Raw genomic sequence first — 126,068 nt, forward strand, 5'->3', positions numbered from 1 at the left:
GGATAATTGGTGAGTACCAGCGTGTAGCATGTACCAGGCATAATGCAAATCCTGAGTCTGAAATATGTCTGTCAGCGAGTCCTACTCCACCTATTTAGACTCCACCGTAGACAACGGCAGCATTTCTCCGACCATGTAGCGAGCCACAAGCTCTGTGGCTTCTTTCAAACTGATAGGTTTAACATTATCTCCGTTATTAGAACCAAAAGAAACCAAAAGTTGTTGCTGTTTCGGAGCTGAAGGACCAGCGTTCTAAAAGTAACGGAAGTAACTGATGTCTTGTTTGAAAATGTACTTTAAGTATTTGATTACTCAAACAGCAAACTAACGCGTTAGGTTACTCGTTACTGCGAAAAGTAATCAAAGTACTCTAACGCATTACTTTGTAACGTTATACCCAACTCTGGTAACGGCGCACGGCAGCATCAGGGGGAAACATGTCGGGACAACAACGTAAGTTAAGGGGGCGAAAGTCCAAGTGGGGTGGGAGTTGTGGAGGTGGATGGGTCCATCAATCACCGACCTTCACCTAGGAGGCCAGTGTTCACTTCCTGTTAACTGTAATGCCAAACCCTGTTCTTTTATCCTAAAACCGAACACGTGCGTTTGCCAAACATAATCACATCATTCTTGTTGAAGAAAAAAAAAAGGTCAGTTTTCGGTGTTGTACTAATTTAGTGCGTTTATTTTGGAAGCGACTGCATGCAAATCGTACATTTCCTGTGAAAATGAAAGTGTATTTTGAAAACCCAAAATGCATGTAGCATGGAACATCAATAGTCAACGCAAACAGTTTCTTCATATCTTGACATGAAAAGACCATGACCAAACGTCGATAAGTGATGAGGTCAGTATAAGAATGTGTTGGGTGATATGGTTGGCAGGTGTGGTTGAGTAGAAAGAAACAAGAGTGAGTAATGATGGAAAACCTGCTTTAGTTGAGATTATCCTCACTGATGCAAACACCTATGACTCTGCAAATAACCAAAATACCAAAACTCACTTATGCACAGTGAACCTTGGCTTTTGGTGCCCATGTTGGTTGTTGGAAATCCACCCTTGTAGCTGTAGGGGGTTTGTTTTTTTGTGGCTCCATGGAGGTCTTTGAATCAGTATTGGTCAGAACCCTGACCTGGGATCAGCTCACCTTTGGTGACCGTACCAAGAAGCAGTTAATCCTGACAACACGGCTCCAAGGATTGATCTGAAATTGTAGAAAAACCTTGAGAATTAAGTTGAATAGACAGAGTATATAAAAAGAGTTTACAAGGACTCAGCATGCTACAGACATCAATATTTAATCATTGATGGATGAGTCACCATTCACAGCTACCCATCAAAGGACAAAAAAACTAAAGCAAACTAATTCAAAAGTGTGTCCTTTAAAAGTGTGTCACACTGAGCAGGACACAATGCATGATAATGAATTTACAGGTACGTGTTATGTGGTGACAAAAACAAGGTTAGCTTAGCAAACGTCTTTAGAAATATATTTTGGTGCACTGTTTGGCCATAATATGAGAATCAATGAAGAAGTGGGCGCCATACTATTTCGGAAGCCTGAAAAAACTGAGATGAACAGTAAAACTAAGCAGTGCTGATAAAATATGAATCAAGATTCTGTTACTGCGTTGCCTGTTTCCTGCCTTAAATGTTTCCAGAGACATATTTAAGCTCACCATTTAACTGATGCAGGACAACCACCACCCCACCAAGGTGCTGGAGGCATCAATACATGAAAAAAAAAAGAAAAAAAAAAAGATATCCGCACACTTCCATCAATGCAGTGTTTCACTTTCTTCTGAGCTCTCTGTCTATCAGACCTTCATCAGAGCACACATGAATCAATAACGCACAGGTGGGTAAGAGTAACCAATCCAAGTCTAATCATTAGCAGAATGCAACACACCTGTGTGTGGACAACCTTGGTGGTCGAAGCTCCCCCTCCTGGGAATTGTAGTTTTCAAGTATTGAATGGAAAACTGTGAGGCATACAAATGATAGCCATTCTTGTGATAACATACCCAAATACAAAAAAAGGGGATGAACACAGCAGATACAAAAAACACATACACACTCTGCAAGCACCATACAATAGTGCCAAACAATTTTCTTCACATAGCAAATGGGGCTTTGAGAGGGATCAGGCTGCAGCCATTATTAATCAAGGATACCCAGAACTCTCTCTGAACAAAAGCAGAATAAACGGCCATGTAGGGGTTTCAGACTGGAACCACCATGAACCTTAGACTCCACATTCTATGAGAAATGAAGAGCAGAAAACATCTTGGATTACAACCTAGCACCATTGAAGTCTGGAGGCTGAAGTGCATCTACTGTAGAGTGCCAATTCGAAAAAGCTCCCTTCGGCATAATCTTTCTTTCCATATCTCCCCCTGTTGGCAGCTCAGTGTGTTCAATGCCATGGAATCGTGAAGAGGAGATAGGGTGTGAAAAGTCATTGAGGATAGCTCACATCACTGCGTCTGATTGAGTTTGTGTGCTCACTAATCCTTGTTTCAGGGTGTGTGTTGCTTTACCTATATAAATCTTATCACATGGGCATTTTAATAAATAAATCACATTCTGTGCGCTGCACATAATAAAAGTCTTACAGGATAGTGTTTGCCTGATCCTAGACGTCTAAGAAAAGGAGAGTCTTCCATGTGTTGTGACACTGGGCACATTTCCCATAGGGATAATTGCCATTTTGTAAAAGAGCTAAAGAGCCTGTCTTGGACCTGTCTTGGACCTGCTTTGGCCCGCACCAGCTTATTGTTTGAATGAGGACCAAAGGCTTTTCAAGGCATGGCTGCTATGGGGTATGACACATGCACAATGTACCTGGAGCTGCGATGTTGGAGGGTGTCAGTCCACCCAGGTGCTCTTTGGGTGTGGTCTTTTTAGCCTCCATGGGTGCCCTCGGCCTGACAGAACTTTTTGGGCATGCTTGAATGAATGCAGGGCTGTTTCAAGACACTCTGGAATCACCAGGTCCCAATAAACCAAATGTGGGACAAGGAGTAGGTTTGTGAGGGACAATGTGGGACACCCGCATATAAATCACTTTTCTATAATACATCAATGATATTTCAATGGAATAAATTACTTATTGACTTATTCATACTTCAAAAACAGCATCAATAAGTGATTAACATAGGGGGGATCAAAATAAAATAAATAAATGAAATAAAAATCAACCAGCCACCCTCCTCCCCTGACAAGTAAAGAACACTCTCTTCATAAGTAAAGAACAGTCCCTAAAGTGCGGTGAGGTTTGTGGACCGTTACCTGCCACAAAGAGAGAAATGTGAACGGCTCGTTTCTCCTCTGACACATCACATACCTGTGTGCCGCCACAGCTCGGCTGTTCGGGTATTTCTGGGCAGTCATGAAAGCAGCATATTGAGTGCCAGGTGGCCAGCGCGCGCCGTTATTGGACGCCACATGGACACTCACCCTCTTGCGATTGGACTTTGAACTTATCCCACAGTAGTGGTACCGTGAGGTACCGTAGTACTACAGTACTCCAGCAATGCTAGCGCGGGTGGCAACCAATCATGCAGGACATGGTCTCAATTTGTGTGACGCGTAAAAAGAGACAGAAATGCTGTGCAGTCCTGCACAATGCGGGACGTCTGGTCACCCTACTTAGCCACTCGCAAGCAGCAGCTAGTAGGGGGCCCCATTAGGGGGGATTCCAACGTGTTGTCTATAGGGGTTCCATCATATTGTCATTGATATGGACCAATGTCAGCCGTCTCTGGGGGCCCCCTTCCAGCTCGGGGCCCTAGGCAATTGCCTAGTTTGCGTGTCCGGTTGTGACGGCCCTGAATGAATGTCAGCGGATATACAATAGAACATTTTTATAAATAATGCATTTGTTTTTGGTCTTTTATTAAGGATCTTTTTAGAAATTGCAAAATTTAATTCTCACCCATATCTTTCTGAATATATTTTGAACTTTGGACGCCTCAGTGAAACGAATCAATCATCCCCCATGTTCCGAGCCTTTCAGAAAGTGCAGACCAGATTGCATTCTGGTAGCTGTAGGTTTTCTACCTTTTGAGTTAAAGCGAATGCCACAGCCCTTTTCCTCTTTTTTTTCTCTGGTCATGTAGCACCAATCTCAAAAGTTTTTGCATCATTCTTCCGCATAGACATCCTAGTTTTTTAAAAAGATCATTTTCCCAGCCATGAAACACTTCTTTAATTGATGGATGAGTCATCATTCACAAGGTTGTCAGATTTTATTTAGCTATCATGAAGTATGTTATGGCAAAGAAACAGTGAGATGTCAAAATAGAATTAGCTGACCTTAAGAAAAATAAAGAACAAAACAAAGTAATTGTGTCACACTGATTAGATGCATAATGTTTATTAACTAATTTACAGATGTGTTACACAATGACAAAAACAAGTTCACCCAGCACATCATTAAGACTGACTTCAGGGAATCTAAAAAGAAAAGGGCAACTTTGCTGGATCTCTACTCATAGCACACAAGTGAAGAGAATATATTTCATGTGTTTACAACTGTCAGAAATTCAATAACAGAAAAATATCATAGTGCAATTATCCCTTGGATTGCTTTTAATTGTTGACATCCAGCACAGTTTTTCTTTTTCTTTAATATCTGACAACCATCAATTATTAAGACATTCGCTTGCAACTTGCATTAGAATTGGTTTTAATGAACATAAGTTTACATTTTCAGTGTGCTGTAGATGGTGATGAGATGAAAACAAATCCGTGACCCCAGCAGAGTGCCACCTCAGATTATAATCACGTTGTGTGACAATTCCATTTAGGCATGCTCGTCTACTGCTAATAAAAACAGCAAGGGCAAACTATTCCTGAGCAACAGGCGTAATTCAGTCCAGTTAGTCAGCCAATCTCATTCCAACAGGCGGGAAAATCAATTATAAATGCATTACAATCTAATTTTTCACTTAACTAGAAGCGTGTAATCATCTTAATCAAAATTACAAAACAGGTGTGAGAATTGGATTATCAAGCTACTTCGCTTGAGTTGAGGCTTGATTCGTAGTTACGGTTTCCTGTTGTAGAAGCTGATGGGATATCGGATGTAGATAAGGGCAGAGAAGTGATATTTACCCCAGCAGAAGTGCAGCCTTTTTTCCCCCATCAGCAGTGTGTCATGGAATAAAATGTTTCAGTTCAGATGGTTAAAGAGCCACCAAGTCCAACCAGGCCCTTTCTGCCAGTGCTGTGTGATAAACTGGGTGTTTTCAGAGAGGAATATGGTGAGGTATCACTGGCATCCTTTGACACCACCCACCACATTAACTGTATTGCGGCGTTATTAAAGATCTAAGATGTATTGCAACATCTAGGATGACGTAGAGGAAGCACATTAATAGTTAAAATAACCAAACAGCTCCTGCTGTGAGATATAGGGAGGCGATCACAGGCAAACTCGCATCAATATCTCCAAGCGTAGCTGGCAAAATAAAATAAATAAGTCAAACTTACCTTTCCTTACCATTTCAAGACAGGTTTAATCCATCTCAGCACACTACAGGCAACAGATGCAGCGCTCAGCAGAAACGAGATGTTATCTTAAGAGAAATGGGGAGGTGCAGCCTCACTGATGTTCTGCTTTAATACAACATGAAAGTCAGGTTTGCGGGGGAATCTGTTGCACATCTGAGCAAAACCTGAGGAGATAGAGGGCATTGTGTGGCAGCCCTTGAATAAATCCCCTACATATAGTGCAACTCATAAAAAAAAAAAAAAAGGATCGAGATGTTTTCGTTTTACTTGTAATAGGCACAGGTTAGGCTCAGGTGCCGTCAGGGATAGCTGTGTTAGCTCAACATATTAACACATCAATGTTTTTTTTGAATTTCAATTAATAAGAAGAACAAAGTATCCATTGTAAAACAGACAATAGTGTGATCACAAACATCTTTATTCTTACAATTATCACAGAAAAACTGAATTACAGAACACATGAAACAGTTCCAGGCAATGAAAACACCTTTTATCTACTTAAACAGACTGCAGTACATTTCCCATTAGGTCTGCACTGTGCATGTGTATATGTGCTTATGTTTGCAGGTATGTGAGGGATGAAGCAAAAAAAGAGAGTGGGAGAGTAAACGGTCTTATCAGGGATGTGCAGGTCCAGCCCAGCCGTTTTGAGTGCACGTCAGAAAGTGAAAAGAGTGCTAGCTACTGTACTGGGCTTCTGCTTAAAGCAGCCACCACCCCCACATGACCGCAGTACAGGAACAACTGGCTGACTTAAGACAGAAACAGTGATGATTTCTTTAGTGGCTTACTGACCCACTCTCTGCTCTGCTTCCCCCAAATAACATCAAAAGAGAACAAAAAAAATCTGTGTCCGCTATGTTCACCAACAAAAAAGACTCAGACCTCCAACATAATTTCACAAGGAAAGGTGAACAGTTACAAGTACAAGAGTCCGAGGGTAACTCATTTACAGGGATATTATTATTCACAGGAAAGTAAAAAACAAACACAAACACAAAAGCTTTGTAAGCTAAACTTTGTCATACATTTAGAGCTGTTTGTTGACTGTACAGAAACAAAGGAAAACTCGCTGAAGAAAGCAAAATCCAGATACTTGGCATAGATGTTAAGTTCCTACACAGCAGCCAGTTTTCTTATGTTCATGATCAACCTCTTGCTGTAGTCCTTATGGTCAACAGGCTTCACTGCCATCACTGTGGCCTTGATCCTGGATTCATCCTGTCACACACACAACAACAAAAAAAACACATTTATGACTTATAATACTTGCTTAAAAATTAGTGTACCAATTTCAGTGTGTCATCGCTGGACCGAACAAAGCTAAAGTAGTTTAGGAGGAACCCAACATTATTCCCACTCCCACTGTACACGTTTGGTTAATCTTGCTTTAAAACAGCCTGACTACCATTTCTGAAGTGAAATACAAGAGGCCAGCACTAACTGACTCAGTGTGAGCTTTAGCGTTGCATTTCAAAGCTCTATCCATTTAGAGGGGGTGAAATTTTACTGTTTTGTGATGTAAATATCTTCTACTTCATTTTCGGTTGGCTTTGCTGACTGACAGACAGCTAGCCATGCTAACATGTGGAAACATAGTGCTCATCGCCCAACCCCCTGGTCTCCATTGGTTAGCTATCGTTAGCATTTGCCATTCGGCACCACAATCCACCAAGGCTGGGTGAGACCGAACTAGCACCACCGCTTATTGACAAATACTGCTCCTAACCAGAACAGTGTTGCTACAGAAACATGGTGACCTATGGGTCTTTCCCAGATCACCCCGGTAAGTAAGCAGCTTCGTTTTTAGCTGCAAAACCCCTTTTACATTGTCATCTACCGTATGTTAGCACCACTGAGAACGGTGCTAACAGAGGTATGAGTTCTAAACTAACTAGTTCGAAACTAAAGGGGGGTTTGTGTCTTAAAACTGAGCTGCTTACTCACTGGGGCGACCTAGGAGGAGACTAGATTGTGGGCACAATGTTTCCATGGCAACACTGTTAGGTCGGGATGGTGGTACTAGCGGTATGTGACAAAAGAGTAGAGCCACTAGCTAGTTCCAACCAGATTCAGGTGGTGTGCAATGCAGTATGGATGGGTCACCATTTTCAAATTTCGAATAGTCGTTTTATTTTTGAAAAATCGATTTTTTAATGCGACTACTACTATTCGTCGTCTTATTACTAGAAATTAACCAATATACAGACGTGTCAAAAATATTCTCTGTGGTTAACCGCTGACATCCCCAGTGCACACAATAACTTGCAGTGAAATCATGTTTGCATATCATGTTAATACAGGTGATTTTTCCAACATTTATACTGTGTGTAAAATTACTTATTCATTTAGATTTTGAATCATAGACTAGACTCCAAGGTCTATTACATATATTGAGACACCATCCATCTGCACATCTATTGCAAACATGCTATATATAGGCATCTTTCCTTCCCTCATGACAAACTGGGTTAATGTGACACGTTTGGTCTGGGCATCTGAATTGTGTTGGCATTCAGATGAATGTTTCACAAAAAAAAGAGGCAGCTTTTAAAGCCATAACCACCTCCACAGCTGTCTAGACATGGGAAGGTCATTTCTACCAGGCCCATTATTCTCTGCATTTAAACAGAGGTTACACTCATTTCGTCACCATTAATCCTCTGCAGCTTGAAGTGGGTGAAATGTAAATCATCTTCCTTTGGACTAGAGCCCACAGTTCCTCAGAAGAGACCGTTATAAATCTCGCTGCTTGTTTTGTGTGATGCAAGAGAAATATGGGCACATTACATACAAAAATATAAAATAATGGAAAACTTCATCATTATAGTTTGACATTTAGTAGAATGAACTGTCATGCTACACATCAATAGAGATAAATGAATGTGATAATAAAACTTTGGAAATGCATTGTGCAAAATGAATATGTCACTTTTGGCTTCTATCTTGGCATGTGTTGGGAAACGGGTGCAACATGAGAAACAGGTTAGAAAGCCTCTTTGTTGTGCAGTAGAAGGAATACATGTCAATCCAGATGGACAGAAATATCTTTGAGAATTATGGAAATATCTTCACAGCATTGGTTAAAGGTACCCTGTAACACTGAATATAAACAGAAACTTTGTTTACAAGGAAAACTCCATGGGCACCCTTAAGTGTTGTTAAACGACCGTCTGGGTTTCTTAAAGGTCACCAGGGATTTAACTTTCAAGAAAAGGGATACTCTGTGCCTTGAATGCAATCATCAATGCTGAAGACTAAAATGTAATATCTTTAAAGGTTATATGAGACTTTTAGTATTAATACAGCAGCAAACAACTCTTTGTTATGTAAAGATATAGTGAAGTTATGGCGTCCTGAGCAGACAATTAAGTCACACTCCCTGTGTGTGTGTGTGTGTGTGTGTGTGTGTGTGTGTGTGTGTGTGTGTGTGTGTGTGTGTGATACTGAGCTTCTCTGTTCTTTGTTTAGGTAGCTGGCCTGCTACATGTGCATTTAGTGTGTGTGAGTCACTGTCTGTGTAACCCACTCACAAGCTAATTGCCGCCACTCTGCACTGCACCCATACAGCGGTTACCACTGATAAAGTGTAAGAAGTGTAATGCCCACCCTCCAGTTTCACCCAGACGTTAACACTGTTAGCTCTGTCAGTATTGTTGCCATTGTTAGAACTATGAGCGCTGTTAGCACTGTTTGCCTGGCTAGCTACCATTATTTAGGCCCAGCCACCTCCATGTTTGCTTATGACAGAGGTGAGAACTGTGTGCAGGCAAGACATTTATGGCCGGGATTGCCAGCTACCAAAACAAAGAATGGAGAAGCTCAGGATTACAACACACACAGGGAGTGTGACTTAGTTCTGGGCATCTTTAAAAGGTTCAGTGCGTAGGATTTTGGGGCCCATCTTGACAGAAATGGTATATAATATTCATTAGTTTTCATTTGTGTATTATCACTTGAAACTAAGATTAGCTGATTGACCTGTTTATATCTTTGTATCTACACATATGTAGTTCCACACGCTCGGCACACACAAGATATGCCAAGTTTTGCAACCTCACCATCAGATTCCACTAAATCCTACACACTAGACCTTTAAAGGTGAAGCCCTAGTGAATACCTGCACATCAATGTCCTGCCAGCCACTTTTCTACATCCGTCAGATTTGCGATTGAAACATGATGTTAATCAAAGCATATCTGTCCCTTGATTTTGTTTAAACAAGTTTAATTAAGGAGTCCAACAGATGTGCACAGCTCTCTCTGCTTAAAAACACACATTTATTCTCCCTTCTGACCAGTGTTGCAGCCTTGAAATTTAATACCGGCTCTATGGAAATACAACATCTCCTGGAATTTTCAAATCCCAAACCAAATGACATTACATCACAATAATGCAATAACAGCAGGGTTTTTCTTCCTCCACTGACTGACAATGACCTCGTGCTTAGCTTAAAGAAAAAGCTGAATTCTGAACAAGACATTTTAACAGTGTTTTGGTGATATCCTACATCCACCATACACACTGACAGCAATGTTAGAACTATGGGTGCAGTTGATGAGTGGGTGAATAAGACGAGGTGTGTGTGATGTTAGCAGCTAGCATCACACAGCCAAGTTGGGTGTTGATCCACACTTGGACAACCTGTGCTGGCCTTCCTACAGCCACCGCTGCGACTGTGTGCACACATGAGCGCGAGAGGAGCAACACACATAAATTTGCTCCACGGTGACCTTTTTCTAACAGCTTTAAACTTGCCAGGGACACTTAAGACAAACAACAGCCAAGGAAAGTAACCATTTCATACTTTCAAAACAAAACATTTTATTCCCTATACTGCCGATAAACAAGTGCAGCAGGGATGAAGAGCTGACTGAAAACTGGCACAGGCACTCACACAGCAGCACTTGAAAATGCCTCAACCAGCGTTTTTTACCCAGCCCCAGACAACTGGTCAAGTGCAGTTGATATTTGGTGGAAAAGAAAACCAGTAGGAGTGTAGGACTGCACTGACGCCCCAGAATAATGTACCAGACTTCATCATGTGATTGGTGAGACAGGATTTATAAGGGTGAAATGAGAAAATATCAGCTGACTCTGATTTGAGGGCCTGCAGTGGTCAAGACTGGGCCAGTGGTGCAATGAAAAGCCTTAAATGTTCAATATCAGCTTTTTCATCAGTGTCATCCTTTTGAGACACTTAAATCAGTTACAATGTCTAGACACAGCCTACAGGGACAATAAGAACTTAATAACAGCACAGCAGTTTGGATATCATAGCCGCAAGCGCACATTCGTGCTGTCAAGCAAGTTAAAGATTTAAGACTGTCAAGGAGTCGAGTACTGAGTGGTAATATTTAAAAGATTGCTTTCTGACAGTGGCAACACATGTATATTATAAAATCATTCATCTGACATTTTAAGTTATAACACAATCATCTAAACAGAATATCAAAGTGATAAATATTTTGAACCCCAGAGTACTAATTTGATATTGATTTGTGTGAAAATAATTACATGATGCATCAGGCTTGTTTTGATGGATACACTGTGATTAATCAGAGAGGGTTTTAGTTTAATAGCAAGAAAACTGTATCAAGTGGCAAAGCTTTTGGTTCTCAGTGGCATCCCACATTTATCCTTAAAAGGCTTTATGCTCATGTATTTGAGAAATCTGATGTGAGAATGACATTAATTGGACTTGAATGTAGTTTTGATCCTTAATGGGACGCTAGGCTCCTTCAACAGTGTCTTGGTTTTCCTTATTAAAGAAGTCAATCTCATCTGAGTTTTTGTTCAGTGTGATGTCGAGCAACAACTGATAGAGTATACTAATACTTTAATTTGACTTTTATACTAAGATCCACTATATCTTGATCATTCATTATAACAATTGCAGAGTCGTTAACAAGTTGTTAGCTACAGCAACATTTTCACCGCTCTACCTTGCTGTTGAACAGCCCTTGCCACCAGGAAACTGAAGCAGCTATCTCAATTGAATTAACTCTTTTAACAGAAACAGTCGTGTGTAAGGTTAGCAGTGAAAATGTTCCAAGTAAAGTGCACACTTAATTTTTTTCGGTGGGTCTTTTTAGGTTATGATAACTTGTTTTGCTACAGCCACCATCCATAGCAGTGCATGGCTTGGCTTCCATGCCAGTAGATTTGGTTTATCAAAAATGCTAGCAAAGCAACACAGTACATAAAATAAGCACAGCACAAACATGACATAGGTCGGACCATCATGTTGAACTATGTATCTTAAAACGTTTTAGTTCACATATCTCTGAGACTGCAATCAATTGCCAGTTGTCTGCCTGGAAGTGACTCTTGTTAGCATGACATCACAGTGATTGCATCTACACTTAGCTGTAGGTAATATATTGTATAGGGCTGCAACTGACGATTATTTTTACTATTGACTGATCTATTTACAATTAATAATTTAGTCATTAAAATGTCATAAATTGTGAAAATGCCCTTCACTTTTTGATGTCCTCAAAATGCTTGCTTCGTCTGACTGACAGTCCAAAACCCAGACATGTTCAATGAGACAAAACGGGAAACAACAGCAGCTAAACGTCACACTTTACAGCTTGAACAATTGATTATCAAAATATTCATTTGAGCAACTAACCTTGTTTCAGCTGGATATGTATGCACAAGTCTAAAAATCTGATGTCCACCTTCCCAAAATGAGCCAGGGAGACCTTCAAATGTTCTGACAGACTCTGTTACAGAGTTTCAGTCGAAACTTAAGTCTCACTATGATTCAACAGAGTGGATGGGGTGTCATTAACTTGCTTTGTCCAACATCAAGCACACACAACATTGTGCCCATGACAACATGTGAGAGCACAGCACAATGGCTGGCTTGTAGCACTGAGAAGGAGAAAATAAACTGAAAGAGGGGTTGCAGGTGTCTCTGTCGAAAGAATATGGGGTCTGGAGGCAGCAGCCAATACATGCTTGTAGCAGTGCCATTGGCAGTTAGGAGGCTGCGCTGAATGTGACAGACACAGTGGCCTCTTCTGTGGGCTGAAGGCGGATGCAGCCTCTGGCTCGGCTCCAGACTTCCTGCTCAGAGTCCCAGCCCAATCAATTCTTTTATGTGCTTCCCTCAAAACAAACCTCTATCTGTGTGGCCTACAGGAAATAGTGACCGCGACTAATCTGTGCGTGCACCCTTCACAAAGCCACTGAAAATGAGCAGCATTCTCGGACAAACACTTAAGAGTGTTTTTAGACATGGCTCTGCCAGTCAAAATGAAAGCAGGGTAGTTGTGTTAATGAATAGGAAAACTATCAAGGAAGAAAAACACAAACAGCTTAAAGATAAAGGACCTGTTTCTGTGCTATGCATTTTAAGCTTACAAAGGAACGATGGTGGTTCATGGGATTGAGGCAGTTTTGTTTTTTTCCCTCCCAGTCTCAGTAATGGGCACATTTTCTATTTTGTTACAGCAATACGTTTGTCTACAAAGAACGCTATGATGGCACCAAACCGCTAGACATTTTATCAGACTAATTACCGTTCCTGTTTCACTTACGTTATATGTTTCTAGCTTCACTCTGCTTTGGAAGACAAAAGTGTTGAAGTTGGCTTGTTGGAAGACCTCGTCGAAGGCGGCTTCGTTCTGAAAATGAGAAACATTTGATTGGCTCAATTTCAATAGGTACGCACATTGGTTTAATCAAAAGTTGGTTTCATCACAGTTTCAAGTGCAAAATAAAGTAAGTGTCTGATAACTGAACAGTGAAAAACAACTCCTGTGATTTTCTAATTGTGCCTGGAAGAAAGAAAGCTCAGTAGGTTTCTTTATCACAGGTTTGTCTACGCAGGGGTGTGTGTGTGTGTGTGTGTGTGTGTGTGTGTGTGTGTGTGTGAGTGTGAGTGTGTATGCATTCTTGGCAGTAACAAAGCCTGAGGTTTAGCTTGTGCCCTCGCCATTTCCTGAGGCCAGTATTATATTCAGGAAGGGAAGTCTCACCGAGTCCTTGAGCTGCCCCAGGTAAGCTGCGTTCTGGCCCAGGATGGCCTCTGCACTCTCCTGGAAGCAAGTCACCCACTGGTTGTCCGCGTAATCTGCAATGTTGGCCTGTAGAATTATAACGAAAACAAAGGGGAAATAAATGGGTAGAACAGTCAGATGTATATACACAAGTATAGATCAATGTACTCGTGTTTAAATGTTGTATTTGCTAGATGCTTAATGTGGTATGTTAACCTAACACATCTCCCTACTCTTAAGAAATCATTACTTCCTCTAATTAGCCTATATCCTGCTGGGAAGCCTGGCAATGCAAGCAGAGTCACTGTGTTCTCGTGATACATACAGGGAAGGCAAATTCACAGCTTATACTACAGCTTGTGAAGAATAACAATATGTCGACTGGTGAGTGGTACAAAACAAAAAATGCCTATTTCAGATGCCTGGCTGCAATTGCTCTGTTGCTGACTAAGTGAGCTTTTGTGTTTAATGTTATTTGTTCTTTCCAAATAATGTTTGTGTTGCAAACGAGCTGACAAAAAAAAAAAAGGGCACGTATTTGCGTTCCTCCCTGAACTTTCTCTAAAATGACTTAAAGCACAGTATGGAAAGCTGCAGCAATTATCCCAAAATAGCTCTGATTTAAAGACAAGTGTAAAATCTAAAATTAGCCCTCATTACCATGTGTCACAGAAACAGTCGAGTTGGCTTGAAATGTCTCTAAATTTAACTGCAAAGAGCAGACCGGGGAAATGCTGAACCAAAGGGGACGGGCCATAAGGGGAGAGAGGGGCTTGAGCCCGGGAGACAGAATAAGGACAGTAAGTTGGGGGAAAAGAAAGACGGGGCTATGTGAAGGACTAGGAGGATGTTGCGCATAGCCTCAGCAGAGGCATCTGCTCAAGACTTAGCAGGAAGAACAGGCGTTTCAGATATGTGCATTAGCATATATGCTTGTGTGTGAGTGCATGTGTGCCACAGCTGAAAAGAATCAGAAGTTTTTGGGCAGCCGGCGCTGAGTCACTTACAGAAAGAATGAGGCGGTACTTGAAGTTGGGGAACTCTTTGTCACACTTTTCGCAGCGGAACATGCCATTCTGTTGGTCGACCACTTTTTTGTTGCAGTCTTGGCTGGGACAGGCCTGGTAAAGGCAGTTTTCCTTGCGCAGGTACACTATGGTAGCTGTGCAGGTGTAGTAGTCTGCCTAAAAAGGGAATATAAACAAACAAATATTCATGTAAACAAAAGTTCAGTGCTGCATAATGTTACTGGAATGTGCTTCTTACTCGATGTCTTCCCCCTCTCTCCCGACCTTTGTGTTTTATATGTTAAATATGACGGTTGAAAACCAGGAATAAAACAGCATGAAATTAACATTAAGATGATATTTTAAGGAGCATATAGAGGTGAATGTGAAGAGTCAGGAAGCAACATTTGTGTAGCAGTAGCTCAAGTTACACTCTCAACCAGAATCCTAATGGCTCTGACACAAATGCAAACCATTGAGATAGTGTTTGTGGCGAGGAGGCAAACTTTTAAACCTGCTCCACATAAACAGCCTTCAGAAATCATCGGCACAGAAAACAACCAACTGAAAGACACAAATTTCATATTGGATTGGTAGATGCATACTGAAGCAGCTTTGGATGTGCTGTAATGACGGGGTGAAAAGTTTCAGCATGTTAGCAGATGAGTCACATTACCCCTCTCCCTCTGGAAAAGTTTTCCTAATGCAGCTCACCCCTTCTGCACACGACACATAGCTGTTGCACCCTAACAGCTAATTGTTTTGGACAGTGTCTCCCCCTCCCACTAACCTCAGCATTGGCTGTGACAACAGAGAGGAGACGAGGCCTCTGCTGCTTTGATAAAAGACTAAAGGTGCCTGTTCAGGGTCAAGGAGCAGGGCAACAGGCCTGCCAGCTTGGTGCCATAATATCTAAATACATTAAACAATCATTAATGCCACTATGTAAATGCAATTATCTTTACTGTGAAGAGATGCTTTAGGTCACAGTCATCTGTAATTAGTTCCTCCAAGGATTGTAATAAAAGAAAACTGGTATATTTTGAAAAATTATAAAACATCATTAAAACATTTCCATGACCTGGACATCCTGCAAAAGATTTCTTTGCTGAGTGGTGCACTCACTGAGCTCTATAGAACCTTCTACTTATGTTTCTAACATTTGCTAAACAAATAAACAAGAAAAAACATGTATTCAAAATAGAACATCTCCTGAAAGTGCAATGAAATTGAATTCTTTCCCCTTCTCTTCTCCAAACACTGACCACTGTATTAGTATGCCAAAGACATTCAACCCCCATTAACTTCCAAAACAGGACAATTGATATTCCATGTCATTTTGGATAAACAAAAGGCCTTTAAGAGGGTGGTAAGTGACAGCAACAAAATAAGAGAAAATCATCCTGTTCCAACACCAGGAGCCGCTGGCTATGCTTTTTTAATTACTGTTTTGATTTACAAAAAACAACCCAGACATCAACCTCTGCTGCTTTTCCAAAAGAGGTGCAATTAATCAAGTAAATACCTCTTCAATTAGTGTGTGACTGACCGGGGCTGCCACAGTGGGAAGATGACAGAAGACCTTGTTTCTCGCCACTGTCATAGGCCTTTACAAATGCGGTGTCAAGACAACAAGAGGAGGGTGACCACTTACTGTCAGAAAGGGCACAGGAGCAATGTGGAAACTTGAGATTATGACACAAAGACTTTGTGACAGGCACAATTAATTGCAACAGACTTTGGCTAGGGGAGGGAGGGGGGGTCTTGAGAGGTCTGACCCCCATGCCCCTGCGTATGGGATGTCTCAGAGGGGTTGAGGATGGCCTTGGCTCAGCTCCTTTGTCAGTACTGGGCCTCATCACACGCCATGCTGAGGCGGAGCAAGAGCCTCTATAGCCCAGGGTCAAACCTTTCCTCCTGAACAGCGGGGAGCTAATGCCAGGAGAAGCCCTCCACCTGACAGGGGGCTAACGGTTACAGTCAGGATTTGGGGTTAGAAAAAAAATAGATGGGGCTGCTTAAGCTGCATTGTAGGCCTCTAGATGATAGAATAGCTGAAGTGGCTTTACTAAGAGGCATAAGGAGGAGCAATAAGCCATTTACTATCTGTGACTGGGAATCCTGCACTTGTGGCCGTAGAAGAGAGAATTATGAGGGCACCACAAGTAGGACAGGTTCACTCACAGCCTCCGGCAGCACACAAACACATGCAGTTTCACCACCGCATACAAATCATTCACCAAAACATATTTCTCACTTAATTGAGATTAACAACTAACTGCTGCTTTGGCTTAATCCATGTATTTTTGCATTTCTCTGTGTTTTCTAAGGAATTAATACTTTGAGCCTCCAAACAGACAATAGAGCAAAACTGTTCTTCTTGAGTCTCTTGGTGCCCTATCATAATTGCTTGCATCTATTAATTGTCCTATAGGCTTAATGGGATATTATCATCATACTGTGATGATTACTAATGTGCAGAGCATGTTAAACGATGTTAAATTACAAAAGTTAAGATCTCTGCACAGGTCACATTATCCGCTCTGCACAATTTATACACTTCTCTGAGCTTAATTTCCCTCAACAGTAAAAATGAAAAAAGGGGGGAAATTAAAGAACATATATTACTTTACTTATCTCAGGGCAGTAATTTCATTACAGAGGGCAAGGAAAAGAGCTTATGTAATCTTAGTAATCAATACCGGAGATAAATGTGGCTTTCACCGTGAACATACACCAAGACTGTGAGAGGACACCCGCGATACAGTGGGATTAAGCACACATACCTGGTGGTGCAGTGATTTTATGAGTCAGTGATTATGAAGATTCATCACGCTGACTCTCAGCTAAAAGCACCTCTGCAAAAGCAGAGCTACGAGTGACAAGGTTACACTGTAGCGACACTATACAGACATGCAATGTGTACCGCGGGTTTTAAATAACAAATGCAGCTTGACTGTGAGCACTTTCATATTTGTTGTTTGGGATTCAACGCCGGTCTTTCAGTTTGTCCTTGAATATCTTCAAAGAATCATCCTTGAATAACAATGTGTCTGGGGTTACCATATCTGGAATGTTTGAGTGCATCAAGGCAAAGCCGAGCACGTGTGTACCTTGTCTCCGTGTCCCAGGTGCTCCGTCTTAACGTCAGACAGAGTCTTCCAGTTGATGAGTCCTCCCCCGCTGCCTTTCACCTCTGTCAGGGACTGTCCATCCATGGCGTGGCCCTCCTTGTCATACCTATGTGAAAGAGAACAAATACCAGTCAGTGCTGATTTGTGTTAAGTCACAGTGAACCATGAATATTTGTAGGACTGCAATCGACGATTATATTCTATATATATTAATATGTCAGCTATTTCCTTGATTCATTATTTAGTCCATAAAATATTGGAAAATAGTAGAAAATGGAAGGAAAAAAAGGAAAAGAAAAATGTGCACCATAATTTTTACAGTTCCTTTTGTTTTATCTGACTGACCAAGATTTTAGTTTAAAGGTATACTATGCAAGATTGTCAGTAACTGTTTGTAAACACACTCGCAAGTGAAAGTGAAGGTAAAAGCCAAGCCCAGGTTGACTCTCGCCTGGCATTTCACCTCACTATATTTGCATTTTTTCATCGTGTGTCTCTTGGGTGCCTGTTGCTTACGGTCTGGCACCTGGTTGCTACCTTTTTATATATACCTTTTTATATAGCCCCGACTTCATCGGAGTGCTTTGGGGGAACACGCCCATAAATGTCCTGACCTGAACACAGAAACCCATAAAAAAAAAAGAGGAGAAAATACAGGCAGAAGGCAGAGTCTCTGCAGAAACATACACCGCTACATACTTCCAGATTGTCATAAGTGATGATTGAGAGGGATTACTCCGGCGTGAATCTTTGTTGTTTTTCATTAAAATCCTGCTATGCATCTGTTTTATCACCAAATTTATATATATTACAAAAGTTTAGGAAAGCTGTACTTCCACTTGAGAGATCCATAATGTTGGTATGCTGAGGCCTGCTTTTGGATTGCAGCTTTATCCATTTTAATACATCCAAACCAAAGCTGGAGACACAATACTCTGCTGTTCACATTGCTGTCAACAGATTGCAGGCTGTCCATTTAACAGTTAGCTTAAAAAAAAAAAAAATCTTGTTCTAGGCAGAGCATCCATTTGTGTTTGTCAAAGCAAGGATGGCTCAGCTGAGCGTAGGGCAGGCTGAGAGGTTTGTGAAATGAATCAACAGCAGAGGGACAGATGAGCTAGCCAGGGTCAGGGCTGTTACGGTGATATCAGAAACCCATTTTCGTCCAATGTTCCCGGTAATTCAGAGAAGACAACAGGAAGAAGAAGAGGGAAGGCAGGGTAGGAGTAGAAGAAAGATGGGTGGAGGTAACATGCAGTGGGGGGGGGGGGAGGGGATAACAGTTTAAATGGTCACAGAGATCAATAGAGCTTACTAATCTGTTGGCCACAAGGCAGAGTGGCGCACAATGGGGAGGTCGGGTTGTAAATACGGCGAGAGCATGCCTTGCTCCTGGAGGCATGACTAATTGAAAATATCCCCATTAACGCTTCAGACTGTGGCCAGAGCAACGCAGAGGCTGCCAATTTCCCACACCCATTGACAAATGTGAGCAATTCTTTACGGTGGCACCACATTTCTCACGAGTATACCTGCACTGCTTTGCTTTAATTGTGCCTGCACCCAGTTAGAAACTTGTAAAAGATATGGCGACAAATCAAACTGGACAAAATGGAGATAACATTTACTGTCATTGCTCAACATCTCTCCAAAGACAGATGATATACAGAAGAGACAAATGTGGTGACAACATAGCCAAGGTGATTAAAAATCCATTACACTTTAAAAAGGTAAGACTGCAGACTAGTAAGTCTTCACAGTTACATGGCTGCTGTGGACATGTGGTTTGACAGGTACCAAAAAGGAGTGTAAAACACTCCACAAGATACCACCGTGACAGCATCCAGTTTTAAAGCTGCTGCTGTTTTTATCATAGAGGCGGCGAGGAGCAACGGAAACAAAAATGGCACGGTAGACAGTGATCATGATGAAGGAGAGAAAAAGAGGACAAATTAGACCTGGCAGAAAATGTGCAACAGTCAACTCGAAACAGGAAGATCCCAGTTTAGAGCAGCGAGGCTTCAGTGAGACAAACTATCTGCAGGAACACTGAGATAGATGACTGGATGTTGGCATGTTGACATGCATGTGCATGCCATAGACATGTCCAATGTCAGTGTGTCAATGAACAAGGACATAACAGGAGCAGAGACATGTCAGAGGGAAGAGGCATGAGGGGATGATGGGAAAGTCTCAGTAAGCAGAGTCCTTCGCTCCAGGCTAAGACTCTAATGCCTGGGCTGCGAGTGGCAAACATGCCACAAACACAATGACTATATGCTGTGTGTGACATGGTGTTAGCCACTTCATCTGAAGTGAGTGACATCTAGTCAAACATTAAGCTACCGGTAACATAGAGAAATACTTCTCTACTACTACTACTGCACTTAACTTATGAAGAAAACATTTCCTAGCATTTCCAGTTAACAAAGGGCTGTAATAGACTTGCCGCTTGATTGAACGTACGCGTACACAATGCGCCGTGTCTGTGTATATACTTGCTGCAGCACTACGCACAATACTGGCGGTCTCCACTTGGGGCAGACAACAGAAATAAAACCCCGAAATCGGGTAATGCATGCCGGGTGTTGTAAACAAACCTGGATGCCCTTGATATGCTTGATGAGGAAGAGGAACTATGTCACTATGTAACAGCATGGAAACATCATAGAGCTGCGGGTAGTTCTGCACCAGGTCTGTCAGCCTCTCTTCAAAAGTTTCCGCCATTGCTCCGACAGCGACTCCGTCTAGTCTGATCTCACAGTCACCGTGTTCATTCGCACAAGTGCCTTTAGTGGTCATGTCAATATTGCATCTCGCTTACGCGTCACGGTACCTCGTGTTGAGATGTGCGGCCAACACATCAAGCGACTGCAGATCACACATGGCAGCCATGATGCGGTCGCGTTGTTTGCAGAAAGTAAATTACTGGCCTAAGAATCCAAAAACTGAGAACGAAAGTTAAGGGGGACCATGTTTAACAGCAAAACTACATTAAAATATTCATTTACAAACTAATGGGTGATGCAGTTGTTGATTGTTAAGTACTGAGCATGCGACTGAATACATTAAACTGGGATTTCAATGCACAAGTTGTGTAAGTGATTGTACACAGATGTTGTAATATAGTTTCCCTGTTGTTAAAAGTGGTCCCCAATGACTTCAATCCATCAACATTTGACGTTTTTGGATTCTTTGTTCACCCGAGGCATGCCAGAAAAACACTTTCTACACAGATTCAATGCAACACTGGGTAAGTAATTGATGTACAAATGGTCTCTGGGGGGTTGGGAGAATTACTTTAAATGAAACCACATACACAGTTTAATTTAAACGTTGACGAATGTTTATTCTGCTTTATTCCTATTTTGGCAAAATCTCCTCCTCCTCGTAATGGACAGATCACACAGACTGCAACTGCATTACCATTTGTGTAAGAACACTGCAGAATAAAAGAGCGAGAATACAGCTATCTAACTTACATGTCATTCCTGCACCCCAGGACAGTTGTGCATGCATTGGTAGACTGACTCTCACCGCTGTGTCACAATAGTTGAATTTTAATGAGTTTGTCCTATACAGAGCTGCACAGTAAGTATATCACGGAAAAACAGAACAGAAATTTATTGCTAGGCTGGAGTATTTTTTTCTGGTAATACACAATTTAAATGTGCAGTAAGGCAAACTGAACACTCTGCTAACCTGCTATTTTTGCTGTGTTTTAATTTCTGTATGAACAATGGGTATCATAATGGACAAGTTATTAATTTCTCCAAGACAGGGCGACAGTTCACATCTTTGTAAACCTTTTCTAAGTTCTTCAACCCAAAATGTCGTTTCCATTGGATTATTTTGAGTAAGAAAAACACTATGCCTACTCTATGCCTGGTTGGTATATGCAGCAATATAAAGTGTCAATAAAAACTTAAAAACAGGGCTGCAACTATCAATCATTTTCTGAAACCTATAAATATTCAGTTGACTATCATACATGACAAAGAAATCAACTAATTCTCACATCTGAGAAGCTGCAACCAGCAAATAATTTTGCACATTTGCTCTGTTAACACTTAGTACAACATAATATATTGTAAGCTACAATATATATATATAATAGCTCTGTATGCCAATAAATTGTATGAGTTTGAGTGTCCTGGTTCAAGGCTACTTTGACAATAGTGACAGAAACAAGCCACAATACCACCGAAAGAGGAATTCTTCGCTTTGTGAGACACTATCAAATTTGGTTTGAAACATTCAGTCAGTCAGCTACTAATTCAATTCAGCTAATAACTCAACACCACTAATTCCACGAGTAATTCTGCCGCTTTTTCTTAAATCAATAAAGCACAGAAAAACATTTGGGTAAAATAACAAGTCAATTAAATACTGAGGGATCGTGTTCACTAAACTACTGTGTTAGAGCTTGTTTGCTCCTGGGCTGACATAATTACTGCCACAACTATATGCTGTGGCCTGTACATGTGGAAATACTGGAGTCATGATAAGGACGACACGGAAAATGTCAGCTTGGACTTGTATGACTAAATGAGTATGTGGTTAACGTCTGCGGTTGACAGGGAATAAACATGACAAAAGGTAGTTAACAGAAAAGTGGCAGGATGGAAAAAGGCAGCCTGACCATCTCTAAATGTGCTGTTGCCACCTAATGGACAACTGCATTTTCACAGTTAGATGGATGAAAGTGTGAATATGAAGTCAGATTTGTACACTAATTCTCACTAGAAGAATGTTAGTGTTGGTTTAATTTCAAGTTGGCTGCCTGTGTCAATAAATCTCAAAAAGAAGGTGAGGGCACACAGCAGGTGCACACTAACTACGCACTAAGATCCCAGATTAACCCAAGATCAAGATAATTAGTGCAGCATTTTTATTTATAAGCACACTGGAAAGTGCTGAGCGGCACCACTAATACTCTGCATCAGTTCGAGTCAATAGCCCACCAAGGATAGACTATTCATTTGAGGAAGTCCCAAAGGTCTGCGCCAAAACACAATCAAATTAAGACGCCTCTGCATGAGTAAAACAATGATGTTTCAGCAGCCTTGGCTGTACAGTAAAGGCATATCTTTGTTTGGCGGAGGGAGCTTTAGGTTCTTCTGGGCAAGATTAAAAAATAATCATCAAAAGATTCATTCAGGGTTTAATTGATTTGCTCCCTTGTTCTGTTTTCTATAATTCACATCTTGGTTTACAGAACAATTAGGGGACACACTTGTTGATGGCTTCCATCCTGAGACCCAGACTTATCAACAGCACAACAAAACACACATTATGTATTAAACAGCTGGCAGTCTTCCAGTAAACACACACACTAACAATTTCCATTGTCATCATCTTTAGATATAATCTCTGTGATGCAGCCTTAAAACAAAAAGATAAATAACTAAGGCGGCCATTCTCTCCATCCTCTTCACAGCATGAGGCTGGCTGGGACACGGCCCTCAGACATGCTGCATAACGATCTCGTCTTCGCCATGGCTTTCACTTGGAAGGAAGCCAAACCTGACTCATTACTCTCGATCCAAGTCAATCCATCTGTGACTTTTAAACTGTTCATTAGTGGATGGCTGCAAACCTGCAGGAACCCATTGTCCAAAGAGGACCCACATGGGCAAACTCCACGTCTGCGGTGGATGAAGCAACAGAGGAATTTAAGGATCATTATCTCTGGCTGTCCAAGTGAGAAGTGACAGGAGAACATGGGGAACAACCTTCCGTCATTAAACAGTAGAGAGCACAGGAAGTATTAAAAGCCTATGCTCCAGCAGGGATGAGGAAATGTGATTTAGGACTTAATGGTGTTCAGGTAAAAGAAAGCAGAAGACCCAGGAGTGGCCCTGATAATAGAAGACTTTCAATCACGACGCACATATAAAAAACCCATCACAAAAAGCAGCAGTTCACAGTAGTTGGCATTCTGAGAAATAAAATAAAATAAGAAAATATATTCAGACAAGCTGGAAGCTGGTGCTAAAAGAATCAAGAAATTACTGTATGAGCCGAGACACCGATGAAAGAGGCACATTTGAGCATATACTATAATTTGCCTCTTTCTCACCTGCAAAGCAGAGCCACATTTCACTGCTCTGATTATGCAGATCAGCTCCTCTGAACATGTTTAAATACTTGCAGGCAAATTTGTCAAAGCAGAAAAAGAGGCTGCACTGGACTGGTCACAAAATAAACTTGAAGTGTTTACCGTCTTTTATTCCTCAGTGCAGAAGTGGCATTGGGAGGTAAATAAATGAAACTCTTTGGATGGAATCGATTAGATCTCCACTCACAAATACAGACATTTGCTTTCATGTCAGAGAGGAGGGGCAGGTCTCGCCTGTTTAAGTAGGATCTATACGAACAGATCAGTCACTGTGTCACAGTGCTGGAGCGAGGTTACGTATCAACCCCCGCTGCGGTCCACGAGTGCACTGCCTCATCTGTCAATCATCTGCCAACCTGTCCCAATAAACCTTGTTATCGCACACTGACAGGGAGATGCCTTTGTTGGAAAAATGATTACACAAACAACAGAAATGCGTTTTACCTCTGGCAAAATGCATTCACACAGTGCATGATTATTTTTGGTCATGTTGAACACCAGGGAGAGGTGATAATTTAGAAAATGAGGAATCAAAGAAGTAGCATGTGAGGCCAAATAAAGATGAAAGCGTGAGTCTTAAATGTTTCTATTCTTTTGCAAGAAAAGCCAAAAGAAAATCTTCAAGGAATAGAGTCACATGTCTTTATCATGTCTGTGTATGATCCTACAACTCTGCATTTGGCTGTATTACTTCTAATAAAATCAAATATGGTGCAATACACATAACTACATGTACACAGATAACAACTCTGATTTTAAAGACAAAGACATCTTGTCTAATTTCCACATAATCCTATGTTTCCAAGTGAACACAGACACTACAGAACAGTGTACACACTACACAACCACACCAAAACACACACCAAGGCAAAAGAAATGCTACAATCACCATAATCACACAGAAATTAGTCTGGATTTCATTTCATCTGGAAAGGCGATTAGAGGAGTAAAAACGCATTTCCACAGATTAAGTATGATTTCCATTTATATGTAATGCTTCATTGAAGCCACCCCCCACATTGCGGCTAATGGGGGAAAACTAATCTTGACAATGAGAATCAGAGCATGCACTCTCACAACCATTTAAATCCTTCGAGTTCTTCAATTTCAACAGTAATGCTTGCATGCAAGGAGTTATCTCACTGCGGGTGAAATAAATAAGAATAAGCCTCCTGGCCTGAAATGTACACCACGTTTTATACCTGCTTTGAGCCCATTTTGTCGTGAGCATACAATTGCTAGAACACATGAGCAATTTTCTGAACTGCATTATCAAGGATCCTCAGGCACACTTACCAGCCTCTGAGCTTATATGCCTCAGGGATGTCTGGGTTGATCATCAGGGTGCTGCTGAAAGATGCAGAGAGGGACCGGCCTCCGTAGTCTGAAAGCTTCGCCCCTTTAATGGCTAAAATGGGTTGTCCAGAGCCTTCAAACTTTTCCGCCTACATAAACGAGAGATATGGAGAAAAGGGCACTCATTAAAACTTTGTTTTTACTTGCTGTCTGGATTTAATTCATTCTGTCCAGGGTTCAGACAGACAATACTAAATGAAATTCAATGACTTCCAAGTACTTTTTCAGCACCATTCTTTTATTTTCAAGGACTACACTCATAGAAAATGGCTCATTTTCCAATATAACTTTTTATTACACGGATAAATTATGTGATCCATGTCTCTCTTTTAAGTGAAGGGTTACTGATTGCACTCTTCTTAGGCTTAACTGTCTAAAATCCACTTTTAGTTTTTAAGGGAACTATTAAATCAGTGCACCACTGAAGAGAGAGGAAAACAAATCACAAAGAAGTTAAGTCGAGTCATGTTAGGTTCTGCAATGCCAATATAGGTCTAATGGTTTTTAGTGGGGGGTTTAAGAGTGAAGTAAAGTGAAAATAAAACTACGCTGTCGGGTGGAACATCATCAAAGCAAAACAGAGCAAGAGTGTGTAGTGAGACGAGGACGCGTTAAACTTAAAACAAAAAAAAGAAAAGCTGAGCAAATTAATCGTCATGAATTGATGAACAAAACTTTGGTCAAAATATTAGACTGCGTTATGCGGTTCATATGAATTTCAAGGAGTTTTTAGCACTTTGCTAGGGGCTATTATTTTTTCACTTCAAGGACCTTGTGCAAACCCTGTCTGTTTCTTGGTTTATCAAGTTATGTGTTAGTACAACATGAAAATGTACTTTGTACAACAAGATTTAAAATCTACAGAATCTAGTGATGCTGTGATGCTCTACTGTAAAGCGGTTCATAATGACATACAGACATAGTGATGATTAGCAGGTACGTTTATCATGTTCACTATATCAGTTTAGCATGTTAGGATTTGCTAATTAGCGCACTACAGGCTGATGGAAATGTCATTTAGTAGTGCAAGTATTTGGTGATAAACCAAAGAATTTGATAAACTGAAATTCTGACCTTATGGCGAGGGAAAAGGAAAAGTTAAGGGATCACCAAGGTAAATACACTTTATCCAGAGGGGAACATAAATGTCTGTGCCAAATGTCATGGCAATCCATCCAATAGTTGTTGAGATATTTCACTGACTCTAGAGGCAAAGTCAAAGGAAAGCTTAATTCTGTAGGAGTCATCATTTGGGGACCATTCATCTTAATCCATCCAACAGATATTGACATATTTCAGTCTGAACCAAAGAGGTGAACAGATGGAGCGAGCAAACGACAGACCAACATTTCCATCCCTAGAGCTTCGCCACTATGATTTATGAACACATTTCTTAGTAGTTCAGTTACAAAATTCCTGTCAGACTGTTATAAAAATATGTTTATTGGATTTTCAGATTTGTAGGTTTTCAGTGCTCGTTGCTGTAATAACCTGAGGACACCAACTAAGAAAAAACAATGACAGAGAGGAGAGGGCAACAGTAAAGCCTTCAGAGATGGGGGAAAAATATCTCCACTACTTGCTTTTTGGCATTCCCATTGTTCTTTATAAACTATACATCTTGTGTACCTCAGCAGGTCCCTGTGGAAAAGGGCTATCTGTCGAACAAACAAACAGGGAACACTGTGCTTCCTGTCAGGAGGAAAGAAATGGTGGCAAACTCAGCACAGTCCCTCTGAGCCACAGGTAAAAATCAACTACAGGAGCGGGGTTACTTCATCACCCTGTGACAGGGAATTCAGTCAACAATTTCAACCTCATCTGCCTCTGTTAAACACATAAGTAAATGTCTCTTTGCTGAACAGTGATCAGCAAATGCTTTAACCAACCTTTCTTACTAAAGACTTTAGCCACTTTTACATTGCCTGTTCAAGGCGGGAATACTGCGCTGTTATGCCACCCCACAATTCCATGTATATGGTACGATCGGGGACAGTCGGGACAAAGTTGTCTCTGAGTCAGGAACGGAGGTAATAACAGACCCAAAACGAGATCTGTGTAAAATGTAAAGCCAGGAAGATGTGACCATGGGTGGATCGGGTGTGACGTTTTGATTACATATTATGTTGCCGACCCACCGTGGGAGATTTAAAAAGCAGCTGTTAGCACTTAGCAGTTAACTCAAAGAACAACAGTAGCTGTAAACCCTAACTGAAAGTCTCCAAAGCAGGACTACATCAGGCACCACATAATAGAGAAGGTCAATGTTTGTGAAAGACATGTAACACCATTGTTGCTTTTTAGAAAGCGCTGCCAACGCATATGTTATATGTCACAATAGAGGCCAAAACTGTTAGAAAGAGTCTCTTACGCCTCTTACAATGACAGCATCCCAGGATGAAGAATATAATCACACACTTGAGCGGAGTGATGCCGCTGTTGTTTGGTTGTGTAAAAATGCAAAGAAGGCATGAAAAACGGACTTTATATTGGTGTAATAGTGCAGAGGGGTGTAATCTCACCAAAAACTGAACATTACAAGCTTCATATTATGCAGAAGTGGTGAAGGAATTTCCCCTGCACTGATTACGAGCTCCATCCTACTGCTTCTTTGTGTTGTTTTTAGCAAATTACCTCATTTATCCTGATTTTAAAGCTTTGTAAATAAGCATTATTGTTAGGCTATTAGGTATATCAAATTTCCAGCTGTGGGACAAATAAAGCATTATCTTATTTGTAGTGTTGCTTTTAAATGACAAAAATTACAGTTTTAAAACAAATTGAATAATTGAAAACGTGACTATAGCAGTGGTGGCGGTTGCTTGTCATCCTTTGAGTTTCAATAGCGCAGTATTGTAATATTTCGGTAATTGCAACAGTCCTAGCTTCACAAAAGTAGCATTTAATGCAGGCTTCTTGTAGTGCAGGTGCTCATGTCAATGTGATCACCCCTTGAATGCGTGATCCAGCTTTAGTGAAAGGAAATGGCCACTTTAGAACATTAGTGGTGGTTCTAGTTCTCGAGTCTCGCGCGAGTTGCCATGTAAACACAGTAAGTAGTAAGTAAGTAAATTTATTTATATAGCACTTCTCACAGAGAGGACTCACAAAGTGCTTCACAAGATAAAATACAAAAAATACAATAACAGAAACAATGCAAAATACACAAAAACAAATAAAAAGTAAAGTGCAGCGAAATACAGAGATGATACAATGGACAATTAATGGAACGCAAGCCTAAACAGATGTGTTTTTAACTGCTTTTTAAAAATGTCCACGGAAGAGGCCGCTCTCAGCTCATGAGGTAGTGCATTCCACCATTTCGGTGCAACAGCCTTAAAGGCTCTATCACCTTTCGTCTTTAATCTTGTGTGAGGGACAGTAAGTAGGTGGCCTTCAGCGGACCGCAGTGACCTGACAGGACAGTGAAAGGACACCAGATCCGTCAAGTATGCAGGTGCTTGACCATGGAGGGCTCTGTAAGTGATGGTTAGAATCTTGTGCTGGATCCTGAAATTAACAGGGAGCCAGTGCAGGGATGCCAGGACTGGAGTGATGTGAGTGAACTTATGAGATCTGGACAGAAGCCTGGCGGCAGCGTTCTGGACTAGTTGGAGGCGGTCTAATGAAGTTTTATTGAGACAGGTGAAAAGAGAATTACAGTAATCCAGACGTGAGGAAATAAAAGCATGGATGATCATTTCTAGCTCGGAATAAGTTAACATGGATCTGAGTTTGGAAATGTTTTTGAGGTGGAAAAAGCAGGAGCGAGTGACAGTTTTGATGTGGTCATCGAAGAGCATGGCCTGATCAAATGTGACCCCAAGGTTTCTCAACTTGGGGCGCACATTTGCACTGAGGGACCCTAAGCAGCTGGCCACTTTAGATGCTGAGGCGTCAGGTGCAATAATTAAAATCTCAGTTTTAGCTGCGTTCAACTGAAGGGAGTTAGAAGACATCCAGTCCTTAATTACATTCATACAATCGTACAGTGAGTCAATTCCATCGGTCCTATCAGGGTTAAAAGAAAAATATAACTGGAGGTCATCTGCATACATATGGTATGAGATACCTTCAAAATTGCTGATGACATCTCTGAGAGGGAGCATGTATAGCGTAAAGAGGATAGGCCCAAGCACTGAACCTTGGGGCACCCCGCAAGAAAGGGGGGCAAACTCTGATTTATGAGGGCCAACAGCCACAGAAAAGGATCGATCAGACAGATAGGATTTAAACCAATGAAGAGCGGTCCCTGAGATTCCTACCCTGTCCCTCAGCCTGTCTAAAAGGATGTGGTGATCAACAGTGTCAAAGGCTGCACTGAGATCAAGCAGAACCAGGATAGTGGATTTACCGGCATCGGAGGCCATCATGATGTCATTGGAGACCCTGAGAAGAGCAGTTTCTGTGGAATGTAACTGACGATAACCGGACTGAAATTTATCTAAGATATTGTAACTGTTCAACGCTGTCACTAACTGGTTTGCAACTGCTTTTTCTAGAATCTTAGATACAAAGGGCAGCTTGGAAATGGGCCGGTAGTTACTAAGAACATCGGGGTCCAGATTGGGCTTTTTGAGAAGCGGCTGAACAACCGCTTGCTTGAAATGGGACGGGACACGACCAGAAACCAGTGAGCTATTGATTATGGAGAGCAGAGATGGACCAATAGTGCTGAAAACATTTTTCAGCAAAGTTGTGGGCAGGATATCCAGCGGACTAGAAGAGATCTTCATAGTGCACACAAGATCTGCTAAGTCTTGTAAGGAGACAGGTGAGAAATTGTCAATAATTGACTGTTGTTTGGGAGGATCAGGAAGGGAGGAGGAGGAGGGTGTTATACTGGCCTTGACACTGGCAACCTTATTCACAAAATACATTAAAAAATTGCTACAGTCCTCATCAGAGGACACAGGTAGAGCAGGCGGTTGCGCACCAGTAATGCTACTTATAGTGTCAAAAATGACCCTGGGATTTCTCTTGTTGGAGATGATGAGATTTTTAAAATAAGAGGCTCTGGCTACCCTAACGACAGAATTGAATTCAGCTAACAGTTCGTTAAAATAAAGACGATGTACATGAAGCTTGCTTGATTTCCACAAGCGCTCAGCTCTCCGACATTTACGACAAAGGCAGCGGATGTCGTCGTTCAGCCAGGGAGTGGGATTAGCTGCGGGGATAGTTCGAGGCTTTAAAGGAGCAATCTTATCAAGAATAGCAGAGCAGTGTGAGTTAAAAGTTAAAACTTGGGAGTCAACGTCAACATTAATACTAACAGGCTGCGCCACACTGTTAAAAGTGAATGAGAATTCCGGTAGAAAGCGGGACTTACCGGCGCGGGACTTACCGGCGCGTAGAGGTGAATGAGTGTCTGGGAGAGAGCATGCCCGCAGGGCAGGCTAACTGACCACGGTGAGAAATTATGCTATAAAAGTGGAGTAAATTACATCTTTTCAAGTCACTTTTGCATGCCGCGGCTTCAGGGCACTTGGATTACGGAGTTTTATTACATTTTCAAAATGTGGGTTCCATGCACAGCAAGTGTGGCTGTTACTCCGGCTAGCTGTTATCCTCCGATACCCCGAACGCGTTTTGTGGATTAAAAAACTACACTGGACTTCTTCTCGGCATGAAGGTCAGTAAGTACTGTCCATATTTTCATTCTAAAGTGGCCATTTCCTTTAAGCTTCAGTCACTTAAATAGTTGTTCTCAGATGATAATTTGAACCACAACAAGCATGTCTATGTTTATAAGTTTAGTATTGATTTTAACTACCAATTTAAAAAGCTCCAGAAACAACACTTCTACCCTCCTACACATGATACTCTCTACCTAATGTCTTTACTCACTTCCTCTCCCCACAGTGTCACAGTCACCATCTTCCCAGACATGTCCATCAGGCTGATGGTCCTCTTGGACACTTCTTTGTTGGACTTGGTAGTGAGGCGGGTCACTTCTTCCACACTCTTACACACTCCAATCACATCTGGAACAGAAGACATGAATCAGTGGATTACCAGCAGACACTGGGGCTGTTTTTCTATTCCCGACCGTATGCAGTTTCCAGTCTGTTAAGATTGCATCATTTACTGCTCATTGAGAAGATGATAACCACATAGGTTTAGTTTTCCCAACAAATCCTCCCGATTGTTCACAAATATACATATCATAAATATTGATTGCGGCGTTTTACGCTGGCAGGTCACTCAAGGCCCCATGGTTTCCGGCACAAATTGGCTCATGGGAAATAAGTGATTCATTCATTTCAAATCAGGCGTGAGGTCACTGGCCTGTGTACCAGGCACTTACATCCATAATGTAGGAGAGAATCCCCAAAATAGGCTTTAATTGTTTCCTCCTATGCACTTCATCAAGCATACTTTGTTGACTAATGCAATCAAGCATGACAGATGCCGAGCCATTTATTTGTAAAGGTGCAAGAGTGGCATCGCGAGCATTCCACATCATCTATAAACCCCCACTGAGTAAAAGGATTTTAAATGTATTAACCGTGATGAACAAAACGTAACGCTTGATTTGATTTTTGAGAAATTACTCAAACAGCAGTACAAGCCGCAGTCTTCATTATAAGAATTACAAGCAGACTCCTTATTATTACTTCATTTTACCTGTGACAGCAGGTTCTCATTTTCTCATCGGCTCTGCCATAGGGCCCAAAGTCAATCTGCACTACAGGCTATTACTGTCATCAGTATTATTAATACCACTTTTATCTCTCTGCTCGTATACTGTAATTACCGTAACCTCACAGCATATCCGGCTCTACTTTCTGCTACAAACTCTTTCCTCCTCTTATGATAGCTTATTATTGGGTGCTTGGAAACACCAAGGAGGAGATGGGCTCTGAGATTTGGTTGGTTGGTTGTGCTTTTTGCAATAAACAGGGCTTAAGAGAATTATGATGTGTTTAGGCCTCACACAGCCCAAGCCCTCCATTAAGGAAAACAATGTACACTTAAACACCAGGAATCATAGAGGACACAAGCTTAAGCCACCTGTAGTTTGGTGCACAGCACATTACACAACTCAGCCCTCTGCACATAGTTTTAGGGCACTAAATAAATAAGACAACATCAAAACTAATGTCTCATAAAATGGGCAAAATGTGGCCAGCGTTCAATCAGAAAAAACTGCTGATACTAGACAGATCATCCCACTACAACAATGCAGCAGAGGAACAAACAGAGCCCCCAGCTCTGCCTTGAAAGGGTTTACACGGCCTGATTCTGAGTAATAGATCTGAGACTGTGTGTAGTGGGGCTCTACAGGCTTCTAAATAGCAGAAGTCTAAATCAGTCTCAAATCCTGTTTTGGTCTAACTAGCTGCTTGTATACAATATTTTACCCTGGAAGATAAGACTTTGTTTAGGAGGTGGGGCCGATTGAGAGGAATAAACGGAGCTTCGACTGAAAGGAAAAATCTTATCTAAGGCCCATTAAACAAAATACTTTGAGCTGGCTACAGAGACTACAAGACAAATAGGCATGAACAGATCCAGTGTTTATATTCCTCCACCATATATTTCAACCTGTTAGGACTGTCGGCTAGATTTATTTAACATCTTACATACCGGTAGTCTGCCTTTCAATGTTTTATTCAGCCGTTGTCTTTGTTACAACATTGTACTTTGAGGATATAATGCTGACAGTTTCACTCATTTATTCCATTCACTGCCTCACTCTACGCACCTATAATAATTGCCAGAAGTCTGCAACCTGAACAAAACGACCAGTTCATACCAATTATTACTGATAAATTTCTGTAACTTTCCCATGCCCTGGAGACAAATTTTCATGGCCATACATTATTTGAAACATCTGTGTGTAATGTTACATGCAAAATAAGAATAAAAGCCCATACCATGACTTTATTGTTTAAATAAGGCCCAGTCCTACAGCACATGCACTGTAAATGAGCACCTGCATTCCCCACATGCAAATCTCAGAGCTATCTGGTTGTCGGGGCAACCATGACCTGAAAAGCTGGCTTGTGTTGTCACGTGATTTGTAGGAATAACGTTCGTAAGAATTCGCTAATTGGCCAAAATTTACTGCCGTTAGCTCCTTTAACATGGCTAGCTAGCACTGCCGAGCACATGGTTGAAATGTCAAGTGTTTGACTACATAGTTCACATTGTGCACGTCCTGGGTCATGGTCTTTCTCATGTCTTGTACTTGTCAAGTGTAGCTAGACATTAATGCATCTGCATTTTCCTGGCACTGCACGAATTTACATCTACACTACATAGAAGCTGCCACTCAGGTCGGCGTCTAATGTGACCGAAACAGAAAAGCATCACGGTAGATGACGTGACTGATATGCCAGAACATAAACACACATATATATAGTGCATATATACTCTATTGTAAAGCCATTTGTAAAGCTAATTGCCTTGACTTTTCAAAAAACTTTCTGGGTTTATTAATTTCTCCAAAACTTCTCCAGGCCTTGAAATTGCTATTTACAAATTCAATGACTTTTCCACAGCCCTTAAAAAAAAACTTGAACTATCGGGAGACTCATTTTCTGATAAAAACATCAGGGTAGAGCTGAACAGTATGTCATATCTTTGTATACATTGTTAGGGCTGCAGGCTGCTCACTGTGTTCATCTCAAAATACAGGCTGGAAAAATACTGATGGGGTATAGCTGTCTGGGGGTTTAATGACACAGGTAGGCTTCAGAAATGCCTGTGTGGATCATTACTGGTGTCTCTTACCAACGATGGCATCTTTATCTTTGTTCTCCAGGTCACCGATAGACACAAAATCACACTGCACCATGGGAACTTCGCTGCTGTCTTCACAGGGGATGATGCTTGACTCTCCATTGAGAGTCATCTCATAGTCATTCTTCACTGATGTATACTGCTTGTTGGCGATCTTCAGGGAGCCCTTGGAGACGTAGTAGACCTGGCCCATACAGATGGATGAACCACGTGTTAATCAGAGATCTGGGGAGCATTTCACCTGACTAAATGGTGCAAACAAGATATGACTTCAGACAGTCGGGGGGATCAACAAAGGCTGGCAGATGAGCATAAGCCGCTTATTGTATGGGTACAGTGAAGCCAGATGACTCATTCATAGTCTCTGTGGTTTTAACTCACAAAGTACTGGCAGCTGTTGATAGCACAGTCTGCGGCCAAATCCGACTTTAACGGCACAGTGAAAGACAGTTTTGACAGATAATTAGCAAATACTGAATCATTATCTGGAGGAACGTCTCACCTTGCCAACTTCAATAAGGCTGAAGAACTTGTCCACCTCTTGGTTGAAACCAGTCACTCGTATCTCTCCCTGTAACAAAACAAGACAGTCTGGTTATTATATTAAAGTGGGTCTGGGACAGTACAGGATTTTCAACTCATGATATCTTGTTGTTTATTTACATAGCATAAAAATTAACACTGAGATCACAATAACACTCACACTCTCATCCACAAGCTCCATGGAGAAGAGTTTGCCATCACCACGAGAGTTACTCCATGTACGGATGCCACTCTTATTGGTTACACGGGCACGGACAGTCCACCTAACGGGAACAGAAAGGTTATTTTTGACTAAGTGACAGGTCTAAAAGTAAGAAACTCAGAAAACAGTTCAAATTGAACACAAACACTGTCTGAAAAAATAGTGCGTATAAGAGCCATATGAAATTAATCAAATTTTTCATGCTGCTGAAAATTGTGGCACTTTACACTGCGCTTTATGAACATTATCTGATTAAAAATGACAACTCACTAAATTAACATTACCAAATAACATTTATTTAAAAACTAGAATTACCGCCTCCGCACACCAGTCAAGTTTCTATTACAGTTTATACCCAAGTCTGTGAGAACATGGATGCATCACACCCATTGTCCCCCAAACAGCACAGAAGATCTATACAATCAGTTTCAGGGTGGACACCTAAGATGAGTGTCAGCAATTCAGTATCCAACCAAATCTTTCTTCTTCTGCTTCTGAGATATGACATTGAATAATGGCCAGAAAAGTATTTTATGCAAAATACTATGATGTCACAGTAATGCTGACCTTGGACCTTCAGAATATAAAATATCATCACTTCATTATTTTATCCTTTTAGTTTTAAGTTTTGTCAAAATTAGCATATGAATTCTTGAGTTATGGCCAAAAACACATTGTGTGAGGTCACACTGACCTTGACCTTTGACCACATAATTCTTAACAGTTTATTCTTCAGTCCAAGTGGACATTTGTGTCAAATTTAAAGATGAATATCTTCCCTTCAGGTGTTCTTGAAATTTCATGTTCACAAGAATGAGACATTTGCAAGGTCACACTGACCTTGACCTTTGATCACCAAAATCTACTCAGTCCAATGAGTCAAGTCAAGTCAACCTTTGTGCCACATTAGAAGAAATTACCTCAGGGTATTTTTGAGATACCACGTTCACAAGAATCAAACAGATGAGGTCACAGTGACCTTGACCTTTGTCCACCAAAATATTCTTTTGGAAATGTGCCTGATTATTACAACGGCATTTTCATTGGGTGAATGCAATCTCATAAAATAATAATTTTAGTAACAGGTTTAACCAACTGGTATCTCTAGCGCCTACTAGTGACAGCAGCAACGTTTAAGTGACTAATCTTGCATTCTCCATCATTTATGTCATTACTGGTGATGTTTCAAGAACCTCATTGACCCAGAATGTAACTGTACTTATGCATGTTTTTATTTATTAATTCATGCAGTCCGTTTGTCAACACACAGGAGAGCCTGACGGATACTGCATTTTTGAGGCCAATACTAATATTCATATTTGACAGTTTTAAAAATCAAATAATGATATCAGCTGATAGTAGTTTGCAGTATTTTTTATACAATAGTTTTCTTTCCACATAAACAACCATTTTTAAGGCCTCTCATTTTTCCTTTATTTTTTTAAGGCCTAGTGACTGAAATCTGCCCTGAGCAGGACCATTTGCATTTTGCAGGACATTTTAGGGTTGAAAAATAAAGTTGTAGTGCTCACTAGTGGACAAACTATGTCGACAACTTTGGCATTTATGCTCTGCAATCTCTTACGAGCTAACATATATACCAATACCAATATGTCTGCCTTAAGGTAATATCGGCTGACATTACAGGTCATTTTATAGAGTCTGGCTCTAAACAGATAATGCAAAATATATTTCCACTGCTCCTCCCAATAAAATAATATCCAAGGCAGCACAACAAACTAAAGATTCACAACGGGTTGGCTCAGCACTTCTTGGACAGTTTTGAAAAAATAAACTTTCACATAAGATTAGGGAGCAGGTCTACTGTATAGAATTGTATTAAATTATTGTTTTGCGCCAACCTTGACTTGTCAATGTATATCTTTATTACATGCAACACTCCACATGGTCTGGCTCTTATGAGATTTTTATTTAATTTACTTACACCAGTTTTAATTTATTATAAATGTATGTAGTGATGTGTTGTGACTGTCCCAAACATATCAAATATACCTGCTTTTTGTCATGATGTGACATTTCCCAGTGATTAGGAACTATACTCACTTTGACTGGTAGGGGTTGAGGCTGGCGATCGGCACAATTTTGGAGCTGCCCCCTGGAGTGCTGGGCATAGCAGATGGGTTTTTTTTCCCAAAGTCTCTATTGAAACCCTTTTTCACTGTTGGAGGAATGAAGAGAGAAATAAATGATCCATGAAGAGCAGTGATGGAGAGAAGTCAAGAGTGAGGCACATGCATTATTCATCAGAGAGGAATTACAAAAATCCAATTTCTTTGGATTGCAACTGCTTGATCACTGTAGTTATCTCACTTCATGAGGGAAGTTTCATCAAAGAAAAGCCTAATGACTTAAAGTAAATTTACCACCGTTGGCTCTGGAGTCGAGCGAGAGGATAGACTCCAACAGGAAACAAATCTCGTCAAGCCAAGTTGGTGGAGATGTGTGATCCAGCATTTTGGTGAGAAGGATGATTCACATTTCACAGAATCAGGGCAGAGTGTGAAATGCTATAACAAACTGGAGCTGCTCTTCCCCAGGAGAGCGCAGCTGCCTGACTTTGAGATTTTCCGTTTGAACAAGCGCTGCACATTTGATTTGTGTGCGTCTCACGCGGAGGATTAGAGTTCAAAGTGTCCACTTAAGTCCTCCCACTTTGCCAACCACTGCACTTCTGGTAATTAAGCCCCCAGATCAACCAGCACACACAGAGAAATGAACAATGACTGTGCTGATGAGGAGGGTGCTTGCCACAACCTCAATTCCCATACGGCAGATTAGAGGGATGAATACCTGCTATGACACACACTAGAAGACAGAAAAACCCCTCTGACAGCCGGATTGCAAATCTCTCCTGGTCAGAGTTATTTGTGATGCTGCGATCTACTGCTTATCATTGACATGAACAAAGGTGAAGAATAAATGTTTGTTCGTGGGGTTAAAATACACTCTCCAGGTAGTCTGTGTTTCTACATACTTGCTTGTTTGTGTATTCCATTGCGCATTCAAAAACAGATAAACACAGTGATTGACAGGCACAGGCAGAGACAGCTACCCATCGACACAGGCTCACAGTCGTTCAAGTTTATGCTACCAAGCACTCACATGAAAAGGGGAACCTCTGGAGAATTGTGAATTGTGTCAATAACACAGTGGAAAAAACTCTTGAGAAAGCTAAAAATGAAAATGTTTCTCAACGGGGCTGTCAAAATTACTTGTGTCCTGTAAATCTGTGGGTCACCCAAATTATAGAGAGCAGCAGAGAAATGCTGCCATCTGGTGGTTACATGAACTATTTGTGCACATTTTTCCACTAAATGAAATGTCTACACAAGTTCAGCCATTTTAAAGTCCGCATGAAATAAAAAAAATAATTTTCCAATTTTAATTCTGTGTGCTTTCTGTTTCAAAATTCTGATGACTCATCCTGCATTCAGAGGCATTTACAAAATTTCATCAAATCAAATCAACTTTGGGTGATTAACAAGCCACACCAGTCATATAAAACCACACTTCACCATGTGTGTTGGTTGTGGTAGCTAACAAAGCATTATGGAGAGTGATAGAGAGAGATGAGTGTTTAGGTATCTGTGGGCAAATCATTTGTTTTCATTTCCAAAACAACGTGGCTAAGGCCTAAATCATGCACCTCTTCCTCGTTCTCCTCCTGATCTAACAGTAAGGGAAGTGTGTGTGGAGCAGTAGACTCCGCTGTAGCTTCGCATAGTGCAGCACTCTAGGCCTACCCACTTTTTAGCAGTCCAATAAATTGCTCAGCATTTGATTTAAATCTCTCCTATAACTGTACACCACTCAAATATTTTTTTTTTTACTGGGACTTCAATTCCGGTTAAATCTAAAACTTGCACTCACCTTCATTTGTATTTTGCTGCTGTAGTGGAGGGCGGATCTCAGGGACTGGTGCAGACTGTGGGGCTTTGACTTGACCTGCAGAGAAGTTTTGACATCAGTATCATCCTGCAGTGACACTTTGAACCATATATAAGACAAATGTATATGCAGTAGTGTTGTCACAGTACTGAAATTTCTAACTTCGATACAATACCTTGAAAAATATAATTACTTTTTTCGATACCATGAGAAAAAAAATTTACATTGAGGGGATACAATTTAAACATTTTCATTCAAAGATAAATAAAACCATGCTGTAACCTGATGTCAATGACAACTTTTCTTTTCTTGGTTAGCAGCAGAGAACAGTATAATAGCAGTAAATATTAACCCTAAGAGAACGAGAAATTCTGGCTGGTACCACTGTACTGACACGGTTTCAAATATTAAGAATCAATATATATAGATAAATCAATATTTTTGACAACACTAATATGTAAACATACATCTCACCTCATAAACACATTCAGTGAGCATTGCTTCAAGACAAACATGATTTTTCAGTAAGCAGCAAACATTACGAAATGTGTTTTGGAGGCTTACCATCAGTGTAAGGAGTAGGGTCACCTATTCTTCCAGCAACTTCTTCAGCAGGCTTAACAACTTCTATTTCCAAAATGATTACCACTCGTCTGTAATGAGACATCACAATTAACTGCAGAATATAGCACTGTATCCATGCATTGTGGAGGATAATTACTAAATACGCTCACTATATTCAACACAATTATGCAGGTAATGGCCAAAGTCTCGACAGGAAGATAAGAAATGTGTAAAAAAAAAAACTGCATACCGTTTATCCTTCAGTATGTTTGTCACATGTTTCTTCAGAATGCAGATGCAGTTCGGGGCCAGTCGGTTTTCTTCAGCCATGTAGTTCAGCTGCGTTGAGAGCATGAAGGCTGCAAAGGTGTAGAAAAGTGACAATTCAGTTAAAGGGCTCTTAAAAATAACTGCTCCTAAACAGCTGTAGTCTTCAACCCCATTGCACATTTAGTGTCTAATAAAAAATTTAAAGAGCAGCCACATTCACATTTTAATGAGATATTAATTAAGGTAATCTAACAAACAGAGGAATCTGAGGAAGATGGTTTACTGTCTGAGTACTGGCATCCACATTAATATAAAACTGAATCTAAATATCAGTCACAACAATTAACAATAATTTGCAATAACTTGCTTTACAAATCACATCGTCTGTCATGGAGCCAGATCTGTTTTCCTGTATTAATGTGGTAGCTGCGTTGTAGGGAAATAAGTACTCCACTATGTATCTAAAAAAATCATAACAAAAATAAAAAAACATACAGGACAGAGTGTGTACTCCATCGCTCATCATCACCCGAAAGCGAGCTGGACCATTTCCTCCATCGATCTTCCGAATGTTCTGAAAGGTGATATAAGTCAAACTGTTAAAGCAATCCTTTCGTTTAGATGTGACGACTGGTGCATTCAAGACTTAAAGTGCATATCAGTCATTTCGTTTGCCAGCCCCTTGTCTTTCTTTTGTACATAAAACTCTTTACTTCTCATAAAGTGAGCTGCATCATGTCTGGACTTGTTCTCTGAAGTGTCCATTGTTGTTGAGACCCCACTGCACTGTGTGGAAATACTTCAAATACTGTAGTATTTATGAAATGTGTGTCATGTGAAATGTAACGTTAGTATGTCCAGCTTTGGTTTACAGAATGCTTCCTACATCTAGGTAAGAGGTGGAGACAATAGGTATATGTGTGTTTGTGGTGTCAATCTTAGCTTGATAAATTGTCACTACATACAGGATGAATTAAGTCAGTGGGTCAGCAGGGATGTAAAGGTGAAGCAGTAATGTTAAGGAAAGATTTCATGATACTGGTTCTTTGTTACTCACCACACACTGCAGCACTGCGTCATTGCCACCGGTGCCATTTGATAGAGCCTGGAAACACAAATAGCTAGCTTAATTACTGCGTTTATGCTAACTAGCTTTAGCCGTTTGTCAAGTTATATATTTGACCATGTTAAAAGGTAAAAACATTTAGAAAACCATTTCTTTCTTTCGTTCTTTTTCTTTCTTCCATTGACAATTCAAAGTAATTATCTAACATTAGAGTTCAATTTCTACCCTTACAACAGCGAAGTAGCTACATTTTGTCAGTTAAGCTGACTAATGCTAACGTTCTTATTTTGACCTCTGCCGTTGGTTATATTACAAACTGTAAAGTTACATCAGCTGCAAACAAGTGACTGCTAGCTTCTCCAGCTGAACAAAGAATGCACTTTCTCGTTTTGAAATTCATATTTTAGTGTCATAGTTATACTGAAAAGATTATCCTTACCACTATGGCACCCTCTGAGAGCTTTGCCATGTTTGCGCGGAGGTGATTTAGCCACAAAAAGACGACTTTAATACAAAATGTCAGACAGACAGCTCTGCGCGTCCACCACTGACAGTACTCCGGGAGTTGTGTCGCTGGCGCCAACAGCTTGTACAAACGCGCGAAGCGTCGCATTTGCTGCTACAGTTTCCGGTTCCGGTCACAGATCTGACTTCAGTTTGCAGCCAGACAGCACCGTGAATGTATCGGCTTGGAAACGCTATAAAACTGACCGGAGACCAGTAACATGAATCTCAGCGCCAAGCATGTCGTGACGTCAGGCGCTTAGTACGATGCGTTTAGAGCCAGAGGAAAAGAGGAGATTTCAGACTCCGCCATAACTCATATCTTCGAAAGGATGTAAACAAAAACTTAGACAGCCGTATTTTGGAAATTATTGGGTTGATACTTTTAAAATGATCGCATGTTTTTGTTAATGAGGTCATCACACTAATATAAGAATAATTACTTCATAGATAGATATGATCTTAAAAAGATATGTGCATATATGTGCAAGAAGTAACCTTTTCCCTTAATTATTTTATCGCAGGCTCTTCCTGTGTAAATACAATATTAGATGTAGAGGACAAATTGATAACAACACATTAAAAAATAATGGCTGCGAAAAATAAGATTTTACTGAAATATGTATATGAAGTACCTGCGATTCCCATAGTTCTATCGCAGTCATTTAATGTTGCACCACAGACAGCAGGACAAAACAAGTGTGCTAGGACCAGGTTATTTTCCAAATTACAGGTAACTCCATTAGCTAATCACTGGGATTTAGATATTTAGGTATGTTAAATTGTCCTCTTTGTATAATTTTTCCTTAGTTTCAGCAAGCTTCAGATTACATCAGCAGTTTTTTTTAATTCAAGAAGACAATAAAACTCATAACCTTGACATGTTGTGATTCAAATCAGTTCAGTTTATTAGTCCATTGGGTGCAATCTCGAAAAATTCAACTACATACAAAAGTAAAGCTGTGTCATTGGCCTTACATTTCATACCTTGAAAATTTAGTGTTACTAAATATAATCTTGAGAGTTGCTTGACCAGTTCATCTAATACAGCAAAACTGTAATTTGTTAAAGAAATATTTGTTTTTTACATGGAATACTGAGCTCCTCAGTGTGTCCTTTCTTGATTGAAATAAAGACACAAATGAAGCATCTGTTCTCACTCATACATTTGATCCAGCTAAGAAATATTGTACATTTAATCTGTACAATTGTAGAGATCTTGGTCTGGGTTTTCCATGGGACAGTAGTGCAGGTATTAGTCCCTATTTAGGTGGGCCTCCAAATGTGCCAAGCTGATTCTTATCAAATGGGAATCCCACTTTATCTTTGCTTCCAAGTCCTCCTCTCTGCAAGATAGGAGCTCCAGGATTTGGGTTGTTAATGACCCCCATGAAAATCGGCACTTGAGTCTTATCATCCATAAGGGCAAAGAAGAAAGGTTGGCTGAGGTGGAATACAGGGTTGGATGCCCGTGAGATGACCACAGTGGTGGCTGCAGCAGCCTCCGCACCCTCCTCATTTATCTCCATGGTGGACTTGTGCATCACACTGGAGACCAGCAGGGGGCCGTCTGCTATCTCAGCCAGGTTGGGACTGGAAAACATCCCTCCGAGGCCTAAAACAGAGCAGGGGGACAGGGTCAATTCAAGTCTGTCTGTAGCATGCTCAAAAAAGACCATGGGATATTATGAGGTCTTACCTAATTTGGTAAAAACATCCTGCAGTTCTTGACCATACTCCAACTTAAATTTGGGGACTTTAACTTGAACAGCCCTCTCCTTTGGCAGACGACGATACAGGTCCGAGATATTCAGCTTTGCGGAAAGTGAAGACAAATTCACCTGGCCGGACATGGGCATGACTACCAACAAGTTCATGGACTTCTGGAATGGGAAGCTTGCTACCTGCGCAGGAAGACGAAACAGTGTTGTAATGAAATGGAGGTTATGTCGGGTATTTTTTTTGTCAGTGTATAGTGATGACACTGTATTTTACCTGAGCCTCCAGTTCATTATCAGAAAATAAACTCAAGGGATGTTTGGCATCTTCCATCACTTCAACATCAACCATGTGCTTGTCGTCAAGGTAGAACACACCTCTTGAGGTAAAGCGCGGGTCAAATCGACTTTTCCACTCTCCTGCAGGTAATATGGGGTCTGAGTTTTAGTCGACAGCACTATTCAAACATTCAGTAGCTAATGAAAAAGAAAATTTGCAAACACAGGAGATTTCATTGGTTTCCATTGGGATCTTGGCAAATAAGTATTCTCAGCAAATTTTATTTAGAAAAGAGACTAATTATATGAAGATGGTAACATTTTACCCTTGAAGTGGACGGCATTAATGAGCATGAGGAGCACATTCGGCGGCAAAGCGGACAGGAAGTCAGTCATCTTTCCGTTTGTTGCATTCTCTACCCAGGCGTTTATCTGTTGCAGGCTTTCCAGGACTGCTGGCTCTGAGTCATATAACCGCTGAGATTCATGGACAAAGTCTGGCTTTGGTTCAAACCCTAAAACAAATAATAAACACACACTCTTTCAGCTCTATTTCTCTCAAACCTGCTCTTTTAGGTCAGCACAAATTAGTGAGAGAAGTTATGAGATGTAAGTGTTTTCTGTGTGGTCTAAACTTTTAGTGTAGTTGAAAGTTATTTGCTGGGAAGTAACCTTGGCGCAGGAAGATACGAGTGGCAATTTGCAGGTCATTGTTTCTGAGCTGCTCTAAGACATTGTGCAGAGATTCGTGGTAACAGGGGAGCGTGTTTTCATGGAGATGATGCATCAGCAGCTCCTCTGTCTCATTTACTGCACCTGTAAAGGGAGAGGGATGCAATAATTGGATGAGAGCGGCAGCAGTCTCCAGACGACTATGAACTTGGGCAAATTGTTGACACAATTCATGAAATGTGGTAATTGCATGTTTGTGAAGAGCAAGCTGTTTAGATCCAATGTGTCATATAAATGCTGCATCAGGACATGCATACCTAAAGCCAGTTGGGAGAGTGCTAATGATATGCTGAAAGGAGATATGATGACATTTGGCTGCTCTGGCGTTGACTCCAGGTTCTGCAGCAGCTGCACACCCAGTTTCTGAATGGCTGCAGCGACTGCTTCCCTGGACTGTAGGCTTTGGGCGGCAGACGGACAAACTTCATCTTGCTCTTCCTCCGATGAGCTCACATTGGGCCTACTAGTTATGGTTGTTGCAGTTATTGGTGCTTCTGTCGTATTAGCACTTCCTGGTTGTGCTGTACTTTCATTTTTTACTTTCTAAAGGCAGGAATGTGAGGAAAAAGTTAAGTACAAGGACATTTTCCAAATTGTGACACAAGCACAAGGAGAGATAAAAAAAACTTCCAAACTCTGTTTTGCTTCTAACCTCTATGGGATGGCTGGGCATCAAAGGAATGAGAGGCACCAAAGGGATCGATTCCTTTTCTTCCACCTCAACACTCTGTCGAGAAGAAAGGTATTATAAAACAATCTATACAAGCATTATATAATCAGCACAGATTATAGTTACTTAGCATGATCTTAAAAGTGACTTATAAGGAATTCCAGTGCTTTACAGTGACTCCTTGGCTGCAGAGACAGATCAACAGGAGTGTCAGAGGAAGGTCCATGTCCTTAGAATGTAACTGGAAATGAGAGAAATTATGTTTGCTGGAAAACAACCCATACAAATTAAGAAATATATACCTGTCATAGTCAAATCTCTTGAAGCACAACACTCACCTTTTGTTTATAGTTTCTCTGCTGTATTGTCGGCAGGTCTCAAAAGCTTTGGTACTACTTAGTCGCCCTCTTTTTAAGGAGCCCTGCCTAAATATGCCTAAAACATGGGAGTCACACAAAATATTTTGTTGAACCTGCACCAAGATTTCCACACAATGGGCCTCACGCAGCAACATTCTTTTAAAATTCTCACATATCACAGAACAGAGGGGAAGATAAGTTGCACCAAAGTTGGAAGGTTCTTAACCATCCAAATCAGCTCTTACTCAGATATGCTGAATGATGACATTTTATATCAATAAACCCTTAACAAAGTAAATATGACTGTCCAGAGTGTCTGCACTGGTATTACAGGAAACATTTGTGATGATGTAAATGCCATGTCAGCAGCAGTGGTGGAAGAAACAGTCAGATCCTTTACCTAAGTAAAAGTAGCAAGATCACACTTTAAAAATACTGTTAATAGTAAAAGTCCTGAATTGAAAATTAGGTATGTTAGTACCATTAAACGTTAAAGTGATCAATGCAAAATAACATAAATAAATTTAATATGGCTGAATAATTAAACTTATTAAAAGTTAAAGCAGTAGGTCCATATAATTTAGAAGCTGGAACCATAAAAAATTTTCCCATTGAAAATAACAAACAATTATCAAAATAGTTGTCAGTCATTTTGTGTTAATTCAATGCTTTGTGTGCAAAACTCTTCATTTGTAAAATAACTAGTAACTTAAGTTATCAAATGATTGCAGTGGAGTAAAATGTATATGTCTGTAGTGTAGTGAAGTAGAATCACAAAGGGCTATGAGATTCAGATACTTAGGTAAAGTATAAGTAACTGTAATTTGCACTTAAGTACAGCACTTGAATAAATGTGCTTAGTTACATTCAAGAGGGAAGCATAGTAACTGAAATGAAAATGGTCATAAAAGCAGTGCTCTTTTGTCTCATCAAGTAGATCTGTGTGATCTCTGTGTGAGGCCTGCTGACCAATGCATCTACGAGCAAAATATAAGCTGTTCAGAATGATCCAGTCATTATAATGACTCGAAAACATAGTCTTAATATGATTTTCATGCATTTTTTTACTACAATTTAAAACTTTTATTTTTTCTTATCTAAGAGAAGAGCAAAATAAGAAAACATTTGAGAATTCCAGGAATCAGTGGGTATTAACAAAATAAGAACAAATCGTGGATCCATCAAAAAATAAGGGATGTTTGTTCGTATGTCCCTTCCTGCCCGAGGCCCAGGAAAAAGCAAAGGATGTGCTTTCAGCAGATACCGAGGCTGTCTTAAACAACATCCTAATATTACAAATTTATTGTTCAATTAAACATTGTTACAGGACTATATGCACTTTGAGGGACCAAAATCAGAAAAAGCATTTTGAGTTTCAGTGCAGCGTGATGTCATCAAGGATTTCTGTGTTCAAATAAACAAAGTATCCAAATACAAAAAATAAAATACAGTTTAAGAAGTGTGAATTATTAGCTGCTGGAGCCATAGCCCCCTATGCAGACCTTACACACATGAAAAATCCATGAATAACTGACTAGCATTTTGCATATTCCACCACATATTCAAATGTACCATAGTAACCCAATACATTTATTAAAATAAATTTGATCTTACCTTAAGGTTAAATTAGAAAAAACTTGCTGCCTTGTCCAAAAAAGGAGCGACTAAGTGACTGTGGATGGCAGAATTCCTGACAGTAAAAGATTGGCACTTGCTCAGCAAACAGTTAAACATCAACTTACATTGATTGGGGCCTCATTTAAGCCACTATTTGTTTGTAAATGTAGCTACTGACAATCACCTGGGGTTGAATATTGAAGACTGAGCAACTTTGCATGTCAATAAGCAGGTGATAATATCATGACACACCAAAATCTTTACCAGCAAACAGGACAAATTAATTGCAAAAGTGTGGTTAATCCAACTGTGTGTGGGCAAACAAACAACCTGCTGATACCAGTTACACATCTGATGTCGGAGAACACAAGCCCACACTTCCCAGAAACCGCTGGCTTTGATATATTACCAACTTCGCAGAACGGATGTGACCGTTCTTTGAAGTCTAGAAACTGTTGGTATATGTTGTGACCAATAATTACTCAACAGAAGGGACACATTAAAAAAAAAACAGTGTATTTGGTCATATTTCACCACTAAGCAAAAGTGATATCTTCTCGATCACATGACAGCCGTCTGCAAACACAAGAAGGGACTTTGTCCAATCTGAGCTCTACTGACTCAGCCAAGATCAGAAAGCAAGGCTAGGAGTCATGATGGATCCAGGTGAATCACACAGAAGTGGAACACAAACAAAAGACATGGACGCAAATCTTTTTTTTATTAATCCAGTTAATAAATAAGCGTTTCAAGGACTTTTCTTAAAATGTTCAGAGATCAATTGTCACCAATTATCAATATGCAACTACAAATTTTCTTGTCAAAACAAAGTTTTATGTTTATTGAGCTTTCACTCCGGGTTTACAAAAACACAAAATATCAAAAGGTGTAGTACACTTGTCAGAGCATTTTGAGCTTTGGGCAAATGATTACAAAAGTAGGCAAACTGTGTTTTACAACATGACAGTGATAAAAATCATACAAAGGGGAGAGCTTTGATCATTGGATGCTAATGAGCTTTGAAAACTTTGATAGATTCATTAAGAGTTTTGCAGAAATTGGGTCGAGTTTAAGGTACAAAACTCTGCTGTATATTCATGTGCACAATACGGAGCAAGTTAAACCAGATCTTTTTATTGATTTATAACCTTTTTCAACATATTCATATGCAGTTACATATAAATGTTAAAATACAAAACTGTTTATCTTGGCATTGACTGTTCCTATGTTAGCTTTTGTACTCAGAAATTAGAAAGTGGTGAGTCTAACAAACTGGCATACCCAGTCAAAGTGGCACCTGCCTAGATACACTCCCAGTGTAATGCTGCTACAGGTTCTGACTGATAAATCAAGAATCTCTAAACACGGTTTAAAAATCCCAAAGCAACTTCAAGTAATTTATTAGTGGATAAAAACATTCAGTCTTTAAAATCTGAGTGAGAATCTAAATGTTACAATTCAGGCCATACTTGTGCAGTAGAATAAAGGCTGTGCATCAGTAACTTACTTTAGTATGTGACAATTGAAGCGTCTCCACTCAGAGGATGCACCAAGACTGTCGACAAAACAGCGAGTGTACTTTTATTGTTCATGATGTATAAACAATCTACTGTGAAACGACTCTTATGAAACACAGAGTAACGCGAACACAAACAAATGATTTGATCTACAAATACTGCATAGTTTAATCAGTGCATTTGGACACGCATGTATTCTAACATCGAGGGAAATGAAAGTTGAGGTCAATGTTTTTTTGGTGTTGTTATGCATCTATTTGGAAAGTGTAAACACTACATAAGAACCGTGTTTGGTTCCACCTTCCTGAGCATGTCTTCTGATTCATTCTTTTGAACAGAATAACTGACCTTGTCCAAAGAATATATGACCTTGTTAAGGTAAGAATTTCCCATATACTATCTATACATCTATAGGCTTTTAAAAAATCATGGGATTTACTGTACAATATGAGTGTGAACTGCAGGGCACACATTTCTTGCTCATCAAATTCAGTGCCAACAGCAAGAGTGGCAAGGTTAGGTAGGCATGAAGCTTATACAGTGCCTTTACTGGTGCTGCTTCGTTCAAAAAGCAATTTAGAGAAACTGCCCTACCAGTACAATTGACCTCAAGCACAGGAGAAGGGACAGAAAGAGCTCAGACACCTGGTGTCTTGAGATATAAGACACTTCCAAGGTCAACGGACTGAGTGTTTAGAGCAGCTAAAAGCCATTGATTTTCCCTAAGCTAGTAACCGGATGGCCCCGTTCTCAGAGCCCAGCAGCAGGAGCCTTTTGGTGGGCAAGACCGCCAGGCTTGTCAGAGTGCCGCGGAAGTTCTCTGAGCTTAGCTTCGTGCTGCTAACAGGACTCAGGGAGATATCTGCCATGGAGTAAACCCCTATCTTGTTAGCCACTGTTCCGGTCACAATCTCTGAACCATAAAGGTCAAAGGCGTGGATGGGGTCTGACTGCGACTTGTACTGCCGGAGAGGCTTGTGCTCCAGATCTTTCCACACAGAGAGTGTGTAGTCAGTGGATGAGCTGATGACCAAGTTTCCTTCGGCAGCCTGAAAAGTAAAATACAAGAAAAGAAGTCACTGACTATTCATTCCATATCGAATAAATACGGCCAGTTCAAGTTCATCCTTTCTCAAGACTTGTGATTAAACACCAAGCAATGCGATTAAAATTTCCTCATAAATACCCTAAAACTAAAAAAATATGAGAAATAAGTGAACTAAATAGGATACTTTTAAAGGTCCGGTGTGTAGGATTTAGTGGCATCTAGCAGTGAAGCTGCAGAACTGCAACTTCTCACATGTGTCAAGGGTGTGGGACAAGCTTTTACAACCTTTTTGACCAAAAAGGAAAATTCTGTCTGGAGCTGCATCATTGCACTGCACCATCAAGTCTATATTAGCTTTACTAATAAGTCTAAATGAGCTTTTATTAATATGTTTTACCACAAGTCAGCTATTCTGCAGTGGGCAATTTAGAATTATTTGGAACTTTGACTTTGCAGAGTTGGTGGTGAAAGCAGATGAATCTGTCCATGCAGTATTAGTTTCTCTATTTTCCTCTAAGACTTTTACATTGTTGGATTTTGAATCCATAGCTACCCTGACAAGTAGGGCTGCCACGATTAGTCGACTAATCGATGACTAATCGACTATTAAAATAATTGGTGACTATTTTAGTAGTCGACTAATCGGTTTAATCGGCCTTTTTTATAGAAAAGTACTATAAAAGTACCCCAAGATACTCTTACTGCAGCTTCTTACGTTCCGAAATTGGCAGCTTTACACACTATCCCGTGACAGTGAACTAAAACCCTTTGGCGTGAGTATGAAAGAAGACATTAGATGACGTAATTTTGGGGTTTGGGCGAGACAGACCGACATTTTTCAACATTTTAACACATTTTTCGATAAAATGATTAGTCGACTAATCGAAGAAATAATTGACAGATTAGTCGACAATGAAAATAATCGTTAGTGGCAGCCCTACTGACAAGGGACTGACAACTTTGGAAAATTTGGAAGAAAAGGTGGCAGCCCATAGATGTATGACGCACATTTCAGTTGACTAAATATTTAAACATTTTTTTCAAATAAGATAAAGAATTTATTTGTTTTTAATTTCCCAGCTAAGTATGAGAACAGTCACTGGTTGACACGTAAGAATTGAGGGGGAAGTCTGAGTAATACAGATGTGCCAATGAGAACCACTGTGGTCCTTCTAATGAGTAACCTGTGTCCATATTTGCCTAAACTTGTGCCTTTAAAACTAGAGATACAATCCTTGACCTAATTTGGGGTTAAATAAAGTTTGCTCATCCTTGCGCACTGTTGACAACAGATTTGCTGGGTACAACTTTCACCATCTCTGCACCTCTTAGTATCTCTCCAATAGCTTTGGGGAATGTCAAAATAAAAGCCAATTGGCTGGTTGTTGTCTTCTTGAGTATTTATCATCCAAGAGTACAGCCACAACTTCTGGCTTGAGTAACAGGCTCTTTCAAGTATTGTTTGGAGACAGTGCTGATGTCATACAATAGCTCAGGTTTTTACACATGGTGCTAAATTAAGATTAAATTAACACTACACCTATTAAGTAACAGACTGAATGAAACTCAAAACAACAATATTCATCTTTCTTACAACTGTAAACCCCTACGCATTTCATAAAATGCTTGTTTACATTTTTATCAGGGTCTGGCAATGTGAGATATGCAAACTATCACTTAATATTCTTCACAAAGCTCTCAACCTGCATAAAAACAGGTTAAGCATCAAAGTAAAACTATTCTAGAACCCATGTAAACAACCCACCAAGAGGTTAAGGTTAGACATACGGATGTAAGGTGGGTCATTCAGAGAAAGAGTCAACAACAGGTAACAAGTGGCGTACTTCCACTGCGTGGGTTGTGATTTCTACAGCTGTGGTCATCCAAAAGTTTCCACTCTTTAACACTTACACTCGTTTGTGTTTATTGTGAAATAAAGAACAAATAAACAGAAAGTAATTACCCTCCTAACAGTAAAGGCCTATAGCCCAACCCCAAACACATACGATCTTTCTGTTATTTCAGAAATTACTCCATGCTTACAACTCAACAAAGTAATGGAGTCATGTTGGAGAAACTGTCCACTTGTGTTTGGCTACAAGTTCATCTAGCAGGACACAAAGTTTGACTACAGCATAGGGAGCGACCGCCCATTTATGTGACACACTGCATGACCCGCCTCCCCCAGCCCACGTCTTAAGTCAACAACTTGGGGACTGTTTCAAACTCATGTTTAAGGTGCTGGCAGCCAAACTGCAAAATGTTTAATGCTAGACATTTTCTTTTCAATACACTGAAATTTGGTTTTGTCTTAGTTTCCTTTCTTCCTTCCTTTTTCTTTAAGGTCTACTGGGCATCTAACATTTTTTATACTGTTCTGAAAGCACTCATTTACTTATGCTTTCAACAAATCTATAGAAACTGGTATTAACTACTCCAGTCCATCATTGCTATAATTTGAAAACATGAAATGCATTTGCATAATGTTGCCAAATAGTTGATATAACTATCTCAAATGAATCCTAAAATAAGAAATGCTCTTGAGGGGTGCCATATGGCCTACAGGTTTGTCCAACGTCCCTGATCAAGTAGGGCCAGGAAATGTTTGTTGCATGCCAGAATCTCTTGCCTCTATTTCTTGTCTCCACTTTACTGTCTGCTATTTGAATAAAGTCAAAGATGCCCCCAAAATGATTAATTTCATACATAACTGTTGGTGTCAACAGCCAAACCTTCATGGAATCCATTTTACTGTCACTGGTAGATCATCTTCCAGTAGCCAAGAAGCTGACCACACACTGAACACCACCAACTACTGACTAAGATGTTACCCAGAGGCAGCCCTATTCAGTTATACAGACATACACATATGCACATAAACGTGCTCCAAGTATACCTTCATTTGGAGGATATCTCCCTCATGAGCCGGCCAGCCCTTCAGAACAAGTCCAGTGCGTGCGTCGAGCAGAACAATGAAGCCAGATGAGAAACCCGCAGCCACAGTGCGCCCTGAAGGGCTCACTGCCAGGTAGCGGATGAGCCCAGCACTCACATTGTTGTATGCCAGACGAAATTCATGCTGGGGACACAGGGGAAGATTTGTCATTGTCAAGTCTGAAATAACTATAGTAGAGAAGTGTAAAAAAAAAAAAAAGGCTACCATTTTGAGAACACATTGATAATTGGAGGATATTGTATGTCAGAATGAGCTTGCTAAGTGAAATTGCTACCTGCAATCCAGGTTTGCGAGGATCGATGAAGCGGAGAATAGAATCTGCACTGCCAAACACAACACTGCAGTGTGGTGCTGGCATGGTAGTGACAGCTGTAATGGGATTCTTCCCGTCCACAGCTTCATACGAGCGGATCTGCTTGCCTAAGGACAACAGAGAGAGTGTAGTTACATAGAATAGTACACTTGTTTCGTTGCACCCATCATGTCCTCTAACCACATGAAGCACCCTCTATGTTTTACATGCACAGTTCTAATGATGAGCAGAAATGCATTGTCTCTCTTACCTGTGTACTGGTCCCACAGGTGCACAGTACCATCGCAGCTGACTACCTCCTGTGAAGCCTCTAGCTGTCCGACATAGAAGATTGACTTTCGATGGTCATTATATGTCAGCCTGGGCTCCACCTCCTGTGTTCCATCACCATGGTTATAAAGGGGCCAAAGCTTTACAGTCTTGTCTTTACTGCCAGAGAGGAAGTAATCCTCTCCGGCCAGGGGGGCCAAACACTTCGTGGTGCCTGAGTGACCCAGGAAGCTCTGCAGCCGGATCTGGTGGAAGTGGAAATGTGGATCCTGCTGGTTGAGGCCAATCTCATACTGCCAGTAGGCCAGCCAGTTCCCCTGCAGGGAGCGGCCACTGCGAGGGAGCTCCTGTTTCAGAGCACTGTCCTCTGGGGTGGGGCCTGTCACCCAGGAGGAGGAAAAGGAAGCTGTGCCAACTAATGAAGTGGTGAAGGTGGACGCAGTGGTGATGGGGGTAGCATGGCTGGAGCGTCCCCAAGAGTTACCCAAGCCCAAGTTGGAGCTACCATCGTAATCAGCGTCACGGGACACTTGGATACGGTTTCCTACCAGGTGGCTCCCAAATGTGCCTGACTCAGGGACGGAGTCTCCTAGTGAGGTGGAACTCGTTGAGGGTGCAGGGAATGGGCTGCAACCCATTCGTCTGCCAAAACCAGAGGAGAGACCCATGGAGGACGCAGGCAGCTCCACCCTTGACGCTGTTGCCAGATTCGTCTCTGGATTCCCCTGACGCAAACTCTGATGGTAGGACTGGGCCAACTGCCAGACCAGCTCGTGGTTGGGAACCAGTTTCCGAATTGCCACGTCACCTACAGAAATCACAATACAGCACTGACTTATACCACTTTAGTATAAAAATATCTTTTATTTAATCACAAAGCACACTGCCTTCTTCTTACTAGATAGGGTTTTTTGAATTTGGGCCAGGATGAGATGTTTCTTACCTATGAGGCAATAGAAGGGGATATAGGAGGCATGGGCCATCTCAGGGTTAAATACAGTCTGTAGCTCCTCCAGTACTGCCAACTCATATGTCACATTAGACTCTTCAGGTGTGCAGACATCCACAACCGTGACTTCTCCAACTACTCTGCGAGGGGCGCTGTCCAGCTACAGTGTGAGAGAGACAGTATTTCCAATTCTGTTTTCTAAAGACATAAGTGTAACTGCATTATGAAACAAATTATCTGATGCAACAAGAAAAACCATCCTGCCACGCTCACAAATGCATGTACTCCCTTTCTCTCCCTGTCTGTCAGACAGTTTGTATTCCAAGTTTCTGCCTCGTTTATATTTTCATCCATATTTTCATCTGCCTTTCTGTCTGTTTTTTTGTGAAGCTCCTCGTGACAGATCTGCTTGTTGAAAGCATTCTAGAAATAAACCTGACATCCCGCTTGTCAGTCTTTATGTGTTGTGTGTGTGCATACCTGGGGCTGCAGAGAATGCAGCAGAGAGAAAACAGCAAAGAACCGACGCAGAGTGTCAGCCATATGCTGCTGCACCATCTCCCTCCCGATGCGCAGACAGATGAGAGCCATCAGGCTGAGTGTCTTGAGACAGACGGCAGTGCGTGTCTGCACCCCGCTGGGGAACCTGAGTACAGCAGAATGTGTACAACCAAGCAGAGTATGAATGACATATCTATCATGGCATGTTTTCTGATTATACTCTATTTCAACACCAAAATGTAAATTACACTGCACTTCAAAATAACTTTAACATTTCTTTGAATAAAAAGCACATCAATGTCTGCAATATTTTACAATGACTTTGCCATGCTGTTTAAATAATTGAACACTACCATCAACTGCATTTAGAGTATGTGCTGGTTGTATGTGTGTTATTTACCCCATACGGGGGGTGGTGAGCAAGTCCAATAGCGGCAGGAGCACATCCTGGTTGATCTTCATAAGCATGTCCATTAGAGTGGTATCAGAGAGAAAGACAATGATCTTCTGTGTAAGTGCAACAGCTCCAAGCAGACTTGCCTCCTTACGTGTGTTAAGACGCTGCGAAGAAGGTGGAGAAACCTGGAAACATACACATTTGTAAAATCAAAGCACATTTTGTTAATGTTCTGGTTTAAGATCCGGCTTTATAGGCCAATGGAGGTTTGATGTGTGTTAGCGCATTCTCCTTACCAGGTATCCTATATAAGGCAGGTACTGGTAAGTGAGTACAGGTTCTCCATAAAGTTGAGCTATGTAGATGAGACAGTCCAACACGGGCCCTGCTGTCTCGTCACCGACCACAGGTTTCTTCTCATACACGCTGCCCATGCCCACACTCTCCAGTGTGCACTCCTCAGATGCTACAGCCACAAACTGGTGTTTCTCAAGACCTAGAGGCAAAGAACATGAAGAGGAAAAGGGGTGAAGAAAACACAAGCTGTAAGACATGACAATGGTTAACTGCAAATTACTGTATAAATGTCCAAAATTTACGTACCAATGTAACAATTTGTGAGCAATCGCAGTAAATTTCTGGCTACATATCGAGATGTCACTGTTGGTCCAAGTTTTGCCGACAGCCATCGCACTGTTTTGCAAACGGTATCTGTGTGTGAAGACGAGACGACCATTAGATATTATCAGTTAATAAACAAATAATTTACATAAACCTCAATCAGTCACTCACCTAGAAGGATCTTTTGCTCTTTCTCCCCAAACTCTTCAGATGGATCATGGTCATCCTCCTCCTGCTCTCCCACAATGTCTTTCTCAGTCTCTTCCATTGCCATTCCATTCACAAATTCACCCTCCAGAGTGGCTACTGTTGCTCCTGAAGCTTCTGTGCAACCAGAGAGAGTGAGCTCCAGGTTGGCAACAGCAGTGTCGTCTGTCCCATCTTTACCTTCATTAGTCTCAGTCACCTCTTCTTCCTCCAGCTCTCCCCCCTCCTCACCCTCACTAGCGTGTTTCAGGTCCTGGCTGCTGTCAGCTGATTTGAGACTGGCTCGATCCCGCATTGAGTCTCCATCACCGAGTGAGAGCTCGCTTGTACTGCTTTTGTCACTGAGTTTCCCCACACTTAGAGACTCCTGGTCTTGATCCTTGGCTGCAGAGTTCTGGCTTGGCTGTTTCCCAGCAGCCACTCCAGCTCCACTGTTGACATAGAACCCATTTTGAAAGTCCTCTGCCTCTGAGAGAAACACTTGGTCATTGAGACTGATGCCAGAGGAGTAATCAACCATCCCTGCCTCTCCAACCACCCCGACTCCTCCACTGGCACCACTGCCACCTCCCATATTCCCGCTGACAGACCCAGACGATGACCGCACCTCGCCACACTGAAAGTCCTCCTCCTCTTCCTCCCCTAGATTACATGTGCCTCCCCTCAGCCCTTTGCAAGCTTCCGCGCCAGAGCCTGAGTTGTAGCTTTCAAAGCCAGTGATGACCTGCAGCACATGGGGGAGGAGGCTGGACAGAAAGGCCTGCAGGCCGAGTCTCACAATCAGCTGCAGAATGAAACAGTCAGTGTAGAGATAGAAACGTCCTCGCAGGCAGTGAGGGTTTTCATAAACATTGATCAGTGGCTTCAGTAAGTACTTGTTTGCATTTCTGGGACCCAGTACTCTAGAGATGGGCTCGAAAAGGTACCAGGCAGCATAGACAGCAGTGGACTCTTCAAGCATGAGAGCGAGAATGAAGGGCAAGAGGATTTCAAGACCCTCAGCTGTGACATTACCCCGCAATAGTTTCTCAAGCTGCTGCCACAGGTGAAAGACAACATCTCTTCCTTGAAGACTACACGTGGTCTCCATTTTGGCATGGTAGGAAAAGATAAAGTCGTGAAGTGCTGCAAAATAGGAAGGGAAAGGAAAGGGAGTGATGATTGGGTTCAGTAGCTGACAGGGGTTAGGGGGAGGGAGACCATCGCAGATAGGCTCATATTTGAAAAGGAGTGGACGTGGGCAATCTGGTACTTCTCTATGTGCTATTCCAGAGTGCTTCTCTATTAGCAGCAGTGTCTCAAGAGCATGATGCAAAGACAGTGGCACATCACGGAGGCTGGCAGAGAATAGCTTCATAACAGCTTGGAAACGCTGTCTCAGGGGGGTGCCTGGTTTCAGTCCTCTCAGTTTAGAGGGATAGAATATCTCAGCAATGAGAACACCAAGGGCCTGCATGTCTCTTTGGTAGAGCTGTGTAAGAGAGGGTAGAGATTCAATTATGCCACCGTCTCTCATGCAGTCAGTGGATCCTGCAGGATGACATACTTCAGCGTGCAGACTCTTCACCAGGAAATTGTTCAACTTCTCCAGCTCTTCCAAAGGCTGCAATGGGTTAAAGCCTTCAGGGAGGACGATCTTGATTTCCTCTGCATTGGTGGCAGTCACACTCCCCTCCCCATGTTTTTTGTTCGTTGGCCCACCTCTTTGTAACATGGCACTGCGCAAACCAGGGCCTATGCCGCTTGTGAAATCACCAGGGAATGAACTCGGGGACTGGGATACAATAAGTGCCGTGTGCTCTCCTCCCATCTTTCCTCCCACTGTACTGACGCTTGGCAGTGGCACAGAGCAGGATACAGAACTAGATGAGCCAGCAGATGCTAATGAGTCCAGAGCTTCCATACCTTGTTCAAGCTCTTCATCTCTGTCTACCATGGTCCAGCTGCTTGACTCACACCCTGTGGACTCTGGCACCATTCCATCCACAGTGTCAGCCACGGTGTCGATTTGAGGGATGTGTAGAGAAGGCACATTTAGAGCAGCAAGGCCAAGGAGAGGAGGTTCTGGTGGGGCGTACTGGGAAGGAGATAAGCGTGGCGGGTGGGGCTGGTCAAACAGCTGAACTACACCATAGGTAGTCAGATTGGTGTGGTTGTCCACTAGGTGCAGGCACACGTTTTTGGCCTTTACAGCTTCTTTACCAGACAGCTTATAGCCAAATGTGAGATCTATCCAATGATGCAAGTACTGGGACACCTCTCTGCTCTCCAGAAGGCGCCGATGGACCTCAATAAACTCCTCACACGACTTGCACCAGGAAGGCACATCCAGGTCTGGCATGTCGGGGTGGATTGAGCGGAAAATGGAGGGGTCTGTGTAGAACTCTGGAATGCACTCATCAGGGGTCCAGCTCTGCATGCGCTCCATACTGGCTGGGTATTCATTAGGCTCCCACTGGGACCTAACATGGCTGCACAACACTGACTTGGGTGTCTGCCGGGCTTTGTAGACATAGTAGGTAATGTCTGAGAGTACATCAGATATGTGATGAGGTACGTGGAGATGGTCTGACTGTCCAGCACCGCCAGCACCTACAGAGCCACCGAGGTCTCCACCTACACCGCTTCCACCTACCCCATTACCCACTGCAGCAGCCAAAGCCTCTTTGGTCATCTCATATGTGAAGTCCAGCTGCTTATCTCCTTTGTTGAGCCTAAACTTTGACCTCCTTAGGTCCCGGAATTTTCCAAATGGCACAGTGAAATCCACAACCCAAGGCAGCACTGGGTGATAATTGGGGTCTCCTTCTCGCCGTCCTGCTAACCTGTTCAGTTCCATCAGGTAGCGGAAGTTACTGACTCTTCCGTGGACCCAGTCCAGAACCAACTTCTTGAGCTCATGAAAGCAGTCTTTGCAAAGTCTTTTGTTCTCTTGGCTAACACATGAATTGTTCCTTGAGAGGACACTTTTTGGCACTTGTCTGCCAGTAACATCACTATTTGCATCCCCTTCCATCCCCAGTTCCTCATAATGAGCTAGGTTGACCTTGAGACGACTGCAGAGCTGTTCATCTACTGCTATGTCTTGCAGGGAGAGCTCTCCACAAGATAGACCTGCTGCATGACATCCCTGCAGGGCTATTAGTAACTGGTACAGAATGAACAACACTTTGGCATGGCTGTTAGCGAGCTTGGCGGGGCTGAAGGAGACAATATCATTGAGTGAATACTGAGTATAAGGTAGAATCACGTAGAGCATCTCAGCAGTCTCAAGCAGACACTCTGCAGGCAGAACATTAGGACACAGATGGTCTGACTGGGACTTGGAAAAGCAAGATGAAGTGGATGGCAAGTAGTTTTCTTTCTCCTTCTCTCTGGCTGGAGAAAGGGATGGTGACACTCTGTCAGATGAGATGAATGTGGAATTGAAGAGCTTCTGCAAGGCATGACGCACTGCATCTACGGCTGCAACATGCATCTGCTCATTGGCTCCTGCATATGACTGCACGAGTTTGTAATGAGCATCACGCCACAGATTCCTGAAAAAGGGAAAAAAGACAAAGAGCCGATACATTACTATCTTAAATACGTTCTACTCAAAGACTGCATTTATTTTCCCGCATTAAAATATTTTTAAGTAATACATAAATCTTACACAATTCAAAATCGTGGCAAACATTTAATGGACATCTACGCTGAAAATGCAATTAACAGGGCAATTTTGACTTTCCGACTTAAGGAAACTTCCCAAAGCTGCAAGCACGAGTTAACAGCTAATGTTATTAAGAGTGCCCAATTGAGCTGATAAAGTGAATCGGAAACCCTGTCCTAACCACAGCAGGTAGCCATACAACTGATGAAAAGCTCATTTAGATACAAAAACAACACACACAAACACTTCAGGAATCCACAGAGTGAGGTGATATTAGGGCTGCGATTTACAATAGTTTTAATTATGGATTGATCTCACCTTTTTTTTTTTTTGTTTTTTGATTAATCACAAGTCACTATGTTTTCAAAGCCCATGTCTTCAAAACTTTTTTGAATTTTTGCCTGACCAACAGCACAAAACCCAAAGACAGTAAATGGATACATTTTAAATACATTTTAATAACATAAACTGGACAAAAGAAGTAAAGAAGCATGTTTGATAGATAAATGACTTTAACAAGTAATCAGTTATACAAATTGTTGCAGATTGAAGAGCTGTAGATTAACTTACCGATTAATTAATTAAATGATTGTTTAAGCTTTCACTAATATCACAGAAAAGCTTTTATAAACTCATTGGACTAAAGTACTTGATGTTTAAAAGAACAGTCAATTGCCATGTGAAAGAAAAGTGTTCTTTAAAGGGAGATTTTTATTTTTACTTTTCGTGCAGAAATAGATAAAGATATATATGAGATAAGAGATAGACAATAGATAGAATAACAGAATTTACCTGACATTATGTTGTGACACACACTGCATGGATTTGACATACGAATCCTGTGACATGAATTCCATTTGTTGATGGCATGGGTCTCTGGCCAATCTGTAGCTCAGCTTGCTTTTCCTCAGACCTTGAATGCACACTCGTGTCCAGCCAGGCGGCAACTTTGCCTGGGAACACTGCAGGTAGGTGCGAACTTCTGCCTCACTGATGCTGTCAAAGCGGGCACATCGCATGATCCTCTTCTCCCTCAGGGCGATCACCCAGCGTGTAGGGACAAGTGCTATGAGCTCCCTGGAACGGGGACCTGGGCCTTGCTGCCGCCGGTCAACCCCCAAGTCTTTTTCAACCGCATGCATCAGCCGATCCATGGTGAGTCTGCAATGCTCGCTAAGAGTCGCACAATGTCCTGCTGTGTACACCTTGCTGTCTCCCACAAGGACGACTTTCAGACATTCATTGAAGAAGAAATCAAAGTCATCAAGGGCAGAGCTAATGTCCTCTTCTTCCTGTCCCTCTGAGGAAATAATTGACAAGCATAATGGATAATTAGATAAGCAACTACTTCTTTTGTAGTTTGCTGTAATGAGACACTAATTGTTTTCCAGAGAGGAGAAAAGGAGGTTTCTGCAATGGAAGTGTGATATGATAATGCTTAATGCACACGATTACTTCTCCTTCTCCAAGTCTGAAGCTGGAGCTCGAGCTCTGCTCACTCACATGACTGCCTCCTGCTTCCGCCCCATACACACATCCATTCCACCTTAGTGACAAGTTTATTAAAAAGACTCAAGTTTAGGGATTTAAACTGTAACTTTAAAACAATTCCTCGATGCCACTTACCAAATGTACAACTCACTTTACTTACGACAAGTTCCCAAAATGGTAACATAGTAACAGAAGCTAAAAGTTTGAGTGGATTCGTTTAACGTTAACGTTAGCTAGGCTGCTAGCTGTCTGGCAGAGATACAGTCGAAATAAAATATAAAGCCCAACTTCAACAGCGACTATACATATTGTAAGCTTCAAACAACATTTGTATATGTGATTTAGCTAACGACAACCTGTTTTACGTTATAAATATCATAACAGGAGCTTTAAGAAGACTATAGAGGAAGTAACGTCAACTTAACGCTAACAGTTAGCATAACAAAGTAGCTAACGTTAAGATACCTCCCTCAAGCAGGCAAAATGTCTTCAAATAGTTAATAACATCACTGACACAATGCTGAACAAGAGCAGCTATGCTGATTAAATGTCACTCCGCTGTAATTACAAAACAACAGCCCTCAATGTTCAATGTTTTGCTCACCTCTCAGCACCAATAGCAGCTGACAGCTAGTTAGCGCTAAGCTAACGGTGCACCGCCGGTTTCACGCATGATGAGTTTGTACAATAACTTCATGAAACCAGGACATGCAGCGGGGCGACGTTTACTTCCTCCATGTTTCCTGCTGTGTATTGATGCGTGTCAGCAGACAGACGACAGTCAGTCAGCCGATGATGTTTTGTTCAGTGCTAGTTGGAGCCATGTTTAAGAAGCGACACCTCACGTGACATAACACCAGCCCCGTCTCATGTGATTACTGCTGCTGCCCTGAAGCTGCAACACCATAGGGCCCACTTCTTCTTCTTAGAGGTATAAAGGTAGCTGGCGTCCTTACTGTTGCATTACTGCCATCTTCTGGAGTTAGTTTACTCATGAAGTGTCCAGTTTGTCAGATTTTGTTACCATCAGCTCTGTTCAGTTTAAGAAGCTGCTAATCAAATGTCTCCTACCTTGTCCTCTTCCACCACATTCCAGTTTGCTCTTTAATCCTGCTCATGTTAGCCCCTAATCATATCATTTCCTCAACCATGTCCTTTCTCTCAAATATATAGCCTGTTCCCTCTAACTAGCAAGGATGTGTTTTAAAGTTTCTGGTACCTGACAATGTACACAAAGACAGCTTGGATGCTTCCCCACAGTCTGAGGAGTTGTTTGAGATGACTGCATTGTATATTTATCCTGGTTATTTTCGGATCCTCTTTGCTATTTCCTCTCTTCCTCACAATATCCATTGAATTTTGAAATGACGTAAATTTATGTCCTCCTCTTATCTCTCTAGGGTCACCTTGATGAAGCGACAACCACGGTGGAAAAATAGAGGTGTCTGTTGTGAATTTATTCAATATGATTTCCAACTCCACAAAGTTTTAAAGGGCTGCATTATAGTGCATCCTCCACAGCACACTGGGTGCATTGTTTAAATTTTTAATACCCTGAATTTATTGGAAAACTGTGTTTTTATATTGGACAATCTGTTATGTTTTCTTTGCACATTTGCTGACGCTTGCCTCTTTACATTTCATTGTTAATCCTGTGGTGTGCATGTGACTATTAAAATGCTCGAATCCTGGAGATATATCTCGCTGAGCTAATGTAGTGAATGAAATGTAGCCACAACTCTACATTTTGCTTGCAGTTTCCTGGCCTTTAAAGTCCCTGGAAATGATCTTATACTCATCTTAATCTAGACTTATTTTAGGAGCCACCCCATTATAGACTGCTTCCTAGATTGGCAGTGTCTCAAGATTGCACTTTCTACTGTGTTAAGTTTGAATAAATATTTCCATGTAATATCTGTCAGGGATGTACTGAGAGTCATCTCCACAAGGTGGCATTATGTCCAGAATCTCACAGACAATGTCCTCCAGCAGTCTTGTGCAGACCTGTACAGCATGTGTAAATGTTTAGTCATCTGATTGTGACTCAATCTTTTGTAATGTCTCAATAAATTACTGAGTCAGGCCCTCTGTCAACCACTGTTGCATGTTGTTGTTTTGTAGTTGTCATGTGAGCATAACTGATGGCTGTTAGCTAAATGTGATCAGTGTTGGACAAGTGCAACACTGAAATCAGGATTTCTATCACGTTATATCAGTCTGACTACTCGCAACGATTTGAAGTCATCAGAGACTAAACAGAATTAATTTCTGTCTGTGGTCCATTTATTATAATAGAGAGCCAAACACAGGAAAAAGGCACAAATTCTTGTTTACAGAAAATATTATGTTCATATGTATGTTTGAATATATTTTCTAAGATGGTCAGGAATATGCTTCAAGGTGGATTTACTTTATGTTGCCATTGCAAACTTAATATGGATGTTATGTAATAAATGTAAACCTTTGAAGAATATTGACGCATGCCTCTCAGTGTGAGATGATCTACTTTTGTTTTTGTTGCTGCATGAGTCCTGGTGTTGTCGGCACCTGAGAAGGCACTCTTGTGAAGGCTTTGCATGAAGCAGTCCTGCTTCGTTTATGAAGTTAAGAATGCATATTTCTAATGTTTTTGAAAGCATATTATGGCTTGAAGTGAAAAATAGCAAGCAAAACTGATTAAATAGAAAGCACAACTGATGAAGCAAAGGGACATAATTAAGTCAATTACTGTCAAAAGTCAACAAAAGGACTGTCCACATTATTATAAATTTTGTATGATTTCACAGCTGGTAAAAATGAGTCTATAAGAATGGATGTTGAAATCCCACACTGGGTTGTAGATTCACAATTACAGGGACACAAATTGAAAGCTTCTCTCATCCCAGCATACTGCCCATGCAACATAATTACTGTAAGCACTTTTACAGAACATACAGCCAAAGAACATGACATTCCCTGGCTCAGCATTCAGTGTCCTTCTCTGAGCACCACTCTTAGTACTTTTATAGTGCTGCCAGGCGAAATGAGTTTTATATCCCAAAGAAATGTTGCTTTTGGGTTGAAGCATTCAGGGCACATGGCTTGAGCTGACATAAGAAGAGGGTGTACACGAGGAAGCATACTCTGTACATTATGTCAAAGTACATTACGTAACACTGAAGTAAATACTATGTGTAATTTTGTAATGTAGCCTGTCACATCATGCGAAATACTATAACTGTCATCTTATAAAGTCACTAGAAGGGAAATGTGCCTCTCTACAGGTTGAGATAATAATCTGAGATGACCTTTGATGCCCTTTAAAACTAGGAAAAACTCAAACATGCATTGAGTTCAAACTAAAACTACGGATGTTTTTATCGAAAACATTATTTTACATTTGTAAAAAGTGAAATATTTGCCGTAATACAGAGAGATTTTTATATTTTCTGTTGGTCAGTTGGTCAAAGTTGGTGGAAGGTCAGGTGGAGAATTAGTGTTTGATTCAGACAGTGACATCAGGTAGTTGTTCACAAAGCACTTTATGTCACTCCCCATTACACAACCAGCTTTTTCTCTTTTCCACATACAAATTTTTGGTACAAATCCATTCAGATAACTCTTCTTTTTCTTATAACAGGTACATAGTTCTTGCAGGTACAGCCAATTTGACATAATACAGCAACATTTTTTGGCCACAGCTCAGTAGTCTTGGGTTTTTAGGTTTTCTTTTCAGTTATGTATCGAAAATAAAATAAAAACAAGTGACACAGACAAAGTTACATTTAAAGCCAGATAGTTGTGTGACTTACACAACACAGAAATCTGAAATACTGCATGCAGACTGCTGATAAGGAAACATATTTATGTTTGTTGGAATACATTTGAGGCTTTCCTCTGGCATGAGAGGGAAAAACAGTAATTGTTGCTGAACATATTGTCACCAAATACACACATATCACCCAAGTCATCGTTTGTTCATTCGTTCAAGTCATTAATCTGGGCATACGTGTACGCTGTGGGTTTGTTATAGAATTTCTAAACAATCATGCAAAGTACATAACTTGATTAATACACAAAAATAAAGTCAATCTCATCTGCTTAAAATTTTATATTTTGAGGAAGTGGTGGGCATTTTGCAGACATCCTCAAAATAGTTCTCCTGATTTTCCATTTGTTAATATTGTGTTTAGACTCTATTTGAGTTTAGTGGCCTGTTTGTTAAATCTGATTGAAACTAAAAAAAACTCACAGTATTAGTTTATGTTTTCTGGGTGAAACAGGTATTTGAAAGCTGGCTTTAGAGAGCTTGTTTTGTTTTTTAGATATAGGGTAGATGGGCTAAGGTATTCAGGTCAGCAAAAACACAGAAAAAAGTACAGTTACTTAATCGAGAGCACAGGATACAAGCAGTTCTGATCTTATTTTGTTGACTCTAACTTTAGCTCAATCTTTTGTGATGCCCTCTGACGCATGAGGCCCCACCACCTCTCCTACATAGGTGCAAAACACAGACTTTATGGATGTTTTGCCTCTTTTTGTTGTTGTTTTGCATCTCTTCATAGACATCACGCCACTCTCCGTGGTTTTGTGTCTCTCTGTAGTTGCTATGGGGTGTTTTTGTTTCTTTGAGCTGCTTCCTGGTCGGTATGTGTCCCTTCAAGTGACATGTTTGCAGGTGAAGGCCAGGAGGGCCCCTGACGTTTGGGCCCCTGGGCCTGTGCCTGCTCATTCAGTAATCCAGCCATGATTTTGATACAACGTGGTGTTGTCATGTGCGCATAACTGATCAACAACATTAAAATCAGGATTTCTACCACATGCACTACCCATAACATTTCGATGAAGTCTCTGGAAACCGTCTTGTGTCATTAAGGTAACATGATCAAGAGTTATTACATCTACGTGGATGTAGCTACCATGCTTGACATCATATAAGTATTTTTATTTTATACATTTATACATTTTAGTTTTGAAGGATTTTGTTATTTTTCCACCCAAATTATATCCTGACTGTTTAAAGCATAGAATCTAGTTACATGAATTAATAAAATCACTTAAACGCAATAATAATCAGACACAGGTTTTCTCAATGGCTACCAGTTTCTTGGGTGTGTAGGCTCTCACTGACTGTGGTGATCTAGACTTATGACCTCTATTTGTCATTTCCTAATAATAAGGTGGTGTAATGATGCAGATTACGGCAATCGTCAGCTCTATTGCTGGTCCAAGGAAATACAGTAATAAGGTGGAGCAGCAATGATTCAAATAACTGTAATTTTATTGCATCACTGCTTAGGGAGAAAAACTGTATGAGACAGCTCCTGCTGACACGGTGATCTGCATGTTTTGTTATTTTCAGATTAAATGTGACTTGACATTACTGTGCATCACAGACCAGCCTGTGACAGTGTCTGCTCTGATGCAAGGGCTGCAAATACGCCATTCATCCTATCTTCTTGAAGCGTGACTGTTACTCACTATGGAGTTCAATCACAGTGACAGTCCTCTTCACTACTCTAAAGAAGTTAATGAAGTCATGGCTTCAGCTGAGACGCACCTGTAAATGTGCAAGGATCTCAAGATCCTCAACTTTCTTTCAGCAGTTTAAACAGTTTGCTGAATATGTGGAGGGACTTTTAAGTTGATTCTGAGAATAATCCATCAGTCAGCTCTTTTGTTTTGGTGTGAGCACCCAGGCACATCCCTCTCTCTCCCTCTCTCTCTCTCACACACACACACACACACACACACACACACACACACACACACACTTCATTGTGATTCGCCTCTCTCTCTCCCTCTCCTTTCTATGCCGTGGGACTGCCCCCCCCCCCTCCTCCCCCTCTTCTCTGCGCCTCAAAAGCGCGAGCCATGGTGCGAAAGCCCTCTTCTCCTCAGTTTTCCTTCAGGATGGCATTCTTCAAATATCTTCGCTCTGTTAAGAATGAGATTATCCTCTTCTCAACTCCATTTCTCCTCCTTCCTCTACCTTTAGTGATCGGGACATCGGTATGTAACTGATTTGAATAAGCCAATTGATTAAATTAAAAGTTGTGCGACACTGCTCAAATGAGAGAAATTTGGCAACTCTTGGTAATGTTATAAAATAACTGACGCGTTGAATCTGTAACTTTGCAAAATGTGCTCTCAGAATTTCTGCAATTATACTTTTTAACAGATAGTTTAATGAAGTAAACATTTTACTTTGTGTGCATGCAGTTTTAACACATGAATGGACTTTAATCAACCGCGAATCCGGCGCACCACAGACGTTTCTTTGCGTAAAAGTGCCGTTTACAAGAATGAATTTGGTTCCCTCCTGCACCTGTTGATGTGGCTCACAAGTGCAACAGCGCGCTTGAGGCAAATTGCATGAGAACTGTCCCGTGTTGCCTGAGGCTGGAGCCTCTGAGGTCTTGTTATTTTAACTCCTTGTTGTTAACATGACGGGTCATGTCCAGCGTGGGAACACGGAGTCAAAGGGCTCTGTCCACGTTGCTACCGCTACATGTGACATGGAGACGTGCACATAGAGTGTGAGCATGTTGTGATAGAGAGGGGCTTCAACGCAAAGCAGCCGTGAACAATGTTTTACATGGCAAAGGAGGGTGACGTGAAATCTCAACCCTGATGTGAAGTTTGGTCGGTTGGTTTTATAATCAACCTAATTAATGATAATATTTGAAACAGTCTTACTAACACAGCTGCATGGCAATAAATCCAGACACATTAATGTCTGGTGTAATAACCCAATAATATGAGGGGTGTTTGTTCCCAGATTATGATCTAGACAAATGTACACACAGGTGACCAGAAACAATAGACCAATAACACTTATCTTTACCCTCTGAACCATCATAATGTCCTATTAAAAATTATGTAACAGCCTACTCATTGATTACTGCAGCTGTTTTAGACCGAACAAGGTCTTTGTGTTTGTGCACTTTTACCAGTATGTCTTTACATGTTTTTACGCAGGAGGCAGAATGCGCCTATGTGATAGTCCTGATGGCGATTTACTGGTGCACAGAAGTCCTACCACTGGCTATAACAGCTCTGCTCCCAGCCCTCCTTTTCCCTTTTTTTGGCATCATGCAATCCAAAGATGTAAGTAAAATAACTGCAGCAGTGATTTGCTCAGCAGGGATGAAACTCTGTTCCCACACGTCGTGCTCTGTGTCACCCAGGTGTGTATGCAGTACCTGAAGGACACAAACCTGTTGTTTGTGGGGGGACTGATGGTTGCAGTAGCCGTGGAGCACTGGAATCTCCACAAGCGCATCGCCTTGAGGGTGCTGCTCTTTGTTGGTGTGCGTCCAGCACTGTGAGTGGCTCACATCACACAGCAGATTCTCTGTTTGGCTTGTCGTCTTTAAGAGCCATTTCCGAAGCATATCTAATCAACTATGATATCAAGACACCTGACATAGATAAGGGAACTTTGTTCAAGTTGTTTATTGCCATTATATAAGTTTTACTATCTGTGTTATTGATCGTTTTAAAACAGGGCCCCTTTCCGATCCATGGCCACTGACGGTATATTTCTTTTTTTTATCTACCTGACAGTTTGATGTTGGGTTTCATGGGTGTGACAGCCTTCTTGTCCATGTGGATCAGTAACACGGCTACCACAGCCATGATGGTGCCTATCGTCCAAGCAGTGCTGCAGCAGCTCAACAACAGTGAGGCAGAGAAACCTCAGATCCTCAGCTCAGAGGAGCAGATCCAGACATCAGAGACTGACAGCAAACAGCCTCCACAGACAGAGAAACAGGCTGACGGACAAGGTGAGCCACGGTCATCTTCAATTACAGTGTTCTGTTTGGCCAAGCAAAATGTCTCACAGACGAACTATGATGCCAGTAGCTTTTTTCATCCTTTGCTTTTTGTTTTAAGGCCCAGTGGTGGTGACTTTCTTGGATGCTGCAGCAGAGGCTGCCATGCGTAAGGACACAGCAGAAAAGAGGAGAATGTGTAAAGGGATGACCCTGTGTGTTTGTTATGCTGCCAGCATTGGAGGCACGGCCACGCTGACAGGAACCGGTCCAAATTTGGTGCTCAAGGGCCAGATGAACCAGTGAGTGTATTCTCAAAACACTTTTTAGTTATTTTCCATTACTTTCAGTATTGCTTTATAAAAATTGTATTCCCTTTTGTCCTTTTCCTTAGACTCTTTCCTCAAAACGGAGATGTAATTAACTTTGCCTCCTGGTTCGGCTTTGCCTTCCCCAACATGATCATCATGCTCACATTGGCCTGGCTTTGGCTGCAGTTTGTCTTCATGGGATTCAAGTAAGTTTTGGTGATGGTTAAAGCCTAATTATAGTGACAGAGACTTGAATCAACATCAAGAAACTTTTCCCGCATCAGGAGTGTAAAGGTCACATGAAGATTTTTTTCTCCCATGTGATCTTTCTAGCTTTAAGAAGACATGGGGCTGTGGGGCCGCGAAGACAGAGAAGGAGATTGCCGCTTATAATGTGATCCGTGAGGAGCATAGTCAGCTGGGGCCCATGTCCTTTGGAGAGATAAGTGTCCTGGGTCTCTTCACTCTGCTGGTGGTGTTGTGGTTCACAAGGGATCCAGGCTTTGTCCACGGCTGGGCAACGGATGTCTTCAACTCCAAAGCAGAGTTTGTACACAGTTTTACACCAAACTTTCACTCATACATTAATCTAGGGTGAGACTTGTGAAATTTGCTTTGCAGACATTTTCATTCTCTCACCACTCCTCTTCTCAGGTATGTGACAGATGCCACAGTGGCAATCTTCATTGCCGTCCTTCTCTTTGTTCTGCCCTCTAAACCCCCACGGTTCTGTTCGTGTAGGAGTCAAAGTTTTGACACAGGTGAGCAATCACTCTGGAAGAATAAAGATTACTTGTCATACAGTTATATCAAAGTTTGGAGAGCTGGAGACTGTGCAGTGATTGAATACTGACATTGAATTTATTGGTTCTGTAGTACCCCATCAAACTGCTGGCCCAACTCCACCTCTGCTCACCTGGAAAGTTGCCCAAAAGAAGATGCCATGGGGCATTGTGCTTCTCCTTGGCGGAGGTTTTGCTCTGGCCAAGGGCAGTGAAGTAAGTGGCAATGACAGTCAAAATGTTAATTGGAAATTGGACCAAGAGCTTAGACACAACGTGGCAAGAAGGGAGTGTGGTGGTGCTTTCATGGTTGGCTTAATTTAAAGATGTAAAAAGGTTTTTTAATGAAATCAAAACCCCTTTTTATAATATGTATTGTTGAGTTTTTTTTAGTCATTCAGCCTATTTACATTCTGTAATTACCTCTCTGTATAGTTTTTTAATTGATGGTGGTGGAGTCAGCCATTCCCACATTGGATTTAAATTGCCTTCCTATGCACAGGGAATTCACAAGAAACGGTGCAGCATGTAATCCAGTGTTACTGTTTTTATTTTTATCTAGTGTTACTGTTTTTATTTTTGTCTAAATGGGCTCCATTATTTATGGTTTACTTGCCTAGCACAGTCTCAGAGCTGTTTTATTTTACGGCTATGCAAACTCAGCATTTTCTACTGCTGCTAGATCAAATGTTTCCATGAATGTATTGTTTTTGTTTTATTTATTTTTGCACATTTATGCTGCAAATACACCTGAGCAAGATTTCAAAGGATGCTGCATGTGATGCACAAATGTGAATTAGCATCTACTCACAGTAAATAAGCAAATGGTGACTCAGCTGTACAGATAAACACTGTTTGCATTTCCAGAAAAGACTTTAACCCCGTATATATTTATGTTATATATATCTCTGTAGGAATCAGGACTCTCAAAGTGGATGGGAGATCAAATGACTCCTCTGCAAAACATCCCTCCCTGGGCAATTGCTATCATCTTATGCCTGCTGATTGCTACCTTCACAGAGTGCACCAGTAATGTGGCCACTGCGACGCTCTTCCTACCTGTCTTAGCCTCGATGGTAAGTTCTTAGAAAGAAAGTGTGGGAAAAAAAGCAGTAGCAGAGGCAGGATCTCAGGCAGCAGGAGAGACAATAATATTTGGCAGCAGTGGTTTAGTGAGGTGAAGTGCTAGATAGTGTAATTTCTTTTCAACCCATTTCTCCAATTGGAGTCCAGCAATAAACTAGTGGGAGCCAGCCTGTTTTCCCTTGTTTGGTTACCCATCTAGTCGGTCATTCAGGCTGAATGTGTTGGGTCCCCTTTCCTGGGCCCCTCCTCCCATTAATAACCTGCCAAACACAAAAATTCAACCCAGTGCCTTGTAAAGCTGCCCACCCCGCTGCTACTGAAGAATGGCATTACTGTGCCCGCTAGCCGAGCACTTGAGAGAACGCCAAGGCTGAGTTGCCAAAGACAGTGCCAGTGCGGTATTCAGATAGATATTTATTAAGGGAGAAGCCAAGTGGGTGCATGGGGGTGTCCAACCCTTGTGTGAAAATAGAGATAGACAGGAAAAAGAAAAAGAAAAAGAAAAAGAAAAAAGCATCTGATCAGTTACAGACAGCTGGAAGTGAGGAGATGACACTCTGTGGCAGTCATGGCTTGTGGTATGTCACTTTCTGTGTCATCCTGTCAAGTGAATCTTTATTATCTGATTTAAACAAAGGCATCAGACAAGACAAAACACTGTCATCGTGGGGACCTGATATACAGTCTATAGTTTAAAGAAGACTAACTAAAGTTTAAGGTTTTTCACCCTTTGTTTATTTTGAGAACCAGAAATTACTGTGCACTTGTAAGCTACTGTGCTGCGGGACATGTAATTCAGGAGCGAATTCCACAGAGTAATGTTTTCTGCATCTTAGCAGTCTGCCATTATCGCTACATATGTAGAGCTTTTTCTGTTTTAGATTTCGTGACTCAGCTCCAAGTTTGCAGGGATTACATCCTAATTACACCCACCTAATGAGAGTTCTCACTCCGCACAGAATTGCACACATTTCACTCTGACATATGAGTCAGTGATTACGGCTGCAGAAAAATAGCCAGATTGAGGAGTGGTGGATTTTGTGATGAAAGCTCTGTTCATCCCTGTCTCTGACTGTTGAGGCTTTCTGTGTGATTATTGCAGTCTCAGTCCATTGGAATCAATCCACTGTACGTCATGGTGCCTTGTACCCTGAGTGCCTCTTTCGCCTTCATGCTGCCTGTTGCTACGCCTCCAAATGCCATAGTCTTCTCTTATGGGTACCTTAAGGTTGCTGACATGGTGAGTATAACAGCGGTTTGTTGTGCTTGTACAGGAAATTATATGTCGAACATGCAAAGTTGTCACTTTAGGGCCACTATACTGTGAGGGTAGCAAAAACAGAGGCACTGACTGTGTGTACGGGAGCTTAGCCTGTGTGTTTATGTGGCAGCTCATGCTATGACCAATCTTAGAGCTCACAGGGAACTCCAGTTCTTTTCAGACCATTTCTGTCTGGTTTCTCTCCTTTTTCTTCTCAGCTCTGTGTTTATAGCCTCAGACACACTGAACCGACATCAAAGAACTATTGGCAATGAAGGCTAACAGTTGCATCGAGTAACATCACCTGTGTCTAGGCCAAAAGGTTGCACTTGAACACACCGTCTAAGCTACAACCATTAGCCAACTAGCGCATATGTCCTGCACCTGCATGAGAGGAAATACCTTTCCATACCAGCAGGTGGCTGTGATCTGTATTTGGCATTCAAAAATAGAAACCGGAAGACCAACAGAACTGATTCAAGATGCTAGTTAGCCAGTTAGCACATTAACACCGCACACTGTTGTTGAAAGAACACATTTCATTTACTTTGCGCTGGCAAACAATAACACATACAGTTATGCATTGTTTCTGCTAAAGAGCGCAATGACTAAAGAAAAGAGCCACCTAATATAAAACGTTTGTTTTGTTCCTATGTCCTTTTGACTTAAGTCATTTGTTTGCTTTCCGCACCTAATGTCTCTTGTTGTGCTCTGAGCTGAACCACCAAGCAGAGTGATATTATTCACCAACAGGCTCCACTGTCTCCGATGCCAATTCAGCATGCTCAGTTGGCTTAAAATAAAGCTGATAAGAGCCAACCAGGGCCAACTAGTGCCAACAGTGGGGGACACACTGCGAACACAAGAGCTACAGATGCTCACTGACAGCCCAACATTGACCAATGGTCAGCTTGGTGTGTCAGGGCCCTACAAATCAGATTCATAAGGATATACCTTTTTTTTTTTTTGCTTAAGCTGATGTAATGCCAGTTTACTTGGGCACGTCTTAATGTTAGTTTGTGATGTCTAATTGCTGTGCTTTGTATCCAAACACATCTTAATGTCTTGAAGCTGAAGTGCGCTACCTTAACTTACTTCACTTCTCATTGTGATGACAAGAAATCTGGCACATGACCCCCCCAATAAAAGACTGCAACATGATGTTTTTACACTTAGTTCTTTGATACAGATGATTGACAAGACACAGTGTACTGAAGTTAAGTAGTGAGGTTTAAACGTGCTGGGAGGTGGATTCTGTTATTTTTAGACAGTGCTAGGCTAGCTGTTTCCCCCTGCTTCCAGTCTTTATGCTAAGCTACGCTAACCAGCTCCTGGCTTCATATTTAACAGAAAGACATGAGAGTGGTATCAGTGTTCTCATCTAACTCTCACCAAGAAAGTAAATAAGCTTTTTTTTTTCTTTTTTCTTTTTTTTTTTTTTTACAAAATGTCTAACTATTGCTTTAATATGACTACATGCTCTTCTTCTTCTTCATCAGGCCAAGACAGGAATAGTCATGAACATCATTGGCATCCTTTGTATCACACTGGCCATCAACAGCTGGGGCAAGGCAATGTTTGACCTGGACTCTTTCCCCGCCTGGGCCAATGTCACCGGGGTGTGAGCCTAGGTCTGCCATAGGACATGAAGCACGCACACCCTGTCTTCCCTATCCACAGGTGCCAGACAAAGACCTCTGGTCAGAGCGTCAGCACAGGACCACACGGTGGACCGCACGCATCCGATTGCTGTTAGAATACAACGCCCTCAAGGCTTGTTTTCATTGACACTTGAGTCTTGCTTGTGAAAGAAAGTGGTGATGAATATGATAAGAAATGGAAGAAGCAGTGGTTGAAGAATGAACTTAAAACCTTTTGTATTTACATTGCATCATAGTGAAGTTACCTTTTAAAGAACCCCCCCATGCTCATATATATATATATATAGTATAGTATAGTGTAGTATAGTATAGTATAGTATAGTATCACATCAATCATGTACTGTAAGTATTTATATTCTCAGATAGAGATTTTATGATCTTCCTAAGCAGCCAAACGCCATACAATTCTTTGTTTTGTTGCAAGAAATCAAAGAAATGTTTTACATAGTCACATGTAGCCTCGTCTTAATCGCTGTAAGCCTTATGGTATAATTTAAGAACGTAACTTTGCACATTTACGCAAGAACTGCACTTAAGTACAATTTTAAGGTACTTGTAATTTATTTAAGGATTTACATTTTAAGCCACTTCTGCTTTTACTTCACGACATTTCAGAGGGAAATATTGTCCTTTTTTACTTTTTTAACTTTACTATATTTATCTGATAGCTGTAATTACTAGCAACTTTTTATGTTAAGATAATAACAAATATGATTGTAGATTAGAAAACATGTAAAATATAAATAAGCCTCATTTCAACCAGAACATTCTGCTTACGTGTTAATACATTAGCAATAATAATCCAATAATATTAAATAAAACACAGACAAGGGCAAGTCAGCTGCCTAATGAGTCATTTTAGTATTAATACATTTTTGTTTCAAATGCTGTACTTTCACTCAAAGGTCCAGTGTGTATGAATCAGGGACATCCATTGGCAAAAATAGTATCTAATATTCATAACAATGTTTTCATCCATTTATTATCACCTGAAACCACACTAAGCCTAACCCTAAGATTAGTGTTTTCGTTACCTTAGAATGAGCTGTTTATATCTACATACAGAGTGGGTCTCTTCCACTGAGTCCACCATGTTATTCTACAGTAGCCTAGAATGGACAAATCAAACACTGGCTCTAGATAGGGCCATTCACGTTTTAACGTTCTCATGTTTTCGTATATGCGTGTTTTCGTGTCGGCCACCATGGTTCTTCTGCACCAGGGGTCGGCAAACCTTTTGATATGAAGTGTCCTTTTTTAATCTTCTTCTTAATCAGTGTGCCATATTGCGATGATGTCAATCCTTCAATCCTCAAAATGCTCCAGAAAAAGTTTGGCTATGTCCTCACCTTTTGTTGTTTGAGGAGTTGGTTTTAAGCAGAATAGCTCCTCCCTTACAGTTAAATCAAAGTATCTTACTTTGACCGCCAAACGTGGTATCAGACTTTTTTTGTGGGTCTGTGAATGCAGCACGAGAATTATTTTTTTCCTCAGCAGCAGTTTATGGAGATTGAGTCACAGGATGGATGATTGATCAATCAATCCAATCAGAGCTGGTCAGATCAGCTCAATGGATGGTGAGTCAAAGCATACTTTAAGACCCAGTTCAATGAACCATTGAATTTTAATTTCACTGCGCCTGGTGTTCTGCTGCTCCATCTGTGCCCAGAGTTTGCATGTAATGAATAACCGAATAGTAGGCTATATGTATTCCAACAGCACTGATAATGAACACTCCAGCTCCAAATTAGGAAATCAATATGTGGCTACAGATGTTGTTATCCTGGCGGGCCATGACAAATAAATGAATGTGTGGGGAAACCTGTACTTAAACTGTTAAAAAAACTCTCTTGTATAGACTACTTATTGCTATCATGCCATTAGTTTGCGAAGTTTCCGTTCTGCACTCTCACCACTAGATGTCACAAAATCCCACACCCTGGACCTTTAAGTAAAATACTGAACGCAAGACTTGTGATTCACTTTTTTACAGTGTGGTGTTGCTACTTCTATTTGTCCTAGTTAACAAGGTCAAAAAAATCGAAACCCTTCTTCGACCACTGCTATCTAACACTGTTGTTTTGCAAGCACATCTCTCTAAATTGATTTCAGTCAATAAACACTGTTAGTTCAGTTTGGCATTTTGATATCTATAGATAATGGGCTATTATGTACAGTATAGCAGAGACTTGACAATAGGTGAACATGTAGTTTTGACCCCTGCATTGATCTATATATCAGGATGTATGGTGGTTTGTTATAGCTCCAACATCAGATGAACTTTGAAACGTCTCATCACTGCAACGCAAGAACCTATATGTGCCTTCTACAAAAAACTGTACTGTAAACATGTTGTTCATATTTTGATCAATACAGTATGTATTGACATTGTGAAATGTCTCCCTGCAATAATAAATGGATTTTAATGAATCGCAATAAAGTGGTATTAATGTAATGTATGATCAGTTTTAATACTTTTGTACCTGGAAAATGACGACTCAAGTATCTTCTCTGCCTGAGTGGCCGATGAGCTGAAGGAAACAATACTTCATTGGTGAAAAACTATGAAAATAAAGGATTTGAGTTTCAGTATGGTGAGTTTTATTATTTCTTGTTTGTGTCATTGCCTTGATATGCTGTGTTTTAAAGAAACAGTGCATAAGATTTAGTGGCATCCAGCTGTGAGGGCTGCAAATTATAAACATGCTGAAACTTCTCCCATGGCATGAACTCCAGGTTAGGATTCCTTCAATGTACGTTGCTCAGGAGGTTTTTACCAGGAGCAGCAGAGGTCTCCTCCTCTCTAAAACAAACTGACCTGGTCATTTCAACCAATAAAAACACAGAATGAAGCAGTTTCACATCACAAATCAGTGTTTCTCTGATGCTGTTCAGCTCATCAGAGATGATGTGCTGCTAATGTGTGCTCACCTTCTTTCTCTGATAGCTTAAAATTCAGATGCTCTGAAGGTTTTTATCAGGAGCCGAAGTATCCACAGATGTCTCTTCCTCTACTGACAAAATGGACCTGGTGATTTAAGAGGACAAATACACTGAATAAAGCAGTTTCAAGTTACAAATCAGTGTTTTTCCAATGCTGTTTTGCATGTCGGAGATAGGCAGCTAGCCCAGCACCTCCTAATGTGTGCTAACCTTTTTTCTCTGATAACTTAAGATCCAGACGCTCAGGAGGTTTTTATTGGGAGTCTATTTATCCATAAAGGTCTCTTCTTCTCCAAAACAAACAGAGCTGGTGATGGAAAAATTTGTGTTTTTCCAATAGAGGGCCTACTAACTATGGTGGCCAACAGGAAAACACAAAAACACATAGACGCAAAAAGCAAATGGCCCTCCAGAGTCAGTATTTGGTTTGTCTGTTTCTGCCAATGTATCCCTTAAATCCTACACACTGTACCTTTAAAACACTGAATGAACAAAACACCTACTGACGAATTCATTTGTTTTCCATATACAGTGTTTTTTAATGAATACGACATGATATGGTCATGGGCACAATATTTTTGAATTCTACAAAAACACTTGGTTTAAATTTAAGCTACTGATTACACAGCGAGATTCCAACAGTTTCCAGTAATGGCCTAGTGTTGGCTTTTAAACAATAAGAGGACTGGGTGTAAAGGAAGCTCAGTCTGAGCTGTAAAAACAGCATTGTCATCTCTCAGTGTCATCCAAAACAAAATGATCCCACTTTCATCATTGGTCGTCTCTTCCCAACTCCCATGACTATTACCTATGTTTTGAAGTGCTTTGCCTCTTGCTTAGTGACCTCTTGTCTCGTGCATAAAGCTTATATAATCCTGTAAACACAGTGTGGAAAGCCACAGTAATCCTTGACTGAAAGGCCACACCTAATGTATGCAGGCAAGAGCTCTGTGTCATTGTCCTTCTGCTGAGACGTTGCGTGAGTTAAGGGTCAAGGCAGTCATATGGTCCAGCGTTGTCTTATGTCATAAACATTATGAGCTCAAAGAAGAAATTTCATGTCTCCATTTAAAGACCCCAGAACACTTCATCTGTCGTCATTTTGAGAATTATGTTTTACAGCAAGACAAAAGACCATCAATCATATGACTGCACACATATGGCAGTAAACATCACCAAACCATGTTGGTGGTATCGTGTGACAGAGGAAAACATGTAAGACGGCAGCAAAGGTAGCAGAGAGAAATAAATGAAAGGATCCCATCAAGGTTTTGACCTCAGTCCTGTTGGACAATTAAAACGTTAGACTGTTTGAAAGTGGCTAACAAACAGTTGGGTACATAGAGCCGTTCAGATCACTATGATCTTGGGTCCCACTCTGGGAGAAAGACTTAAAATTACAGTGCCTTTCTCTCCCTTTACTGCCTCTCAGCCACCCACTCATTATCCAATTGAAACACATCCTCATGTATCATAGCCTCCATTATTGGCTATATATACATGTAAGGCTTCAGTGGGGAACCCTGCACGTTGTTCTCTTCGCTGCGGTGTCATGCACACACCCAAGACCTCTGGTAACCCCCAAAACACATTTCTATTAACTTGTTATAAACTAGGCCTTCTGGTCGCTGAGTCAGCAAGTAGAGAGCTTAATGAGTTACTGCCAGACATACACTGTTGTTGTCTGGGATCAAAGTTACTTTTCCAGGCACACACATTTTGTGACTTGTCCACCTGATGCATTTGAGAGTCTTCTGTGGATGGGAAGGCTTTTTTAAAGCCACATTGGCTTCCAACCTTCTCTGTATCAGTTACACATGAGGACAATATGCAGCCTGTTTGATACAATCGATCCTTCCCTTACACAAAAAGACTTGTGTGCTTAGATGGTTTCAGTTGTATCCAATTAAACTGGGCACAAGAGTCAGGCCAGAAGCTAAGAGATCCAGAACAGAGGGTCAGGACAGAAGGTCTTTCTTTGCACTCTTGAGGCCAGGGGTTGTCAGTGTTTTCCAGGCCAAGGACCCCTCAGCTAGAAAGAGAGAGCAGGGACCCCCCACTTCATATATTGAGTTGCGCTTGAGATATTTTCAGGTCTTCTATCCTTCAGCAGCAGTTCTAGCATGGCTAGGTGAGTTAGCCTCACTGCCTGCAATTTCTACTGTGGCTCACAAGAATGTCTGTACACTTGGAATAATAGTACAGCTAATTGGCTCATATGTTTCAATAGTGCGTAACCGTAATGAACTAATCAGTGAAGATTCTCAGTCATCCAGGTCATGGTAATCGTAAGTGCTATATCATAGGCAACTGGACTTGACTGCGTTTCTTGAAGACGTTTCGCCTCTCATCCAAGACGCTTCTTCAGTTTGAAATGACTGGTACGAAGTTGCAGGCTATAGATCCTGTGTGGGTGGGAACCCTTGCAGAGTCAGTAATGAACTAGTGATTTAGCATTAGCTAACTTACATGATTGCACAATAGTTAGCCTGTTAATAATTTATGTAATGCTTTTTTTTTAATAAATAGGCTAATTTAACATTAAATGAAAACCTAAATCAAATTATTAAACAGTAACAGTAATTTGGTGCCCCCTCCTGCAGTAACTCTAACAACCCCCTAGGGGTCGCCCAGGGGGTCCTGTTGAAGACATACACTTTCGGCCACAGTACATTCATACTGACCAGGTTAATAAACTACTTACACCTCTTATATATCTAGATCTCTAGAGAGTTAGATAGATAGACAGATCTGTTACTTCTCAATATTTATATACATTTATCCCTGTTAAAATTACAGTTTAGTTATTTTGCAATCACTGTGACCTGTAAATACATTTTTTATAGGCTTATGTGTATATATTTTAACTTTGCACTATGTTATGTCTTATTTCCATTTTTTACTCGCATGTTTTCTTTTTACATGTAGGCCTATTTAATGAGTATTGTTGGAGGGAGCCTGATATTTAAGATTTTCATTGCCAGCAACTGCTTCTCTGTAATTGTTGTTCTTATGACAATAAAGAACTTGAAACTCCTATGCCTTTACAATCTATCATTTCAGCTTATACTGTGCCGTACCGTACCGCTGAAATGTGCAGATTCCTGAATTTATTTGTGTTTATTCACATTAAAGGACCCCACCATTCATATGGAGCCATGTCATATTCCAGCAAAAGAAGGAATACGAGGAGGGGGAGGAGTTGGGTTTTAAGGGACATGTCCATCAAAGGTATTTTGTTCTCGAAGCCATTGTTTATTTGTAATTCTTCACAATGGAAGCGCCGAGTATTAATACTACAGAAGCAGTGTGACGAGGCATTGAGCATTTATTCTGCACTGAGTGCTGCATATTTGGCTTTTTTGTCTGAGTGCCAAGAGTTGAAAAACATTCAGCTTTTTGTTAAAAAGCTGCACTCGTCACTATTACTTTTTACTTAGCCATCCAATCACAGTGGAGGAGGGGCGAGACAAACACCACAAAGACCAGCTGTCACATTTTACCCCTAAGTGCATAGACTGATGAATCTTCAGCCTTTCCTTTATCCAGAGCAAGTATTCTACCTTGCACCGACATTTTTCTTTAGTAGATATTCTGTATAGAAACCAGACACAACCAAAGTGTCTCAGCTGAAAAAAAACGCTGTGCCTGCAAAGTGCACTCAAGAACCCCCAGCTAGACATTTCCTACAGAGCGCCTGGCGTTTTCAGCAGGAAAAAAAAAAAAAACGCTTCAGTGGGCCCCTTAATAGGCCCCTTAGCAGATCAATCCAGCCTTGCATAAATCATTTTCATGTTTATTATATCATTAAGTGACAGGTCAAGACCTCTGTAGACTGGTGGCACTATCATCCAGGAGGACTGAGTTCATGACATAATCTTTCAAAGTCGCTTCATGTTTGTTGGTTTTTCTGTTTTTTTCTTAGGGACTCTTGCCAGAAAATGCGCTCAGACCTATTTCACCTTAGGGAACATTCTCCGCTTATACACTTGTTTTGTATATACCACACACATGCTCAAAAACAGGGTAAAGGATGACTCATTGGACTGTTTGACCACAGTTCATGTGTTCTTTGCACCGCTTTACTCCACAAAAAAGGCATTTTTAGGTGTAATAAGAGACTAAAGCAGTGCAACCCTACTATTGTGTCTGTCTCTCTGAAGTTCTCAATAGACTGTTTTGACTGCCCGCTCAATTGAGCCCCAGATTGACATTTACAGTCGGCGGATTCAAAGTTTCCTATCTGTTTTTCTCTTGCATGTCAAAACAAAGGTCATTTTGGTTACCAGAGAGCGTGCGCTTCCATCCCAAAGTGCCTCGCTGTGATGTCTTTCCTTCAGACCTACAGGACAGAATCACCTGATGCTGATTGTTCAATGTAACAAACAAACTGCAGTTTTTCTCTCTTACAGCTTGTTGCGAAAGAGATCTTTGTGATAATTTTCATGTCCCATTAGCCAGAACAAATGACAACTGAGCCCAGCCACCACATTACATTGTAGTAAAGTTACAGTATTTGTTATTACAATTTCACCTGTGTGAAACCACTTACCTTTAATGTACTTTGTTTCCTTAGTTTACATTACCTGAGAAAGTCTGTGACTAAAGATTTGGACTTAAACTTGTCCTCCTAGAAGAGATATAAAAACTTTAAAATAATCTTTGAAAGATTCAAAATTACACTTTCATTCTCATTTTGCTTTTACTTGCGTGATTTCCTTTTAATATATATTTAATGAGCATTGTTAAGGGGGGAGCTGAGAACCAAGATTTTCACTACCAACGACTGCCTCTGTAATTGTTGTCATATCAAATTAAAGTGCTTTAAACTCTTATTTGGCAGAATCTTGTCCTACGCTTACGGTGAGCTACACTTAATTAGCACTCCTGAGATAGATAATGGGGTTTTTAATGGCATACGAATCTTAAATTCATTAGATTCTACTTTTAAAGATCACCCTGAACAACCTCTTGATTACTAATATAACTGAACTGAGGGAAGCAGCGATTTAAACGACCTCTATCTCAATACCCCTTACTTCTCAATTTAAGGGTACATTAAGAGACTCATGGTCTTTGCAAATAGCAACAATTAATTGAATACATCTTTAATTAAAGAAATTTACTTTACGCAAATAATAGGTCTTTAGATTGTTAACTGAAGTGCATTTATAGGTAATCATTTAGGGGTCATTTAATGGACCTTGTTCTTAATGGGTCTAATAATGGCAGCAACTTATTATTAACCTTGTAAACCATTAACAAAGGTTAACAAATTATTAATTACCAGTGCCTCATGAATTCATGATTTTTCCTAAAAGAATACGAAAAGTTGGGCTATGACATTTTATATGACAAATTAATTGAGAATTTAAAGATAATGTGTTTCGGTGGTGATGTTGAAGTGGAGATTAAACCATCTCTTCTGTATAAAGCTTTAATGCTTATTTATTCATGTTATTTAATTAATGATGTGATATGTTGATATAAAGACCTTGAAACGCACTGACACATCTCTGAGAGGAGCTACTGTGTGACGCGTTTGCATGTTTTATAGGGAATAGCTCCATCTGTTGGCACAATGCAGCTCTAACAGCAACATCTCGAGTACAGGGATTATTAAATCACATAATAATACAGTTTTTATCAGTGTGTGTGGGATGACTTGACACATTTCAAATTAAAAAGGAAAGACAGAGAGCTAGAGTTTTTCCTTGTTTTCAAAACTGTGTGAGAATAAAAATATAGTTGAGTTAACATGTCACCAGGTGTCTCCTCACGTGTTGATCTATAGACAGTTGCTAAAACTTTATAAAATGTGGCTGCTTTCTTTGAAACAAGTTCTCTAAGCAAATAAAGATACTGGTTCACGGAGAAACTGAAACTGAAAGAGAACAAATTTGTCCCTAGGCTTGAGGTTGAAACGTGGAGAAATCACATTTTTAAGACCGCACTTCCTACAGTAATGTGACCGTCTGGTGACTCACAGGAAGTGCTTTCCTCCGCTTGCCTCATAAGAGAAGTTTACAACACTTTACATAAGAACACACACACTGACGGGGACCCTTGACCGAGCAGCAACATTCAGCGGTGCCCAGAGCTGTAACTGTACCTAGTGAATCATGGAGAGCAACACACAGAGCTCATCTGTTTCCTCATGGAGAGAATGTTCCGTCATACAGCGGATCCGCATGTTGGTCCCTGTTGGGTTCAAGGCAGAAATAATAGAGCTGTGTAAACTGGCCGGACCAGTGGTGAGTAACCTATGGGCCTATTTTAAATATACTGTCTGTGTCCTGTCATTGTTGATCTGAATGATTATCCAAATGAAATAGGTTAAAGTACATTTAATAACTGCACTGTTATTGACGATTGTAGAATTTAGTGTGTGGGGTGGGCCAGGCTGAAATAATATAAGTTATAAATACATATGGAAGTCAATTTCTGAAAATAAATAGATAAATAATAATAATAATGACGATGATGACGATAATAATAATAATAATAATAATAATAATAATAATAAATCCTGTAAGTCATTCACAAGGAGACATTTATTCGAAACACTGATTTACCATGTCAGTATAATCAATTAGCACCCTAAAACTTTATTTTATCAAAAATAATTTATATCTTAAAATAATCAGTTAGTACCTCAAAATTATTGAGAAACTTGTAAATGTTACGACCGGCCTAGGGGAACCGGTACATAACATGAAAAGATGCTCCCCTCTTTCCCCACTCCCAAGGACGACCAATGTCACACAGCTGCAGTCCAACAAAAGATAATTTATTTAACACTCAAAGAGAAAGGTAGAAATAAGCTTCAGGGTGGGCGTGGCCCAAAACAACAAACAAAACAATCTACTTTCCAAAACTAACTTACCTACCCAAAAGTAAAGAAAATGAAAATACAGGTCTCTCACCTGACTCCCTAGAAATAAACAGGAGAAAAAGGATTAAACAAAAAGGGCTACCCACCAATACGGCTACCTGGACTGCTGGACTAATATCACAACTGACTCAAATTTAACACAGTACAAGGAAGCATGGTGCAGTTGGGAGTAGGGCCAAGAGAAGAGGAAGAAACTAGTGTTGTGTCGTTAGCGAACAAATCGTTCAAAAGAACGAATCTGTTGAGTGAACGTACTGAACTGAATCACCTCTAGAACTGATTTGTTCATTTCTCAATTCAGTTGAGCTCAGCAGCGAGCGTGCAGGCCGGGAGTGGAACTGCCGATTCCGTCCGTGCGAAACGATGAATCACTCGCGAGTCGCGAGACAGCCAGGGTGCAGGGAGGGACTGCCTACCCCGTGACGAATCACTCGGTGAACGATGTAACCCCGATCCCTCAGTGATTCAAATCATTTCTTCTCAGCGATACACTTTCATAGGGACCATTTCTCCAAGCGCCAAGAATCAAGCCACATGAACACAATCACACACCTCCCCATTGTTTTTTGTTTCTTTCTGGGCTTTTTTCCTTTAATTGACGGGACAGTGTGTGAAAAGGGGAGACAGAGAGAGAATGGGGACTGACACGCAGCAATGGGTAGCAGGTCGTACTCAAACCCGCGATGCCTCTGTACATGGGGCGCTGGCACTATTCACTTCTCTACCGACGCCCCACCTCCCCATTGTTTTAACCGACTTAGTTTCAAGAAATACAAACTTAAAATGTTAGGCTGGCCAGTAATGAGACTTGGACACCAGTGCAGGGCAGACGCAGCAGCAGCTCAGACGTGTATCAGTTCAGTGAGTCTGACTACGAAGTACACAGTCAGGTCTCCTCCCGCCAAGCACTGAACGATTCGATGAACGAATCTTTTGAACAAATCTTTTTTAATGAACTGATTCTAGTGATTCAGTAACATCTAAAGAACTGCTTTGCCCATCACTAGGAAGAACAGCTCAAGCAGCAGCTCCACCAATCTCCAACCACCAATCAGCAGCCAGCACCTGGAGAGAGAGAAACACACTAAGGGTGGCAGGACCACCCTCAGGCAGGGAGGAACAGCAGAGTAGCAGAATCACAAATAAATGACCCAGGGTCATAACATTAAAAAAAAAAGAAGAAAAAAAGTCAGTATTTCAAGATACTAAGAAACTTCAAATAATGACAAACTTGCCCAGTAGCTCAGTGGGTTTTCGCCCATCTAATCAAATAAAGGCATGAAAAGAAAAAAAAATCTTAGACATTTATAAAAGTAATGAATTAGTATCTCAAAAAAAGAAAAAATATCTCAAGATAATAAGAAACTTTCTCAAAATAATGAGAAATTTTCTCAAAAGATTTGTTGGTATCTCAAAATAACGATTAAGTATATCAAAATAATGAGATTTTTTTTTTTCTGAAAGTAGGGATTTAGTGTCCTTTATCTTTTTTTAGATACTAAGTCATTATTTTGAGACATTAACCACCTAAGACCTGAACTTTTGTTTGGTATGCATTTTTAATTTCTCCTATTTGGGATCAGTAGGACCTGATAAATATAAAAACCAAAACACTGTCAACAATAATAAAGTCCCGATGTCCTTCAGGGAGTTAATGATAAATTCCCAGTGTCTTCAGATGAGCACTTCCCAATTAACAGCATCTTAGCTTGTTACTGTTGCTAACATTGGTCAGATTTGAATGGTATATTAAACTACAAATGTTATTAATCTTAAATAAACATGTTTCACCGATGAGTTTGATCAGGTTTTGTACCTTGTCCGCTTTTGGGTCGGGATCGGCTGCAGACTGACTTTGCAGAGATGGCTGCCATCTTGTTTTTAAATGGATTAGTGTATTGTGCGGTGCAATGTGGATTGGGCAGCAGACCAAGGCGGGGGCCTTGGCGGTCCGATCCTCGGTTACAGAAGTTGGCTCTTGGGACATGGAATGTCACCTCTCTGGCGGGGAAGGAGCCGGAGCTTGTGGAAGAGGTTGAGCGCTACCGGCTAGATATAGTTGGCCTCACCTCGACACATAGTTCCGGGTCTGGAACCCTAGTCCTTGAGAGGGGTTGGACTCTCTCCTTCGCTGGAGTTGCTCCGGGTGAGAGGCGGAGGGCCGGGGTGGGCTTCCTGATAGCCCCCAGACTCTCTGCCTGTACGTTGGGGTTTACCCCGGTAGACGAAAGGGTTGCTTCCCTGCGCCTTCGGGTCGGGGAACGGGTCCTGACTGTTGTCTGTGCTTATGCACCGAACAACAGTTCAGAGTACCCACCCTTTTTGGAGTCCCTGGGACGGGTGCTGGACAGCGCCCCGACCGGGGACTCCATTGTTCTGCTGGGGGACTTCAACGCTCACGTGGGCAATGACAGCGGGACCTGGAGGGGCGTGATTGGGAGGAACGGCCTGCCCGATCTGAACCCGAGTGGTGTTCAGTTATTGGACTTCTGTGCGGGTCGCAGTTTGGCCATAACTAACACCATGTTCAAACATAAGGATGTCCATCGGTGCACGTGGCACCAGGACAGCCTAGGTCGCAGGTCAATGATCGACTTTGTAGTCGTATCATTTGACCTGCGGCCATATGTTCTGGACACTCGGGTGAAGAGAGGAGCAGAGCTGTCAACTGATCACCACCTGGTGGTGAGTTGGATCAGATGGTGGGGGAGGACGCCGCGCAGACCTGGCAGGCCCAAACGAACAGTGAGGGTCTGCTGGGAACGCCTGGCGGAAGAACCTGTCCAGATGATCTTCAACTCCCACCTCCGGGAGAGCTTCGACCGCGTCCCGAGGGCAGAGGGGGACATTGAGTCCGAATGGGCCTTGTTCCGCTCTGCCATTGTCGAGGCGGCTGTTGTGAGCTGTGGCCGCAAGGCCGCTGGGGCCAGTCGCGGCGGTAATCCCCGAACCCGCTGGTGGACACCAGAGGTGAGGGGAGCCGTCAGGCTGAAGAAGGAGGCCTACAGGGCATGGTTGGTCTGTGGGTCTCCGGAAGCAGCTGACGGGTACCGGCGGGCCAAGCGGAGCGCAGCAGCGGCAGTCGTTGAGGCAAAAACTCGGGCGTGGGAGGAGTTCGGTGAGGCCATGGAGGAAGACTATCGATCGGCTCCAAAGAGGTTCTGGCAAACCGTCCGGCGCCTCAGGGGGGGAAGGCGGCAACTTGCTCACACTGTTTACAGTGGGGGCGGGGAGCTGCTGACGTCAACTGAGGACATTGTCGGGCGGTGGAAGGAATACTTTGAGGAGCTCCTCAATCCCACCAACACGTATTCCAGTGAGGAAACAGAGACGGGGGTCTCGGGGGCGGGTCGTCCAATTTCTGGGGCAGAAGTTGCTGAGGTAGTGAAACAACTCCGAGGCGGCGGAGCCCCGGGGGTGGATGAGATTCGTCCTGGATATCTCAAGGCTCTGGATGTTGTAGGGCTGTCCTGGCTGACACGCCTCTGCAACATTGCGTGGACATCGGGGGCAGTGCCTCTGGAGTGGCAGACCGGGGTGGTGGTTCCCATTTTCAAGAAAGGGGACCAGAGGGTGTGTTCCAACTACAGGGGGATCACACTCCTCAGCCTACCCGGTAAGGTTTACTCCAGGGTGCTGGAGAAGAGGGTCCGGTCGATAGTTGAACCTCGGATTGAGGAGGAGCAATGTGGTTTTCGTCCCGGACGCGGAACCGTGGACCAGCTCTTTACCCTCGCCAGGGTGCTGGAGGGGGCATGGGAGTTTGCCCAACCAGTCCACATGTGTTTTGTGGATTTGGAGAAGGCTTACGACCGTGTCCCCAGGGGCATCCTGTGGGGGGTGCTCCGGGAGTATGGGGTTGGTGGCCCCTTGCTAAGGGCCATCCAGTCCCTGTACCAAAGGAGCATGAGTCTGGTTCGCGTGGCTGGCAGTAAGTCGGACCTGTTCCCGGTGAGGGTTGGACTCCGCCAGGGCTGCCCTTTGTCACCGGTTCTGTTCATAACTTTTATGGACAGAATTTCTAGGCGCAGCCGAGTGGTGGAGGGTGTCAGGTTCGGTGACGGGAGGATCTCGTCCCTGCTTTTTGCGGATGACGTGGTCTTCCTAGCTCCATCGAACAGTGACCTCCAGCTCTCGCTGGGGCGGTTCGCAGCCGAGTGTGAAGCGGCTGGGATGAGAATCAGCACCTCCAAGTCTGAGGCCATGGTCCTCAGCCGGAAAAGGGTGGATTGCCCACTCCAGGTCAGGGGGGAGGTCCTTCCTCAGGTGGAGGAGTTTAAGTATCTCGGGATCTTGTTCACGAGTGAGGGTAGGATGGAGCGGGAGATTGACAGGCGGATTGGGGCGGCGTCAGCAGTGATGCAGGCGCTTAACCGGTCCGTTGTGGTGAAGAGGGAGCTTAGCCAGAAAGCGAAGCTCTCGATTTACCGGTCGATCTACGTTCCAATCCTCACCTATGGTCACGAGCTCTGGGTAGTGACCGAAAGAATGAGATCGCGAGTGCAAGCGGCCGAAATGAGTTTCCTCCGCAGGGTGGCTGGGCTCAGCCTTAGGGATAGGGTGAGGAGCTCAGACATCCGGGAGGGACTCGGAGTAGAGCCGCTGCTCCTCCACATCGAGAGGAGCCAGTTGAGGTGGTTCGGGCATCTGGTAAGGATGCCTTCCGGACGCCTCCCTTGGGAGGTGTTTCGGGCATGTCCAACCGGGAGGAGACCTCGGGGCCGCCCCAGAACACGCTGGAGGGATTACATCACCCGGCTGGCCTGGGAACGCCTTGGGGTTCCCGCGGAAGAGCTGACGGAAGTGGCTGGGGAGAGGACTGTCTGGGCTTCTTTGCTGAGGCTGCTGCCCCCGCGACCCGGACCCGGATAAGCGGAGGACGACGAGTACGAGTACGAGTACGAGTACGAGTAGTGTATTGTGGTCTTGCTACCATTAGATGGCACAAAAAAGTGTCCACGAATGAGGACAACAGGTCTAAGTTAAGCAGAATGAAGTAAAAGGTCCAGTAAACCCAAAATGTAATGTCTCAGGAGGTTAAGACTTTTTTTCTGGGAAGTAGCTCATTATTTAGGGATACCAAATCTTTATATTAACCATTATTTTTTAAGATAAGTCGGTGATTATTTGAGAAAAGATTCTTTATTTGTTGAGATACAAAGTCGTTATTCTGAGAAAGTTTCTCATTATTCAAATCATTATTTTAGGATACTTACTAATGTTTAAAAAGTTTCTTGTAATTCTGATGCACTTAATCATTATTTTGAGAAAGCTTCTGATTATTTAGAGATACCATGTCTTTATTTTGAGAAAGTTGCTTTAGTTTTTGGGATACAAAGTCATTTTTAGGAAAAATTCCAATTATGATAACATAAAGAATCCTGTTTTCCCCAGCCACTTTTCATTAATTGATATTTTTCTCATCAGATATTGGCCCAGTCCATGACTTTTGCAGTGAGTTTTGTCAGCACTGTATTCTGTGGCCATCTGGGGAAGACAGAGCTGGCAGGGGTGTCTTTGGCTATAGCAGTAAGTACAGTAGAATAATGTTCTTACAGTGAAAGTAACAGAATCTAATCCACCAATGTTTGTGTTATATCCTCAGGTTATTAATGTTACAGGTGTATCTATTGGAGCTGGTTTGGCTTCAGCATGTGATACTCTGATTTCTCAGGTATGAGTCTTAGTCTGTCAATATATTACTATTTTTCATCATGTATGACAAGTATTGACAAATAAGAAAATGCTCTCTGGTTTTAGACCTTTGGGGGCCGCAACCTGCTGAGAGTCGGAGTCATTCTGCAGCGGGCGATCCTCATTTTGTTACTGGCATGTTTCCCCTGTTGGGCAATCCTTGCAAACACAGAGCTCATTCTGTTGGCTGTCAGACAGAATCCAGAGGTGGCCAGGTAAGCCGTGTCAAAACCCACAGATCATCTTCTGCTGCATTCTTTCATTTACATTTGTGGTTACGAAGAATATGTACTTGTATCTCAGAGCATACTTCTTGTTGATATTGATTGAAAATCTCTCTCCAGGTTATCTCAGGTGTACGTAAATATCTTTATGCCTGCACTGCCCGTGAGTATTACAAACCTCTCAGTGTGAAACTCATCTTCCTTTTACAGTAAAAGCCTTGGTGTTTACTGTGTGGGGTTCACTTGCTACGCTTTGCCAAGTGCATGCTGGGATGAGGTGTTATGAGTAGGAATGAGCTGTTCTAAAAGATGATATATTGATATCTGTTGTGCAATTCAGGAATGTTTTTCTTCTTTTCTATCTAGGCTACATTCATGTTTTCATTACAAACAAGATATCTGCAAAACCAGGTGAGATCCTTTAATATTCAACATTAAGTAACAGGACAGAGACATCATTTAGTTTGTGATTTGCTTCCTTTTTCTCTGAAAAAAAAAGAATAGAAGTAAAACACTTTTGGTCAGACTATTATTTATTTATTTACAGCATCGGGTACAGAGGTATCATACGTGTTCTGTCTGTTGAAGTCAGGCTGACACATTGGTGGAAAACCCTGAAAGATCTCCTGTTGTCATCTCTGGGTTCTAACTTTGCCTGCTGTGTCTAATAAGAATAATATGCATCTCTTTCAGGGCATCATATGGCCACAGGTAATCACTGGCGTTGTGGTCAATCTTCTTAACACTCTCATCAACTACATCTTGCTTTACGCATTAAAACTGGGAGTAGAGTAAGTATTGCCTAATCACTCTTTTAGTAATATCAGTATTGCTTTTATCACACGACCAGTCCCATGCAGCAAAATATTCTTTACAGAGGTTCTGCTGTCGCCAACACCCTCTCCCAGTTCTCCATGGTTGGAATCCTCTATGCATATATCTGGTGGAAAGGCCTTCATAAGGCCACCTGGGGAGGTGAGTACCATATTTGCAGGAGGATAGAGATCCAGTCTATAACTGGAGGCTCCAATTGTTCCCCTAAAGCTGGTGTTAATTAGATTTTGTAGTGATGAAGAAAGTTCAGAGTGGGAGGACTGTGGTTTGAGAATTTAATAACGCTGTAAGCTCAGGAGAAACTTCATGTGTGGAGAGTTTAAACTCAGTTTTGTATAAGCAAATGCATGAGTAGTGCTCCCAGACTATTTAGATGTTCTGTTTTGATTATTTGACAGTTCATTTTAAAAAAGGCACTTACATGGTTTCAACGACAATGTACAGGCACAATTAAAAGAGCAGTAAGGATGACACAATAAGTCACAGGACTTATTTCAGCCCAGTTGCCTGAAGAAAATGTTGCCATTGTTTGTTTCGTAGTATATGAGCTGATTTTGTCACAGGGAAGTGGAAGGGATGGTGAATAGCGTCACAACAAGGCCAGATGCCTGTCAAGCTGCAGACCACTGTTCTAGACCAACAAACTAACAAACAAGTGATTTAATGAGTCATTGGATAGTTTCCAGCAGCTTTTTAGGCACCAAATATGGGTGTTTGTAGCAACTTGACACTGTTTTTGCGGCAGGGATAGTGCCACGAAAAGCAGTTGTTTTTTACCCAGACATAGCAGCTTTTCATCCTGGGATTGTGTCCCCAATTGCCAGGTATTTTAAGCCAAAACATGATCTTTTCCTAACCATAACCAAGTGGTCTTTGTGCCTAAAGCTAGCCACACACCACCACAGCATTTTTGAAGTCAACTTTCAACGGATCTGCTACATATGGTAATAACATACAAATGTAAGGCATCTGTGGTTTGCAGAAAAGCACAATGGCGATATTTGTTATGCCAATTTTTGTTTATTTCATTGCGGTCTTTGTTGTAGTTGGAGGTTGTAGAGGTGTGTGCATGGACATACCTGCACAGGGAGATAGTGTAGTACAGCATTAGTAGCATATAAAGCACAAAAAACATCCATATACAAAAAATATTCACATTGGGCATTTTTTTTTTTTTTTTTTGCGTGGACTGGTGGCTGGAGAGGTGCCAGTTCACCTCCTGGACACTGCCGAGGTGCCCTTGAGCAAGGCAGCCAACCCTCCAACCGCTCAGGGTGCCTGTCCAAGGCAGTCCCCTCACTCTGATATCTCTCCACTTTGTGCATGTATAGGTCCTGTGCATGTGTGTGTCTTTCAGACCTGTGTGTTAATGACAAAAGAGTGAAGAAATTTAATTTCCCCTCAGGGGGATTAATAAAGTATATAAAATTAAAAATTAAATTAAATTACTGAGCATTATCCTGACAGCAAGCCAAAGAGGCTATTTAGCTATTTGTGATAAGCTATCTGGTTGGAAAACAAACATCTAATCATTTGTGTTAAAGGTGTTCAAGAAAACGTAACACCCATTTTCAGCGACAGACAACTGTTCATTCAAGGAATTCAAGAATTTCATAGTCGGTCTAGGTTTCAAAATAAATCATGAGCCTGAATGCAAATACCCGTCTGATCTGATATATTCCCAGGAGAGCTCCTTGGAGTAGGTACAAATCTGATTGTGGAGAAAAAGACACTGACATAATCTAACCATTTTTGTACATGTGAGTAATTAAATGTTCATTGTTTGTCCACACAGGCTGGTCTAAAGAGTGCATGCTGGACTGGGGCTCGTACCTCCACTTGGCCATCCCCAGCATGGTCATGTTGTGTGTTGAGTGGTGGACGTATGAAGTTGGAGGATTTCTGGCAGGTAATGTCACGGGCCACTTTGGGGTTTCAAAAGCATCTTTGTAAAGTTGGTTTGAAATCTAAATGCTGTTTGTCACTGACAGGTCTGATCAGTGAGGTGGAGCTTGGAGCTCAAGCAGTTGTATACGAACTGGCAAATGTTGCATACATGGTAATCTTACCTCTACCAAACACTAAATATGTATCAAATTGTTATGGTTTGAAATAAATCACATATTTGTACATGCAGAGTAACAAAATGTTAATATGGTATTTTTATTGTTTTAGTTCCCTATGGGTTTCAGTATAGCAGGCAATGTACGAGTTGGAAATGCCCTGGGAGCTGGAAACACAGAGGAAGCTAAGCTGTCTGCTAAACTGACAATGTTCTGCTCAGGTCTGTGTGCACTTTAACACCATTTCTAAGCTATGTGTTAATATCATAACGAAATGACATTTGAAGTTAAGATGATTCTAGAATCACTGAATAAAGCAGTTTCACGTTACAAATCAGTGTTTCTCTGCCGCTGTTTGGCTCATTAGAGACGGGCGCTAGCCCAGCACCTGCTAATGTGTGCTAACTTTTTGTCTCTGATAACTTCACATCAAGACGTTCAGGAGGTTTTTACCAGAAGCTGAATTATTCGCAGAAATTTCTTCTGCTGCAAAACAAACCAACACAGTGATTTAAACCAGCAGAAACACTGAATAAAGCAGTTTCACGTTTAAAAAGTTGTGTTTTTTCTATGCTCTTGTCTCAGAGTGGCTGCTAACAACACAAAAACATGAAAACACAAATGGCCATATCTACAGCCCAGGGGTGATTGCTCTGAGACAAGGGAGGCTGAACTTCCCCTAAAATTTCATAGAAGAAATGGTCAAATATGCACTATTGAATTTACATTAAAATAAGAATCTACAGTGCATTAAACGTGCGCTAGGATGGTTTAACATCAGGCTATGATGTTCAAACGTCAGCTGTTTTTCACCAGTTTTCAAACACAACCTCCCTGTCATACATTCTCGTGTCAGCACGATGGATGCGGAGCCTCCATGCATTCCTATGAGACAGCGCTGAGCAGGTTTTTTTTCATGCAGCAAAGCGAGACGGTCATTGGATAAATGCGACAAAATCGTCACTTCCAGGGAGGCTCAGCTTCCCTGGGACCTAATGGAGCGGTAGGTCGGAGAGGACGCTCGATGTATGCATGATGATTGGAGGAACTGTCTGAAAGGCTGAACCCCTTTGTGATTGACAGAGCTTTGGAAATACACACCGGCATTGTCGCAGTATTTCGAGCTCAGTCCCATGCGAATATTTGCGAGTGGAGTCTTCTGACAGAGTGCCATCCGGAATGCCGTCCACAGTGTGGTTCGATGGCATGAGTGTGGTTGAAAAACGGCTTTAATTAAATGTTCCTTTTATAAGTTGCTGCCATGCTACAATATGACAAATTTTATGATGTAAACTTAAAGTGAGCTCCCCCTGTTTGAAAGACCAGCAGCCGCCACTGCAGTGTTTGGTTTGTCGGATTTTTTTTGGCTATTGTAGAAACATAATGGTGCAAAATGGGGATCTCTGCGGACTAGGACCCACTCCATATGTAGATGTGAGGTATCCATTGCACACTACAGAATACACTTACTATATTCCATTTCTGCCAATATATCCCCCTAAAACGGACACACCGGATCTTTAAACTAGAAAGTAAATCAAAAATCGTGGAGCTCAAAGTTGGTGACATCTGGAACTTGCTAACTGTGACGACAGATTCCAAAACAAGAAGTTATTTAAGGAGGTTTTCTCTGTTTGATAAAAGACTTTACTATTAATTGACTGTCAAAATAATTCATTCTCCATTCATTGACTAATCAATTATCATCTAGGCCTAATTGTTTCAGCCCCAGTTTGGTCAATTGTTGTTATATATTTCTAATTTCGCCCTAGAAATTACTGCTGAAGTAGCTTAGTTTTTACTGAGAAGAAACTGAATGATGTAACCAGTGGAAATAAAGTCTGTCACTCTTTACAACAGGGTCAGTCTCTGTATGTTTGGCAGTTCTCATTGGGAGCCTGAAGGACCATATCTCTTATGTCTTTACATATGACGAGTGAGTATATCTTTAACATATGTTTTTTTTATAACCAGAAGTGTATTTATTATCTTTGTTTAAAAAAAAAGAGAAGAAAAACAGGGTGTGTTATGTTAACATTTGCTGAGTCACTGTCAAGTCTGCTTGAGATAGCTGCTCCCTTCAATGACCTTTCACCATGATGTCATTTGTTACCTAAACACAGTGAGCTTTGCTGACAGTATGTTGTTAATATTAACTTGAGGTGAATGTTGTGCTCTGCAGCGCTGTTGACAATGTTAATTTGTCTTCAGTCAGTAATACTAGGATAATATAATGTGTGTCACAGGGGTAAAATATAATACACATATCTCATGATTGTGTCATTTTCCACCTCCTTTACACTGTAAATTATGAGTCTCTCTTCTTTCAGAGAAATCAGGGAGAGGGCTGCAGATGTAATGGCTTTATATGCCTCATTCATGTTCCTAGATGCTATATCAGTAAGTATGTCTAAAATTACGCCCAAACATGGTCACATGACAGACACACATACAAGCATCAGCCCATTGCGTTTGCAAAAATATACCAAGTGCTTTTTTGTCCAGTCTAACTGCCTCTTTACTGTGTTTGCGTGACTAGGCTGCTTCAGGAGGCATTATAAGAGGAGCAGGTAAACAGAGGATTGGAGCTGTTTGCTACTTTTTGGGATATTATGGTGTTGGTTTTCCCATTGGGGTGTCGCTGATGTTTGCAGCCAAATTAGGAATCAAGGGTAAGATGTACAGCATGTTTTGTAGATGCTCTTTTTTGCCACATTGATGCCTAACTAATTTAAATAAAAAATTTTAAGTTTTGTCCCCAGTGTCTGTTTTGAGCAAGAGATCCACCAGGGCATCAACATCTCTAAAGCTGAGACGTAAAACTCTTTATCTCCCTCAGGTCTGTGGATAGGCCTGTTTACCTGTGTGGCTCTGCAGTGCACATTCCTGATTACCTACCTTGTGAGAATGAACTGGAAAAAAGCTACAATCGAGGTTAGTATTCAGGGGTGAATCTTCCCATTCTGCATGGCCTAAGGTGACTTCTTTATGAATAAACGTTCACATATTGTTTTTCTTCCAGGCTCAAATCAGAGCGGGAGTGCGTGGGAGCTCCACAGACACAGGTAAGAGACATTGTGTAGAAACTAAAGCTTTTTTTTTTAACTAATATTAATTATTTATCAGAAATGCATTTACAGAACATTCGCAGGATTGAGGTTCAGGTCATTTTTGATCACAGGAGTAAAAGACTGACCACAAATGAGGATTTTCCTTCGTAGCAAGCGCAAATATTGGCTCATTTTACTTGGATGACACTCATACAATCAATACCGGATACTTGTTTTATCTGAGTATTCAGCCTGGTCTCACTCCGAAGTCGTCGAAATCTGGCTCTTGGGCAGTGACTTGCACTCGGACACTGACAAAAAAAAGCTGTCCTTTATCATCAGCATGATACACGGCTGGTCGCTGTTATAGTTCAACAGGACAAGAACTAGGTTAACAAAAGTCCAAGTAGTGCAGGCGGGAGGGGCACTGGATGGGTCCATAATTCCATAAACATGGAATTTCACCCTGTAGAGCGGCGTTCGTGTCCCCTAAGATTATAAAGCCACACCCTGTTCTTTTTTCCTAAACCTAACTACTTGCTACAAAAACATCAATTGGCGATGCTGTACTGACATAGTGCCTTTATTTTGAAAGAGACAGTATGTAAACGTCACATTTCCTGTGAAAACGGAAATGTATTTTGAAAGAATACAATGCATGTAACAGGCCTAACTTGACACGGTGTTCCGGAACTTCAACAACCAATGCACCCAGGGTACCTTGCATGTCATATGTGGATATGGAAAGTCCATGACCAAATGTCAATGTGTGACGAGATTGAAGTGAGAATGTGTTGGAGTATTTTGCTCAACCCTAATTCCTACACATTAAAATTCTGGTCATCAACTGCTGTCATCTCTAGTAGCAGTAGTAGCCCCAGTAACTTTGAGTTACTAACAATAACATTAATTCTGGCTAACAAGCATTAGCGCAGGCTGTGTTGATATTAGCAAGCTAAGTTCTGGTTTCACTTGGGCTCTCTATTAATGCATATAACTAAAAATAAGCATAGTTTAATGTGAATAACTCTTTTTTTTTCAGAAATGTCAGATAGAAACTGTAATTCTAAAGTAACAATATAATAATTTTCAGTGAAAACATTACAGTCATATTTTTATGTCCAGATCCCCAACCTGATGATCACGGCCAAACAGACATCCAGGACCTAGTTGACGCTGAGGCGGCAACAGCAGTAAGAACAGTGGGAGAGGAGCTCTCATATAGTACTCTGGTTCTGCGTAGGGGCCTTGCTCTGGCTGGCATGCTATTCATCCTGGCTGCTGGAATTATTATAAACCTGCTTATCATGAACTTGGATACATGAACATGAGCAAAGTCTACTGTATTCAGTGAAATAATACTTTTGCCACTGGAACATGATGTGATGCAGACATCTGCAGGAAAGGGTGTCAGAACATGAAGAACAAAGGCACACGTGCAGATAGGCAGAAAGTAGGCAGAGCACAGAGAGTGAAATGGTGTATGATCAATCAATTAATCCACTGAAGCCAAATATTACTGTCAAACATTAATTTGCAAGATTTTTCCAGTGACTCTGCCAATGTACGGCTCACAACCACACACTGTTAAAGAGAATGAGTCAAACTGAAGACAACCTTTGTATTTAACACATTAAACATTGTGGTTTTGGACTCTCAAGGTCAATCTGACTCTTCCTTTGGGACCAGTGCAGTGGAGAGAATCTGATCAGGAGTATATGTCGTATTGATCCAGTCCGAAGTAAAATTGGTCTCTGACGGCAGGGTCTTTGGCAAGGGCACAAGGAAGTGCACACTTGCTCCCACAGCCAGAAGAGCAACTGCGGCAAACATAGTGAGGCCTCGCCTGATGATCAGCTGGGTCATGGAGAGACGACCTCCCTTCACATGCTGGACTGCATGTCCATCCTGTGTCTCTCTGTTGCCATCATGGCACTCTGTGCTCACAGTTATGTAGCCATCCACTGACTTGGGAGAAAGATGTTGCCCATTACTTTATTTTGTTGAGTCGTATGGAGAGCAAGCAGTGTCAAACTCAGTCAAAATGCAAAAGCTTTACACAGAAATATGAATGTCAATTGATTAAAATACCTTTAGATCAGCAGGCCACTTACATTTCCATGACTGGCTGTCTGATCAGCGGTGTTGTCAGCTGTAGCATCTGACTGGGCAGCTGTGCTCAGTAATGTCATGGGAGTGGTTTTCTGTGCTCGGTTTACAGCCTGCAAACAAATACAAACAAAAACCAAGTAAAGTGCACTCAGTAGAGCGCACATCTCCGCCAGGCGGTTGCCCTGGCTGGTCGTGGCCACTCTAGACAATTCTTATAATTCAAACAGATGCACCATTTAACTATTTCGCCTGCTTACTTACTTACGTACTTACTTATAGTAGAAGTACAAATTTCAAGTAAGTCTACATTATACAGGCAGGCAAAACACTCCACTTCTGAAATGCTCCTAGTGTGATATGATGCTGTACACAGCAGCGGCCAGTGTAACTTTCCATTCTGACTCCCTTACAGTGAAAATGGTGTCAAAGGTAACAGAAAATAGGGATGGCAGTTTTTGAGCCATGACGAAGGCAAAAATGTGGCCTCCGACAGATGGTAAGGTTTTTTGTTGCTAGCCAAGCTGATTTCTGGAAAACGTGTGGTCCCCACCAGCCAGTTAAGAGGAGTGAGGAGTCAGATGTCAATGACGTCTGGCAGAGATAATAACCAACTTCCATTTTTTTAAAAATATTTTTGCATGCAACAAATAGCTTTAAAAAAACACAATTTATATCAGAAAGTCCAAATTCTGAGGCCCTGCTCAGCGTACCTCCTCTGTCATTCTCTCCCAGTTCAGCTTGAAGATGACAATGATGCAGAAGGTGGATTGTAAAATGACACAAACAAGCAGTCCCAGCCAAAAACCTATGGCGAGAGACAATATAGTTATGTAAGTGCACTGCAGGATTCATTTGGAAAAATCTATTTGTAAAAGAAAAAAAAAAGGTCACCTCATATAATTACCTAAAATTCTCAGTTTTGCAACAAAAATTAAAGTAACGCTCAGTGGAAGTCCGATGCAGTAGTATCCAATGAAATTGGCCACAGCAGGTATCTTCTGTTTGCCTGTGCCCAAGAAGATGCCTGTAGAAACACACTAGAATGCAGAGAGACAAATCTCTGATTATTACACAGTTTTAGCCCACTGGCCACCATGTGCCAACTTCTACTGTAGATACTTCAACATCTGCCGTGCTAGGTAAATGAATAAATGAAACTGTTGGACTCACCGCAAGGGCTTCAAAGAACTGAAGGAAACAGTAAGCATTCATCAAGTGTGCGACCAGACCTATGATCTTCCTGAAATAAGGTTTTATGATTAACATGTATTCTTATTTTTCTAGGCAAATCTTTGTATGTAGCAAAAGCACTTTTTTTTTTTACTTCTATTAGTTCTTGAAATGTGAGTGTGACTGCAGAGACTCACTCATCAGAGGTGAAGATGAAGCCAATCACTGATTTAGTAGAGCCGAGTACAAGACCTTCAACAACTGCAAAGCTACCTATAAAAGAGGAGGTGGGAAAATGTTGAAGAAATCAAACATCAAAAGCTGATTTGTTAATATAACAAGTGAACATGTTTATAACTGACCTGCAAGAGCGAATGACATCTTGGTGGTGAGAAGCGCCCTGGCAGTGTCTCCTGCACCGAGAGCATTACCCACTCTGGCACACGCCGCAACTTGAATACCGAGGGGGAACTATGGATTCATCATTTTGCAAAAATAATATGAAAAAATACATTAAAAGAAGTATGAACAGAGATAGAGCAGTTTCTCCTGAGAGTATTTAAAAGCTACTGTAAACCATCACTTTAACTGGTGAAAGTTATTTTTCATTTGCTTATCCTCTTAGTGGGTCACGGGGGGGCTGGAGGTGATCCCAGCTGGCATTGTGCGAGAGGCGGGGAACACACTGGACAGGTCGCCAAACTATCACAGGGCTGACACATAGAGACAGACAACCATTCACACTCACATTGACAGACAACCATTCACACTCACATTCACACCTACGGCCAATTTAGAGTCACCGATTAACCTGACTTACATGTCTTTGGACTGTGGGAGGAAGCCAGAAAACAACAAAGAACATGCCAACGTGCTGCCCTAGTTGATTTTTAACTAATCTAAATCTGAGAAATGTTTGGAGAACACTTTAAATGTGGGAATGTAACGCTGTGACTTGTAGTTAGTACCATGTAGGTTATGAATACCACCATCATCACAGCATGTTGGGCTGCCAGCTCATCTTCACTCAGTATTCCTGATCATTAGAGACAGAGAAGAATAGTCATGACTCAGAGTTTGTATCTGGTTTGTCAAAATGAAATGTCTTACCAATAGAGCTGCAATGATTGATCGATTAGTTGTCAACTAAAGCCCCAACCTCACTTGAACACTGTGGGGGTACACACACATACATAAACGTCCCGAACACAGAGAGTAAGAAGAAAATATGGGGAAAATACTCTGATTCCAGTGTCTCAATGTGAGTATTTTCTGTTTGTTTAGTATTTATTTTTTATCTTTGGGTTGTGGACAAAACATGACATTTGAGGATGTCATCTTGGGCTTTGGGAAAGACTGAATTTTTCACTGTTTCCTGATATTTTGTAGAATAAACAACTAATCACTTAATAGGAAAATAATCATTGGTTGCAGCCCTACTTACCAGTATATAGTACTTGAATTACCTGCAAAGAATCCCCCAAACTCATAAACCCACCACTCAAAGCACTTCATTAATGTACTGGGGATGGCTAGTTTCATGTAGGAGCCCCACTCCTGCAGTGATTCTACAGACCAGCCTGCAGGGGGAGAGTCCTGCAGTGATTCTACAGACCAGCCTGCAGGGGGAGAGAGAAACTTATTTTTGTAAAAACTTGATGGATGAACAAAGTGGTCCATGAGATCACAAGATCACCACAAATGTTGCCTCACCTCCCCATGTTGTGACATGGAGCTTCTTCCACCAGATGTAAGCAAACAGAAAGACACATTTGTAAATGTGAGACAGCGCGTTGGCTGCTGCAGATCCACTGTATGCACACAGACAAGCTGACATCAGTGCGTGCAATAGCTTTAATCAGATTCAGAAATCTCTATAGTGCATGTGCGAGTACACCTACCTAACACCAAGATCCAGCCAGTATAGAAAGATGTAGTTTGTCACCACATTTGCTATGTTTGCCATGGCAGCAGCATACATTTGTGGCAGTATTATACCCTGAGTACAAAAACATGGGCAATGTGATTACCACTACTCATACCTTTCTCCTCAGAAATGATATTATTATTGTTCAATAAGATTCACAACATTTGTATACACTGAAATAAGATACAGGACGGCACCAACTCAAAGAACTGGACTTGGGTTTACGACAAATATGCACCTGGTTTTGCAGGTAAGACACCTGGAGACGTTGCAGAACCATTACCTACAGAGACAGTTGATTTTAATAAGGTGTTTATAAATATTTAGCAGCTCATTGAGCAGAAAAACAAAATAACAGAAAACAACAGAAAAACTTGTTGAATTTTCATTGAAAGGTGAGAGAAAAGGTATGACTCACTGGTACTGCAGGAAGGAAGCATGTGATATACTGCTGGGCTATTCTGAAATCAAGACAATGTATTCGATTCAAATTAAGGACAAGCAAGCACTTATCAGTTCAAGGTAATATACACTGATCAAAGTCATCCAATCTTATTTATTTTTATGGCCACTCAGAAGCAGGATGTGTAAAAGATTTACTTATTAAAGGCTCTCTAAGTCTTCCTAAGCTTGAAAAGTTTTTGTCACATACAGCAAATATCTCCTCACGATCCGCTAGCTACATGTCCTCTGAATATGCTGTGAAAAAGTCCGGTCTCTGTAGGCAGCCCAGGCTCCGCAAATGGCCAACAGAGAATTGTTTTCCAACTCTGCAGCCCTAGAGAGCTTTTTTGCCTTATTTTAGCACACTCTTCTGGTTTTTATACCCCTCATGTCTATGCTATTGTCAGTTATGTACAGTGTGGTAGCAGCAGCAGGCAGATGGGTCTACATTCATCCTGATATACCCACTGTACTCTTCATTCCCAGAACGCCTAACAAAGTTAGTGAGTAGCTGCTGAAGCAACATGTTCTCATTCCCAACTCATGTCAATCCCAATAAAGAAGGAAGCAGTCAGGTTGGGGTGGTAGATTGATTGCAAAACACAGGACTTTTCCACTGGACTTGCCCCAGGACACTGATATTCAGAACCATGTAAACTTTAGGTCATTTTAAAGTATGTCATCACAGTGTTTCTTTTCCTAAACCTAACCACAGTTGCTTTACTTGCCTGAAGCTAACCTCCGTAACTTTACTCTAAGTACATAACATTCAGTTACATTGTAACCTTGGTTCTCTGAGTGAGGAGATTATCTCCCTACCCAGTAGTTATATCATAACTATGGGAATTATCCCATCTGGGGTAATCGACATGGAAAATCAATCATCTTTAAGACACACCACTTTAAATGCGCCAGGCTATAAAAGCCTCACCTTGCGCATGCACCCACTGATTAACATTAATTGGAATGGGTACCAGCAATGGTGGTTTTAGGGGAGGGCCAGCAGGGGCCAGTGCCCCCGTAACTCTGAGTCCAGCCCCCCCTGTGACCCCCCTGCCGAAGAGTCGGAGGGGCAACGCGGAACACGGAACGAAATCGTCTCAACAAGTTGCCGGTCGGACCACCTAAAGCGGCGCACCCACCGAAAACGTCAGTAGAGAATTGTGTGGCTGTATTTAAGACAACTCTGAGCCTGCATGGCAACACACAGCACCATTGAAGTAAGCTCTGAAAACTTTTTCTTTCTCATTTGGCTCATGGTAGTTACATGTCACATCATGTTGATGGAGGAGGATGGAGGGAAGCAGAAATTTGTGTCTGTTTGTGTGTAATTGCCTTACCTTTTGTTTTCTTTTCGTATTGCGTATTTTGTATTGTCTTGCGTATCTGTAACTGTGTTTGTGAGTGAGAGAGTTTTTAAAGAATATTTTGTCTGCACATGATTTAAAATAATAAAATAGCCCTCCCGAGGCAGATCAGTACATTAGTCATTTTTCTTTTGATTACTGAAATGTTTAACCACTAATCCTTAGCCGTATTTTAAGTGTAACCCGTCACCATCACATACATATACATATACATATACATATACATACATATATATATATATATATATATATATATATATATATACACATATACATATATATATATTTAAATATATATATATATACATATATGTATATACACATATACATATATATATACATACATATAGTATATCTTATTGTTCAGACTTAGATATTTGACCCTACTTGTATGTGACCCTGTATCAAAAGGACTGGCCCTAGCTTGGCCCCCCCATTGAAACTGGCCTAGAACCGCCACTGGGTACCAGGCGGCCTTGAGCCTGGGGAGGTAGTCTACTCACTCAGAGAACCAAGGTTATAATGTAACGTTCCAACCACCAGGTGCATTAACAACAGAAAATACCCAATAGGTGTGTATATATGAAAATACACCAATGAACTATAAACAAATATACAACATCATCGCCAGAAGCTGTGTGAGGTTGGGTGCAGGAAGACTGCTCAGTTGGCCAGCCTGCTACCAGGCCACTGACAATAATATACGACTTCACCCCAGCTGAGCAAGGCGTCGGTAGCTACACCTCGTGTTGAATGTGCCCGTCACCCACCATTACTGGCATGCCAGCCCCTCTGTAAGCCTGCTGAATTGTCTCCACGACCCAATGAGACAGCCTAGTCTTGACACTGGCTGGCTCTGGCACTGGACCTTAAAGCAGACATAGAGTTGGTCTGTCTTTCTAATCGCTGTAGTGCGCCAGACATAGACCTTTAGGGCTCTAACAGGACAGAGATTTGAGTCTTTTTGACCCTCACTACCCTCCCTGGAGGGGTTGTAGGGTTGCAACGCCACCGACTGATTCCAATGAAAGTCTGTGAGTACTTTTGGCAGGAATGCAGGGTTTGGACACATCATGACACAAGTGTCATCTGGCAGGAAACGACAACAGCTCTCATCCACTGACAGAGCGTGCAGTTCCCCCACTCTATTGGCTGATGTCACTGCCAAGAGAAAAAACATTTTAAGAGACAGCAACTTAATGCTGACTGACTCCAGAGGCTCAAAAGGTTCCTGCTGCAGGGCAACCAACACCTGACCCAGGTCCCACGATGGAATGACCAGCCTCCTGGTATGCAGTGCAAGCCTCTGTGCACCCCTCAGGAACTGAGAGATGAGACTGCAGTCACCTGTGTAAAGGGATGGAACAGGGCCCCCTGTGCCTGACTCAGAAGGTCCTGCCGGACAGGCAGCTCCCATGGCCTCCCAGCCACGAGAGGCACCACCTCAGAGAACCATGTCATGTGGGGCCAGTTCGGGGCCACCAGGATCAGCTGTACATCCTCCTTCCAAACTCTCTGCAGCAGATGTGGGAGAAGAGTGAACGGGGGAAACGCATACAGCAAGCCTTGAGGCGACTGGTGTGCCATGGCATTGATGCCCAGGCGGGGAGAGTCCCACCCATGGAAAAGAACAGTGGGTAATGGGCATTGTCCCAGGTTCCTGAGGGACAGGAACCATGTCCATGCCCAGGTCCACAGCCTGTGTGCTATTCTGCAGAGGTTTGGGGAGCCCATGCCCCCTTGCCTGTTGACATATGCTGTTGGCTGTGGGCTGAAGAGATGCCTCTGGACTGGACGCATGTGTAGAAGAGCCAATGGCACCACTTATACCAAGGCTGCCATAAGACCCAAGAGGTGGAGACACAGCCGCCATTTGATCCTGGCACCCTGCTGAAAATGAGAGAAGCCGGTCCTGATTGAAACCTGCCTCTCCTGTGACAGCATCACCAACCCAGCTCTGGCATCCAGCCATATGCCTAGAAACTGGGTGGCCTGTGCAGGCTGGAGACTGCACTTTTTCTCGTTGATGCACAGCCCCAGACCCTGAATGTGATCCAACAGCACAGACACATGATGGCGGCACTGCTCCTTTGTCTGTGCACATATTAGCCAGTCATCTAAATAGTTCAGTATCCTGAGACTCTGCTGCCGCAGAGGCCCCAAGGCTGCATCCATGCACCTGGTGAAGGTGTGGGGTGCCAGTGAGATGCAGAAGGGGAGGACACAGAATTCGAAGGTTTTTCCTTCGAAGGCAAACCTGAGAAACCTCCTGTGCCCCTCCCAGATCTGGATTTGAAAATAGGCGTCCTTGAGGTTGATGGTTGCAAACCAGTCACCAACCTGGACAGCCTGCTTGACCCTGGACACGGTCAACATTTTGCACTTCAGGGGTCTGAGGAACTTGTTCAGCTCCCTGAGCTCTAAGACAGGCCTGAGTGCTCCATCCCGTTTCGGAACAAGAAAATAGCAGGAATCAATCCCTGCCTGCTGATCTTCTTCCTTCACTTCCCTGACAGCTGACTTCAACATGACAGTGAAGATTTCCAAGCACAAGCTCACACAGCCATACAATGACAGAACCCCAACCAGTGTGCCCCTGCCGTTGGTGTTGTAAACTGACTGCTGACCACCTCCTTGAAATAAGAAGGGAGAGGCATAAGGAGCCGTGTGGGTCGCCCCCTGTTTCGTCATCGAAACGGGAAGGGGCGGGAACCTGATCAGCTGGCAGGTCAAGCCCCAGAGTCAAAGCAGCCCAGCCAATAAGAATGTTTATATCCTCCTCCGACCCTGGGAAGGAGGGGCTCCTATGCAACCCAGCAGAGGGCCCAGGAGCAGGGAAGTTCCTATATGACACAGTCCGCTCACCCCCTACTGAAACAGTAATAATGGAAAGCCTCCGCAGGTGCGAACAGGAAAACCAGCTACACCTCATGGTGGCTAACTGTGGAGGTTAGCAACGAAAGGCAACGAAACCCCTGAAGAAAGTCGCAAACTGCCCCCTGACGCTGTCGGGTTCAAGCAAACAACTAAACCCCCAAGGAACACTATGCCTCAACCATGCATAAACAGACAGCTTTAATACACGGATATGGCACCCTTCTCAACTGTTCCACTCCTCATTGTCAAAAAGAAGAACTGTGCTCTCAGTTCAATAAAATCACTGAATCAGTGGGTGCATGCGCAAGGTGGGGCTTATAAAGCCTGGCTCATGCCGGCCATGTAAAGTGGTGCGTCTTAAAGATTATTAATTCTCCATGTCGATTACCCCAGATGGGGATAATTCCTATAGTTATGATATAACTACTGGGTGGGGAGATAATCTCGATACGACTGAGAAATTTCCATTAAATATTCAGTGTGTAGGATTTAGATTGGCAGAAATTGAATATAATATTCAAAATTATGTTTTCTTTAGTGTATATTGACCTGAAAATAATATTCATTGGCTTCATTACCTTAGAATGAGCTATATTTATATCTACATAGGGAGCATGTCCTCCTTCCATGGAGTCTACCATGTTTCTATGGAAGCCCAGAACACACAAATCAAACACTGTGTTTTTACTTTACCTGAAGGCCACTGTGGATTCTCTACATGCTTGGAAAAACAGTGTTGAGCAGGATAACCCCCTGCTCACCACAGTCACAAAATCATACACACTGCACTCCTAAGTAATGTAACATCATTTATGGGGAGCTAATTCACAGGATATCATACAAACCACTGTATAAGCGCATGTTGAACATGACATTCTAGGTACCACTCTAATGTCAGTTTTGGACGTGGCAGTTTCTGCTCGTTTCATGCATGCAGCGTCTTTTCAAAATAAACTTCCTTCGGCATAGGCACAAAAAAAACATTTAGTGAGGTTTAGATAATAGATCAAGGTTTGGCTTAAAATGACACTGACTTTTGGTTTTACACAGGACACAAACAGCTGTCTTCTGGGTTAAAGTCCTGTGTTTGATTGACCCCTCCACCATCAGACTTGCCAACATCCTTTATAATGGTATCAACAGTATCGCTATATGTTTGGTGCTGTTAGTTACCTGGCCACCTCAGGGTCCTGGCCTATGTATAACAGGATGGCCTGGGCATTAATGAGCAGACCCCAGCAGGGCAGACAGAACAACAGCAGGATAATGATGCCCCGCTGAAGGATCACTCCCACCCGCAGCAGGTTCTTACCACCAAATGTCTGCACAACATAATTCACATTTTAGAGAGAGGGCCAGAAATAAACAGGAGGAGAATATAAGTATTTCCAGTGATTTATATCATCATATCAAAATGGATTTTCCACACCTGAGACACCAAAGTATCACATGCCAGTCCCAAACCATATCCTGTTGCTGCAGTGGTAACATTGATGGTCTGAAAATATTATGAAACATACTTAAATGAGTCTGACGTACACTTGAGGACACTGATGTAACCAGTATTTCTGTGACTCATGAAATGTGCTACATGTTGATTAAATCTTTAGGCTTGTGAGACAATTGTAAAAGCTATCTTGGTGAGTTTATAGTTGTATTAATTCATTTTCTCCCTTGAAATTACATTTCCACGTCATTTCCTCATGCTAAACTCCGCAAGTCTGTGGAGCATACAGCTCACCACTTACAGCAGAAGCTAATCCATAGCCAGCCATCACTTCATTTCCCAGACGCCCACAGAACATTGTGACCACGAATGGAAGCAGGTAATTGAGGATTAGAGAGAGCAGCTGCAAAGACAAACATCGACAATGGTACACTTGATACAGCTACGAGCTTGATACATTGCGAATTACAGCAAAGTTGCTTTTAATTAGCATGGCGCTTAGACTGTGTCTTTGCAAATAATCATACTGTCATCACTTTGACAGGTTGCAGCCACTGTTTGAAATCTGCCAAATTCTGTTTTAGGTCTATTGATTTCTGCTTCGAAGTCTCAGACACAAAAATCTGTTACCTGACATCTCAACCATTCTTTGGCAAAAGAAAAAAACTGTCATCAGTCATCTGTTGTATAAGAAAGCTTTTCAGCAAGGACAGCCCTAGTCCTCACAGTCCCTTACAGACAGAGCAAGGTACGTAGCAGTGCCAATCCTTACCAGAGGCCCTGTCATCCTCAGCATGTGGTACAGTTCCTCTCTGTGGGCCAGGGGAACCCTGTGGCGCATCCACCTGCAGCAGAAAAGCTTGTCACTGGCTGCCTCCATGTCTGCAGGACGTGATGCTAATGCAGGTTTTTGCTGGAGTGTCCGTCGTTTCTCTCATGGACTTGTCTTAGTTGCTCTTCAGGATGTTGGAAAGTGCAAAATAATCTTTGCTGTGGTCACAGCTGTCTTGGAATTTAGGCCAAGGCCAGCTGAAACAACACAGATTTTGAAAAAAACAAAACAAAACAAAAAAAAAAACCCTACAATCACAACAAAGACTAAAATGAATGACTTGAGAGCAATAATGTTTGATCTTGAGTGAAGTAGCATAATACCTTTACACGGTCCAAGCAGCATATTTTAAGTTAAAACATTTACAAAATGGCAGACTAGACCATGGGAAATGATGGAGACAATGTAATAATTAACCCCTTTCACATGTTACAAAATGGTCTAATGGTCTAAGGCATCCACTCAGCCCTTTATGTACATGGTTTGTCTTGACCTGGGTCTTACCATCAATGCTCTATTTTTGAAATACAACTTGGGACTATAAGGAGCTGTAATTAACTTAGTGGCCCTAATTTAATACCCCACACCTTAATTAGCGTTTTCCTTTTACTCTATTTCACTTTTCCACTAGGCAACTTTGTAGCATGACAATAGCAGGATATCACAGCTATTTTACCTCCATAGAGGCATCTGACAAGGCTGCTTGTGCTTGTCGCATTATTTAATCTATGCATTAAAGTCTTGGCCAGTGAGATCAGAACAAACTCTGATTATAACCCTATTCAAATACATGAAACGAAACATCATCTGTTACTTTTTGCATTTAATTGAAACTTTCAGAGGTCTTTCAGGGTACTCTTTTAACTGGGAAAAGAGCAAATTACTTCCAATATCAGATAATGTAGACTAAGAGTTTCTGGGCACAGAGCCATTCAGATTTGTAGATAACCAAATTAAGAGTTTGGGTATTACTGCAACCCGAAAATATGGTGATCTCCTTAAGTCCAATTGGGAAAACAAGATCCAACAACTGAAGAGAAATATTGAATACTGGAATACACTGCCAATTTCTTTAGTCGGCTGCATCAATGCTCTAAAAATGGTTACGCTCCCCAGATTCTTGTACACCTTTCAATGACTACCTGTCCACATACAATTATACTTCTTAAAGAAATTGGACTGTATCATCAAAGCATTTATTTGGAACAACAAAGGGGCCAGAAAATCAAAGCAACATCAGGGACAAGTTCAAAGGTGGTTTTGGCCTCCCCCAATTTGGATTTTACTTTTGGGCCGCAAACCTGAGAGTTTTATCCCTTTGGCGCAATAGCTCTTCGTCAAATTCCACCACACCTGCCTGGCTTCAGATTGAACAGGCAGACTGTGGGTATACTTCTCTTCCTGCGATTTTGAATAATCCCGCTAAGGTAAGGATTCCATCGTATATAACCAGCCAGATTATTCTAAATACGTTGAGAATATGGAAGCAAATTCAGTCCTTTCTGAATTTACCCACAGTATATATAGACAGCCCTATCTGCAAAAATCATGCTTTTCCTCCAGGTTTGGTTGATCCAGTTTTTTCTGTTCTGAAAGACAAAACTATCGCCATAACTGGAGACTTATATATATTGAGGAGAAACTCGTATCCTTCCAACATCTGCAGCAGTTTTTTCTTCTTCTTTAGATACCTCCAAATAAGAAGTTATATCAAAACTCATTTACCACATTATCAAAACAAGCCTAAACACACCACACTTGATCCGTCTCTTTTGCTGTACTCATCCTTGCAAGGTCATGTTAAATTGTCTGATGCCAAACTAAGGAGTGCTTGGACAGAAGAGCTGGTGATACTGATGATACTTGGAGGGGAAATTCTCGTCAAGATATATAACAGTTCCATAAATGTTAGACACAATCAATCAGTCAATCAATCAATCAATCAATCAATCAATCAATCAATCAATCAATCAATCAATCAATTTTATTTATAAAGCCTAATATCACAAATCACAATTTGCCTCACAGGGCTTTACAGACACAGACTTATACAATTCATGATTGTGCATAGACTCCACTACACAAACGCAAGACTTCATGCAATATATCCCAACGTCTCCCCCTTGTGTGATGAATGCAAACAGGACACAGGCACGCTTACCTATCAACTATGGCTGTGCCCCAAGCTCTATTCCTTCTGGTTGCTTATATTTGACTACAAATCAAAGGTTTATAGTAAAAAACAAAATAACGCCAGACCCTTTTCTCGCCATATTTGGGTTACCTGTGACCTCTGTCTCTCTGTATTCTGCTAGCAAAATACCTCATTTTACAACATTGGAAGTCATAGTCCAGCCCCTCTTTCCACTGATGGCTGAGGGAGCTTGGCAACGTGATTCATATGGAAGTGCTTCGATATAAACTTGCCAACAAAGAAAACATCTTCCTAAAAATCTGGAAACCAATTCTTGACAAATGGTCTACAACCCAGCAAAAGGGAATTGACTCATAGCTTATGCTCTTGACGTTATGTGATAAGGGCCCATCCGTGGTGCATCGCACCCTCATTTTTGTAACATTTTGGTTGCCAAGATGTGTATTTTGTTTTTTGTTGTCACTTTCTTGTTTTCTATATTTGTCTCTACTGGACATTACCTAATTTTGTCATTGTGTGGCATTTAGATTGCTGTTTCTGTAATTTGCACATTATCTGTCCTAAAAAAAACAAACAATAAAGAGACTTGAGAAAAAGAAAAAAAAACAACTTGTGTATTGCACCTGGTGACCGGAGACCTTGGACCCAAGAGAGTTCAATTATTTATTACAGAAGCTTACAGAGTAACAAAACAGACAAATACAGGGTTACAGAAGCTTACAGAGTAACATAACACACAAAGGTAAAAACCAGAAAGCCAGTCTGACAGGCAGACATAACCGCAAAGAGTTAGGGAATCACAAGTTTGAGAATCAGGCAGAAGGTCAGGCAGACAGGTAAAGGTTACAGGTAACAGGATCAGCGGCTCATAAGGAAACCATGCAACAAAGCAACATTACAAATTTTTAAACTGGCCAGGAGTGAGAGAAAAAGGGCTGATTATTTAATCATTCATTGATGACCAAAGTGGGAACAGGTTAACAGGTGGGCAGGGAAGGTCGATGGCTGGGACCAGAAGGAAAGGATTATTACAGGGCAGGAGAGGATGACTGGATGTGAGAGATGGATGGGAGAGAGGTAACTGGGACAGGAGAAACAGCCTGGGGACATCTGGTGGACTGGAAGAGAATGGAAATGAATGGGTTTAAGAAAGTGGGAATGTGGCTGAAGTGAGTTTTTATTCTTCATTCAATAATAGTTGTAAAGTTTAAAGAAAAAAAAAATTGTGGAAGATATCAACAGTGATTTAAAATTTAGTATTGCGTCAGTAATTTTCTAACATATTTTGATTGACGATGTATACATAAATAATTTTGTATTCTCTTCATGTTGATGACTGAATAAGCTGCTCATATTATTTTTAACTTCTTTGAGTATTAATGGTCTGAAGTCATGGATGTATTACTCAAGGGGCCTACGGGTTACATGCCAAGGGGCCCAAAGTGTCCGGGACCCCTGTGGCCTTCACCTGCAAAATGTCAATCTCAGAGACATGTAGCGACCTGGATGAGACTTAAAATGACCACAAAGAGACACATAAAGGCTACAAAGAGATTCGAAGGTACTGCAAAAATACACAAAATGACCTCAAAAAGACATAAAACCACACGTAAACACAAAAAAAGTATGACACCTACAAAGCTCATGAGTAAAGTGAATGCCTACTCTTTGCAGTGCATTAGGCCTATTTTTCTTCCACTCTTCATCCCAGAACTCTGACATGATGCTTTTATAACACTTATTAATATTCAACGAAATAGGACATCTTTTCACATTTTATTATTTTATTTTTATTTATTTCTACAACCGCCATTATGTTTTTTTTGTTCCATAAAATGAGAGGTGCACTTACAAATGCTCTGCAGAGCCATTAAAAACATTCTCCCCTTAAAGAAAACAGAGCTGCATTACAGGTCAACACGACACAAGCCTAGATAAGGAAAAAAGCAGACGGCATCTAAAAATTTAAATTGTCTATAACCAAAGAATAATTTCATCTCTTAAAGCAGAACATTAGTTCAACCAATCATCCACTTATTATTATTTTTTTTAATCATCCTGGCTGCTGGAATTATTATAAACCTGCTTATCATGAATTTGGTTACATGAACATGAGCAAACTCTACTGTATTCAGTGTATTCATTGTAATTAACATATTAAACAGAAGCATTGTGGTTTTGGACTCTCAAGGTCAATCTGACTCTTCCTTTGCAACCAGCGCAGTGGAGAGAATCTGATCAGGCGTATATGTCGTATTGATCCAGTCCAAAGTAAAATTGGTCTCTGACGGCAAGGTCTTTGGCAAGGGCACAAGGAAGTGCACACTTGCTCCCACAGCCAGAAGAGCAACTGCGGCAAACATAGTGAGGCCTCGCCTGATGATCAGCTGGGTCATGGAGAGATGACCTCTCTTCACATGCTGGACTGCATGTCCATCCTGTGTCTCTCTGTTCCCATCATGGCACTCTGTGCTCACAGTTATGTAGCCATCCACTGACTTGAGAGAAAGATGTTGCCCATTATTTTGTTGAGTCGTATGGAGATCAAGCAGTAGTCAAATAGCAAAAACTTTACAGAGAAATATGAATGTCAATTGATTATAAGAAAGACATAATGATTTAGAAGTGTAGCTGGCCACTTACATTTCCATTACTGGCGGTCTGGTCAGCAGTGTTGTCAGCCGCAGCGTCTGACCGGGCAGCTGCGCTTAATAATGTTATGAGAGTGATTTTCTGTGCTCGGTTTACAGCCTGCAAACAAATACAAACAAAAAACAGAGATGCACCATTTAACTATATGAAGCTCAGCATAAGTTCAATCAGGAAGATTTTCTCTGTGCTCATCCGTTCGCATTTCTCTCCATCCCAATCTCACTACTCTCTCAAATCAGCTGACTATGGGTGTTCACTCTTCTAATTATCCAGTCAAACTTTGCCACAATCTCTCTCAGCCAATCTGGATGCCACTGCAAAATTTTAAATCTGCTCTCTTTTCTGCTGCTGTCAGCCATCATTTTAGGCAGAATCATTCCAACCTCCTCCACTCCATTCACCTCCAGCCATCGTATCCAGAGTCCAGGACAAGCTCATAAAGATTCATTCCTCTACCCATCCAGATCATCAGCACTTCTCCATCTTCCTCTTATCTCATGTGTATGTTCACACGTTAACAAATATTCTTTTACCATAAAAACAAGTCTCTCCTGATTGAAATAGCCTGCTTACTTAGTTGTAGTAGAAGTACAAATTTCAAGGAAAAACAACCAAATCAACAAAACATGCAAGTCTATATTATACAGGCAGGCAAACGCTCTACTTCTGAAATACTCCTGGTGTGATATGATGCTGTGCAGTAGAACAAAACTGGATCGCAGCAGCGGCCAGTGTAACTTTCCATTCTGACTCCCTTACAGTGAAAATGGTGTCAAAGTTAACAGAAAATAGGGATGGCAGTTTTTGAGCCATAACAAAGGCAAAAATGTGGCCTGCAATAGATGGTATGGTTTTTTGTTGTTAGCTGAGCTTCTTTTTCTTCTTTTGGCTGTTCCCTTTAGGGGTCGCCACAGCAAATCATCTGCCTCCATCTAACCCTATCCTCCACATCCTCTTCTCTCACACCAGCTGACTTCATGTCCTCTTTCACTACATCCATAAATCTCCTCTTTGGTCTTCCTCTAGGCCTCTTGCCTGGTAGTTCCAACCTCAGCATCCTTCTACCGATATATTCACTATCCCTCCTCTGAACATGTCCAGACCATCTCAGTCTGGCCTCTCTGACTTTATCTCCCAAAACAGCTAACATGAGCTGTCCCTCCGATGTACTCATTCCTGATCCTATCCATCCTCGTCACTCCCAAAGAGAACCTCAACATCTTCATCTCTGATACCTCCAGCTCTGCCTCCTTTCTTTTCCTCAGGGCCACTGTCTCTAAACCAAACCACATCGCTGTTCTCACCACCGTCTTGTACACCTTTCCTTTTAATCTTGCTGGTACTCTTCTATCACACATCACACCTGACACTTTTCTCCACCCGTTCCAACCTGCTTGCACACATTTCTTCACCTCTTTTCCACACTCTCCGTCGCTCTGGACTATTGAACCTAAGTACTTAAAATCCTCCACCTTCTTTATTTCTACTCCCTGTAACCTCACCGATTCACTTGGGTCTTTCTCATTCACACACATGTATTCAGTCTTGCTATGGCTAACATTAATCCCTTTCCTTTCCAGGGCATACCTCCACCTCTCTAGATTTTCCTCCGCCTGCTCCCTGCTCTCACTACAGATCACAATGTCATCTGCAAACATCATAGTCCATGGAGATTCCTGTCTAACCTCATCTGTCAACCTGTCCATCACCATAGCAAACAAGAAGGGGCTCAGAGCTGATCCTTGATGCAGCCCCACTTAAATGCCTCTGTCACACCTACAGCACACCTCACCACTGTAAAACAGCTCTCATACATGTCCTGCACCACTCTAACATACTTCTCTGCCATTACAGACTTCCTCATACAATACCACAGCTCCTCTCTCGGCATCCTGTCATATGCTTTCTCTAGATCTACAAAGACACAATGCAGTTCCCTCTGACCTTCTCTGTACCTGTCCATCAACATCCTCAAAGCTATTGCTGCATCTGTAGTACTTTTTCTTGGCATGAAACCATACTGCTGCTCACAGATGTTCACTTCTGTTCTTAGTCTAGCTTCCACTACTCTTTCCCATAGCTTCTTTGTATGGCTCATCAACTTTATCCCTCTGTAGTTGCCACAACTCTGCATGTCTTTCTTGTTCTTAAAAGCTGATTTCTGGAAAACTTGCGGTCCCCACCAGCCAGTTAAGAGGATTGAGGAGTCAGATGTCAATGAGATCTGGCGGAGATAATAACGAAATTCCATTTTTTTTAAAATATTTTTGCATGCAACAAATAGCTTTAAAAAAACACAGTTTATATCAGAAAGTCCAAATTCTGAGGCCCTGCTCAGCATACCTCCTCTGTCATTCTCTCCCAGTTCAGCTTGAAGATGACAATGATGTAGAAGGTGGATTGTAAAATGACACAAACAAGCAGTCCCAGCCAAAAACCTATGGCGAGAGACAATATAGTTATGTAAGTGCACTGCAGGATTCATTTGGAAAAATCTATTTGTAAAAGAAAAAAAAAAGGTCACCTCATATAATTACCTAAAATTCTCAGTTTTGCAACAAAAATTAAAGTAACGCTCAGTGGAAGTCCGATGCAGTAGTATCCAATGAAATTGGCCACAGCAGGTATCTTCTGTTTGCCTGTGCCCAAGAAGATGCCTGTAGAAACACACTAGAATGCAGAGAGACAAATCTCTGATTATTACACAGTTTTAGCCCACTGGCCACCATGTGCCAACTTCTACTGTAGATACTTCAACATCTGCCGTGCTAGGTAAATGAATAAATGAAACTGTTGGACTCACCGCAAGGGCTTCAAAGAACTGAAGGAAACAGTAAGCATTCATCAAGTGGTTTTATGATTAACATGTATTCTTATTTTTCTAGGCAAATCTTTGTATGTAGCAAAAGCACTTTTTTTTTTACTTCTATTAGTTCTTGAAATGTGAGTGTGACTGCAGAGACTCACTCATCAGAGGTGAAGATGAAGCCAATCACTGATTTAGTAGAGCCGAGTACAAGACCTTCAACAACTGCAAAGCTACCTGTAAAAGAGGAGGTGGGAAAATGTTGAAGAAATCAAACATCAAAAGCTGATTTGTTAATATAACAAGTGAACATGTTTATAACTGACCTGCAAGAGCGAATGACATCTTGGTGGTGAGAAGCGCCCTGGCAGTGTCTCCTGCACCGAGAGCATTACCCACTCTGGCACACGCCACAGCTTGAATACCGAGGGGGAACTATGGATTCATCATTTTGCAAAAAAAAAAGAAAAAATACATTCAAGAAGTATGATCAGAGATAGAGCAATTTCTCCTGAGAGTATTTAAAAGCTAAACCATAACTTTTACTTGTGAAAGTTAATTTGTATTCGCTTATTCTCTTAGGGGGTCACAGGGGGGCTGGAGGTGATCCCAGCTGGCATTGTGCAAGAGGCGGGATACACCCTGGACAGGTCACCAAACTATTACAGGGCTGACACATAGAGACAGACAACCATTCAGACTCACATTCACACCTACGGCCAATTTAGAGTCACCGATTAACCTGACTAACATGTCTTTGGACTGTGGGAGGAAGCCAGAAAACCCAGAAAAAAAACCTGCACACAAGAAGAACATGCAAACAACTGCACCACCGTGCTATTCTAATTCTGAGACATGTTCAGAGAACACTAAAAGTGAGAACATAATGCTGTGACTTGTAGTTAGTACCTTGTAGGTTATGAATGCCACCATCATCACAACATGTTGGGCTGCCAGCTCATCTTCACTCAGTATTCCTGATCATCAGAGACAGAGAAGAATAGTCATGACTCAGAGTTTGTACATGTATCTGGTTTGTTACCAATAGAGCTGCAAGGATTAATCGAATAGTTGTCAACTATCAGTTCAGTCAGGAACACTTTTGTCACAGAAAACTTTATTTCCATTTGCAGTATTATATTTGGTGCAGTATTATATTTGGTGCAGTATTATATTTGGCGGTATGGCTCTGTTCTGGGGCCCCTCTGCCTTCCACGCGCCTACGTGGAAAGCCTAAGGCAGAGAGCTGTATGGCAGCAGCAGCAGCAAATACCCCCCAGGAACAGAACAGAGCAGCATCAATGACAAACAGAAATGACACTGATAAGTCTGATACAGCATGAAAAGGAGGAGCTGGGAAGGATGTGGGTTGCAAAGCGGCTTGCAGAGGAAGCAGCAACAGTAGGTAGCCCAAAGCAGTTTAAATAGGGTGCCCTGAATGAGATTTGCCAATTGGTTGCATAGAAAGGAATCATGTGACTGATCAGCTCACTCCCTTTCATCAATCAGCTGCTCCATCAGTTGACTGGGCTGTTTGAGATCAGCTGATGTAGCTGGGATGAGAGAAGAGCTTGACATCGTGTCCTGCCTGAACTAACGCTATGCTCAATTTCTTGGCCCTAGGTTAGTGCTTTGTCTCTTGGCTGTCTGCTGCTTAAAGTCAGGCACCTGGTCCCTACCTTTTCAAAAAGGCCTAAACTGACTTAAACATTGTGGAGGCTACACTAACATAAATGTCCCGATGACAGAAAATAAGGCAAAAATAAGAAAATACAGGCAGAGGGCAGAGTCTTTGTAAAAGAAACAAAATAACAAAACACACTTTTACTGGGCCATAAGTGATGAGACGGATTGCTTCTGTATGAGTCTATACATTGTGTTTTTTGGGTGTTTTTTTTTAGGAAAATCCTGCATAGTATATCTTTAAATTAATCCCTGGCTACTTTGACAGTCAATTATGGTTGAAGGTTTGTTTGGTCTTTTTAAAAAGAAAAGTTTTATTTATTTATTTATTTTCCTCCTCTATGACAGTAAACTGAATTTAAAACATTTGAGGATGTCATCTTTGGTTTTGGGAAACACTGAATCTTTTACTATTGTCATATACTTTATAGAATAAACAACTAATCATTTAATTGGAAAATAATCATTGGTTGCAGCCCTACTTACCAGTATATAGTACTTGGATTACCTGCAAAGAATCCCCCAAACTCATAAACCCACCACTCAAAGCACTTCATTAATGTACTGGGAATGGCTAGTTTCATGTAGGAGCCCCACTCCTGCAGTGATTCTACAGACCAGCCTGCAGGGGGAGAGAGAAACTTATTTTTGTAAAAACTTGGCAGATGAACAAAGTGGTCCATGAGATCACAAGATCACCACAAATGTCTGCTAAATATAATGTTGCCTCACCTCCCCATGTTGTGACATGGAGTTTCCTCCACCAGCTGTAAGCAAACAGAAAGACACAGATGTAAATGTGAGACAGCGCGTTGGCTGCTGCAGATCCACTGTATGCACACAGACAAGCTGACATCAGTGCGTGCAATAACTTTAATCAGATTCAGAAATCTCTATAGTGCATGTGCGAGTACACCTACCTAACACCAAGATCCAGCCAGTATAGAAAGATGTAGTTTGTCACCACATTTGCTATGTTTGCCATGGCAGCAGCATACATTTGTGGCAGTATTATACCCTGAATACAAAAACATGGGCAATGTGATTACCACTACTCATACCTTTCTCCTCAGAAATTATATTACAATATTGTTCAATAAGATTCACAACATTTGTATACGCTGAAATAAGATACAGGACAGCACCAACACAAAGAACTGGACTTGGGTTTACGACAAATATGCACCTGGTTTTGCAGGTAAGACACCTGGAGACGTTGCAGAACCATTACCTACACAGACAGTTGATTTTAATAAGGTGTTTATAAATATTTAGCAGCTCATTGAGCAGAAAAACAAAATAACAACAGAAAATAACAGAAAAACATGTTGAATTTTCATTGAAAGGTGAGAGAAAAGGTATGACTCACTGGTACTGCAGGAAGGAAGCATGTGATATACTGCTGGGCTATTCTGAAATCAAGACAATGTATTCAAACCAAATAAAGGACAAGCAAGCACTTATCAGTTCAAGGTAATATACACTGATCAACGTCATCCAACCTTATTTATTTTTATGGCCACTCAGAAGCAGGATGTGTGAAAGATTTACTTATTAATGAGAAACTCAAGTTAATGCTGCATTCATCAATTTTTTTCTGTAAATCTAAATTGGACCAATTGACTACAAATAACATGAATTTGCTGGTAGTGAAGAACCCATAGAGAATTGTTTTCCAACTCTGCAGCCCTAGAGAGCTTTTTTGCCTTATTTTAGCACACTCTTCTGGTTTTTATACCCCTCATGTCTCAATGCTATTGTCAATTGTGTACAGTGTGGTAGCAGCAGCAGCAGGCAGATGGGTTTATATTCACCCTGATAAACCCACTGTACTCTTCTTTCCCAGAACCAAACGTCTAACAAAGTTAGTGAGTAGCTGCTGAAGCAGCATGTTCTCATTCCCAACTCATGTCAATCCCAAAAAAAGGAAGCAGTCAGGTTGGGGTGGTAGTTTGGTTGCAAAACACAGGACTTTCCCTGTGGATTTACCCCAGGAGACTGTTCAGAACCATGTCAACTTTCAGTCATTTTAAGGTACGTCATCACCATGTTTCTTTCCCTAAACCTAACCACAGTTACTCTACTTGCCTCAGGCTAACCTCCGTAATTTTACTAACTTTACAAGTATAACATTATGTTAAATATCGTTAAATGTTCAGTGTCTAGGATTTAGGTGGATCTGTTGGCAGAAATTGCCAATTGTTTTCTTTCTTTCTTCTTCTCTTGTGTATAATCACCTGAAAATAATATTCATTGGCTTTTCATTACCTTAGAATGAGCTATATTAATATCTACATCAGGAGCGGGTCTTCTTTCCATGGAGTCTGCCATGTTTCTATGGAAGCCCAAAACAGACAAACCAAACATTGTATTTTTACTTTACCTAAAGGCCACTGTTGATTCTCTACACGCTAGGAGCAGGGTAACACCCTGCTCATCACAAGATGCCACTAAATCCCACACACTCCACTCCTAAGTAACGTTACGTCATTTGTTGGGAGCTAATTCACATGATATCATACAAACCATTGTATAAAGGAACGTTGAACCATGACATTGTAGCTACCACTCTGATGTCAGTTTTGGACGTGTCTGTTTCTGCTCTTTACATGCAAACAGTGTCTTTTCAAAATAAATTTCCTTAGGCATAGGCATAGATCAAGGTTTGGCTTAAAATGACACTGACTTTTGGTTTTACACAGGACACAAACAGTTGTCTTCTGGGTTAAAGTCCTGTGTTTGATTGACCCCTCCACCATCAGACTTGCCAACATCCCTTATAATGTTATCAACAGTATCGCTATATGTTTGGTGCTGTTAGTTACCTGGCCACCTCAGGGTCCTGGCCTAAGCATAACAGGATGGCCTGGGCATTAATGAGCAGACCCCAGCAGGGCAGACAGAACAACAGCAGGATGATGATGCCCCGCTGAAGGATCACTCCCACCCGCAGCAGGTTCTTACCACCAAATGTCTGCACAACATAATTCACATTTTAGAGAGAGGGCCAGAAATAAACAGGAGGAGAATATAAGTATTTCCAGTGATTTATATCATCATATCAAAATGGATTTTCCACACCTGAGACACCAAAGTATCACATGCCAGTCCCAAACCATATCCTGTTGCTGCAGTGGTAACATTGATGGTCTGAAAATATTATGAAACATACTTAAATGAGTCTGACGTACACTTGAGGACACTGATGTAACCAGTATTTCTGTGACTCATGAAATGTGCTACATGTTGATTAAATCTTTAGGCTTGTGAGACAATTGTAAAAGCTATCTTGGTGAGTTTATAGTTGTATTAATTCATTTTCTCCCTTGAAATTACATTTCCACGTCATTTCCTCATGCTAAACTCCGCAAGTCTGTGGAGCATACAGCTCACCACTTACAGCAGAAGCTAATCCATAGCCAGCCATCACTTCATTTCCCAGACGCCCACAGAACATTGTGACCACGAATGGAAGCAGGTAATTGAGGATTAGAGAGAGCAGCTGCAAAGACAAACATCGACAATGGTACACTTGATACAGCTACGAGCTTGATACATTGCGAATTACAGCAAAGTTGCTTTTAATTAGCATGGCGCTTAGACTGTGTCTTTGCAAATAATCATACTGTCATCACTTTGACAGGTTGCAGCCACTGTTTGAAATCTGCCAAATTCTGTTTTAGGTCTATTGATTTCTGCTTCGAAGTCTCAGACACAAAAATCTGTTACCTGACATCTCAACCATTCTTTGGCAAAAGAAAAAAACTGTCATCAGTCATCTGTTGTATAAGAAAGCTTTTCAGCAAGGACAGCCCTAGTCCTCACAGTCCCTTACAGACAGAGCAAGGTACGTAGCAGTGCCAATCCTTACCAGAGGCCCTGTCATCCTCAGCATGTGGTACAGTTCCTCTCTGTGGGCCAGGGGAACCCTGTGGCGCATCCACCTGCAGCAGAAAAGCTTGTCACTGGCTGCCTCCATGTCTGCAGGACGTGATGCTAATGCAGGTTTTTGCTGGAGTGTCCGTCGTTTCTCTCATGGACTTGTCTTAGTTGCTCTTCAGGATGTTGGAAAGTGCAAAATAATCTTTGCTGTGGTCACAGCTGTCTTGGAATTAAGCCAAGGCCAGCTGAAACAACACAGATTTTGAAAAAAAAAGCCTACAATCACAACAAAGACTAAGATGAATGACTTGAAAGCAATAATGTTTTGATCTTGAGTCTTGAAAATCATGCCATCGGGATTTCTTAAGAGTCTTAAGTACCATAATATCTTCATACTATCCAAGCTAACCACCAAATTCTGGTCAGTGATTTAATGGTCACATTTTCCATCATTCCAAAGTTCAACATTTGGCAGACTAGACTGTGGGCATTGATTACGACAATGTAATAATTAACCCCTTTCACATGTTACAACTTGGCTAGAAATAACAACAGAAAAAAAGTTTGGGTTTAAAGATTGATGATCATGATAGTACAATCTATCTATTTATCAAATGGATAAATTGTTTTTGAGACTGTGTATTGTTAAAAATTGGATAAAAATGGTGACTGCACTTGAACATGAATATACTGCAGCAGGATAAAAAAGACTAAGGCATCCACTCAGCCCTTTATGTACATGGTTTGTCTTGACCTGGGTCTTACCATCAATGCTCTATTTTTGAAATACAACTGGGGACTATAAGGAGCTGTAATCAACTTAGTGGCCCTAATTTAATACCCCACACCGTAATTAGCATTTTCCCTGTACTCTATTTCACTTTTCTACCAGCCAACTTTGGTGTATGACAATAGCAGGACTTTGCATTCATCACGTGTGCAACAAAAATTGGCAAAGCAACCCTTAAGACACAGTAAACCCACTCTTATTATGTATGAACTTGTGTATTGCTCCTGGTGACCTGAGACCTTGGACCTAAGCGAGAGTTTAATTATCTACTGTCAGAAGCTTACAGAGTAACAAAACAGGCAAAAGTAAAAACCAGGAAGCCGGTCTGACAGGCAGACATAACCGCAAAGAATTAGGGAATCACAAGTTTGTGAATCAGGCAGAAGGTCAGGCAGACAGGTAAAGGTTACAGGTAACAGGATCGCCGGCTCATAAGGAAACCATGCAACAAAGCAACATTACAAATTTTTAAACTGGCCAGGAGTGAGAGAAAAAGGGCTGATTATTTAATCATTCATTGATGACCAAAGTGGGAACAGGTTAACAGGTTATTACAGGGCAGGAGAGGATGACTGGATGTGAGAGATGGATGGGAGAGAGGTAACTGGGACAGGAGAAACAGCCTGGGGACATCTGGTGGACTGGAAGAGAATGGAAATGAATGGGAAGAAAGTGGGAATGTGGCTGAAGTGACAGTTTTTATTCTTCAATCAACAATAGCTGTTAAGTTTAAAGAAAAAAGATTTTGTGGGAGATATCAACAGTGATTTAAAATGTATCAATGCATAAGTAAATATTCTAACATATTTTGATTGACGATGTATACATAAATAATTTTGTTTTCTCTTCATGTTGATGACTGAATAATCTGTTAGCATTATTTTTAACTTCTTTGCATATTAATGTAGTAAAGTCATGGATGTATTTGGCCTTCCAGGTACATGCCAAGTGGCCCAAAGTGCTCTCCTTCACCTGCAGACTGACCACAAAGAGACAGATAGAGGCTACAAAGAGATTCGAAGGTACTGCAAAGACACACAAAATAACTTCAAATAGGGGCCAAACAACCACAAAGAGATACAAACAACCAACAATAAAAATAAACAAAAAACAACAAAAAATAAATAAAATGACTGCAAAAACCACACACACACACACACACACACACACACACACACACACAACATAGAAAAGCATGACAGCTACAAAGCCCATGAGTAAAGTGAATGCGTACTACTTATAGTGTTTGAGGCATATTTTCTTCCACTCTTCACCCAGAACTCTGACATGAAGCTATTCAGATTGCATTCAAGTATTTATAACCATCTTAAAAGGAGCAATAAGCGAAATTCATCATTTCTAGATTGAAGGAATTAAAAAATTGCTATGTGAAGAACTAGAGGTGTAATTTCATCTGGAGTATAGCATGACCTCACACACCCTCTCTCTGTGTTGATCTCCAGCCCATTGTTTTCAAGCCAGTCCGGCTGCGCGTTCATGTACGTTCATGTGAATCCCCCCCTCCTCCTCCTCCTTTCGGAGCCCTTGGCCCTCCCTCCCTATAAAAGGCTACGGCCAGTGAGTAGTGATGGTGTGATGAAGCCCCGTGAATGTGTCGAATCTTTAAGGCGGATTGCTTCGCCAAAAGGCCGATCACACGAAGCCCGTTTAACAGCTCATTTAGGAGTACTGACATCTGCTGGTCATTTGATGTACAGCAGTCCTACTGTGATATTACATGTGGGCTACATGTCAGTGGATCTGGCATACACATAATGATGCATAATGATGATGATTACGTCAGAATCCCCCTATGAGGTGTAAAGCCAGATGAAATGAATCTATCCTGAACGTGGTATATCAATAAAGTGCATACACACACACACACATATGTGTATATATATATATATATATATACATATATATGTGTGTATATATATATATGTGTATGGGGCATTCTACCGAATGTGTGCAAAATTGGGCTGGAAATATTTTGAAATTTTATGTTTTATTTCCAAAACTTTGTACCTATATATATTGTACTATATGTAAAGGTCACATATCTAGTAAAATTACTGTAAATTTTTATATTGTATTTTCAGACTGTTTTGGAATGTTTTTCCTCTCCCAAAATTTGTCACTACCGAAACATATAGTATTGTATTATACAAAAAAATATATATCAACCTGTTATGCTTGTTCCTTCCCTTGTCTAAAGATATCAATTTTTACAAATTTTTACTGAAGGTTTTCACAATTAAATCTATAAAAATTAATATTTTAACAAATTTCGAAGTTCAAATTATAGAATTCTTCAAAATCTAAATGCAATTTTTCTTTGTAAAATGCATAACGCTGATCAGATTTATTTCAGAGTTAATAATTGATGAAACAGAACATAAATGTAACCGATTAGCATCATAATACTTTAGTTGATAACTCAATATACTTTATTTTTTACAAAACACCCAGTGTTTCGGTAGTGACTGTCCTGTTTCGGTAGTGACCATTATACTGTTTTTAAGGTTGCATCATATTCCCTCAAATGTATGCCTTATGGTGGGAATATTACAAAGACAAATGTTTTGTGGTCAATAAAACAATTTAATTTTTGAGAGAGTAGAGAAGAGAAGAGTAGAGTAGAGTAGAGTAGACTGAAGAAGAGTATAGTGGAGCAGAGCAGAGCCTAATAGAGTAGAGTAGAGCATAATAAAGTAGGGCAGAGCATAGAAGAGGAGAGCAGAGCAGAATAGAGTAGAGCAGAGTAGACCAGATTATAGAGTAGAACAGAGTAGACCAGATTAGTGCAGAGTATAGTAGAGTAGAGCAGAGCAGAATAGAGCAGAGCAGAGCAGAGCATAGCATAGCAGAGTAGAGTAGAGCAGAATAGTGTAGAGCACAGTATACCAGAGTATAGCAGATTATAGAGTAGAGCAGAACAGAATAGACCAGAGTAGAGTAGAGCAGATTATAGCAGATTATAGAGTAGAGCAGAGCAGAATAGAGTAGAGCAGAATAGACCAGAGTAGAGTAGAGCAGATTATAGAGTAGAGCAGAGCATTGTAGAGTAGAGCAGTGTAGAGCATAGTAGAGTAGAACAGAGTAGAGTATAGCAGAGTAAAGCAGAGTATAGTAGAGCAGAGTAGAACAGAGTAGAGCAGAGTAGAGCAAAGTAGAGCAGAGTAAAGCAGAGTATAGTAGAGTAGAGCAGAGCAGAACAGCGCAGAGTAGAGCAGAGCAGAGCAGAATAGAGTAGAGCAAAGTAGAGCAGAGCAGAGTAGAACAGAGCAGAGTAGAGCAGAATAGAGTAGAGAAGAGTATAGAGTAGAGCAGAGCAGAGTAGAGAAGAACAGAGCAGAGTAGAGCAGAATAGAGTAGAGAAGAGTATAGAGTAGAGTAGAGCAGAGCAGAGTAGAGTAGAGTAGAGAAGAGTAGATTATGGAGTAGACCAGAGTAGAGAAGAGCAGAGTAAAGCAGAGTATAGTAGAGTAGAGCAGAGTAGAGCAAAGTAGAGCAGAGTAGAACAGAGCAGAGTATAGAGTAGAGCAGAGCAGAGTAGACCAGAGTATAGTAGAGTAGAGCAAAGTAGAGCAGAGTAGAACAGAGCAGAGTAGAGCAAAGTAGAGCAGAGTAGAACAGAGCAGAGTAGAGCAGAGTATAGTAGAGTAGAGTAGAGCAGAGTAGAGCAAAGTAGAGCAGAGTAGAACAGAGCAGAGTAGAGCACAGTAGAGTAGAGCAGAGTAGAGCAGAGCAAAGTAGAGTATAGTAGAGTAGAGCAGAATAGAGTAGAGGAGAGCAAAGTAGAGTATAGTAGAGCAGAGTATAGTAGAGTAGAGCAGAACAAAGCAGAGTAGAGCAGAATAGAGTAAAGCAGAGTNTTTCGGTAGTGACATTCCTAGCTATTTTTCAGGATAACTAAAGAATGCTAGCAGTCACATGGCTAACAAGCACATGTTTGAAGAGTTGTTCACACAGAAAAACATAATATTTTGCATAAACCCCCCAAATTTTTACATAATTGAAGAGAACATGTGTTCGGTAGTGACAGTTTTAAAAGTTACACACTGATTTTCAGACTTTGGAAGACATTTATTTAAAAAATGATGTGAGTCAGCGACTTACCATGCAGCCATGTAGGACGGGGGTGCAGTACTACCCCCCTTCTCAGAAATTCAGGGGTGTGGCTAAAATCCAGACTCAACCAGTGCATTAAAACTCTTGTGTTTCGGTAGTGACATGAAAACAAGGGACGCTATTTTTTAAGCATAGTGTCTTAATTTAAAAATTACTCCCACAATACATCTAAATCTTTCAACTTGTGTTTAAACTTAATCACAAATATGTTTTAAATTACACTTTTGAAAAGAATATGAAAAATGTTTTAAGTGTTATTTACATGAATTGAATTTTAGAGGTCAGGGTTGGGGACAGCTACTTCCCAATAGAAAGTACCCTATAAATGGTGATTTTGTATATATTTAGCTTATCACTTTTTCATTTAATGTCCTGGGTTTAAATAGGTCATAACATAGTCTTTGTAAATATCTATATCTGAATACTCAATTTTATTATTTTTGTTGTTTATTTGTTAAGGGACAGCACTTTGCACACAATCGGTAGAATGCCCCATATACGTGTGTGTGTGTGTCCACAAAAGGTTAGAGTGCTTGTGTGACTGGGTCACTCAATCCTCTGTACTTAACAATCTTCAGAATCACCTCGGATCACGCAAAACGGGGCCTCGTTTGTCTTTGGTCAGGTGATATCCTGAAAAACGATACGGGCTTCGACACGAGCTTCATTTGGACACGCCCTCTTTGCTCGACACAGGCCTCGGGACTGCACTATCAGCTGTAACATCACTACCAGTGAGCAATGGCAGCGCGTATTTTCGAAATGAAATGGCAGAGAGCGGAACATCCACCTGAAGATGACCAGGATCTGACATTACCTCTAAAGAAACAATGGTTGTTGGCGAAGAAGTTGTCAGATAAAGAAAGGGACAGAACCTGGATTAACATTGGCCTTGCATTTCCAAGGTGGAGAGCACTGCAAGAGCTAAAGGGGCTACAATCTGACTCGGAGCTAGCTCTTCTTCTCCTGGACAGGT

The 126,068-nt window shown here is 41.4% G+C and overlaps 5 protein-coding genes and 2 pseudogenes across 5 annotated transcripts; 2 read left to right on the forward strand and 5 right to left on the reverse strand.

Annotated features, from left to right (window-relative positions):
- Positions 1–5,916: 5,916 nt before the first annotated feature.
- rpa1 (replication protein A1) lies at positions 5,917–41,047 on the reverse strand. The gene is made up of 17 exons (XM_050060132.1): positions 40,892–41,047; positions 40,444–40,491; positions 39,882–39,960; positions 39,367–39,475; positions 39,117–39,205; positions 38,535–38,609; positions 36,708–36,822; positions 34,602–34,704; positions 34,401–34,469; positions 33,890–34,082; positions 30,998–31,134; positions 25,088–25,236; positions 17,650–17,776; positions 14,537–14,713; positions 13,509–13,616; positions 13,068–13,154; positions 5,917–6,738 (listed from the first exon to the last, which is right to left on the reverse strand). Exons 1-17 carry the CDS (start codon positions 40,919–40,921, stop codon positions 6,634–6,636), a joined length of 1,800 nt encoding a protein of 599 aa, XP_049916089.1. The 5' UTR covers positions 40,922–41,047; the 3' UTR covers positions 5,917–6,633.
- Positions 41,048–41,840: 793 nt separating this feature from the next.
- serpinf2b (serpin peptidase inhibitor, clade F (alpha-2 antiplasmin, pigment epithelium derived factor), member 2b) lies at positions 41,841–46,543 on the reverse strand. The gene is made up of 10 exons (XM_050060146.1): positions 46,329–46,543; positions 44,694–44,790; positions 44,528–44,596; positions 44,338–44,412; positions 43,943–44,228; positions 43,626–43,769; positions 43,280–43,468; positions 42,952–43,094; positions 42,656–42,860; positions 41,841–42,571 (listed from the first exon to the last, which is right to left on the reverse strand). Exons 3-10 carry the CDS (start codon positions 44,579–44,581, stop codon positions 42,219–42,221), a joined length of 1,449 nt encoding a protein of 482 aa, XP_049916103.1. The 5' UTR covers positions 44,582–44,596; positions 44,694–44,790; positions 46,329–46,543; the 3' UTR covers positions 41,841–42,218.
- A 918-nt stretch (positions 46,544–47,461) lies between these two features.
- wdr81 (WD repeat domain 81) lies at positions 47,462–61,128 on the reverse strand. The gene is made up of 12 exons (XM_050064441.1): positions 60,858–61,128; positions 59,555–60,062; positions 55,075–58,649; positions 54,886–54,993; positions 54,579–54,778; positions 54,286–54,467; positions 53,865–54,030; positions 53,379–53,544; positions 52,416–53,243; positions 52,127–52,272; positions 51,793–51,975; positions 47,462–48,897 (listed from the first exon to the last, which is right to left on the reverse strand). The coding sequence occupies exons 2-12, from the start codon at positions 59,914–59,916 to the stop codon at positions 48,571–48,573; spliced, it is 6,243 nt and encodes a 2,080-aa protein (XP_049920398.1). The 5' UTR covers positions 59,917–60,062; positions 60,858–61,128; the 3' UTR covers positions 47,462–48,570.
- Positions 61,129–66,096: 4,968 nt separating this feature from the next.
- On the forward strand, positions 66,097–74,918 carry slc13a5b (solute carrier family 13 member 5b). The gene is made up of 12 exons (XM_050072264.1): positions 66,097–66,244; positions 67,214–67,342; positions 67,423–67,559; positions 67,802–68,022; positions 68,132–68,312; positions 68,405–68,527; positions 68,655–68,867; positions 68,976–69,082; positions 69,198–69,319; positions 70,018–70,179; positions 71,292–71,429; positions 72,950–74,918. The coding sequence occupies exons 1-12, from the start codon at positions 66,107–66,109 to the stop codon at positions 73,073–73,075; spliced, it is 1,797 nt and encodes a 598-aa protein (XP_049928221.1). The 5' UTR covers positions 66,097–66,106; the 3' UTR covers positions 73,076–74,918.
- A 7,153-nt stretch (positions 74,919–82,071) lies between these two features.
- Positions 82,072–96,445, forward strand: slc47a3 (solute carrier family 47 member 3). Its single transcript, XM_050060295.1, has 17 exons — positions 82,072–82,308; positions 88,377–88,478; positions 88,555–88,623; positions 88,710–88,858; positions 88,988–89,030; positions 89,234–89,278; positions 89,561–89,658; positions 89,745–89,842; positions 91,497–91,610; positions 91,693–91,760; positions 91,877–91,985; positions 93,625–93,700; positions 94,095–94,164; positions 94,304–94,436; positions 94,604–94,698; positions 94,787–94,829; positions 95,940–96,445. Exons 1-17 carry the CDS (start codon positions 82,177–82,179, stop codon positions 96,137–96,139), a joined length of 1,644 nt encoding a protein of 547 aa, XP_049916252.1. The 5' UTR covers positions 82,072–82,176; the 3' UTR covers positions 96,140–96,445.
- Positions 96,446–96,467: 22 nt separating this feature from the next.
- LOC126399926 (multidrug and toxin extrusion protein 1-like) lies at positions 96,468–107,096 on the reverse strand (annotated as a pseudogene).
- A 2,672-nt stretch (positions 107,097–109,768) lies between these two features.
- Positions 109,769–120,597, reverse strand: LOC126399943 (multidrug and toxin extrusion protein 1-like; annotated as a pseudogene).
- Positions 120,598–126,068: the final 5,471 nt, after the last annotated feature.

This window comes from Epinephelus moara, chromosome 2 (genome assembly GCF_006386435.1).
Source record: "Epinephelus moara isolate mb chromosome 2, YSFRI_EMoa_1.0, whole genome shotgun sequence".
Classification (NCBI taxonomy): Eukaryota; Metazoa; Chordata; class Actinopteri; order Perciformes; family Serranidae; genus Epinephelus; species Epinephelus moara.

What these genes read in the sequence shown, in the direction of transcription:
- wdr81 (XM_050064441.1), bottom strand. Translation starts at nt 59,916, where the DNA reads ATGGATCGGCTGATGCATGCGGTTGAAAAAGACTTGGGGGTTGACCGG. An exon ending in CTCACCACCCCCCGTATGGG is followed by an intron (nt 54,031 to 54,285) that starts GTAAATAACACA and finishes TGCTGTACTCAG; the next exon opens with GTTCCCCAGCGGGGTGCAGA. An exon ending in GAGATATCCTCCAAATGAAG is followed by an intron (nt 48,898 to 51,792) that starts GTATACTTGGAG and finishes TTTACTTTTCAG; the next exon opens with GCTGCCGAAGGAAACTTGGT.
- rpa1 (XM_050060132.1), bottom strand. Translation starts at nt 40,921, where the DNA reads ATGGCAAAGCTCTCAGAGGGTGCCATAGTG. An exon ending in ACGCAGTGCTGCAGTGTGTG is followed by an intron (nt 39,961 to 40,443) that starts GTGAGTAACAAA and finishes ATCACCTTTCAG; the next exon opens with AACATTCGGAAGATCGATGG. An exon ending in GCATATAAGCTCAGAGGCTG is followed by an intron (nt 17,777 to 25,087) that starts GTAAGTGTGCCT and finishes TCTTTCACATAG; the next exon opens with GTATGACAAGGAGGGCCACG.
- slc47a3 (XM_050060295.1), top strand. Translation starts at nt 82,177, where the DNA reads ATGGAGAGCAACACACAGAGCTCATCTGTTTCCTCATGGAGAGAATGT. An exon ending in GTGATACTCTGATTTCTCAG is followed by an intron (nt 88,624 to 88,709) that starts GTATGAGTCTTA and finishes CTCTGGTTTTAG; the next exon opens with ACCTTTGGGGGCCGCAACCT. An exon ending in CAGAATCCAGAGGTGGCCAG is followed by an intron (nt 88,859 to 88,987) that starts GTAAGCCGTGTC and finishes ATCTCTCTCCAG; the next exon opens with GTTATCTCAGGTGTACGTAA.
- slc13a5b (XM_050072264.1), top strand. Translation starts at nt 66,107, where the DNA reads ATGGTGCGAAAGCCCTCTTCTCCTCAGTTTTCCTTCAGGATGGCATTC. An exon ending in CTTTAGTGATCGGGACATCG is followed by an intron (nt 66,245 to 67,213) that starts GTATGTAACTGA and finishes GTTTTTACGCAG; the next exon opens with GAGGCAGAATGCGCCTATGT. An exon ending in GCATCATGCAATCCAAAGAT is followed by an intron (nt 67,343 to 67,422) that starts GTAAGTAAAATA and finishes TGTGTCACCCAG; the next exon opens with GTGTGTATGCAGTACCTGAA.
- serpinf2b (XM_050060146.1), bottom strand. Translation starts at nt 44,581, where the DNA reads ATGGACCTTCCTCTGACACTCCTGTTGATCTGTCTCTGCAGCCAAGGA. An exon ending in TCTGCAGCCAAGGAGTCACT is followed by an intron (nt 44,413 to 44,527) that starts GTAAAGCACTGG and finishes TCTTCTCGACAG; the next exon opens with AGTGTTGAGGTGGAAGAAAA. An exon ending in TGCCCAGCCATCCCATAGAG is followed by an intron (nt 44,229 to 44,337) that starts GTTAGAAGCAAA and finishes TCCTGCCTTTAG; the next exon opens with AAAGTAAAAAATGAAAGTAC.